Consider the following 135,131-nt stretch of genomic DNA (forward strand, 5'->3'; position numbering starts at 1 on the left):
TACAATATAGGTTTCCTCCTTCCAAATTCTTTTAATTAACGCATAAGATAAAATTATAAAACAAATTAAAGTAGCTGTTGTTTTACTTTTTATTTTTAGGCTGCTTCTGTTTGATTGAAATCATTATTCTGGGTTAATCTCAATAGGCCACCACACGCTTTGCTCCTTTCCCTATTTCTTAGTTTGCTATCTGATTTTCTACTAGCGGGCAGTGGGGGGCATGTCAAAATATGAGAGGAGTCATACAGTAAATTAGACAAAAATATTCATGCAATTTTTAGATTTCAAGGGGCATCTGGCCCACTCTCAAGTTCACATATGTCCGCCATTGACTGCTAGTGTTGTAACAAGTTATAAATATGTCAATAACATTAGCTAGTCAACTATTATTATTGTCATAAGTTAGTATTATATATATTACATCCAAGCTTATTATATCTAGCCATTTGTTAGCTGAAAAAAAAAAAAATCTTTGGGCATGTATTAATGGTCAACATCATCACATGTTAGTTTTAAAAAAAAAAATCTGAGAAAGAAAAGAAAATGGGTACCACTTGACCAACCACTTAGTCATCTATGAGAGGGAGAGAGAGAGGAGAAGAACAAAGGGGAAAAAACAAAGCTGCTAGCTGCGCCGATCGATGCTTAAGCAACAGATCAGCAAGGCATTCATTAATTTCATTAATTACGAAGGGAAAATCACACTGAGGGGCCAAGAGGAGAAAAATTGCATTTAAGAGCCAATACATTTTAAAATATTCTACAAATTCAAGGACTCTTTTAATTATAAATATGTTTTACGAATAAAAGGTACAAGTGTCCTTAGTGAGAAAAAAAATAACAAGTAAAAGTTTAGATTTTTATATAAGATGTTCACATATTCACAATTTCAAGGTTATATATTAATAAGTTAATTGTTCATTAGTAGTTAAAATTATTATTAAGAGTTGACAAGTTCATGTAGATCAAAATTTAAAAATTACAATTTAAAATTTTAATATTCATAAGTATAAGTCTATCGATTCACAAATTAAAGTTAGAATTTATGAATTAAATATATTCAGAAGTAATTTAAGTTTATCGTAACAGCAAGTTTTTTTTAACAAGAAATTCATAAATTCACAACTTTAAGTTTATATATTAACAATTAATTGTTTATTTATAATGAATCTAAAGTTCTTTTTTTTAAATAAGGAATTGTGTCTTTTTTTCTTAAAAACATATCTACCAAAAAAGCTCTCAAGGATCAACATAAGGAAGAATTCAGGATGCACTGGATCCTAATTGTAAATTTTCTCAGTTGGGAGCCGCAAGGTGGAAATTTTTCCTTATTAAATCAATCAATGTCATCACATTAAATCTAGAGACTTAGTCCAAGCTTTTCAATTAAGGTATTTGATTAACTAAATTGTTTAAACTTTTGTTAAAATTTACTTATATTTAAAAATGAAGGAGTACTATCAAGTCCTAAACTGTTAGATTAAGAGATGCGAAACAAGAGAATAATTCGCTTTCGCACACCCAACCCACACACAACCAAATTACGTACGTTAGGCTAGTGCAACATACTAAATTGATTGATAGTTGACTAATAAACCGTTACATGTACTTAAAAAACTCTTCCAAGTATTCTGAATAAAACTGAAAATTACAACCAAAATTGAATCCCATAGGTGTCACAAACAAAATCCCAATCCGTAATTAAATTGCCATGATCGTGTAGTTTAAAGGACCCATTAAGCAGCAAGTGGATAACATGGATTCTCTCTGAACAGCCTTCAAGAGGAGGCTATCAGGTTCGAGAAACCATCTGAAGAGGAACAAAGCCGATGCCATGAGCCATAGCAATCATCATCTTCTTCGTCTCTGCTTCGAACTCTCTCAGATCAACTCCTCCATTCAAAGTCATGATCGACATGACGAACACGAACAAAGAATCATAAACACGACCAGCCTCGTCTGCTTCAATCTTCACGTCGATCCCAAAGTGAGTCTCGAAAACCCTAAGCCTTTTCAGCTCCTTCAGCATCTCACCGTAAGACAGAAGACCGTCCTTGTCGGTATCAAGTTCAGCAAACAGATCGCTCACTGATACGTGAAAGGCCTCTTCGTCCTCCACGAAGTTGACTATTGTGGAACCGTCTAGAATTTCTACGCTCATATTTTTGCCTGTAACTGAGAAAAAGGAATATGAATGTGTTTGTGTTTGAGGATGAGAATTAGGTTGGAGATGTTGGAGCCATTATATAGAGATTGGAGATAAAAGTGTGGTTACAGTGATAAGTAGTTTTTGTTGGAAAACACGCAATGCTTTTCTTTCTGAGTACCAACCTTGAATGGTTTGTGACCGTTGGCCGAGGTTTTGTCAAAGTTTCTTAATTTCTAGGCAATTCAACACCGACTTACTTTTTTGATTCCTATGGATGCAATTTTATTGTAACTATTGGGATACCGCTCTGTTTTCAATATATATTTTTTATTTTATTGTGAAAAAAATTACAAATTTTAAGAAGTATTAATATATATTCTTTTAAATAAGGAAAATGGCAATAAAATTCATCCAATTAAATAAATGATAATTTAATTCTTCAAAATGTTATTATTTCAATGAAATTCTTATAAACCTCTTTGCCAATAATTTTTTTAGAAAAAAGACTATTTTATCTTTATGAAAATAATAAAACCCAATTATAATTTTTTTAAGAATCACAACTTTATCTGTAAATCATCATAAGAGTTAATAAAAAATCACAACTTGTCAAGTGTAATTTTTATTATTGAAAAAACAAGCTCCAATTACAACTTTTAGTTAAGGAATAACAATTTTATTCTATGATTGCAAGAATTGAATAAAAAATCACAATTTATCAAGTGTTTTTTATTTTGAAAAATAAGTTTCAAGATAAAAAAACTCTATTTGTAATTTTTATTAAAAAACCACAACTTTTCTCAAAAAAATTGCAAATTTGAATAGAAATCATAATTTTTTAATAAGGAAAATAATCTTTTCTCTAAAAAAGCTATTTGATAAAGTGGTCTTTGGAGACTTCATTAGTATTATGACATTTTGAGGGACTAAATTATCATTTATATAATTGGAAGAGATTTTGTTGTCATTTTCCCTTAAATTATCTATCACAATAGATGATATCATTAAATTATTAAAGGAAAAAATAAACATTAATTACAAGTACATTTAAGTATAATATTTTAATTTTGACATGATTATCATGATCAACTAATTTTCTTAAATTATTTGAGTTCGTTTTGAAACTGTCTCCTGTCTTCGAAATGGAGGGAGTAACTATGAAAAATATGTATAATTAAGTACTTTGATGTATAATATAAAAAAATATTAAATGGCAATTTGGATCGTACATTATAGGTTCCATAACATCTGTGACTTTATAAACTTGTTTTTGGCACCAATGTTCTCTTTCAACATTTTCCAACAGTGCAATATGACACATGTTATTCAAATATTAACTTTTACAATTAATTAGATAAAAATTAAGAAAAAACTTCAAAAATAAAAAAAAATACCAAGAAATTACTCCTTTCTGTAACATTTTAGATCATTATTTATAATTTTTGAGTCATTTTATAATTTTTAGTTTATTTTCTAACTATTTTTTATCAACTAATAATGGTATGGTTGATATTGTATTGCTTTCAGAGATTAATGACAACATCACACTAAAAGTAAATTTATAGTGCCCAAATACTTTTTGACATATAATTTAGGATTCAAATAACTGTACAAAAAATATGACATACTATTGGTTAATTATTTAAGTTTCAAAATGAGCATAAATTGCTAAAAATCACCTAATTATAGCAATAAAAAAAAAGGAGTATGACCAGTAAGGACTTCAAAAGAAAGTTAACGTCGAATTATGATTTTTTTTAGTACTAAAGTTTTCAAACTCAGTGCTTTGTCTTTCATGTTGCAGTACTGGAATTTTTAACTTGTCATTATCTTTTACACGTTGTTTACTTGTCATTCTGCCACCGGTAAAAAAGATAATTTTTTGGTTGAAAAACTTAGAAAAAACATAGCCGGTGGAGCAACCTCCGAGAAAAAGGTTTACCAACGAGCGCCTGAAAAATCAGTGGGTCTTAAAACTGTGGTCCGAATCACAAGCATCAGACTGACCGTCAATGGAGCCAAGTGCCAACTATAAAGAGACCTTTATATACTATACATACATACATACATACATATATATATATATATATATAAAGTCACCAATAAAAGTTGAGTTGAAGAGCTGGATTTAAAGACCCTATTAATAAAAATTTAAATTTTAAAAATAATTTTTTAAAAATAATCGGGTTTGAAAGCTTGACATTGATAAGTCTTGTTAAAAAAGCTTAGGTAGAGGCAGCCTTTCAAATTCTGTTATTTTTTTTTTTGGTGGAATACCTATTTGAAATTAATGACTTGCTCACTTGATCCTATACACATTATATTATTATTAATTTTAATTTATTTTAAAATTAATTTAATATAATTTAACAATATCAGTGTATAGTATAAAATTTTTGATATTTTTTATTTTTTATAATTATTATGTTTGTGTATTTATAAAAAACAAAATTTTTTTAATCAAGATTTAAATTTTTATTACTAGACTTCTAAATATGTGTTGTTTAATTTCTAAAAAATTATAAAAATTTTAATTTTTTAATTTTAAAATTTTTAATTAATTTATAATGTTTAATTTTATTTTAATTTTTTTTTATTTTTTTAAAAAAAGCTTGCAGGTCCATCCTTAAACCTTTCATATAAAAATCGGACTTAAAAAATTAAGTTCAAAACGAAAAATCAAATTTCAAAGTTTAGGCCCTTATAAGCTGAACCTACCTGTGGGTTCAGCTCTATACATATGTGTAATAGTCAATGCTACATGTGTTCCTCTTTTCTCGTGCCAAAGATTGAAAGCTTCGAATGGGAATATTCTAAGTTTATTCCGATTTGTTCTTTGACATTCCTATACATGTATGAATTAGCGTTCTTTTCTAATCTTATTATTATATTACTGCATAACACTTTCTAAAAAGATTTTTTTTATCCTTAATCTGAGATACTTGATTTAATATGAATCACAATTTTATAATATTTTTCTCTATATAAATTTATTAACAATAAAAAATAATATAATGTAAATTTAAAAATTTTCATTTCAATAAGATTCTATTTTTAAAATAAATATATTATTTTTTATGGTAATTGAAAATCACATCTGACAGCATGAATATCTCCCGAGAAAATACAAGTACACGCACGGATGCAATATAGTGTACTACCAAAGAAACAAGCTTTATTTAGTATTCTCTGTCGTGTACTCCCATGGACTAAAATATAAATTATTATTAATTAATTTATGCTTTTAAAAAAATATTAGTTAAAATTTTGATTTTTTAATTTTTATATCTTTTCGATCATACTATTAAGTATAATAAACATAACATTTTACTTATTTAAAGCATTCTCATTAATTACTCAATAAAGTAAGGTATAATTAGAATAAATGTATAATACTTATACAATGACCAATATTTTAAACCAAACAAAACTTTTAAAAAATGACTTACATTGTAATTTGGAGAAAGCATATTGTAAGGTATGTTTTAGAAGAGATTCATAATACAAAAACAAAGTAATATATATTAGGTTCTTATAACTTTCAAATGTAAAGAGATTAATTATCAAGGGTCAGTTTGCCACAATGTAAAAGGATTAAAATCCACTCTTACAAGATAACTTCTCAAGTATTTTCATGTTTTTATAGCTATGAGTTACTCACTAATGGAAACAAACATATTTAAAACCGGTTAAAAATAATCACCTAAACCAGTTCAACAATCAGTTTAGAAAAAAGGATATTATTTTTATTAACTAATTATTGTAAAGAAAAAAAAAGAATGAGAGAAATGAATAAGATTGTCTGATCTGGTATGTGTATAAATACATTTTTTTTCGAAAAAAGGTTACAATTTTGATAACATCAACACAATTAGACTAATTTGATTTCTTCAATAACATGCATGTGAATGAGTTCGTTTTAAAAGTGAGTTATGAATACAGCAATAGTGAATCTCCTCCCTCCTCTTCTTGTATAAGAGGAAGTTTACAACTTTCTCTATAAAGAGAAAAACTCCCGTACTTTCACTCATGTTCATATATATATATATATATATATATAATAAAACATTTAAGTGAGTTAGGTTCTTGGGACTTATTAAAGTTGAGACATGTCTTTGGGTACATTAGCACCAACAAAATTCTTACATTAGCAACATAATTTGATCTCACAATCTTTTGAGTTATGAGTCAATTTTTTATCAATTGAACTAATTTTTGTTAATCATTCATGCTTTATAAAGGTATGAAAGCACTTGCACCTCTTTTTAATTATAATAAAACTCTTTAGTAAACTAAATAAAATTAGTGTGAGTGGTGAGGATCTTATTATTTAAACATGAGATATGGTATAGTTTGAATATCAACTCTTGTATATATAATAATTTAATTGGAAGAGAGTCACTATATACTCTTAATATTATGAGAGAGATAATTTTTGCTGTCAGTGAAACCTACTCATTATGTTTACAAAAAAAAGTTAATTAGTATTATGGTGGTGCTTTGTCTACTTGTAATCATGCACCGTCTATCCTAATCCCCTACACTATGCTTATATAAGGAGATTTTAGTTTCCTTGTATGACAAAACCCATTGGAAAATAAAACTTGTACGTGTCAACATCCTTTTCCACTTAGAATCCCCGACAAAGGATAGCACATGTTGTAAATTGATGCTAGTAATGACTTTTGAAAAGCTTTATTTTCATCAATAATGTCGTCACATCAATAATAAAATTTAATTATTCTATAACGTTATATATTATGAATCAAATTTTATTAAGTGGGTCAATTTTTGTCAATAGCATTAGTGTGGTACTAAGTATTTGCCAACAAAGCAACCACCTTGTCAAACCGAAATTGGGGAACATGGTATAATTAGTGGAGAATGAGAAATAATCAGTGGATTTGCGTGATTGCATGTTACTCAATAGAAATGTCTCTTTGTTTTTATTTACAAACATTTATTATATTTTTTTAAATTATGAATATGTTTCCTTTTTTTTTTTCTTTTTCCTATACTTGAAGAAGAAGGGAGTATATTATAAAGTTAGTGTACTGTTCATTTGTTCAATGCCCATGGTGGGCAACGTTTTTCTTCGGTGATTGACTTCCACGCGTCGACACTCCGCCAACTGATTTTGAGCATAGAGCAGCCCACTGGCTTGCAAAAAGGGGTGCTCGCACTTGATCCCGCCCCCAGGTTTCTTCTAATAGCACAATAATACCTTAATTTCTGGTTTATGCTCTCAAAAGGGGTCACAATATCAATGAGTCCACAAGTTCAAGCGTAAATTATGCTGAGGTTCCCCCTCCTTAATTCTTTTTAATAGTCTTAATTTGTCACCCTTTTTATACTAAAATACCCTTATTTATTAATTATGATAATAGGAGAATAACAATTAAGTCCTGAGATAAATTAATTTTTATTTTCATTCTCTTTTAAAATAATTATTTAATTTAATATCTATTTTAAATAAGATTGTTTTTAATAAAAAATCTTTACAACCCACTCATTTTGGCAAAAATAAAAAAAGAATATTTATTCACAGTTATCACAGTTCTTCTGACAGTTACAATGCAACTGCATGCGGGAATGAATAAAGTAAGTCGGTGCATGTTTGTCTTGGAATTGAAAAAAGGGGGGGGGGATCATGGAGTGTTTCTGAAAGAATCAATTAATTTAAAGTAAATTTCAAATGTTAAACTTAAATAATTTATAAATTTATTTTTTAATTTTTTTAATTTTATTTTAATAAATTTATAATTTATTTTTAAATTTATATCATTAAAAAAATAAATATGTTAAAATTTAAAATATAAATTATAAATTTATTATAATGAAATTATAAAATTGAAAATCAAATTTATAAATTTAATTTTTCATTTAGAATTTGATTTGAATTAATTGTTCCACTGAGACCTCTCTCATTCTCTTTTGAAAAAACTTTGACAAAAGCTCAACCAACGATCCCAAGCCACACAACATTTCTGCTCCAATCTATATAAATGCCTCCGACATCGATCTCCAACCTTAATTCTCATCATCAAACACAAACACTCACATTCAGACTCCTTTTTCTCCACTAAAGGCAAAAATATGAGCGTAGAAATTCTAGACGGTTCCACAATAGTGAACTTCGTGGAGGACGAAGAAGCCTTTCACGTATCAGTCAGTGATCTGTTTTCTGAACTTGATACCGACAAGGACGGTCTTCTTTCTTATGGTGAGATGCTGAAAGAGTTGAAGAGGCTTAGGGTTTTTGAGACTCATTTTGGCATCGACGTGAAGATTGAAGCAGACGAGGCTGGTCGTGTTTATGAGTCAATGTTTGTGCAGTTCGATCATGACTTGAACGGAAGAGTTGATCTGAGAGAGTTCGAAGCAGAGACGAAGAAGATGATGATTGCTATGGCTCATGGCATTGGCTTTGTTCCTCTTCAGATGGTTCTCGAACCTGATAGCCTGCTCCTGAAAGCTGTTCAGAGAGAGTCCATGGTTCCACTTGCGGCTTAATTACTCTCATTCTCTTCACAAAATGAAGATCCAATTTATGTTCGTGGATCAGTTTTCAAAAAGTTTTAGATTTTAATTTTTTCTTGACTTATTTTAGCTCTCTATCGTCATCTGTCATTTTTATCATTTTCAATCCAGCGAAAAAGTACTGATGTATTGTGATTTTGTTTATGACAATTATCCGATTCCATTTTGGTTGTAATTTTCAGTTTTATTTTGAATACTTTATGAGAAAAAAAGTTTAATTGATTTGCTTGTTCAGTTTATTGCTCTTCTATAACGAGTTTTGGGGAAGGTCAACTTTATATTTATATTTATCCACAATTTATATGAATAATCTTGATGATACCTCAAATAATTGTGTACATATATCTGCTGGGGCCTATTGTTACTGTTGTTATATATTTGGGTTTTGGACTATGGAAAAGTCAAATTTATATTTATGTACGATTACAATGTGGTTGGCGGTCGATGTGCGAAAGCGAATTATTCTTTATTTTTAACATATCTTTTTTTTTTTGGGTTGTCAAGGTATTCTCATGTCAAGTTTGAGTCCTAAATATGTTACAACTATATTAAATACTTATTGAGAGAGCTTTGCTATTAATATAATTGGCTAGCAATTATAAGATTAATTTCTCAAAAAATTTGAATACTATATTTAAGAGTTTGTTCTCTTTCTAAGAGATGCACATCTTTAAGAATTGAACTCTGACATGATACTTAAATAGATCAGACTGCCACCATCTGTATTACATTCACTTAATTTTTTATTACATATCCTTTATAATAACACGTGTAGCTGATACTCTTAACTAGTTCCCTCCATTTTTAAATATAAGTAAAGTTTAACCAAAGTTCAGAGAAGTTTAATTAGTTAACCATAAATGTTCTGAAATGAATAGATTGGACTGAAGTCTTAGGGGTTACTATGACATCGTATTATTAACTAATGAATACCTTGCTGATCTGTTGTTTAATAGTCTCAGTGCAAGCTAACAAGGTTTGTTTTTTCCCACTTCAAACAAATAAATGACGAGTCAAGTGGCATCCATTCCATTTCGTTGTTGTTTTTTTTTTAAAAACTAAAGCATGCATGTGATAATGTTTACCATTATTAATACAGACCGAAAGCTTTTTTAAGCTAACAAATGGCTAGATAATAATAAGCTTGTATATATATATAGCTTATGACAATAATATTTGTTGTCTAGCTAGCTGAGGTTAACATATCTAAAACTTGTGACACAGTTGACTAGCCAACGTTAACATATTTTTTGAATGACGAATACCTAGTTAGAATGTCAAGTCATATGATACCATAAACATGATATCACATGTCTCAATAAAAAAAGAAGGGATGCAAATTGTCTCACATTATTAAACTTTAATCAACGTCCGAATTGCTCCTGTGCAAATACTCCCAAAACAAATTCTCTTTAATTAAGGATTAATGTGAAAACTTTTTCAGCAGGCAAGTCACATAAAATCTAAGGACCTCAATTTACTTGTTTAATGCCATCCAAGGGCCCATTTATTTAAGATTAAAAAATAAGTTATTTAGGTTCAAATCCTTGATCAAAGAGATATTCACATTCAATACTTAACTGTACCTCAAACAGAATTGTTTCCAATAAGATGAAGAATAAAAAAAGTGATTTTTAGATAGTTTAAATTTTTTTATAAAAAAATACTTATTTTGCAGAGATGTTATGAAAAATAGACATTATTTTATGTTTGATTATAATAATAAAAAAGTGATTATTAATTAATTATTTTTAGATTTTATATTATCTTTAGGAATTTTTGTTTTATGAAAATAATTTATTATTTAATTATTTTCAAACTTTAAGATATCTTAGTATATTTCCACATTTTTACCATATTTTCTCTCATCTACTTTTCATGCAGATATGGCAGAGTATATATCTTGATGTTTAGTAGGTGAACAAATATACTTTCGTGAACAAGGTGCGTATACTTCTTCTTGTTTTTTTTTTTTTAAATGAAGTCAATTTAAATAAAAAAAACAGTAAACTGATCAGTGCAACCATAAGGGCCTTTTTTTTTTTGGCCAAACCATAAGGGCCTTTAGAATAAACACTAAAAACCCATAGTAACAAACAGAGTAACGTTCTAAACAAACAGAGTAACGGAACCAACATCGAAAACCGAAGACAAACCCAAAGAGAAACAGCGAAGCAAAATACGGACATTTTTTTAAATAAAAAAATTTTAAAATTTATTTGAATATGTATTTGTTGTTTAATTATTTCTAAATAAAAAAATTAAAACAACTTCAAGTTATTTTTATTTTATGTTTTTTATTTTTAAAATACACTATATTTAATTATTAAAAATTATAATTATCTTGATAAATTTTTATTATTAATCATCATTATTAACTACTTATATCTATCACCATAAATTTATTTTTAATTTTAAAATTATTTTTAATTGATATTATAAAAATGATTTTATTTTATTTTGTTTTCAAAAATGATATTAAAAACTGTATTATAAAATAAGTTTTAAAAGCAGAAAATAAGAATATAAACCAAACAGGCTTGCAACATTGCAATATTTCCAAACACAGACAAATTTTGTTGATGCTCGCAAATAATAAATAAGTAACCAGTCAGAGACTGATCCATGACAAGTTTTGAAAAGCGCAGCGAGCAAGAGAGAAAATTGATTTCCTTGAAACCTGGAAATCAACTTGATAAGAAACATTCCTTTGGATTTGAAATTCCAAACTTGTACAAGCTTTGGCTTTAAAAGAACCTTATCTGTTAAAAAAAAAAAACATTGAACATCTTAACAAAAACAAGAAACCCAGACCAACGACTCAAAAACCAGACGACGATGCGCGAACACCCTCCAAAAAGCTGCAGCGCTGGTTGACGGACCTTCATGAGGCTGCGATTCATGAAGGCCCCTCATGTTATCATGCATGAAGAAGGAGTTTTTTTGGCTGAAACTCCGTCAAACCCAGAAGAAGAATCATGCTCTGTTTCTGGTTCGTAAAACAGGATAAATTTCCTTTTCCGGTGTGCTGAAGCAGATGTGGGTTTACTTCTTGTACTAAAAAAGAAAGTCATTAAGATGTAAAATACTGAAATATAATAAACGAGAGGTTTTGATAAAATATTACTGCATTTTTGCTGGAAGTTAAGTTATTTAATAGTTTTTTTTTCCCTCCACGAGTGTAACTCTAAATTGATTATTATTTGAAAATGAATGGAGTGATGTGATATTCCTTTCAATAATAATTAAAAAAAATACACAAGTCCCATTCCCCCCCACCCCAAAAAAAAAACTCATTCCATTTAATATTGTAAAATACTTTTCATTGAAGTACGTCTCTTTAATAGTTAATTTACGCACTTTTATTATTTTTATTTTTATTTAATAAAGTATCTCAATTAAAATTATTTATTAATTATATTCTTTAATTAAGAGTAATTTTTGGAAAAACCTCATTTATCTTGAAAGACCCAAAAAGCATGGTTTTAAAAGCTATCTGAAGTAGCTTCTCAAAATAATTAAAAATGTAATTTTTTTTTCTTCTAGATTTTGATAATTTTTTTTCCTGATTCTCAAACAAACATTATATAGTCTCACAAAATAAATTTTTTTTCCAAGAACAGGCCATAAAGAATTTGTTAAGATATTAATTAATTTTTTAAATATTACTCATTGTTAAACTCATTAATTATGAGAGAGAATATAATATATATTTAAAAAAATTTTCATTTAAACATAAATAAAATTGGAAGTTTCCACTGACAACAAAGCTTCGAGATCACGATCCTAATGCTTATTGGAATCCAAAGCTTACCGTTGTAGATTTGATTCGATTATCTTCATTCCATCTCTTTTCTCCTTTGAAATTTCTGTTTTCTGAACTTTTATCAATTGAGCATTTATAAAGCATGAATTCAGTTTCTGTTGATGATGTAAGGATTACATATATGCTTTGATCGGTTGACCCATCATCTTAAGGGTGATTTGCATGTGATTGATTGATTCAATGCTCTATTTTGTTGTGAATTTCACATTAAAATATAAGTGTTTTTTTTTTAAGCACATGTTTGGGGGATTAATATCTTAAAGCTAGCTAATTGCACTCAATAAATTGCTTGCTTGTCATATCACTGTAATTTTTAGTTAGCTAATTATATAATTGAGTTTCTTATGATTAATTCCTGTGTTTATTTTCATTCAAAACCCATTACTTTTGGATGCTTTAATTTCAGCCATATATAATGCAAATTTAACCAAATCATTCAATTCTACACCCTTCGGCAGTCGTGGTTCTACTATCCAAAACACCAAATTTACAAGAAACAAAGATAAAGTGAACTTCCTAGAATCTATAATAATGCTACGGTATACATTAAAATTTGAGGATATGAAAATGAAAAATATATGAAACACCACATTGAAAAAACAAGTACATATTTCCCCAACATCGGAACATAAAATGCTCACTTTATTTGCAAGATGTTGAGAACCTTCACATTTTGCCCATTTTCCATTTCAAGTATGTTTCCACAATGTCCGATCCACAAAATTCTTTTACCACAGGCATGGTTGCTGGCACATCCAATTGGAATGGTTTATCAATTTCATCTGAGTTTTTCCATGAAAGAAGCTGTTTTCTAGCTTCTTTGATTGCTGCTCTAATAGCACAGTGAACCACAGCTGCTAGAAGTAGCGGTGGCTCGCCGGAAGCTGCAAACACAAAATTTGAAGTATCTTTAAGTATTAGGGTTCTGTCACTAGAATTTAGGGTTTAAGAAAACCTAAAATTGGAATAACTTAGAAGAATGAAGTAAACCCATATTTCAGCCTTTATACCTTCCTTTATTTATGATATTGCTGAAGAGAGTTTTCTTACAAAGCAATAACAAGTAACTTAGTTCAATCTTCATGATAAAACTAGCTAGAGAATAATTGTAAGAGATAGGGAAAAAAAAGACTTTAAATATATGCATTCCACAACTTAAACAATTATACTCAGTTGTTTTTGGTCTAACTATTGGAGAGAGATACATTGATTTATCTAGCTTCAATTATTTGTTCCAAAATAACAAGGCACTGTTAAATGTTTGGTAACCAGATATTTCATTCTTCATTAGAATATCGTTATGGTGTCCATTTACCTTAATGTATACCTATTTTGATAACTATGGAATCATTTAACAAATATATAATATAAACTTAAACCTAAATCTTTTTAAGTTGATAATCAATGGAGTGAAGTTGAAGGTCTATACTCAATATTATAAGAATACAAACACTTTTATGTTTAACTTCACCAAATTCAACTCCAAGGGATCTGTTCTACACTATTTAGCATGCATATACGTAAGTACCAAATAATTTAATTTTGAATAGCAATAGTTCATGGATAAAATCCAACACCAGAATATGCTTGATTTATACAACAATCTTCAACAGACATCAAAGAAAATTCTAAGCAGAGAAACAAATTAAAGGGTGTTAATTAGCATAGAGATTCATTTTACCACATTTCCACTATCCTAATATCTACAGAACTCTTAACTATTTTATAAGTCTGCTCTCTTTAGGGGGGAAAATTAAAGGTTACTAATTTGCATACCTAATATGCATTTTTATGGTTAGAAACAAATAATTTGGAAAATTTGGAAGTAAGAATTTTGAGAATTTTTGCCATACCCTTTGAAGAGAGAATGCGATGCTGGTTATGTCCACTGTTGAGGACTTCAACATTGAACTGTTTAGGTATGGTGTCTAATGTAGGGATTTCATAATTCCAAGTTCCATCTGCTAAGACTAATCCTTCTTGATTTGTTTCGTATTCTTCAAGCATGAAAAACCCTACCCCTTGCACAAATGCTCCTTCAATCTGCAACAAGCATTAAAAATGACAATGTAAAATGAGGAAACTTCGAAATCTGATAACTTTGTTTCATTCTATATGAGCAAAAATACTCATTAAGTTTGGTCATTATGTGAAAGTTTTGTATTCATCAATTAATCATTATGGATGAACAAAAAAAAAAAATAGTCACAAAAAAATCCATTGTTGATCCCCTTATAAGTAAATTGATTTGTGGTGCCAGAAGCCCAGAACAAACCCTGTACAGGCATATAATTAGTTGCATATTCCCAGCTCATTCTCATGGTTCATGGAAGGATCATCTTACTTTTTAACATTTTTCTTTCTTTAGAGTTTTAGTTTTATTTCAAATTAATTGCTATTCTAAAATCGAATAAATTATTAATTATTCTTTTTTACAATATAACCCCTTATTGATTCCTAATTTTACAGCTAGAGAATTAATATTAATGTATTTTTCCTTGTCATTAAAAAATAATAAGTATTTTAGTCAACTGAGTTTTAAATTTTCTATATCTAAACTACTTAATATTAATTCTTGTTAACTAGACACATTTTTCATGGATGACACTGAGCTTGAACCAGAATTATTTCAAAATAAGAAAGTGATAGATACGAAATATTAGTTGCCTACCTGTCCCAAATCTACAGCAGGATTAAGACTTTTCCCACAATCATGGATAATGTCTGTTAGTAGAATAGTTGTTTCTCCTGTCAGAAGATCTATTTCCACCTGCAAAATATTCTCTGATTAACCTTTAGCAAAGAATTATTGATAATATGATTCAATAATAAAACTTTGACAATAATTTCAAATACATTATTTGAGATAGGTAAACCATTCGTGATCTTTAGAAAATACCACTCTTTCAGTAAGAAATTGGATAACGAATAAGCCTACCTCACTCACTGCAACACCATAACTGAGGTAATTATTGGTAGTATTGTCAGGAAAATAGAATGAAGTTGCTGATAAGTTCACAGCTTGCAAGTGTGCAGCTGCACACAAGAAACATTGTTTTTAATATAAGTTTTTAAAATATAAAGTAGATATAATTTTGGCAAAACTTGAGTAAAATTTGTCTGAGTTCAGTAAAATTCAAGAAAGGTGCATATGCATCCAGGTGCATGAATATACTTGCAATGTAAGGTATATAATAACAATTACCACATACATGTCTATAAAACTCACCCACATTATCACAATAAGGAAATAAATTTTTTTTTTTTTTTGAGACTTCCAGTATTTACCTGAGAAATAAGTGTTTCCCAATTGACAGAACCCACATCCTTCTGCAACTTGTCCTTGAGCGGCATCAGTCTCTCAACCAAGACACTGCAACTAAGCCTAATAGCTTCACAACTTGACTCTGATGTAGTACTACCTCCAGTTAGTCCACCTTGAATCATGCTCAATGAATCAGCTTGTATGACACGTATTTTATCCAAGAGATCTTGAGATCCGTCGCATTGGATTGAACTAAGAGCATATGCAGCCATTTGTTTCACCTTAGTCCACAAACCTTGACCCATTTCAATCCCTCCAACTTCAACAACAACTGACCCATCACTCAAAATACTTGTTCTTCCGGGTGATGGTCTCACACTCAGTCCATACACAGCAGGCACACGAGATATACCTCTTTTCTTCCAAATGTTATTCCTATTAAATTCTTTCACAGCTTCACTCTTTTGGTCATACCTTGCAGAAACAGCTAACTTGTTCCATATTGAAACCAAGGTATAGTCAAGAGGTTCACCTGCAGAATCATTGTAGAAAGTACACAGACTTTTGTAACTGTGGAAATTAATGTTTCTCACAGTATCTACATCCATTGAAAGTGTAGATGCCACATGTTCTATTATAGCTTCAGCAATATATGATCCTTGAACATCCCCAGGGGCTCTCATTGTAGATCTGCTAGGAAGATTAGTCTTGCATACTTTTATATCAAAAGATAGAACGCCCCAATCATATTTTTTAAGTGCACTCCCTAAAGTATGTGGGATTATTGGAGATAGATCAGGATATATCCCTGCATCTATCAATATCTTAAGTTCTAAAGCAGTAATCTTCCCATTACTTTTAAATCCAACATTGTATGTTATCTTCATAGGATGCCTTCCTCCAGCCATTTTCATGTCTGTTTTACGATTCATATACATCTTTACCGGGCGGCGTAATTTGTGTGCTGCAAGTGCACATGCAGTAGCAATCTGAAAATTTTGATTGTGAGTACGTAAACTAAACAATCCTCAACACTATATATGTGTGTGTGTATATAATATCCACTTACTTGTGTTGAACTATTGATAGAATTCTATTGTAACCTGATGCATTAGGATTATTTGTCTTACAGAAAGTCATAATAAGGACATATTTTAAATATAGATATAATAATGAAGAAAGAATATGAAAAGAATAATAGGGATACAAAACTAGATACTCACCGGAAAGGCTTTTGTGAATTTTCCACCAAAACCACCACCAATCCTTCTTGTAATTACACGAACATTATGCTCGGGAATATTTAAGCATCTTGCAATAATAGATTGTGCATGCTCTGGCCCTTGACATGAAGTGTAAACCACTAAGCAATTGTCTTCATCTGGTATAGCAAGTGCCGTTTGTGTCTCCATGTAGAAAAAGTATTGAGACCCAAGTTTAATCTGGATTTCAAATTATTCAAATAAATGGACAAAAATGTCAAAATACCAAAAATAAGGACACCAAACTAATATGCAAACTTATACCTGATATGTGACATGGAAAAATTTTGTTGTTAGATGACAAAGAATATGCTTAATATATCATTAATTCAACATTCATTTATTCATAATAAATCTTAAGGTTTATAATTAGATCTGAACCAAAGGTGATGAAACAAAAAGGGATGAGTACTTTATTAAAGAAAATACTCAGATTACTTTAACCAAAAGAGCAGTTATCTATACATGTATTTTTGTTTAAAGAATGTTAGTAGTTAGCTAGATAGTGAGTTAGAATTTGTTATGTGTCAAAGCTATACATAAATGATAGCACCTATCGTTCAATGAAATCATCTCACTCTTCTTTAGCTGCATGTATGTGTTAGATTAATGTACCTCAGCAGAAGTAATCTTGTGATCAGCTTTTGACATTCCTTCTGATACATCACCAACTGTTGTGGATAGAATATAGGAGGAATTTCAAAAAGACTAGATCTTTCAACAGCCTCTTCCATAGATAGAATTGGTGATTCGAGATTGCCGAATTCATATTCAATAATTGCAGTGTTTGCAGCCATATCTGCAGCTTTTTGAGTATCTGCAACCTAAACTCAATCATGTAGGAATGGTAAATAAGATAGGATCACCCTTATATGCTAGACCAAAATGAGGGAATCAAGTACTCACCACAAAAGCAATACGATCACCGATACATCTAACAATCTCATCTGCAAATAAAGGTTCAGCACCAAATATAGTCTTTGAGCCAACATTTTCCCCACCTTTAGGGATATCATTACTTGAAATGATTGCCCTAATTCCATCTAGCTGGGAGAGCTTTGTACTCTTTACTTTTGCCAAAGGTTTTGTACTATAAATAAATGCTCCATGTAGGCAATTTGTTGGTGAAGGAATGTCATCAACATACACTGCCTCACCTGTGATTTAGTTGTAAAACATGTACTTCTTAATTCAATGATATTTTAACATATAAATTTGAACACATGCAGTGATGAAACAACCAAAAAGAGAACTTCAACTTAGTTTTTTGGATGTATACTAGTTGAAGCATTGAAAGTGAATTATAGGCTTTTGTTTCTTATTCATGGTCAGCTCGATTGTCTTGATTTTTTTAAAGAATGTGTATATAAAGTTCCTTCAAATCAGGAGCTTAGGAAGCTGAATTCAATCATAGGAACTTATACTTCAAATAAATGGTAATTAATGAATGTAGAATGCAAATCATGAAATCATCAAGAGCAGTGGTTCAAACTAACAGAACATGATTGAGGTGTTTAAATCAGTAGTTTTACTGGTAGATGAGTCAAGAAGTTAGTGATAGAATGCTAAAATTGCATACAACAAGAATTTCTGGAATAACTATTACATCTTAACCATTACAGAATTGTTGGCATCAAAGATGGAATGGAATTTTTTGCATTTTACTACTTTCAAATGCCATAAATATGAAACGAAAAGAGGTTATCAAATGATTTTTTAACTGGAAAGTAGGAAAAAAACCTGAAGCTTGTAATGCAGCCCCTAGTTTTGTTATTGGCTCACCAATGGGACGATACTCATCACTTACTTGAAAGTCTTGTTTTCCTAATGATAGTAAATCAGGAGCTTTATCATGATGAACATGGCCATTACTCTCTTTTATGTCAATCAAAGGGCTTAAAAATGTATGAAGAAAGCCAACTGCCAAGCTTGACCTATAAGAGATTCTAGAAGTTCCATCTTCTGGTACAACACTAACTTTGAGCAAGTCGATAGCCTCATATAAAATACCAACACTCAACAACTTTCCGACCAGTAGCTCCTCAACTTTTCTTGCTCTTATTGCATGTTTGGTCCCAAAAGCACCAAAGGAAAGCCTGCAATTATCTATCACATTCCCTTCAAAATCTTTACTTGGAGAAACCTCAACCAAGAAAGCTGCATTCAAATAAGACAGTACATTTCCAAGTGGGCGAGGAGCAGCTCTAAAAGTTTCAAAGAGAATTTTACTTTTGTGTTCTTCAGGATCACTTTTACTAGATTCCCATCTTGGTATTTTAATACTTAAAAGCACGCTTTGCAATCCTAATGGTGGTCGTTCCAAAAACTCTTGCAATGTAAGCCATTCAAATTTTGTACCAGCCATTATATGAACCATCGTATCCACAGCAAGAAGTATTGTGGCTAAATCAGAAGGAAAATGATTCTTCTGAGCCATCACTAGATTGCCACCTACGCTGGCCGTGTTCCTTATAAACCCTGAGGCTATTTTGCTCATGTGATCAGCAATTCTTTGAAGTATCATATCAAAGTCAGAGAGAAACTCACACTTGCTCTTTGTCTTTAAAGCTTCAATAGCCTTAAATATAGCTACTGTTGCTCCAATCTCAATTCCTGCGGCATCCCTTTTTATTTTTGAGAGCTCAGGAATTCCCTTCAGATTAATATACTTGTCATATCTTTCTGTATCTTTGTAATAACCCATTCCTGTATTACTCACAACAAGCTTTATCTTGGTTCCATCACTATTGTGCGGTTCTAGCATGCCTTGAAGCTCCTTTAGACTAACAGGACTGAGCCAACTTTGTTTTTCTGAAGCCATGAACACATCAGGCTTGATCTCCCTCAAAAACTCAGGAAATTTTCTCTTTTTGTGGTGACGATCATATTTAGGCAACCTACTTATCTTTACATCAATGCTTTCTCCCTTCCCCCAGAAAGAGTTTAACCCCAAATCCTCCATATCAACATCAGCACCAAAACTTTTACAGGCATCAGAAAGTGGTCGATAGCCGGTACAGCGACAAAGATTCCCAGAAATGGCTCTTTCAACCTCAGAAGCTGTGGCTTTTGAGAAACCTGAAGGAGGCTCGGGACGATTGGTCTTTTCAGCATTCATAAGAGCTCCAAAAGAGAAACACACATTCCAGGAGTGCAAAATCCACACTGAGTAGCATGGAACCCTGCAATTCTTTCATGAATTGGATGGAAGCCATCTTTACTATTTCCAAGGCCTTCACTGTAGTTATGGAACATCCATGTATGCTGCAAAGTAGTGTGAGACAAGAACTTGCTGTGAAATCCTCAATTTGGTCATGCACAGGATCGTATTTGGATATTAAAACTAGACAAGCACCACAACCACCTACAAACCATAAAGATTAAATCATGAAGTGAGAAGTTGACTAAATTTGAAGACAAGAGAGAAAGAAAAAAAATTACATATAAGTCCCAAATAAGGAACTTAATTACAAATAAATCTCGAAATTTTATAACAATGCAACCATGTTCCTTGGGATCAATGTAATTTAGTAATTTACTATGGGTGTAAAAGATCACTTTGCCTCAACTTCAAACTTGTCCAGTCGTAAATCAAGAAATTTTAACTGTAAATTATGATTTTTCGATTATAAATTCACTATGACAAGTTGTAAACTTAAGCCCATAAAAATGTCATTTTCCTCTTATATGTACAACTGGTCCTCGTGATTTACCATTAAAATTTCGTAATTTACTATTGGACAGGCCAGAAGTTGGGGTAGTGTGGTCTTTCCACACCCATGACAAATTATAAGAAATAGGTCTCACAAGTCTTGACTGTAATTTTACAAATTCGTAGGACTTGTTTGCATGTAAATCCCTTATTTGAAACTCGTAGGTAATTTTCCAGAAAGAAACGCCTTAGACCTTGACCTTCATGTTCATATTAAAACTATCCATAAAAATAGATGAAGAATATGTGTATATACTTTCAATAAATTGTTTTAAACAACTTCTATTATAATATGAAGGAGAAAATAAACCACATAAGCCAACGAATAAATGAAAACAGGGAAGGGCAGTACAATCTATTCCCAGCTCCTAAGGCCCGAAATTATGATATACAAGGAAGTTTCAATATCTAAATTTTGTCATACCTCTGTTTCCTAAAATGCCCAATACGAAGAAGTACACCAACATTCAGATATTTCCCAACAAAAATAAATAAATAAAAATAAAAGCTCCATTAGGGAGTTCAACCATAGTAAGAACAGAGAGAAAGTCGTATAAACAGGGGAAGAGAGAATCGTCATTTTCTCAGTCTTAAGTGAGGCAAAAAAGAAATTAATGGGACAAAAAGTTTGACGTTGATTGATTAAAGAATGAATTAAAGGTATATAAACTTAAAATAAATCCGATCAAATTGACTTAAACTATTTTAATAAAAAGACATAATATATGCCTAAATCAGTAAAGTTAAACACCCGATTTCACAGCCATTCAACGTGGTATGCCCGAAAAAAAAAAAAAGAGAGAGAGAAAAAAGAAAAGAGAGGGGACAAAAAAATAGTGGACTTGAGACCTTTAAAATTAGAAAGAAGTAAAATCCTGTAAAAAGAAGAAGAAAATAATAAATGAAAGACAAAGACAAAACAAAGAAGTGAAAAAAAAAAAAGTAGTTAGAAGAATATTTAGAATATATGGAAAAAGTACCACGTTTATTCATCAAAGAATGGATTGAAGGTATATAAGTTTAAGCCTTTAAGGTAAATTCATTCTTTTAGTCTCAAGTGTGATGCTCTGTGTGATCAATATAGAATTAGTATATAACTCATGCCTTCATCTTCTCTTGGAGTAACCGTGCTCTGTTATTTTTCATTGCCAGCTCCTAAGGCCCCAAATTATGAATGAGCAGCTAGGTTCAGAGCCATAGAAACACTTTACACAAGCTAGTTTTCAACTGAAGAAAAGTCTCAGATTGATCTTTTCTTTTGGTCACTTCAAACGACCTATATCAAACATTTTGATGATGCTACATATCATCAGAAGATACACTGAGTAAGGTTCTTGATTATCTACTACGAAGGAGATGAACGCTAATAACTCATGAATTTAGGAGGATTCAAACAACATGAGTGACTGATGATTAAAGTATTATCAGTGTCCTTTCGCATCCAAGTTGACCCGACTAACCATTTTCAGAATCAAGAACTCACTACAAAATCAAGAACATGAAGATGATCATGAAACAGAGTGTGAGAGACAGACCTTCGCCGCAGCCGAGCTTGACGCTCTTAAATGGAGTGTGAGAACGCAAGAACTGAAGCACAGTGGTTGATGGGTCCACGCTTGAGAGCTCAAATCTCTCTCCATTTACAGCGAAAATCAAACTTTCTCTTCTTTCACCGTTCTCCTTCATATTATTTATGTTCAGATGAACCTAGAAGCCTGAGAACCAGAATGCTCAGCCTCCAGGGAAGTTCGTGCTAGTCCCACGCACTCTGTTTAAAGAAATGATAGAGCGATTAGCTTTGAGCCATTCATTTTCCATATTATCAGCTTTGAGCCAATCAAATATGCACAAGTCACATTTCTTACTTAAATTCACAGTTCATTCTCCCTAAATTACAAATGGAGAATCTTACCTACGGCTTACAGAACACAAAATTATACATTTAGGGCTTTATAAAATTTGAAAAATACACTGTAAGCATAAGATCCTTCTTACAAATTTTGTTGTAGATAAAAAAGCATATTTGTTCCTGTCTTAATAGAATATCCATACATGCAAAGCACCATATTCACAAATCTCAACTCAACATTTATAAATACATAATAATGAACATTAACTTAAATTATATTATTTCAATGAAAGTATATTATTCATTATGGACTTTATATTATATAAATGTTACAAGTTTATATGTGTTCATTATGTTGAGAATTGATAGATATCATGTTATGAATTCATAAGTATTGTGTTGTTCATCATTTGTTTACTTGTACATTTTACTTCAAGTTAAATTATATCTACCAAGTGTGTTGTGCATTCATGAATATTGTATTGAAAATTTGTAAATATTGTGTTGTACGTACATGAATATTATATTAAGATTAAGACAAATGCATCTTCTTGTCCACAAGAAAATTTGAAAGAAAGGCTATCCAACTTGCAATGCATTTCCAAATCTTATCAGGTCCTACAAGCAAATTTTTGTATTCTAAAGGCTCTAAGTGAAATTCTTCCAATTACAAATGTTACGTAAATTTATAAAACTATATCTATTTATTCACAATTAAATTTGTATAAATTCATTGATGACTTTATTAAAAATGACAAATAACTATCTTTAAATTATAAGTGAGATTCTTCCAATTACAAATGATACATAAATTTATAAAACTATATCTATTTACTCACAATTAAATTTGCATAAATTCATTGATGATTTTATTAAAATGACAAATAACTATCTTTAAATTTATAAATAACAATACATAAATTTATAAAATAATATATTCATTGAAAATTAATTTTTATTTTTTATAACTAACATTTCTTAAATTCAATTACTAATTACTAAGTTTACCTAAATTCCTAAATCACATCTTATTAATTATTTTAATAATTATTTATTTTTAAATTACAATTAAAAACCATAGTCATGTCATGACATTTTAATAATTTAAAATATTCAATTATCATTAATAACTGCTTAAAATAACTTTCAAAAAATAATAAATTAATTAATTTATCAACAAAGAATATATTATCTTTATTCAAAGTACATTCTCTTGAAAAATAATATTTGAATAAAATTGACGTTCTTTGAAATCTATTTTTTTACTACACTTAAAAATTATGAATTCTCAGTAAATTGCGCTGACAAGGTAGAATTAATAAATGTTCAATGGCTCACAAAGGTTACACTAGGTTGGTGTCCATTATGTCTTTCGGGAGGAACCTCTTCAATTTTTTATCTTATTTTTTCTCACTTCTTCCATCGCAATCATTCATATCGTTTTATTAAATAGTTTTTTAAAAAAATAGAGGATTAATGAATGGTTAAGATGGAAAGGTGGAGGAAAATGGAGATAAGGAAATGGGGAATGTGTGTTACTCCTTCGTTTGTCCTTAGTTTCTTAGGGTGGGTCCCACAATATGCCAGGTGTCAAGATTCCATTGGCCACTTCCCTTCCTCTCCTTCTTCTCTTTCCTTTTCATTCTCACTCCGAGATTGTCATGTATCCCTGTGTTATCATTCACAAATGTTATTTATATATTTCACATGGGTATGCTATCGCACCACTGGACACAGAGATAATATATTCATTTACATGCAAACCCAATACTGCATGTCGCCATCTTCTTCTCATAGTCTCATAGAGTGGTCCCGACTGTCTGCATCATCTTCGTACCCATTGTTGTGTCCTTCTTCTTCTCACAGAGCCCCGAAAGTCCCTCTTCTCCCTCCCTACTCACCGGAAGCTCAAGGCAGCTTGGTCCCTAACGGCGTCTCCGGCCTCCCTCGCATCTCCTTCTTTCCCAAGTTCATGTGGTCTGAAGGTTCGGCCATTGTCGAAGCTGTGGCGAGGGTCCGAACCCGCATGTATGACGTCATCATTACTCCTCGCCATGAATGACCAGCCACTTATCGATGCAGCAAGAGTGAAAGTTATGCTTGCAGTGCATCTCCCTAGCCTCGTCCCTAACCTCGTAATCTTTCCAAGGAAGTTCAATCTAGCCCGTTGAGTGACTGTTCATATGGCATAAGCAGGCACTATTGAGAAATCCAAGACTCTGTAGTTTTTCATCAGAGTATGGGTCCAGTAAAACCAGCCGCCGCCATGAATCCGAGGGCTTTGTCCGCCATGACAAAGGAGTTGAGGAGGTAGGAGAAGACAGTAGAGAAGTTGAAGAGTGAGTTGCAGGATTCAGTGGCAGGACGTACGAAATGTTGGTTCTATATTTCCAGGGAAGGGAAGGGAGGATGAGAGTGGTTTCTGAGACTTGTACCGTATTTGCTCGCTGATGAACGTTGAATTGAGCAGATATGCTTGAAGCTATGAAGTATGAATTGATGGATCGGAAAACAATAACCTTGATTTAAAAAAAAAAATAGAAAATTGTAGGACCCACTTTACAAAATATAGGGGACGTCTGACACTTTTAACGGCCCAAAGAATGTTGCATCCCTTAAAAGTTTATGGATAATCTTACACCATTTTTTATTCAAAGAAACCAGATGCCTTAAAACAATAAGTTGGTAAGGATTTTTGACCTATTCTCCAAAAAATTAAGTTAAAATGCTGAATAAATTGAATTTAATAAATTTGAATTATATTCTTTGGGATAATCATAAAATTAATTTATTACACACATATATATAATTGTTGAAATAATATATGTGTGTGGTGTGAAGGTAGGAATATTTAAAACAGTTCTATCTCATCTCAAAAGCCGTCCTATATTGTTTGGGATTAGGACAGGCCCAAGATGTGGAAGAGAGACCTTACAATGACATTTATCAATTATTAAATTATATGACTTATTAGGTCCAAAATTAAAATAAAATAAGTACATAAATTTAATTATTGAGTTACAACTATACAATCTAAAGTAAAAGAATATAATTATAACTTAAAGTAGGGGTATTCAATTTGGACCCGTCTTAATTGGTCCGATATCGTCCTGATCATATCGGGACGGGTCTTGTCCCGGCCCGAAAATAATCAGAACAGGACTTTACAGGACGGGACAAGAAAGGGGTTCGGGACAGGACGGGACACGAGATTACCATCGAGACATCCCGTCCTGTCCAGAATATTATATATATTATTTTTTATTTTAAATATATTAATTATATTAATATAATTTATACTTATATTAATTATATCAATTATAATTTTAGTACTTACAATTCTTATTTAAAACTAAAGTGTTTTTATATTGATAATTTTTAATGGCATGGAGTAAACATGGCGATATTTTTTATAATATATTAATTATATTAATATAACTTATTCTTATATCTATCTATTTAATAACTTTTATTTATAACATATTTCTTGCTTATTTTTAGAAGAGTAATTAGCTTAGTACATCTTCACTAAAGTAAAAAAAATAATTATTTGATATTGTATTTAACTTGCCTGTTGTTGCTAATCTCATAACATAAAGATCATTTGTATTTTTTATTATAATATATAGTGGTGATTAATATAATTCAATAATTAATTTTAAATTATTGTTATTTATGTACTTGTATTATTTTGATTTTAAACTTAATAAATTATATAATTTAAAATTTTAATGAACATTATTGTCCAGATCTTTTTCCGATATCATTTCATTTATCGGGACGGCGGGACGTTCCGATCTTGTCCCGGTCCCGTCTCGACTCTTAACAGGACGGGACGGGACACGGGACCAAAATTCAATCCCGATCTTTTTTTTGGACGGGACACGAGATGGGGGTGTTCTGGTCCCGTCCCGTCCCGTGAACACCCCTAACTTAAAGTCAAGTATACCACAATCACTGATAGCCTTGAGGATACAAGTACAACAATAGCAAAATCATTGTGTTATACAGTTTAAATTAATTAGCGAAACACAATATCAAATTATTGGTTATTCATTTTTATTGAGATAATTGAAGCTATTACACATTAATAAAAATATGTGTATATTATTAAAAAAATAAACATTGAATTTGCTCAGAAAAAATATACACTGAATAGATGAAGCCATTATATATTGACAAAACAAATAAAATAATAATAATAATAATAATATGTGTATTATATTTGAGACGAGACAGAAAATCTCGAAAGTAATCTTGCTCCCATCCTAAACTTTTTTTATTTTGTTATGCAAAGTCCCATCCCCTTTTTCAAATTGAGATAGACCTCTCTTGATATAATCAAAACCAAACCAGGTTGATCGAAACGAGAATAAATATGAAAACCACAATATAAAGCTATCTTAAAAAAATAAATTAATTTTTAAAAGGAAAAACCTTCAAATTATGTAAATAATAATTTGATTTCTTGATATATCATAATACTAATAAAGTCTTTAGAGATCTCTTTATCAATAATCTTTTTAAAAAAATTATTTTAACCTTATTGATAAATTATGATTTCTTGTTCAATTCTTGTGATTATTTAAAAAAAGTTATAATTCTTTAAACAATAGTTATAAATAAAGTTGTTATTTTAAAAACTTTTTTTATTAATAAAAATTATATTTGACAAATTGTGAATTTTTGTTCAACTCTTTTGCAATTCACAAAATAAAAGTTACTATTCCTTATACAAATATTATGATTGAGGCTTATTTTTTTTAATAATAGAATAATTTTTAAGATTTACAGAATAAAAATTGTGATTGGCTCTTATTATTTTTAGTAAAGTTAAAATAGTCTTTTTCCTAAAAAATTATTAACAAGTAGGTCTCTAAAGACTTTTCATTTATGTTATGACATTTTGAGAAACTAATTTATTATTTATATAATTTAAAAAAAAATTATCGTCTCTAAAAAATTTATCATAATTTAAATGATTAAGTCAATAACACATAATACACACGCTGCCCTTTCCACACCATAGCATGCCGAGCCAAATAAGCACAAGACATTGTGGACACGTGCGGCACTAGCAAGTACATCCAAACAATGTCCGGCCAAAAAAAAAAAAAAAGAGTATAGTCAAACGTGGTTTAAAAATTAATCATTTACTTCTATACTTTCCTACCTTTAATTTTATTATAATTTAATTTTTTTAATTTTAACTTTGTATAATTTAATTTTTATAATTTTAATTCAGTTAAAACTCAGTTTTTCAACCATAACTGCAATTTAGTATTTATTGTTTTGTAAAAATTGTGTTTTAAATTAATTAAAATTATAAGAACTAAATTAGATTTATTTCACTTTTAAAAATATAAGTTTTGATTGAGTTAAAATTATAAAAATAAAATTATTATTTTGCCAACAACTTCCCCTAAAAAAATTATTAGTCAAAGAATGGCCTTTTTATTTAACTTTTCACACATTTTGAATGACTAGACAACAATATGTATTTGTATTATACATAGAAAAATTAATCTGCAAGTCTTTATATTTTTTAAATTTTGAAGGAAGTCCCTATAATTTATTTTGTTACAATTAAATCCTGATAATTTGATTTATTAATTAGATTAATCCAAAAATTTAAAATTATTAATCAATGATTAAATTTCTCCAAACAAAAACAATTTTAAAATTTATAAAAAAATTATTGATTTAATAATTTTGGCCTAAAATAAAAAAGAAACTTTGATTTAATATAATCGTTACATTTTTATTGATTTTAATAAAAAAATATGTTTGTAGAAAAATTATTTAGAAGACTTAACTTAATTATATAAATTTTGAGTTATAATTAATTCTAAATTTATATAATATTTTAATAAAATTATAAAATTCCTTAATTTTATTTCTTAAAAGGAAAAATTCAACGATTTTGATTTTCAAGGATTAACCTATTTAATCAATCAAATTATAAGGACTTAATCAAAATAAAATTAATTTTAGAAACTTGATACTTCCTCCATTAAAAAATGTAAGATATTTTTTGAGAAGTTAGATATTAAAAAATATAAGATATTTTTAATCTTTCGAAGTGTAATCATTGTCTTTTTTTTAAAAAAATAACTCTCTTAATAGTGACTTTATATTTATTATAGAATGTTTAATAGGGGTGAATATAGAAAGATAGGATTAGTTTGAAAGTAGATAACCACTTTATTAAATGTGAGATTCGATAAAAAATATCCTATACTTTTAAACAGAGGAAATATAAAATTAAAACAAATTGATCTTCAAAGAGCATATGGAAGATTTTGAGGGAAAATTAAAATAAATTATAAAAACTTAGAAATTAATTTTTCATCATATGTATATATGATTTCTCCGACTATAATATAAATCATAATTAACTAATTTAGGATATATAAATAATATTAGTTAAAATCTTAAATTCTTAAAACCGTCCATATCTTTCTATTTATATTATCATTAACTACCTTATATAAGAGCTTTATTAAATGTGATTAAAATTCTAATGCATGATTTTTTTCAAAAAAAATAATAAATGAAGTAAGGGTATAGTTAAAAATAAATATAAAAATTATTTAATGTCCTATATTTTAAATTAAGTAAAGTTTTTAGAAAATGCTTTATATTATGGTTCAGATACCATATCTTATATTTTATAGAAAATTATATACAGGTCTCACATAAAAAAAATTAATTATTATAAGGTTCATTAATAATTAATATAACTCCATTTACAACACTGGCTTTATATAAGTTGTTTATGAACTTTATAATAATTAATTTTTTTGTATAAGATTTAAACATAATTTTCCCTATCCTTTAAAGTTAGACATTACCCTACGGCAGAATGACTAATGAAAGTGGGATTGTGAGTGGAGATAAATAATAAAATGTTATGTTTGATATACCCTAATAAAAAAATTTTAAATATATAAATTTTAAATGTTGGACTTGAAATATAATATTTTAAATTTTAAATTCATCAATTCATACACTATTTTATGTAATGATTCACTTTCCCTGAGAAGTTATCCTAGGTATGTTTGTTTATCCTAGGTGTTTTTTGAATTTGAAGATAAGCTTTTAAGCTTGAGAACCTAACTGATTTAAGCTTTTTTTTTTCAAAAAAGGAAGAGAGAAGAAGAACAAGAATATATGAACTTCACCCTTGACTAGTTCTTCTTGGGCTGGACCACCCTTGGACACTTTCGGACTGTAACTTCCAAGAAAATTCATAACGTGATTTTCCTTGTAGAACACTGAGATTTTTATAAAATATAAAAACATGTTCTTCGGTCCATAAAAAGTGAGTTCAAAATAAGAAGAAAAAATTAATTTTTTAATCCTTTAATTTTTAATTTACTTATAGTCCATTTCTTCAACTATAATTTACTGTGATTTAATCTCTCAATTATAACTTGCTACGATTCAGTCCCTCAACTTTTGATTCACTTATAATTCGGTCCTTATTTTTTATTTTTTTTAAAAATTTTCTTATCAAATAAGAGAGATAAAAGAAATACTCATATATTGTTTTAAAATACTCTCTTCTTGCTTTATAATGTGAGATCTAAGCTAACATGAAAAAAAATTAATAAAAGTTAAGATACTGAATTATAAGTGAGTCAAAAGTTGAGAGACTGAATTATAAGTAAATTAAAAGTTAGAGAACTAAAAGTTTAATTTTTTCAAAAAAGAATCCAGCCTCCCAAATTTATGTTATTGTTCTATTGAGCAGGTTTGTTACTTTGATCCTTCCCTGTAAAAAGAGTATTTTCTCGAATTACAGAAGATTACTTTTGCATGTAAATGATGCAGCAAGAAGCGACTCAGGTGAGATCCTCTGACCTTTAATTATGAACTAATTAGTTCCTAGAGACCCAAATGCAATAAATTATGCTAATCAGCTCCAATATATCATTGTCACTTATATGAGTAAGCTCATTTTTCCAAACCATGGCTCAAAATGAACATTGTACATTCAGAGGAGCGAAGACCCAAGGATGAAGCAGACCAAACTGCTTGCTATATTGCAATTAAGAAAGAGATGGTTCCTAGATTATTCTTCCAATCCACAAAATTTACATTTGCCATATGTCATCCATATTCATAATGATCATTTGTCGAGAAGTTTTACAAGTAAATGATGAATTATTCTATCTAATGTGTTAGTCTTGTGGGATAGATTTTTCCTTTAAATCCATAATCATAATATTAGCCCTTTAAATCATAATATTCATTCTTGAAGGAGGTGGTATTATCATGATCGAGTCTTATATTGTGAGGAGCTTCACGAGTGTACTTTATAAGTATATATAATAGGCTCTCATATCATACGAATTACCTTTCCATCTACATTAATGAATCTTTGACAGTCGTAATAAAGAGAATGATGTTTTTTGAATGGAAGAAAAAGTCTCTTCATCGTTATGTTGTCTTGATAGTTGTGTACTCATTTACCTCTGTTATGCATTATAAAATTACCCACAGTTGAAAGAGTTGTTGTATAACTATTCTGCATTCGCCACCCAAGGCAACTAAAGAGGTTAACGATGGTAGTACCATCACCCACTTTCCACCAAATAATTAAACAATACATATGCTTTACATGCAAGTATTCCCCCTAATGTGTGTGTGTGTGTGTGTGTGTGTGTGTAATAAAAAGGAGCTAAAATGTGTGGAGTACACGCAACAACAACGCACATGCTTCACAAAATAAAACTTCAAATAATTTCTTTGTTTTTGGAAAATATTTTAAAATAAAATTTGGCCTCAGCTAGCAAAATTTATTTTAGATATTAGACCTCAGGATCCGCGGCCACTGGACACCATTGAGTAAAAGATTCAACTCTTGAGCAAATGTCTCCATGCAATCAGGTGACAAGCACAGAAGTACCATTCTACCTTTCTCTCCTTTATTATTGGTGTGTCCAATGCAAGCTATTGTTCCTTGAAATTTCTCAAAAAAATTCATCTTTGTAATACCAGCATACACTGCCTTGCCCCACCCAAAATCCACATCTTTGAATCCAAGATGAGTCCAATCTGTTACCGCGCATGAACTTATTGATGAACAACATGTTGGTCCTCTAGTTTCTATCAGATCAGCCACTGAGTGAAAATACTCATCGTCCACTTCAGCTTTTGCTTTCCTCACTAGATCCACTGCATACCCTAATGGACTTTCACAAAGCTTACCAGCAGTTGAAACTGAAGTTGGAAACACAATAGCGTTGCCATAATAACCTTTTGGTAATGGAGGGTTTAGTTCATATAGTCCAGAACGTGCATTGACAACGACCATCATGCGAACATCTTCTTGTGGGTTAAGCTGTAATGCTTTTGTTCGGCAACGCCACAGACATGCCGTGACTATATCAAATGAGGAGGATTGACTTAGGTGGTCGGGGAGTAATCTACGAAGTGAAGAGACTTCAGTTGGTCCGAAGAAGAAGGATCTGTGAACTACATTTGTGGAGGGGATATCAATGGTGGTATCGATCACTTCATCGTACTCACGATGGGTGCACGTGACACGTGGCGGGTCTCTTGCATTTAGAAGTTCTCTATGCCAAACAGGTAGAATTGAAGGTTTAGTTGCACCATTTGCTATGTCAGCAAGAGCTTTCATGAATTGGACAATACCAGACCCATCGCACATGGGATGATTCATGCGAAGACCGAGGATGAAACCACCACACTTGAGTCTTGTTACCTATGGAAAAGTGTTTAAGATAAAGAGATAGTAAGCCTCTCATACATATATACATGTATTTAAAACCTAATTATAAAATACTCGCTCTAGTCCTCTAGTCCAAATCCAAATTATAAATATAACAGAATATCAAGTGATGTTTAATTTTTGGTCCTATAATTAGCTTTATTGTAATTAACTTGGAGCCAAGGCATTATGAGGTCACACAAAGTAAAAGACTATTTTTCTCTTTAATTAATAATGGTATAATTAGAATATCGAGATGTTTCTAATAAAAAAGAATATTCATATTTTTCAAACAAATAAAGTAATCTAATTTGACAGCCTTTCTTAATCTGTGTGAAAAATATTTGAAACACGGAAAAATATTGTATCCTGTCCAATCTCTTATGGGCTCCCTCATGGCAAGTAAAACAAGTGGCATGTGAGCAAATATATATGAGATACGCACAAACCCAAAAAATTGAAGTGTCATCGTGTGTTTTAGTGGAGCGAGATAGGACGGGAGAGAGGGGATAAGGAGAAGCACCAGGAGAGGTTCTAATTACAGCCAATAATTTGAGAGGGTTAGGTTTATTTGGGTTGGATTTAAAATACTTGAACAAAAAAAATCTGATATAGTCAAACTCGATTCTAACATTTTTGATTTTTGAACTTATTTGGACTAATCTGAATATCATAATTGTTAAATATTATTTTATTTTTTGTTTTTAAAAAATTTAAATTTTTATCTTAAAAAATTAAGATTTTTCAAGCAAGATAACATTACAATGTGTCTTTTTTTCCTATTCTGGTTGAAGTGAGACCAAGTATTGAAAAAGTAAAAATAAAAGCATATAAAATAACCTCACGTGTTTATTTTTCCATAATATTTTTAAAAAATATTTGACACACAATTATTAAAACATTAAAACTTCATTTAGGAGCATGAAATTAAATGTTCAAACTGAGAGCTAAAGTGAATGTTAATTTAATTTTATTAATAATAAAAAAATTTGGGTATTCAAACTTGGCTCGGATTTGTTCGGACTTAAGCTTGGAGTAAAAAAAAAAAATTAAACTCTCAAATCTAGTTCTTAGATTTTTTTTTTTAAAGCTTATTCAGTTGCCCATCAAACTTAACTTGAATTAGTGGTTCTAGTTTTGATCCCTGAAACACCTTATAAGAGATCAGAAGGAGACTGTATAAAACCTGAATAAGCAAGATGGGGCAGTGAAGGATTTTGTCAGATCCAGGGGGAGAGTAAAGAAGGTCTTCCACACATGGAAATGGAGGTTGAAGATTACCACCAAACTGTTGAAGAGTGACGTCAGCGTCAGCTTCAATGAACATCACTCCTTCTCCATTACATTCCACCATGAGTTTACGACCTTCACCTTACCTAACTATTCCTGCGAATGGATAGGAAAAAACAAGAGCTTCAGCCAATGCATCTCTAATCACTTTCACTGGGTCTTTTCTAGCCATGGATGGCTTGGGACGATAGAAATGTAAGACTGGAAATTGGATACGTAAGAATTGTTGGTCATCTATGTTAGATAGAATCTTGATTTCATGAGGAGTAGGCTTCGCCGGAGATATAAGCTCCGGCTTTTGTCTCCTCACATTGAAGACGAGATCCAAAGCAGATTGTTTTGCCATTGGATATGTACTAAAATGCAAATATGAAATCTATTTTATAAACTGAGAAAGAGGTGTAGTTGAGAAAGTCTTATAAAGAGTTGAAGTTGTATTCAAAACGAGGCATTTATGTGGGGACAGTTAAAAATAGAAAAGTCGTGGGCTTGATTCTCCAGAGAGCCGTCTGTAAATTATTAAAGAATATTAAAGAGTTCAAGAAAAAATATATAAAAAAGTAAGATAATATTAAAAAAATATTATTAATAAGGGTTTATTTTTATTAAAATATGAGATAATCAAACTTTTGCTGTCTCAAGTTTGTCCAAGCTATCCATTTAGTCATTCAAATTTAATTTTTAACAATTTGATCCTTTTATGTGTTTTCTTAAATTATTAGGTAAGTCCTTTAAGTTTTAAAATTTAAATTAACTTTTAAAATAATCTAATATATAAATATATTAATGACTTGGCATGTATATATAATTCAATGAGAAGAAATTAACCCTACAATTAATTAGTTTAATTTTGTCAATATAATCTCTTACACTGCCTGTGTTTTGCTCTTTTATTCTTTAAAATTTTAGAACATGTTTTTTTTTCTTATCTAAATAAGTGTACTTCTTTTTATTAATTTACATTGTTGTCATTCCTCCTTTCTAAATAATAAAAACTAAATTGATAACTGAAATAAATTTAAAAATTAAATTAAAATTAAAAAATTAAATTGATAGTGGAGAGAAACTTGTAGGACTAAATTATCTTTTAAAATATTTTTTATTTTGAAATGTCAAATTTTTTTAAAAGTATTTTATAATTTGAGATGATACGAAAAATATAATCACGCTCTGACTCTTCTATTTAATTGTCCCCACGTGAATGCTTAGTTTCGATTAGTCATCAACTCGTTATTAGACTTTTCTACACCAGCCCTCCTTCTCAGCTTATGAAGTAGTACTTTTACAAGTTATTAGCCGTCACCACTCTATCTTCACAGCCACAACTACACTATCAATGTTATTGGAAAGTGATCGATGAAGATTTAATATCAGCATTCACTTTTTTAAATATTAAGATACAGTTTTCTAGAAGAAGAACGGCAATTCATCTTTTAATATTCAACATTCAATTCCTTTGGTATCTCTGTCTTTGTCATTTCCTTAGCAACAACGATCAAGACAAGGAGTTACATTCCTAGACAGGAAAACGTGGGGAATTAGAGGGAGATATACAAACTACATCCCAGCCATCAGGTTGATTTTTCAAGAATAAATTCATCCATTGGTAAAAAAAAAAAATCTTAGTACCCAAAAAACATAAACCAAATTTTTTAAAAATTAGAAATATAACGGATTCATATTGATATATAATAGATTTATTATTAATATCTAAAAGATTTATTATTGATATACAAAAGGTTTCTTATTAAAAATTTAAAAATTTATTATTAATATAAAACAATATATCCTTGACAAATATAATAAATTTATTATAATATAAAATATAATAAATATTAGACTGGTTTCATATGTTGATCCTATAACAAGAAATATAATCTGTAAAAGTCCCTTTTTTTCAACAAGTATGAGTGGCATTTGACTCCATATAAGTTACTATACGTTTCCTTTCGGCTTTGAACGGACCTCATATTTATACTACTTTAAATTATTGGCGATTGTTGCAATGGAATCAAAACTTTCTTTATTAAATTAATATTATAGCATTAAAACATATGAAAGTTACAAAAGGGAACGAAGAATTGAATCAATACTTAAATATTATTTTTCCAAAAAATATATTATTCAAAAACTTATCTAGTAAATTTCATTTCTAAAAAATAAAATAATTAATTAAAATTTTTAACACCACTTTTTATTTTTTTTGAAAAAAATAAGAGTCATTAGAATTTTCTCCAACTAACAAATCTCTAGTGTCAAGATATATAGGACGACAAGGGATCACCCAATCTAATTATCCCTCTAGAAGGAGAGAATTCCAATGCTTTTGCACCATTCCAAAGAAGCTACATTTTGGGAGAGATACCACATGCCTCAACTGGGCATGGATTCTCCTAAATTCAATTGTTAATAGACCTAAAAGTAATTAATTATTTTGAGTGGAATTTGCATGTAATTCTCCCAAAAAAATCTGCTTTGTCTTTGTGATAGCAGGACAGGGACTAATCCAGTGGACCCATGCATGTCAACAATCAATCAGAAATTTCCATAAAACCATGGCGGCCTTTCAGTTTTCTCATAAAGTGAAGAATAACCTCCTGCACCAATATAATATATATTATCTGAACTTCATCTCCCTTGCACGAAGCTGCACTGGTTTGGAGCAACCACATGGGGGCATAATCTTTTCAAGTATGTTCGATCATGATAACTTTGACCACTACTTTATATATCACATTATACAGGGCAATTGGACAAAATTCCCTTATAGGCTCTGGTCGTTCAACCTTGGGAATTAAGACAATATGCGAAGCATTTAGAGGTTGAATGTGACTAGCTAGGCTAACCATATCTCCGTGAGTGACCAAAGCCCAACAGTGTCCCATCATTGGCTTTGAAAAAAATAAAGGATTCAAGCCATCTTATCGAAAAGAGCTTGTTTAATTTCCCCTTCCTCTACCATTCTCTCTAACATCTGTAAGTTTTCAAAGCTTCTATGCGGTTCTTTCGTCTCCAATATTCGCCAGAGTGAAAAAAAACCGATTATTCCGATTGATATACCAGCTGTTGCATCTGGAATTTTGCCACCACATTACTTCCTCTTGTTCTAAGACCGAGTCATGCTCCATCCATGGCTTCGTTATCCGTCATGAAATTAAGAGACGAATTTATAAATTTCTAGAGTTTGGTATTTGAAATCTAATTTAAATTAATTGATTTTCTTAGGACTTATCTGTCATTCTTCCCAAGTCCTTCTTCGGCCGATGTCACCGAAGGCTTCCTTGTTCCACCTTTTAGCTTCCAATGAGAACTTGGCCACGCTATCAGTCCAATTCCTACTCACATCCCATGCACATACTCTTCACAAAATCATCAAATCCTGCGTGCATCACTCGGGGATGTGTACGTGGTTCGTTTTAAGAAGTCTAGAAAGATGTGAGACTGAGGCATGTGGAAATATCTCACAAACCATAAGTTGTCATTGATTGAGACACGGTCTATTCGGCTCTTTCTATTTCCCATGCACCATGTAAACTCGGGTCCAGAGAATCCAATAGAAAAAATAACAATCAAGGACCTCTATATAAAATTTATGTCAGTTAAGGATTAATTATTGTTAAAATTTGAATTAAAAAAAACTTAAATGAACTGTTACTAATTTAGAATGAGTTATTCTTAAAATTTAAATTAATTTTTATTAATAAAAGATTAATCTAAATCGATAAGTATTCATTCAAATTTTAATAATAATTAATACTTAACTGATATAAATTTTATACAGAGATATTTAATTGTTATTTTTCCAATCATCTCAAGATCGTGGAACCAACGACTTAGCTGAGCATCCCCTTTGGTGCGTCTTATTGCAGTAGTCACCATTTCCTCTTCATTAATGACAGTGTTTTCCTCTTTGTGACTATTTATATTAAATTTAGATTATTCAAGGTGAATAAATTTATTAAAAGATTTTAAAATTTGTATACATTTTTTATTTTAATAAATATAAAATAAAGAAATTAAATTTGAATAGTCTAAATGAGGACGCTTCCCTCTGACTCCGCATCTTGTTGCATGTCCTCGTGTGGGGATTTAGAACAAAATCTTCCTTACGAATGGTCACACGCTCGTTCGTTATTCCTCCATCCCCTGTTCTCTTAAAATGTAAGACTTGTAAGGTTTTGACACATAAGAAACATAATTACTTCATCGGTTCAAATTTCTCCATCTATTAAATTATATTTTTGAAGAACTATGATAACATTTTTACTAAATTGAAGAGAAAAGAACCCCTTGCCTTCTTTCCTTCCAATCTCTATATGCTAATAAATAGTATTTAATAATAGAAAAGCAAAAAAATTATTTAAACTCATCCTGAAAATTTAATTTTGTAAAATATATCTCTAATGTTATATCTAACATATAAAATAAAAAAAATATTAAATTAATCATAATCAGTCCAATCATTTATCCGGAACCGTTTCCTTGCTCGAATCGATATGGTCAGTCCGACTTTAATTTAAATCCTTGATCCAAGGATATAAATTTACAAGTATTTATAAAAAGTTTATGATTGGGATCTGCTAAACAGTAGGATATCGCCTAGAGTTTGGGAAGATAGGGTTTGAGTTGTCTGATGGAATGGGTGGGGTTTTCTTTGCAGCACTTCTTTTAATTATTTTAAAATTCAGGACTAATCAAGTCTTTTTGCCTTGAATCTTATATTTGCAGTTAAGCTCCCATAAGTGTACAGTCACATTTTAGAATTTTATGGCCCTTCTTTGCTAATAACATGCTACAGGGGTCCTTAAGTGAGATTTCCCTTAATTTTTTTAATTATATAATGTACAATGTTTTATATAAATAAATCAAATTTTTAAATCAAGTGTGAGTAGACTTGTCATTTCATTAACATCATTGAAATGGCAAGTTTACTTAGGTTTCTTAGTAGATTTACATCGTGTCCAATTTGAGTTTTAACAGGTTCATCTATATAATGTTCAAATATGTTGAGAAGATTTTTACAAGTAGATATCACTAAAAAAATACGGTAAAGTTAAAATTTAACAAGTTCATTCTATATCACAACAGGGATATCGCCTAGATTGCGTTTGAAACCACAAACCCAGTCTCCCTTGGAGATCCTAATCAGGCCACCACAAGCTACATAATTCCAAAGGGTTAACTAAGGCATCCACATCTCTCCGGAAAGTGTTCTCAGGTAGTGGGAACCAAAGTACTTTTTGTAGACACGAAGTTGGGTAGAATGATATGATGGTATGATCCCAACAGTATGAGATTCATGAAGATGGTAAAGAGAGCTATGAATCAATTATGATGCATTCAGTCGGTGGCCTTCAAAGATGAATTTACACCTGTTCTTCCAAAGCAACCAGCATCCGAGTCCAAAAGCTTGTGGCCAAAGCCATTTGTTGAAGCGATTATTTGCCGGTTTATGATTGGAGTTCCACTTAAACCAATCTTGCTAGTCAGAAGAAAAGAAACTGGAAAAAATTGTGAGTAGTAATCAGTTTCTTCCAGAATTCTTTGGCAACCGCACAATCGCGTATAATGTGTATGATACTCTCCTCTCTATGACACTTGAAGGGACAATCACCAGTGGGGGAACGTCCCATTTTGGCTCTTAGTGAGTTAATTAGTAAACAATCTCTCAAGAAGAGGTTACTAGTGGGCTTGTTTGATTCTGTTTTCATGCTCTCAAATTTTGAATAATATATTTATATATTAATTAATTATTTCATACACTTAAAAAAGCAGTTTGGGCCAATATCAATTGAATTAAATAATACTCCCTCTAGCTCAAAATGTAAGTAGTTTTTAGGAAAATTCATAAATCAATAAAACTATCATTCTCATAAAAATATACATTGTTTTTTCCTCATATTCTTAGTCTCAATTATCAATGCACTCATGATGAGTGTAATTTTTTTTTTTGCATATATTACATTACTTATATTTTAAATGCGAGGGAGTATAATGAAGAACTTGATACTCTTGAGTTAAAATCTTTATTTTTGTAAATTAAAAATCGAACTTTCCTTAACTAATATATAGTGCAGAATAGAATATCAAATACTTATTTCATTCAAAAATACAAAATATTTTTAGTCTTTTAAATGTAATCATTACGTTATTTTAAAAATGTTCTTATTGAATATATCACTTTATATTTTTTTTAGAATGAAACACCCTATTAAATAGGGATAAATATATGAAGATAGAACTAGCTTAAAAACAAGGAACTACTTTATTGAGGAGTGAGATTTAATTAAAAATGCTTTAAATTTTTAAACAGAAGGAGTGTTTTTAGATTAAAGGATAATTTTGCTTTTAAATAATAGCTTCAAGAGTAGTGTTTAGAACTCTAGACTTTTTTTATGCACTATCAAGTTTTCGCGTCCCATTTTATAAACACTTTTTGTATACGCTAAGCAAGACTTTGTAACACAGTACCCTAAATTATTATAAAGTCCTAATTTGAAATCATCAAATTTAATCTGTGTGGAGTCCCCAAACTTTTAATTATAAATAAATTTTAGTTTGTGTTTACTGAAATGCTATAATTTTAAATGTACCCGAAAACTAAGGGCACAAGGCATTTCTCAAATATATATATATATATATATATATATATATAAAGAGCTAAGAATTTAAGAGGAATCAATCATTTTTCCGTGCTTTTCTGTGATATGCATATGCCTATTTAAGGGTCCTCACTTGCCATTCTCCAGTTATTGAAGCAACGAAAATAAATTTAGATATAACATTTAATTATCCTGCATTGTCACATCAAGTTTATCAATCTAGTAAACTCACTTGTGAGAGAAATATGAGAAATAAAATAAAATAAGTCATTATAGGTAAAAAGGTAAAAGTACAAATTTAGTCACATACAATTTTTTCTGGAACATCAGATAGCACTATCAGGTGGCATAAAATAAATCTTCAACTTTAAAAAATGAAGCATCTAATAATTCACCATTCACTTCACCTAATGAATGTTACGTGGGGCTCACAAATGACATGTGATGGTATAAATTTATTCCCAAACTATTTTTTAAGGAACATTAGATAGCATCTACTATAAAAAAACAAAGCATCCAATACTTTTTTATCAATTTTAATTAAATACCGTTTATTTTTAAACTTATGAGACCCAAGACACATCAATCCCTCTAATCTTTTTGCCTCTATTTTCAGTCTCAACTCAACAAAAAAAAAAATCAAAAAATTCTTATCTAAAGACATTAACAAAGACGCTTAACACCAACAAAGTAGAATAAATAATTCATGGCTAAATTAAGCTAGAATCAAGTTTCTTTCACGCCTAGTAAAACCAAACTTTTATTTTATTGGCATCGTCATCGTGAATATGTTCAACTAAAAACTCTTTGAATCTCTTCTTCTTGAGCTGAAACTGAAATGAGGACAAAAAGATTGAAGAGATTGATGCATTGTGGTTCATATAAGTTTGAAAATAAATGATATTTGGTTAAAATTGATGAGAAGGTATTGGATGATCTGTTTTTATAGTAGAAGCTATTCGATATATAATTTGTAGCTAAATTTATACCTTTACAGATGCTGGCGTGGAATACTACGTGTCATTTGTAGGCCCCATATAAGGTAGTGTTAACAAGAAGCTAGTGGATGCTTCGTTTTTTTAACATTTATAGATTGATTTCACACCGTCTGATAGCTTAGGCTATTAGATATTTTTAAAAAAATAATTCATGATTAAATTTATTACATTATCCTAGATAAAAAAAATATCTTTATATTTTTAAATAAAACTTATTTAAATGTTAATGTTATAATTATTATTACGTATTTTCTTCTTTAAGTGAGAGAGAAATTTAAACATGTTATCGGCAATGTTGTCAGAAATTGACTGACCAGTTCAATCGATCTAATGAGAAACCGGCCAATGGTTTGATTTGGTTAGGGTACAAAACTGAGGGGAAAGTGAAACGGTCAAGAATCGGTCAAAATCAGCACTAATGAAGAATCAGTTTCATTTTTTTAACCTTAATAATCCAAAATTATGTTATTTTGCGTTTATATTTATCTTAGTTAACAATAAAAGCTTCTGTTAGTTTGGTTAGATAATTAATAAAGGATATTGATTATTTTGATCATTGTAATATTTCAATAAATAGTTTTATTATAATGTTAATACAATTGACCATAAATTTGACGTGTAATAATTGGTAAGAATTTAATTAAACTTAAATATTGTCAGAAATATTTTTGTTTTTCATATATAATAATTAAATGTTATTGTTTTAATTAAAACCAATCGAATTACTCTTGAGTGAACCAATAACTAATTAGTTCAATGCATGGCCCAGCTCCAACAATGTTGGTTACAATGTTATTTTATGGTGGCATATTCATATAAGAGAATAGGGGAGACAGTAAATCTCGTGAATTGATACAAAATCTAAAATAGGTTATTCTATTTAATATGAATTATCACATTGTTCAAGATATGAGCAACATAACTCCACATTGTTTTATATTGATATTTATATTTATATTTAAGCCTTGAAGAGATTATGGTTGCTCGAAAAAGAAAAGACAAAAGGTGGAAGATTACAAAAGCCACCAAATATTGCATCACATCTATAACTGAACACAAGGCCTTTCTTCTGGTGGGGTGATAAATTTACAAAAGTAAGATTCAATCTAACCCCAGAAATCTAATTCAAATACTAAAAAGCAAATCTAAGATATCAAACAATGAGATTAACAAACTTGCCACTCAAAAAACATGATCTTTACATGTAGACCAAGCTGATGTAGCTTCCCTGTTATATTTCTTTTTTCTAAATTGGGTCACTCATTATCAGACTTCAAAGAATAAGTAGACCGAGTCCTTCCTTTCTTCCTCCAAAATCACCTGGGAAGCAATTGCATTCTGCATTTCTGCTCACCTTGCAAACCGTCCAAAGATCAGATCTTTGCATTAAGACATCCATCCACATGTTCCGTTGAACATGACCCAGACCTCCGACCTGGACCAGCAGCGGATTCAAATCCAATCCCCGGACAAGAGTCCAGACCCAAACAGCCTCAGCATTGGCAGACTCTAACACATGCTATGAAAAATTGGAAATATACAGAAGGTTCAAATGTTACAAGGATTAATTATCCACACAGATTTCCCAATGCTGAAGCTTGATTTAATTTCCCTGCTTTTTAAATCCTAAGAATTTTTAAGACTCTCCATCCAAACAGTTGAACCCACATAACTATATCAGATACCCATTACCCAATCAGCCTCTAATATTTGAAATCACCAAAGATGGCCTCCATTGTCTTTGCCAGATATGGCTTACCATCACTAAGAGCCTCTGCAAGTCAGAAAGCATAATGATAATACCCCATTTCATTGCTGACATCGGAATAATATTCATTATAGTTGAGATATTCCCAGAAACGAGAAATCCCAAAGCCCCCATGTTTAGGTGCCTTGATGTAGCAACGCTGCAATTCTTTAGATTTTTTTCAAACTTCTGCTTTATCGAAAGCACCTGCAATTCAATACAATTAGCATGTCAGTCCCCTATCTATGACACCTCAGTTATTGAGAATATACCAAACACTTCTGCAAAAAAAAAAAAAAAGAAAAGAATATACCAAACGTTGACAAAAGATTCACCTGAACCCTATAACAAACATGAATAAATTGACTTTCTCCGTTTTTTTTTTTCCGAGTCTAATTTATGGAATTATCATAGTTATGTCAATGTTATGAAAATGGACCAACCCAACCAGCTCAGTAAGAAAAATCAGTGAATCAGTTCCTAAACTGATTTGAAACCTCCACAAAACCTCTCATTACAAGGAACCAATAAAAAACTGGAGTTAAATGTTTTATCAATTCATAATGACATCATTTTTGGAGCTTCAGTTTTTTTTTTTATTCCTACATTCTGATGGTATAAGTATTAATCTTGTGCATAATTATTATCATTTTTCTACTTAATATATAATTAAATGGTGAATATATGAATAATACACAAACTCTAATTTTAGACTTCCTTTAATAATCTTAGAATTCAATTTGATGATTGTTGATGTTCTTTTGATATATATGCTTATGGTTTGGCATCCACTGGATCTAATCCAATAAATACTATCATGATTGGTTATTTTTAGTTCAATTTATGATTACAGATGGGTATTCACTTATTTGGATTTAAATCTATGTTACATTAGTATTTATATATATATATATATATATATATATAATGACTCAAGACAAATATGCAATAACAACAAGCCTCATCCCACTAGGTGAGGTTAACTACATGGATTACACAATATCATTGTGCTCTATTATCAACCAAGCTTTTAGAAATAATATTAATTAGAAAGTCTCATTCAACAATTTTCATAAGTGATTTTTTTTCCTTTACCCCTCTTAAATCAGGCAAAGCCAAGTCAATCTTGGGTGCCCCCAGACCCTGCAATAGATGAAAAGGCCCTGCAGAGCAAAGGTTATCATGTACCTTGTCATTGTCATGCCTTTCCTAATACCAGAAAACCTAAATGTATGTTTGGTACACTGAAAAATGTTTTCTAGAAACGAAATGAGAAATATATTTGAAAAGAAAATGGGAAAGGTGCATTTGCCATTTCTTTACTAGAAAAAACATTTTTTACCTGCCAAACATTACATAAAAGACACAGCAAAGCATTAACGTATTTTTATGTTCGGAAGAACACTAGGTAGGATCTGCTACTCTAAAAGCTGCCTCATTCCATGACTCTTTGCAGACATGACCAGTCATCGATGCCTGATATTTCCATGTCATAAAGATAATGCTTTGAAAGTCTTCCTCAAGCATGAACAAATCACCAAATTAACCAATAATTTGAATTGACACTATGAACTACTGGAATTTTAAGCCTTTTCAAAGTATTTTTACAGCAAGATAACTTAGCAACAACCAAATATACAATCTGATAATGCCAAAGATCTTTCCAAATAAAACATATACAGCTAGTATTTTTGTCATTTTTTATTTCCACAATAACTTCATCAGACATGTCATTTAAATGTTGCAGGGCTTACCTGAGACACATTGATTCTGAATCTGCCAAACAAATTTTCCTGATCAATTCCTGCATCCCAGGTTCCTGCTGCAAGACACAACCGGAAATCTAGTGCACATTGTAAAATGCTCTCAATAATGCTGCCTACTGTCCGGGTTTCATCAGAGAGGAAACATCTGCAATAAGCAATATCACATGCCTTCTGTCAGACCTTCCTGAACTTGAAAGTTACTGAAAGATTCATGCCTCAACCTTGGGCCCTATCACATGCAAGCCTGCCCCCAGCTAGGCCAACCAAACTGCAGCCACATCAAAATCTTTTCCTAAGCATTTATCCCACTAAATTGAGTCAGTTACATTAATTGCACAACTATCAATTACCAAAACTTTGGGTATATTGTTAACCAAAAAGTCCCATTCAATAACTTCATTGAATATTTTCTGACCTTTCTCTACTTGTCTTCACAGTACTCAAGAATATCTATAACCCCACTTTACAGACTTTTTTATGACCAATTGGCTATAAAAAACTATATAAAAAAAATCAGAATAACTCAAAAAAAAAAAAAGAGCACAGTGCTTAATCTATCTGACTCAATCAACCCCTTGCTACCAAATGGAGGATCAGTATCAAGAATCAAACTTAATAACTTATCAGCATTTGGTCATTGAGATTTCATTATCATGTTAAGGACCACTTAAATCCAAAAGCGTAAGGTCGAAACTGAAAACCCAAGATATGGTTATATGATATCTCTAACACTAAATGTTAACGATGTATAAAAAAGTCTCACTAATCAAAATCTAATTCTGCTAGCAATCAACTTTTATGGACTACCATAATAAAGAAGCGGGTTAGAATGCCCAATCATCAGAACAGAAATTGTGAATATTTAACATTAGACACAGCTTGTCAAGCCAGAAATGTATCACTGATCTTACCTAGCCATGTTACAAGGATAAAATTTATGAGGCATAGACAAAATTACGATGTACTAAATGATCATAAGGAATTACTGTTATATATCTGCCTAATATTTACTAATTGTCATGTAAATCAGCAAAAAACATATAAGTATAAACTTACATGCGCAATGCATTGGCAAGATAATCCATGTGAACTGACTCTAGATCCATCATATCATTCGCCTACATAAATGGCACATATATCCAAAAGATGAATCAAAATAAAGAGAAACAAAACAGGTCAAAGTTATCATATCAAGCAAACTCTGTCACATATATCAAAAGTGGTATGACTAGTGGGTCCACAAACAGAATTGGCAAAAAGAAAATTGATACGACTCCTCATTCACTGCCCACTCCCATCCGTATGTTAGAAGAAATAAGCGTCCAAGAGTGGCAGATGTTATTCATGGGTCTGGTATGGTTTTGCCATCTGATGTGGAAATGACTATTGCTGAATATTAGCAAGTTATTAAGATTGGGTTGTTGACTCATTACTATTTGTTTTATTTTATCCTATCTATTTGTCAGTTATTTTTATGACGTATTATTGTATAAGGCAGTGAGTTGTAAGAATCAAATGGCAAGGAAAAAAGTTTATCTTTCATGGATAATTAGGATACATGCTGATTAGAGTTTGAATCCTTCTTATGTAACCAATATATAGAGACAGCTCTAAAGTGGGTTCCTATTTCAGATAATCAGATACATTTGTTATCACAAAAGTGATCTGACTAAAGGTCCTCAACATGAAATTCAGCTGACTACAAGACAGAACACTGTTTCTTTGCCAACTATCATTAAAAAACAACTAAAAAAAAAGACATGAAAAAAAGGGACCCAAAAGTATAATGTCTAAAATAAATAATTAACTAGTACAAGAGGCAGCAAACCTTATGCTGAAGGGAATGAAGAAACCTGCACCATGATACATGAGATAACTGTGACTCCACATACTGCTGCAAAGTACAAACAAAATGGCTGACCTGGTGCCTGGATTAGAAAGTAGAGCCAAAAGTACTCACAGTTACATACATGTATGGAGAAGAAATTCATAATCAATAGTAAAAATTAATTCAAGGAACTCTCCTAAACGCTCATTAGATTCCGCTAAAATTACAGAGTTTATAGAATTACAAATTCTAATAACTTAAATCTAACACAGTGCTTGGCAAGGTAGAAAAGTCATGGGGGAAGCAAACAGGAAGGAAAAGTGCATTTTCCCCCTGCTTGGATAAGGAAAGAAAAGTGGGAGGGAGAGAAAAATAGAGGGAAAACATGTGGGACCACATATTTTACCTCCAACTTTTCTCTCCAAAAATAGGAAGATTTAGGAGAGTATTTGCCCATCATTTTTTTTTTTCATTTTCCTATCAATTTTAGAACCCACATGCATTGCTTCTTAATGCAACGTTCTATATTTTCAATTTTATAATTATTTTAAAATTTTTGAAATCACTGAATAGAAAAAAATTTAAAAAATTAAAAAACTAAAATTGGATAAAATAATTATAAATTAAGATTAATATATAATTATACTTTAGTTTCATTTAGTCATATTATGCAAATTATATAAACTATACAATAGATAACAAGCTCTGTTATATGTAAACATTTTTCCTAAAAATAGTAAGATTATTATTGCCCAAATGAAATTAACCAATTTTCTCTCCTCCCTATTTTCTCCTCTCCATTTTCCCATGTCAAATACCACACATGACAAAGAAAATATTTATTTTTTTCTTGGGGGGGGGGGACCCTTATATCAATAATTATAAAAATATGATTTTAAATGCTGACCAATGTAATAAAATAGTGATGATAATATTTATTACAATTAAAATAAAACCAGATAATAGTAAAAACAATAACATTAATACATTTAAATTAGATATAAATGCATATTAATATATAAAGAAAGTGTGTGGGTGTATCATATATGATAAACATGTAATAGTCAAAAAGTTCGTAATTATTATTTTAGTCAAATAGAATTTATTTATAGTTTCTTCTATCGTTCCAGAGCAATGTTTTTCATTGAGTGGAAAGTATGGTTAAATTTTTTTAAAAAATAATTTTTTAAAAAAATGATAATATGATAGTCAATAACATGTCATACATTATTTTTAAAGAATGGTAATAGGAAATTTCTTGAAAAAATTAATTTGTTCTATTTGTTTGGAAATAATTATACCTTTTTGAAGGGGGTGGAGTAAAAAATTCTAGGGGTAAAAATAAAAAATTTGAGGGGTGACAGGATTAAAAATTTTATAAAAATAATATTATTTACATCATTGATACATGCACAATACAAGATCAACAAAAATTAAGGTGGGAGTGGGTTTGTCCTTGTTGGTATAACTGTCCGAGTCCACAAAGAGGTAAAAAGATCCCATGAAGAGGTCAAAGACATAAGCCATTCTACAAAAGGTGATCCAAATTAAATGTCCACAAAAGACAAAGCAGTTTTAGTTCATACCTCAGCTTTATCAACATATTAAGATAGCCCACTTCATGTTGGTAAAGTTCAGAATTCAGGTTTTTACTGGTCATGTGCACCAAATCCTGTTCACCGAAATTCGAACAGAAGTTCAATACTATTACACAATAGAGGCCCCACATTTTCACTTACCATGAGCATTCAGAATTTAAGGCAACTACAATCTGAAGCATACTAAGATATCAAATCTCGTACATCACAAAAATTGCAGACTCTTTTGAGCATATCATTTTACCATCAGAATTAGAAATAATTTAACTTTCAAAAGACAAAAAGGGGGAGAGGATATATGTTTCAAATTAGTCCTTTTTCCAAAGGCAAAAATCCGTCCCAAACACGGGAAGAAGCAAATGTGACTGATAAATACATAAAGAAACAAGCAGAACGCTTGCTAGTCAAGAACAACACAATGAAAGAACAGATTACCTCAGCAGAGCACAATCAGTAAGAATATATATACAAGTAAAATTCAATGAAGAGGGCATGGCTAATCACACAGAAGAATAAAGTTTCTAATAGTTAATTTTACCAAAAGCTCATACAAAGAAATCAAGGCATATCATGTTTGTGTTGTGACACCCAATAAGATTCTATAGTGTAACAAATATAGAACGTGATTATTTTCTAACTATAAGCTATATGAACTTTCCAAGGCCGCTCCCTCTCATCTCATGAGATTCATAGGAAGCAATTGATGGAGAGTTATATGATACAACAATGAGCCTTATTCCACTAGGTGAAGTCAGCTACATAAATTACATGATGTTATTGTACTCTCTCATCAACATGAAGAGTTTTATGATATTTAGAAGATATGATATAAACAAATTTATGCTGATCAATGATACACAATGAAAAATTGGGGGGGGCAATTTTAAGAGAAGCCAAACCTTAAGAGAGCACCAAACATCAGTCAACGAGAAAATTCCAAGCTTCACTTGTATTAGAAAATTGAATATATCAGAATATATCTTCAATGCAGCAGGTGTTAAAATAATATTGACTGGCCAATCCACACGGTAACCCAGTCCTAAGAAATCAAAAGAACGGACTCCTGCCAATGTTTACAGGTTCCAGTCAGATAGCAATATTCATTTTTCTACCACTCCTAAGTGGATGGAGTTGCTGAAACATTAATCAAATCTGAAAGGAAATGATAAACATAAATAACAAATCTCAACAAAAACCAACAGTAATAATATTTGGCGCCGCTTTTGTTAATATGATAGAGGTTTGCTTCACATCAATGAATATAGTATAATGTATACCAGAAGTTGATATTGAGAATGGCATTTTCCCATCTCCTTTCACGTACACAAACAGCCTATCTTTATGACGGTCATTTTCACATGAAGACTTCTGAATTGACGACTCAAGGAGACCTTGAATTTCTGGAAGTCTCTCATTTGCTTCTGTAACAGACCACCTCTGTCAAATCAAGTCAGGCAAAGAAGGGTCATGCATATAGCATTGTTATTACAAGTGTGTTATGAGTTAAAGAGTCATTTTGAGTAGAGACATAGTAATACATGATGCCAAAGAGACAAAATAAACAAATCAGCCCAATCTGCTACTTCCATAAAATGATAACGTCGCAATGCCAAAAGATGCTCTTTCAACTCAAATGCTTCTTCAAGCAAGTAGATGGTTAGCTTGCTGACATACTTATATCTAACATCATTAAGGAAAAGTATCAAGCAGAAAATTAACCTATCCAACAGCAACTATTCAAGTGTTCCAACTCATAAATTCCCAAAAGCTGTCACCTGAACAATTATGAACAAAATTAAGATTTTTAACTCGTGGCACTCATGCAGTAATCAAACATCATCACATCTAAAGTCTAAACACAGCCCACTTTACCTTATCTCCCAGTTCTGTGTTTCGATGCATGCCAGTTAGAAAAACCTAATAAAATTGGCTTTCAAAATTCATACTGCAATTGATGGCTGGTATCACTAAGAAAACACACGAAAAAACAGAGCTGATGTCCAAGAACAGAGACTAACAGGTAGTATTTCACTAACAGACGGAGGGCCCACTAGTATTAAAGAAAGAAAACAGATTAGCAGAAGATTAAAAAAGAGAAAGTCAAAATAAAGCCAAGCCCCAGCTATTTCTCTAGCTCTTGCTCCAACAGCTAAACTTCCAGACATCAGAATCCACACATCCCTTTTGACTTTCAGCTCATAACCATTATCCAGACCTCACCTCTCTCTCTTTTCCCCCCTCTTTGTAAGATTCCTCCAGGTGAACACCTCAGTACTAGAGGTTTTTCAAAACTAGGAGAAGAGTTCAAGTGAGCTGTATTTGGAGCTGATGCAATCATGACAAAAGGATGTTGTTTTGATCTCAACACTACCCAGAGCTTTGTAAATACAATGAAGGAATAAAATAAAACCTCTATAAGCAAACTAATGAATAGTTGTCCAAAGTAAACAAAAAATTAAGGATACTGAAGAATGATTTCCTGCAACAAGCATTTGTCAACTATAATATCAAGAGGTGTTTCAAATGCTGAAAAACAGATCTTCTGGGTAGCATCACAATCAACAGATTTTCTAAAACTACCTAGCAATCTTTCCCAGCTACAGCCACCATGTACATCAGTTAAAATATGCCGATTATGGTCCTTCAAATCCAATAAGGAAGTACCACAGTTTTGGGTGGTACTAATCAAGCTTTCCTCTCCACCACTGCCTTCTTCACAATAGTGATCGGTCTTATTACCATTAGCAGATCCATGACAATCCAATGAAATTACAGATCCAATGCTAAATCCGGAACTTAATTGTAACTTGTCCTTGTAAACCTTACAAGGGTCCTCCACAGTTGAAAAATTGAAGTAAGGTAAAGGCTGTCGATGATCTGTGATGTACTTTTCTCCATTTCTACCCATCAAGCAAAGCAATGAATTCCTTGTCAACATAGGGTTCATGCTAAGGGGATTCATACTTGAATTATGCTTATGGACAATATTTTGTGGTTGAAATCTATATAACTTAAAGGAATGCATGTTATTATCAGATAGATTCTCACCCATGGCTTCCATACTCAAAGCATCATTAATGGCAACAGTATTAACATTGTATAATGTGGCATCCCTAAGCAACCCCAAATGTTTTCCCATCACCTTTCGCTCATCAATTTCATCTTCATCAAGTGATCTTTTCAAAATGTGATCGACTGACCAATAACTATCAATTAAACTGTCTCTATGTTGAGTACTGACTTTAAGTGAGCAGCTTGACTTTCCTGGACTCTGGGAATTTGACATGTGACTTGCCATTGGTTTTACATGGGAAGACTTCACAAAATGATCAACAGTATCGTTTTTATCACAGATTTTATGATGATTGCTATCTGACTTTTCAGATTGGCAAGAATTTTGCATTGAACTATTTATTGCAGTACTCTTGGAGAAGCTTAAAGCAGATACATAATCTTGTTGCTCAGCTACTTTATATGGCCATCTAATCAACTGATCAGTCTCAATTTGCTCCTCAGAGTTGTTTGAAGCTGAACCATCAGACAAATCATATGCTTCATCCACATATGAGAATTCATCAGCAGTGCTTGAGACATCAGAGTCCAAATTGTCAATGCCCCTGCAAATTGATATAAACTATCAATAAAGCAACAATGATGTTGAAAACAATATCAAAAAGATTGCTAGAACATAAAATGATAAAAATTAAAATTACAAATAGCAAACAAAAATGAATTCTGCCAACATATGCAAGTGTTTGCACACAAAAGGGGATGGAATGCAGAGGGAATATGATTAATTACATCATTGAACTTCTTTTTTCTGCTGTTTGCAGCGCAATGAACTCATCTTCTGACATAAATAGATTTAGGCTGTCCAAATTCCCTCCACCATTACCAAAGAAAGGTACTGAGGTATGTGTAGCAACCTGTAAAATCAGAGTTTTAATGAATAAAAGCAAATTAGAGCAGAGAGAAAAAAAGAAAAGAAGTCAGGTCACCAACATGGGATCTCAGTCCTTTTTTTCAATTCCATTCCATTTCCAATCAGACAAGAGTGACCAAAGGAAAAAGACATTATATACAAGACAGCACGACAAGAGGCATGAGAAAATATAAATACTATAGTTCGAGGACTATACTGCACAACAATAAGATAGCAGGCATCAAGCTTTCAAATGTCACAACTTGTAATAACAGAAGGTTTATGAAATACACAGAAAGTGGCAGAACAACAAAAAACTATACCAAGTTTTCAACCATGAGTACACTGTATACTATGGAGTGTGTGTAGAGGCTCATTAGGCATAGCATTTTTCTCAGTCTAGGCAGATTAGGCATGAGAGAGCAGTAATCTAAGTGCAAGACAGTTGGAATGTGTGTAGAGGCTCATGATCAAAGTGTTGCGCAACAATTTTCTACTTCCTATATCTCTTATCGTCTCTGTATTCTCTTGTATTTGGATCGGCGGGCTGTTTGATATTTGTGTTCTAATTTTAGTAATGTGTACTTTTCCATAGCAGAGCTTGTCTAGTTTTCCTCTCTTCTCTTATGCTATGGTATTCATGAGTATTTGCAAGTTAATATCTTTCATGCTTTCATCTCTAATCCGACCACCTGTAGTAAATATTTGGATGTTATAGTGAGACCAAGAAATAGGAGATCTAAGATTAGATCATGTAACTTTTAGGGAGGGATTATATAGAGCAATTTGTTAACTAGGATAGAAATATATCAGTTGCCCCTCATAATAATTAAAGGTTTGAGCATAATTGAACTTTAGGATAAGAAGCATAGAGAATATGGATTACCTTGCAATAGGCTTACTGTCGTAATTCAAAAGACACTTGTAGATAAAATCAATCCTTGTTAGCTCAAATGGTATCCCTTGCATAAAGGAAGGAGATAACAGATAGTACTAGGGAGTGGTTGAGAGAGAATTAATCCTAGTACTTTCTCATCGATCTGATTCTCATCTTACACTTTTTTGCTATTTTACTTCAGTATCATCATTCCAATTGCTTTTTGATAGGATCCAAGATAGGTAAAGGGAAAGAAGGAAGAAAAATCTTTGTTAAATTATGAAATCAAAATCCAACTTCATAAATTAGTAACAACAACAACAACAAACAACAACAACAACAAGCCTTTATCCCACTAGGTGGGGTCGGCTACATGGATTGCAAGACGCCATTGTGCTCTATCATTTATTAAGCTTTTAGAAATATTATTAATTAAGAGATCACGTTCAACAACTTCCAAGAGTGTTCTCTTAGGCCTTCCTCTACCTCTCTTAATCGGACTCAAAGTTATATGTTCCACTCTTCTCACTGGTGCCTCCCTTGGTCTTCTTTGTACATGCCCAAACCATCTCAACCGATTTTCTACCATTTTTTCCTCAATAGGTGCCACCCTCACTTTTTCACGTGTGTGCTCATTTCGAATTTTATCTTTACGTGTATGTCCGCACATCCATCGTAACATTCTCATCTCTGCTACTCCAACTTTATGCTCTTGCTGTCCCGTTAGAGCCCAGCATTCACTACTATATAACATTGCCGGTCTGATAGCAGTACGATAAAACTTTCCTTTAAGTTTATTAGGCACCTTACGGTCACAAATAACTCCTTTAGCTTTTCTCCAATTAAACCACCCAGCTTGAATTCTATGTGAAATATCTCCACTGATTTCGCCATCATTTTGAATAATGGCTCCCAAATATCTAAACTTTTCCACTTGAGGTATAATTTGATCTCCCAATTTCACTTCCAAATTATTTTCGAATAGTCCTTTACCAAATTTACAATATAAATATTCCGTCTTACTTCTACTCAGACGAAAACCTTTCGACTCCAATGTCCTCCTCCATAACTCAAGTTTGCAATTAACCTCTTCTCTTGTCTCTGCTATAAGAACTATATCATCCGCGAAGAGCATACATTTCGGGATTTCCTCTTGAATATGTTCCGTCAAAACATTTAAAATCAAGTTGAACAAATAAGGACTCAGAGATGATCCCTGATGTAGTCCAATCTTTATAGGAAAATCCTTTGTTTGACCACTAGGCGTTCTTATACTAGTTTTTACCCCCTCATACATATCTTGTATGGCTTTAATATAAGCAATCCGTACTCCCTTTTTTTCCAACGCTTTCCAAAGCACTTCTCTTGGTATACGGTCATAAGCTTTTTCCAAATCAATAAAAACCATGTGTAGATCTTTATCTTTACAACGATACTTTTCCATTAATCCCCTTAGTAGATAAATTGCCTCTGTAGTTGATCTACCTGGCATAAAACCAAATTGATTCTCAGAAATACTTGTCTCCAATCTCAACCTGTGCTCAATTACTTTCTCCCACAATTTCATTGTGTGGCTCATGAGTTTAATCCCTCTATAGTTAGTACAATTCTGAAGATCTCCTTTATTTTTATAAATAGGAATTAATGTACTTCTCCTCCACTCATCAGGCATTTTCTTGGACCGTAAAATCACATTAAATAACTTAGTTAACCATCTCACCCCTTCTTCACCTAAACTTCATAAATTAGTAAAGATGAATGAAAATCTTTAGTAGAAGATGAGTGAGGATTTTAAACTCATACAACTAATAAAGTTAAGGAGAATCTCTACTAATATAAATAAATAGATTTAATGCCAGATGATTTCTACATGCTATGAGCACAGTATTTATAGATAGAAAAATAATTAATAACTAAAAAGACTCCTATTAATCCGTAGCTCAGATAATGGAGAATAACTACCTAAAAAATAAATAAATAAATAAAATTACCTATTTAATCAAAAAGTACTATAACCCATTACTCCTAAACTTGAAGACCACTCAAGAAAACAGAAAAATAACCTAAATAACATTATTAAACAGAAAATATCTAAAATAACAAAAATAATATTTATTCCTAATATTTCTCTAACTTCCCACATCACCCATTATCCCATAATAATCAGTACCCTATCACTCTCATATTCCTTTTTTGTTTGGTCCAAGCTTAACCAGCCTATTTGTTTATCATTTGCTTTTGACAAACTCTGACAGAACAATATCTGACTTCTGTCCTACTGTGTGACCCCTGCACTTGCAGTGATCTCCCATTTTAGCGAACAATTTGGCCTAACACCTACTTATTTTGTCCAAACAGTAGTCATTTCAAGGAGGTTTCCCCGAGCAAGTATTCAACTAGATTGGCAGACTTGCCAATAATTTTTGTTCTTTCTTCTTTCTTCTTTCTTGGCTTTTGGTTCTTCATTGGCAAGGAGAATGTCTTGTATCTGCTAGCCATATAACATTATTTCTCCCCTCAATAAAATTCCTTCTCATATCACAGGAAAAATAATAAAAAAAGAAAGCTGAAGGAAAAAGTGCATTTTTTATACGGGGAACCAAATTAGAGGATTTGCTTACCTGTTGATATCTTATTTCTAAGTCACTGATAAGGCCCTTGAGCTTTTCATTCATCCTTTTATAATAATTGTCCCTTGCAAGCACCATAGCTTCAATATCATCTCGACTGAAAGTCAATGGAGACAAATATGATGGACCATCGTTTGCAAAACCACTCCAGCAGGGAAGAAAATCCTGAGAACTGTGGTCTCTTGTAGCAACATGAATGCACAACTCAAGCAATTTCAGCAGTACCTTGAGCTGCTGACCAGCTCTAACAAGTGGAATCAAGCTATCTCTAAGAAAACATGGAACAGCAACTCCAACTCGTTCCTAAGGTTAGCAAGCCGCAACCAACAAAATCAATATAGTAGCACAACCCAAAGTTATGATGCACGTCAAAATAGTCTCTGGATCATATTTTTAAGCATCAAAGAGGAAAACATTACCCTAAAACTTGCCATGGGAAAATCAACAGAAATGCCAGCTTTAATGTGTGGATTAGGAGGTAAATGGTCAATATCCTCAACAATAAACTCCTGATATGGGTCATTGATTTCTGCTTTGAATATCCATGATCTGATAAAACCACAGTATGGTTCAAATGATTGAAGAAAGAGAAACTTGAGCAGATTACAGTGAGCAGGATCAGCAACCTACATCTTAAGTAAACTTTGAGTTAGAAGAAATTCCAAAAGGAGAGAAACCTTGTAAACATTTAACATACGTTTGTTTAGAGAACACATCACCTAAAGAACTTGTTGCAACAATAATCTAACAAAACTAGGGGGAAACTATATATTTAGTAGAAAAGGAAGAGTTTAAGCACCTAAAAAGTAGGAGCAGCCATTCATTCAATTGCAGCCTCTCTTTAGAATCTATAATTCTTCCCATTGAAGATGTTATGAGATTTGCATGGAAAAACACCAAGAGCCAGCTAAGTTCTAACAATTACTCAACAGTCTTCTCGAAACATACAGGTGATTCAATGCTTGGAATGAAAATCATCTTTCTTTTTCACCATGTAAAGCATTGGAACCCTACCATATATCCAGTGTTTTAGTGGGTTAAAACCATGGTTGACCATAAAAACGTAGTCTTGATTCTACGTATACTAAGACCAACTAAATTCTTGTTTAATGTTTTAATCCTTCATTATAATTGCTTTGGATAAATAGAATTTATTGGAAGAGAAAAAGTAAGGCTGCAACCAGGATTATGAGAATAGTTCTTTTCAATCTTTCTTTAACTTTTGTCACAGTTTCAATATGAGTACCAGATACTTTGGGGAAAAAAAAAGGAAAGGAAAGGAAATGTGTATTATTTAGAACAGCAGTAATGAATGAAAAGATAGAGAAGAAAAGAGACAGGCTCACATTTAATTGTGTATACAAGAATGTTAGCAAATCTCCCCCTCTGTAGAAGTTACGAAATTCAGAAGTAGCATCAGCAATCAGATCATCAAAAGAAGTGCCAGACAAGCAAAGTGCCAACTTATGTAAATTACAAATATTTCCTAGGGCTTCAATCTGAGTCCTCAAGTCCTTTGTGTGCAAATAGAACTCAAGAAATGTAATTTCAGAATGCACCACACTCTTCAAACATCCTGATACAGAGGATAAGTGCAAAGACAATTCAACATCACTTGATGGACGCCTTAAAACTGCAGATGCATAAACTGTGTCCAACGCACAGATGTACCCTTCCAAAACCTTCCCCACAGCAACAGCAAAGGCTTGATTGACCAGTGTATTAGGAGGGCACTTTTCTTCCCCCATTTCATCTTTTTGATGATTTTTGCTTTTGCTAGTCAAACTGTCCTCCAACTTCATATTTGTAAAATATTCTACAAATTCACGAAGAAGAAAAACTAGCAACCCAGTGCAACCTATAGATTTAAGTACATTTCCCAGAGAATGAGTGCTTAAAGCTCGTTTCCACACACTTGAAATGCAATGGAAGGTCCTATCTGCTGGATTAGAACAGAAGATAGCAGAGAGCTTTTGAATACTAATAAGGGATGATTTTGCACCTTGCATAGCATTCATCACCAACCTCACCAAACTTGCTTCCTGAGGCCAAATTTTCATAACAATAAATATGGATACAGACATTGAACAAGGATGATTAGTATAGTCAAAGTATCTGGACAAAGTAAGATCATAGTCTCTTGAATCTTAATGCATCCACAATAGTAGCTTAAAAGAAGACTTGGATAAAGTAGATAAGTGAGAGGTTAGCTTATTTAAAAATGCTGTATGTGTTGGGAAATGTAAGAATTTGCTCAAATGTGTTGCATTATAATTCAAAAGCAATATACAGATCTGACATAAATGTTCCAAAAATTAATATCTATGCACGTTATCATGCCATTCTATAAGAGAATGTTGTTAAATGCAATGATGTTGAAGAACTGAAATCCAGAGCCATATTTTCTTCTTTAATTTTTTTTAAAGAAAAAGAATACCAGTAAGGTTGCTTAAAAGGGTTAGGTAGAGCTTCAGCATCATCTTTAATTAGCAACAGCCCTCAATAGAGAGCTAAGATCAAATTTTGCATCCGGAACAGAAAAATCTTCAATACATTTCCAAGGCAGGAATAATATGTGTAAAGAGTGATATCAAGAATTTATCGAACATTGAAAAATGTTTAAAACATATGAGAACCAATATTGGCCAGTCATGTTGGCTTGAAGTTACAAAATTTGAAAGAAACCCAAAGACTCCTAATGACGAGGTGGTTTAAACCTTTCACAAAGTGTATTTGCATTCATGCTCACAAGTCAATTTGCTAGCTCTTCACTAAAGAGCCACAATTCCCCAATGGTCAATGCCTAGTGGGCATTGATCTTTATAATAAATAAATAAATAAGATGTACACTGTACATAATTTTTCATGACATTTTAATTCAGAAATATCTGCAGCTGAAAATTAAATTTCTACGTCCATTTTAGCTTAAAAGGTTTCAGCTGAATCAAGATTAAGAAGATTTTACATCTCAAAATTCAAATAGCATGCCACGTGGAAGGAAATATATACAATCCCACGTGCAAGTGAATAAAGTAGAGTCACCCTAAACATCAATCTTCCTAAAATTCAGTAAGCCGAGTTATTTATGTGCTTATCCAACAACAGGGGATTTTACCAAAATTCAAGAAATGAATCCAGCTAAAAATTTTGAAAGTGCAATGTGAACCGAGCGACGCAAACCTAGTTCCCAACACTCTTGTCATCTGACTATCAAAAATTCAGGGAGTTAGGTAGCCAGCATGTCTCTTAACTGTGTCAAGATGCCCACAGATGTACATGACGCAGGTACTTACGCAAGCTGCTGGGATCGGGGAAAAATGTAGCATGCTAGACTACATTTCTCACACTTTCCAGACCCAATAACCCTCAAAATGATTACTTCCGAGAAAAGAAAACCCCAAAGCAGTCGCAAATTCAATCAAGCGAGACGATGGAGTATAAACTTACAGAGACAGTGGAGAGGTCATAGAAAGGTTGGTTTGAAGAGGAAGTTGAAGCATCGGAATGAGAGTGAAGGCCACTTTCAGAAGGGATAGATTCCCAGGTCTTCGGGGGAATCAATGGATCTTCAACCTTCAAATTGTCGAACAGCACCGCCAGATTTGTGTCAACAGCCATTGGATCGGCTGCCTCTCACAGTGTCAATGGCTCTTCTATGGTGTCCTCCTTCTGGCTCTGGCTGCTGATTCCCGCCCAAGTGAGCCGATGACGACGAACTGGTCTAGTTTGGAACGGTGCTTAAACCAGATTTTTTTTTTTTTTTTTTGAATATTTTGCCGCAAATAAAGAAGAAAATTTTCAAATATTTATTAGAAAAAACTAACCTAAAAATTATATTTCTTTATTTTTAGATTAAGTCTTTATAATTTATTTTATTTTATTTAAATTTTTATAAGTAAATCAATTAAATATATTAGTTCCTAGAGATTAGGGGAAGGGAGAAAGAAATCTCGTTTGGCTTAAATAGAGACGGATAAAAGAAGAAGAGGTTTTTGGATAATTTGAGGATTAAATATTATTATAAAAATAATTTTGTCTGAAAATATTTTTATTAAAAGCTCTACCTTGACAGGAGATGGGTAAGAGAGAAGCCACTGCAATTGGTGACGGGATTAAAGAAGGCTTCGATCAGCAAGAAAATCGATTAATGGTGTTGGGATCTTATTTATGACCTTCGTCCTCTTCACGTGCTCTTTTATTTTCAGATTCTAAGATTTATTTAGAATTGTAATTTTGTTGCTGTTTTTTTTTTTTTGGCCTGTTGTTGAACCTTGTAACACCCTTAAAAATACAAACCGATTTTTCGCAAATTATTAAAACCATTATCATGATAGAAAATTTTCTTATCATGATACATCCAAGACATAACATAAGTCTTAAAATATTCAAAAAGGCAATTAAAACCATGAGGGACAGACATAATCCTCATGGTCATATAAATACTTTTAATAAAAAGGATTAGAGTTTACATGCTCCACAAAGAAGATATGTCCTAAGTTGGCACAAGATACATTGTATAATCTAAAATAAGAGGCAACGTAAAAGATGGTGTCTCATACATCATAGTTACACCTCTGGTGCTTTCTCGGCCGGACTCGCTCCTATAAAAATATTAACCACGGGAAATGAGACTTAAAAGTCCCAGTAACCAAAAATTAATATGTAATGATGCATGTGGATGTAACTAATCATGCGATTGCTAAGTGGGCACACAAAACATTTAACCGAACAATATTTTCAAACAAACCGAACAAGTATTTAATTGCATGACTGCACCTTATATCCTCCTTTCGCCATGCTCGGACGCCAAATCACCCGGCCAAAGGTGAGTTGGACCAAGCGACACGCCACTCATTGGGTCCAATGAGGGCTTACCACGTGGTAATAATTAACCGAACAGAAATTTCCATTAACACCATACATTAAAATACCCTGACAAGTCATGCATCATTCAAATATCCAAACAGGAATATATCCGAACAATAATATCTCATCATGATAAACAAAAATAAATTTTTAACCCACTTGGCAATGATTTCACAGAAGTATATAACAGTATTTATTTTCAATAATTCATAATTTTTCCAAACAACAAAACAACACATAACCATTCACAAACACACCCATCACAACACATTAATAATGGTTACCTTGTGTCTTGAATAACAAGTTCCCCTTCACAACTCCTTTTTCACCACTATCTTTGTCAATATAATGTACATAATTATTTCACAATACTATATATTAATTTTACATTAAAATAAATAACTCTAATTTAAATAGTTAGAAAGTCTTAAATCTATAATCCATATTAACACTAATTTAAGATTTATGCCTCATTTAACTTCCCAAATTATTTTCTAAAATTCTCATACCCTAATAAACTATTTTTTTTATCCTCAAATCACTTCTAGTATCACAATTTCATCCTTCTATATTCTAAAAATTCATCCAAAAATAAATTAAAAATTTTAAAATTATCCTGAAGCCTCAAATCATCTTTCTATAACCTCAAAAATACCTGTTCATACTTAAATAAATATTTAATAATCATAGATTTATCCCTACATCACAAATTGCACATAAATTCAACCATATAGATCTAGATTTTAACTCAAAAATTCTTAAACATGAGTTTTAACCTCAAGAAAATATTCTATAATATTTATTATATCTCTAAGAGTTTTAACCTATATTTTTAATCCATCATATCATCAGATTAACTATCCTATAAAAAAATTTTAATCAAAATATTTACTCTATCCTACAAAATAATCATATTACTAGAAAGCTAATATTATTTAGAAAATAACTATAAAATTAATTTTGTAATTAAATAAATTTTTAAATGCTAATCTAAATAGGAAAGTTAGAACATACCTGAAGAAAAAGAAAATAATCCCCCCTTGCGAGAAAACGCCGAGCAACGTGAGAGGAAGAGAGAAAAATAATATAAAAATGGGATTGTGGGTCCCAAAATTATATTAAAAAAAAACTATAGGTCTGAATTTAATTATTCAAACCTTTGGGCCATAAGTTGCAATTTTCTCTAAATTGCATCTTAGCCTCTCATGCTTCCTAATGCACACATCCCCTTCTTTTTATACATGAAGGTACCTCTTCTCTTCCCTCATCTAACCAATGTGGGACTTAGAAACAACAACCTTCCACCCTTCCTTTTTTTGTTCCTTCTACCTTCTTTTTTTTAACACACACATAAAAAAAATTATTTATGTACTATATCTTAACTAAATATTGCTTATGTGGTTTTAAATTTAAATTTTTAAATTCATAATTAAATACCTAACCATAATATTATTTCTAAATAATCTCAAATAATATAAATTTCTATTATTATCATTTTTTTTCCTCAAAACCTAAATTCCACAATTTCTTTATTATATAAAAATCAGGATGTTACAAACCTCTTTTACAGTTTATATAGTTATTATATAGTTATAATATTTTCTCTTTTTTTTTTATGACCAGGGAATAGAAAACCAAACTAAATAACATTTTTTTTCCTTAATATGAACATAGGAATGTGAAACCAAATGACAAAAACAAAAATAAAAATAAACCATTCACTCATAATCAGTTAATAAGTGGGGTATCAAAAGTATTGAAATCACAGAATAATCTATGAATTAACTTAGAAAGATAGTCAGTCATCTTATTATCATTCTTATACAAAAAGTAAAAGTTCACAATCTAATTTCTATATAAAATAAAATTTATAGAATTGATGATATTCTAAAAAGAGTTATAACCATAGTTGTCCTTTGTGATTATTGAAATAATCAATGCATAATTATAAAAAAACCGCACATCTTTTTATCTTTTTGGCCAACATAACCCAAGTTCCTTGAAAACATTATACATGTCTTGTTGCAAATTGAAAATTGTCTAACTGGGGAGAGAAAATAGGTTAAAACCCATTAACACGCTAAAGGGCTTGTTTAGTGAGCAAACAAACAGCATTGTTGGTATCTCTTGAAATTCTTTGAGCATCAACTCTCCAGTTTTGAGTTAGGAGCACTCCAATTTCAATGACAACATCATTCATCAAGTGGTTTGGAGGAGTCTCATCCTTTAATATTTGGACAACTTCACACAAATCATATTTAAGGACAAGTTTTTTGTAGCTAAACCTCCATATCATTTTAAAACTTTACGAACACGCCCGACGTTCAACATATAGCAAGTCCCCATTAGTCATTTTGAACATAAAACTAGCTTTAAACTGGCTTTTAGAATCACTAATCAAACCTTTGTAACTCACAAGATCTTGGCTTGTAGAATAGGCATCATTCACATTAAGATCAAACCAATCCCCCTTTATCAGGCTCAAAGTGCTGCACAAGATAAGACCATTTGTTTCCTCCACACAATGCCTTCTAGCTTGCTCCTATATTCCTTAAAATGTGTTGTCAATAGTTAAGGCATGTGCGTTAATAGTTACATTTGAGGTAGACCTATCTTAAAATATTTTCTCAATCCTTCTTTTCCAAAGAGACTGGCAAGTTATGGAAAAGCATGATTTCTATGAAGTATCATGGTACTGCTTCTACAATCATATTTTCTATTTTATCCACTAATTGGGCTCTACATTATATAATGTCCTGCTACTCTCTTGATCAAGATGTTCCATCCATAGTCTTTTCATGTCAAGGCAATCATGAAGTGCATGAATGAAATCTTCAACATCTTTATATATTTCATAATGATCATTCACATGCATACTCCACCTCTTGCAACAACTTCCATATCTTCCTCCATGAATAAGAGGATGGGTAAGAGGAAGATCCCCTCCATAACCATAGGAAGCTTATAATAAAATTAAAACTATAGAGACCAATTTGAAAGTTGGCCTAAAATATAGGCATAATATAAAATTTCTCTAGTCATTACACTTCTCAAACCCATTTTTATTAAAAAAAATGATGAACCATCAAAGATTACAACTAAATTTAGCAATTTAAAACAGGGAAAATCACACAAAGGTTCATAGATGATTTTAATTATCAAAAAGTTTCAAGAAATGTAAATATAATTCTAAGGTTCCATGGGCTTTAATTACAAATAAGTTTTGGGGGTGCATTTACCAAAATACTCTCATTTAAAAAAAATCCTGGAAAAAAAAAATCGAGGATTGGGAAACCTAGAAAGACTGGAGCGAGAGCCTTAGTTGTCTTCCACAGAATCTCTTTGATTCACTCTTGTGCTTGCTCTCACAGGATTGCTTAGTCCAAGGTTTATGAGAGGTTGGTTTCCATGTCAGAGCCCGTTTGAGGTGCTTGATTAGCCCCATAGAATCAAACTCACCAAGGCCCAATTACATAAAGCAATGATTCAAGAATCAAGATCTAAGACCTTTGGTTTAATAAGAATCTTGTAAGAATGTTTGTATCAAATTATGATTTTTCAACACTAAAGTTTTTAAATTTCAGTATTCCTTCTATTATTAGTCAGTACTAAAGTTTTTAATTTAACATTAATATTTTAACAAAGTTTTTACTTGTTATTTTTTCTTGGATCAATTAAAAAAAGCCAAACTCTCAACACATGGGATCTTAATTAATACTTTACAAGAGCTAGAGGAACTGTACATAAAAGGTTACGAGAAAGTGCTGAAAAAGATTTGGTGTATAGGCCCAATTTCTTCGTCTAATAAACTAATCTCCAATAGATTTGGGATAAGTGATCATCAAAAGTGCATTGGTCAAGACTCTAACTAGTTGAAATTTCTTAATTCCCATCAGCCCTGTTCCATCATTGATGTTTGTGAAGTGACGAAGAATTCATATCTAGCACTGTCGCCACAATCAACAAGAAAGACTTGGTGGAGTTAGCAATGTTAGTGTCTATTGCTGACGGCAGAAAACTCAACCCACCACAGCAGAAAACCCAAGAAGGGAAGAGTTTTTCAAATTTTATAACCAAGAGCATTTTGGTAAATGCCTTCCAAAACTTACTTTTAATTAAAGCCCATGGAATCTCAAAGTTATTATCGTATTTCGTGAGATTTTTGGTGACTAGAATTCATTTATGGGATCTCTGTGTGACTTTCTCTTAAAAATATTTGTTTCTAAATTTCAAGAAATAATTTTAATATTTATAATTTATTTTTAAAATATAATGAGAATATTTTAAATGGTTAAACTAAAATTATAAGATTAAGTACACTGAGTTTATATTCAAGAACTTTAACCTAATTAAAATTATAAATACCAAATTGCATCAAATTCAAGTTTAAGATTTGGATTTCAAATTTTAATTGAGTTAAAAATATAAAAAGATGAAATGATTCATTATTAATTTTTTAAAAAAGATTTTTTTTTTGTAAATAAGACTTAAATATGTAGTTTTATATGTTTAATATACTTTTATATAATCAAACTAAAAGAAATAAATTTTAATACATTGATATTATTATTAATGACAGTAGTTTGTTATGGAATGATAAATAATCTATAAATAATTCATATATTTTGATTTTAATTTAAACCATGTATTTGTAAGTATTTTCCCAATTTTGTATTTAGATAAAATAAGACTACTCCCTCCGTTCAAAAATATAAAACATTTTTAATTGAATCTCACCTTTAATAAAGTAGTTACTTACTTTCCAACTAATCTTATCTTTTTACATTTATTCTTATTAAACAACTTACAATAAATATAAATTTATTATCAATAGGAATATTTTAAAAAAAAATGTAATGATTATATCTCAAAAGATTAAAAATTTTTTATATTTTTTAATATTTAATTTTTTAAAAAATAATATTTTTTAGCGGAGGAGGGACGTTTGTTCTTTTACATTATTACAAGTCATCTGCAAGGGAAAACGGAACAGCTGAACAGCAGATGCAAGTGAAACCCTCCTTCGTTCCCAGCTCTCTGCTTTCTTAATGGCTCGTCTTCTTCAAATCGCTCAAAGAAAGCTCGACGCTTCTTTGCCTTCGATTAGAAGTCGGACACACGAGGTCTCCGGTTGCGTCCACTCACTGAATGTCACTTCAACTTGTCTTCATCAAACTAGACGTTATGGAGCCCAGGCAACGCCCAAATCGCTCTTTGAATCTAACATTTTAAGAATTCTTCGAAATGAGATCGAGTTTCAGTCCGAGTACGCCCCTCCAGAACAGGTTTATACTCCTTTCTTTTCCAAAGTTTGATTTTGCTGGTATTTTTATGCAGATTTTTTCACTTGGTTGTTCATTCCCGCATTTTGGGGTTAAAATGACTTGGAGTTAGGGTCTTGGGAATTTACCAATTACCATTCCTATTACCTTGTTGTTAATAATTTCTGAATCTGCTTAGGTATGTAAATCCAAACTGTAAATATTATGAACAATACTATAATGATTGTGTGCACTCAAATCAAATGGTTTTCTATTTGAGTCTTGGCTAGATTTTCATTTGTTACGTTAGTTCCTGGAAAGAAACGACATAACTTGGTGAAAGAGGGATCTGGGTTAGATGTTGCTGGGAATAAATCCATGCCTTGAGAATTCATTGACTGGGTTAATTATACTAAAAAAATCATATTTATATTCAGAAGGGTTTTTTGTTTTTAAATTTGAATATAAAATTTTCGCTGTTTTTTATTCCTTTTAGTTATAATGGTCAGGGCATCCATAGATTGGGCTATTCCCTTAATTTTTACCAAGTGTATATTTATGTATGGTTTTTTATTATATATGTTTTTAAAGGAATTTTTATACATAGCATGTAAAATATTTTTCTTCACATGCCCCAAACCCTCTAAAATTCTTTTAAATAAAAACTCACTTTTGACATCCTTCCTTGGTCTGATTTATTCTATGTTCTCCAAAGTAAAGAAATAAGTATAAAAGACTTAAGAAAGTTGTTATGGAGTTACAATTACCATACTTGTATCATCATGAAAATTGGGAGAGACTATGTAATGTTGGAAAAGAAAATGAAAACGGATTTTCAGATCAATAAGTATGATATATGATATTTCATTATATTCAATACTGTTCTCATCTTTCTCCTTGTATTTTATAGCTTTCCATTATTGTTAAACAACTTGGAAAGTATCCACATTGTAATAAAGCTTGTTTCATTAAAAAAATGCCTTTTTTCCTAAACAATGCAGCCTATGACAAAATTCAACTCATTCACTGTTCAAGATCGACCAGGTGAGCAGTGGATTACAATGAAGGGAAGTTTTGGGGACAAAGAAGAAATAAAAATTGAAGCTACCATGTTTGATGGGTATGCACAGGTTCCCAAGCTTGGAGATGACAGTTCCGGGGTGAATGTCCATCTTCACTTTAGTCTACTTGTGGATATTTCAAAGGAGGAGTTTGGCAGTGAATTGGAATTTGTCTGCTCAGCATGGCCAGAATCTTTAGAAATCCAAAGAGTTTACATCCTAAGGCGTGATCGGATGCATGCTATGCCTTACATGGGACCTGACTTCAGGTTTGGCATGTTACAAGCTACTTTGAACCTGAAATTTTTTATAGCTGGTTTGAAGTTTCTTAATGGGAATTGTTAGTGATTCTGTTCTGGTTCAATTGCTGATTCAGGACTCTCGATACTGAAATTCAGGAGAAATTTCGGGAGTACTTGAAGACAAGGGGGATAAACAATGAATTATGCATTTTCTTGCATCAATATATGACTAACAAACATAGAATCGAGCTTCTAAGGTATTTGAGAAATGTCAAGTCTTTTGTAGAAAATAGAAGGATAAGCTTTTGGCTGGTAAGATTATTGGTATGAACACTTCACTTTTTCGACTGATTTAGTTTCATCAGATGAAAATTCATCCATCAACCCTTTCTTCAATATTTGACTATGGTTTTCCTTTTAGCAAAGAGATTCAGCAGGGAGAAGAAAATCTGCAATAATAATTATAATTCTTTTGTAAGTAGTGTGACTCTGTTTTTGACGTCGAGGAACTTGTACTAGTGGTTTTGCAAAGTGCTACAATGTCTGCTGAATCATGCTATAATACTCTGGAATCAACTTGATTTGGACCTCCGGAAATTATTTGCATTGAAATTTGACATAAATGCTAAGAAATACTACCAAACATATATGAAAGGCAGAATGCTTCGAGTATAACCAGAAATGGCAGAATTATATACAACCAAAAAGACAACCCTTAAATATTTCCATGCTATATGTAATCATTCATGTTCCACATCTTATTGCCCCTTTCTTTTGGGTAAACTACGAGGAACTGATAATTTTGGTCTACTGGATATTTCAAACTGTCTAGTTAGTGAGAATGATAAATGATTTGTTGTGTATGTTTGGTATACAGAAAAGTATTTTCTAAAAAAATATAACAAGTGTTCCTATTTTCTTTTTAAAAAACACTTTTTAATTCCTTACCAAACGGTGCATTAGTGCTTTGACATTGCTGACACTTTTCACATGTACAAGGCACTCAAGGGAAATTTTATAGATGCAATGCAATTGCTGCTCTTATTGATAAATCTCCTATCTAAAAAGATCAGAATCTAACTTTGTAAGGCATGGATATGCTGCACCTTAATTTATATTTATTTTTTTGAAATTTAGGAACAAAGTCCATCCATCTCTCTCATTTCTGCTTCTATTTTGGATCCTTCTTTTTCTGTTTTGTACAAACTTTGCATGCATTTCCTTGTAGTGGTTCTGTGCAATGGATTTCAATAGACAAAGGCACAGGGATCATCACTTTGATTGGCTTGAAAAGCAGCTTTGCTCTTCTGGTTTTTCACTTGGTGAATGAGGCAACGTGAATAAATTGTCGTTGCTTTGGCTTTTTCATTCGACATTATAAATTATAAGTTGTTCAGGACATCTTTAAATAACAATAAATGCTATGTTACATAAATTTTATTTAGAAACTCCTTATATGGGAGAATGACAAATAAGAATCTTGTAAGAACATTAATGGCAAATTAAGAACTTAGTATTAAACATGATAGAAGGAGTATTGAAATTTGAGAACATCAGTGTTGAAAAATTTTAATTTAACATTAATATTCTTACAAGGTTCTTATTTGTCATTTTCCTTAATGTTATTTTTCATATATATATATATATATATAATTGTTTTGGAATTAGTGTTATTAGTTTTAGAATCTATCTATCTTGTCACATTTTTATGTAGGATTAATGTTTTGTACGCACGTGTTTACTAAGAAAATGCGATAAAAAATATAAGAGCTTTCCATGATAATGATCTCTTGTAAAAAGAAAATTACACTTGATACAGAAAATATTAAAGCCTTCTCTTATTAACGAAGACAATGCTCAAAATAATGAGCAAGCTTGGTTGGCTCACCTTTAGAGAGAAAAGAAAAAAAACCAAAAACACTATTTTTTCTCTAAATTCAATCATCAAAATGTATAATATATTGTGTGGATATTATTAAATTGATGAGAGAAGATGAAAGATCTTGGTCCCTTATCAGCTGTACATCACCCATAAAATTAAACTTCATAGGCGTGAATCGTGATTGTCCTTTTTTTTTTTAATAAAAAGATACGATCAAAATTGTGTAAGGGTTATAAAAGTCAGGTCATATCAAAATTTAAAATAGTCTTACATCCTATAGGTGATTTATTATAAATAATGAGATCGTAGTTGTCATGAAAAGTTTTGCATGTGAGCAAATTAACGCATTCATTTGTTTATTTAAAGACGTAATCAAAGGTGATTGTTCAATCTTTCATAGCAAGCTCCTTGATTTTCTTGATGTTTGTCGTTAAAGGATGACTATCAAAAAAATTATGTTAAATAAGTGAGAGAACTTCTATGGAATCAATGTATAAATTGATCTTTTTAAGTTTAACATTTCAACCAAGCTGGAAAGCTTCTAAAATGCTTGATAATTCAGCTGTAGTATTAGGTTGATAGTTAAGATATCTTGAGAATTTCATAATCTAATTTCCTTTCTCATCGTGAATGACTCTATCACAAGTCAAAGCACTAAAGGAGTTAAATCGTGATTATTCTTTTGGTAACAAAACATATGAGTTCATAACACAACATGAAAATTTGAATTAACATATTCAACCAATGAATCATTAGATTAATATTTTGATTGATTTTATAAAATATTTTGTTCATGATCAATTTAATTATAACTTGATTATATTTTTAATTATTAATTTTTAAACTAGTGTCTTAATTAGTTCAAGAGAGTAGCTTAGTCGTTACAACGAATGATGATTATTTGAACAGTGCATAATGGACGCATACTTGACATTGTAAAAAGGACAAGACCATAGGTGGGCGCAGTGGGCAAGCGTGGTGAGATTTGAGAATCCAACTGTCAAAAGGTTGAATGTTGGATGTGGCCGACAACAAATATTCAGTACTATGTCATGTTTGATGAGTGAGTGCATAAAGAAGTTGCTCGGTAATTATAAACACAATGACACTGCTCGGTAATTATAAATAAATGGGCGGCGACGGGCCATTGAATCCCTAATTTTTTAATTTTTTTAATAAAATGTAAGGATTATTTTAACTTTTTTTTAGTCAACGCATTATTGAGATTTAAAGATTTTAAATAAAATTTTCATTTCAACTTTATATATAATTTTTTAGGCATGTATTGTCTAACTATTTTAATATTTACTTATTTTTAATAGGATAATATTATACTTGTTTTTAAAGCATTGATGATGTCATTTGATTTCAATTTTATTTTATATTTGATGAAAGAAATTATGAGTATTATTACTAATAAATTTTGTCAAGCAGTGCAACAAAAATTTCAAGATATATTATATATTATATGATTGATATCTACTATAAAATCACTTATATAAAAGTTAAAAGATTATTGTTAACATATATTCTTTTGGAAAAAAATTCAAACTACTAAAATTTATCATATGAATAGTTTTTACTATAGTATACTTAGATCTTATTGATATAAAGAATTTGTGACAATTGAACATGACTGCCGTGTTAATATATAATATATAATTATAAAAATTAAATAGTAAATTTAACAAGCAAGTAGTAGAGTTGTTTAGATTGAACAAAACTTTAAATCTCAATGATGCATTAGTATTTTATATTGAGAAAAAAATTGCTAAAAACTTTATCATCAACACAATAATTAATTATTCTTATGTAATTAAAAATCAACGAGCAAAACTTAAAAAATAAATAATATATTTATTTTTATTATATATATGTAAAATTAAATATAAATAACTACATTGAAATATTTATATTATATTAATGAGATATATATATATATATATATATAATTTTTCTTTAATTATTATATATGTTTTATTATTTTAGCCCTCTAATAAAATTTTCTAGCTCCACCTATATATATATATATATATATATGAGAGAATTTTAGTAAAGAATATGAACGTAACATATTTTCATATCACAACCAAAATACTTTGATATTTTATTATGAGACCAAATGATTAAATGGAAATTATATTTTGACAGACAATTATTGAAGTAGTTTTTATTTATTTTTGAAAACATTTTAGCCATCATTGTTAGGGCTTTGGTCACTAGACCTCTGCCATCTTCACTAGAGCTCCAGTGACTAGTGGGCAGCAGTCAATTGTTGAAGGGAAATTTAATCTCACAATCTCTTGACTTGGTAAAAAGAGACTTATCATCGAGCCTCTTAAGTAATATAATGCAAGCAATAATATATATATATATATATATATATAAAGAGCCCATCCCCTAACTATTACTTTCTTATGATATGAATATAACATATTAAATCCTAACTTTACTTGTTAAAACACTAACTCAAATTATTTTAAAGTAAATCAAGTTTTTAAATAAAAAATTGAATGAACAATTATAGTTAAATAATTAACAAATTCTATTGATGAATGAACAAGTAATACAATGCTATTGAGAGAGTTAAGAATTTAATAAGTAAAGTTATATGATTAATAAGTAATATAATTTTGTTGAGAAATTCATAAATTTAATAAATAAAACTAAACAAATAATATGAAAAAATTGACACGTAAATTTACCCTAATAAAAGCACCGTACATTTTATCCCAAGAAAGAAAGACAGTAAAGATTGTATGGTCTATATCACCTTCCCTCAAGGAGGCAAAAAGAAGCATCCTAATTAAAGTAGAAAAATAAGAGTTGGGTTTGAAGGGTTGGACTTAAATGTCCTTTTAAACAAAGATTTGGATTTAAAAAATTGGAATTTTAGATCTGGCCCTGATAGGCCCTTTAAAAAAAAAAATTTGGACTTGAGCTTGAGCTTGGACTGTCCCTTAAATCCTATTTCCCAAAAGATTGATACTGATCTTAGTATCTCATTGTTAAAATGATTGATATTGATTCTTTTGCCATTTATGTTAACACAATTTTAACAAATTTTTATTAATTTCTTAACACAATTACTTTGTAGGGTCTGTTTCTTAATTTTGATTAATATTATATTCTATGATACTCAAATTTTTGTATTTATTGAATTTGATAAGATTGATTTAAATTGAAAGTTTTTGTTGTCATTTTAAAACTTAATCAAGATTCTATATCTAGATTTGTATTTATTTATTTTATTAAATTTATATTTTTTAATTTTAAAAAATAAGTTTACAAGCTTAGCCTTAATTCTTTTAAATAAGGGTTGAGTTTAAAAATAAATTATTTTTAAAAAAATCAAGTTCAAGAACCTTAGCCCTTAAGATTAGCCTGCCCAATTCCCATCACAAGTTAATTCAAGGACATACTTCTAATAAGAATTTTGATACTATAATTTTTAATAAATCATTTTTTGGGTACAAAAATTATATAATTTCTGACATATTTTAATTCCACTTTTTTGTATAGTTTTCCAGGGCCTTTTATTCCAGGGGTAAAAACAAAAGACGCGTGATGTGAACCTAAATCCAGAGACGACTTTGCTATTAGTGACTTATTGTTGCCTCCTCTTCTTCTTCCTTCTTCTCAGGCACCATACTTCACATCATCGCTATCTGCTCGCTCCTATCATCTTCCAAACCTCAAGTAAAACTCGAGTAAGCAAACCAACTCTCTCTCTCTCTCTCTCTCTCTCTCTACTTGCTTGTTCGTTTCAGACTCTGTCTCTGACATGGGTTTCTTTATCGCTTCACTTTGCTTTGTTTGGAGAGATTGAATGCGAGAGTCATGGAAAAAGCAGGAGCTGGTGGAAGGCCAAAGGCAGTTGACATGTGGGAACACGTCACGGTGTTGGAAGGGAGAAGAGTAAGGTGTAAACATTGTGGCTTTGAATTTGCAGCAAGTGCTAATCGCATCAAAGCCCATATTAATCAGATCAAGGGTCAGGGAATTCGACTGTGTCCTGGTTCTCCTCAGCCTAACAATACCAATTCCAACAAAGTCACCAGTGATCTCAACGAGAAAGAGGACTTCCTTCTTGTCATTGATGACTTTTTTCCGCAAGAAGACCTCCTTCATCCACAAGGTACGAAATAATGTTATTTATTTTTTACTTTAAATGGGAGAGTGATGTTTCAGTATCTTGTTAGGGTATTATTAAACCATTTATTTGACAGCTATTATAACAATAGTATACTTTTATAACAATTTTTTTGGGCTTTGAAGAAGGGAACGAAGTGTAATAATTTCTTGCAAGATTATCATTCTCTATGAATATACTCCTTCCCTTCAAAAATATTTCGCATTTTTTGAAGGGTTTGACCTTAAAAAATATAAGAAACTTATGTAATCATTATTTTTTTTCCTAAAAATATCTCTATTAAATAAATTAATTTATATTTATTTTAAAGTAAAATACTTTATTAAATAAGAATAAATATATAAATATAAAATTAATTTTAAAATAAATAATTAATTTATTTAAAGGAAAAATTCAGTTAAAATTTCTTAAATTTTTAAACAAAAGGGGTATTAATTGCTTGAGCACGTATTATTATTTTAACCCGCAAAAGGGCTTTTTGTCTCGGACCTCATATGCAGAGCTGCAAGGGTTGGGATGCATTTTTCTAATTTTAAAATTTAAAATTTTAATTATACTAACAATTTAATAAATTGTCTCATTTTTTATATGTTAATTCAAGAATTAAAATCAATCAAATAATTTTAATCATATTATTTTGCAACATCCATAATTTCAACTAAACAATTCTTAACAATTTCAACTACCTTTTAATTGGATAAAAAAGCTGGGCCTAACGAGTTAGCCCAACCTTATTTTTTAACATATTTATTAAGGTCAAGCTTAAAATTCCTTTTAGGCAAAAAAAAAAGCCTCATTTTTTATAGTCTGTCTCTAAAAGAAAATGTGAGATTGAAACTGGCGTTATTAGTTTGAAGGCCTGGCTTGTGTTCACGGGTCTACTCACATGCAAACTGTAAAATCAAATCTAACACCTGCAACTCATCAACAAAAATTATCGCCACAACATGATTCTCAGTTATGTGTGTGTATATTATATTATTGTTTTTAAGAAAAAAAAAGGATTACACCTACAAATTTTATTGTTAAGTTTTCATTTACAGAGGATGAAACTCAAATGCCAATTTTGTTTTTAGGGAAAAAAAAGGAAAACCACAAACTAAGGGCTTGTTATTGTTTTCTGTTTTTTAAAACTTTTTGTTTTTTTGTTTTTGAAACCATAGAAATTTAAAAACTTGTTCGATGAAGTGTTTCCAATTTAATTATTTTCAAAGCTATTTTTATTTTTTGTTTTTAAAAATAAAAAAAATAAAAACAACTTCAAGTTATTGGTAAATAGAAAAAAAAAGAAATAACTTCAAGTTGTTTTTGTTTTATTTTTCTTGTTTTAAAAAATATTTTACATTTAATTATTAAAAATTTTAATTATTTTAATCAATTTTTATCATGAATCACCACCATATTAATCGCCTATAAGTATCATTATTAGTTTATTTTTTAATTTTAAAATAGTTTTAAAATTAACACGAGCAAACATATTTTCATTTTATTTTGTTTTCAAGAATAATTTTAAAAATTGCATTACAAAATAGTTTTAAAAATAAAAAAATGAAAATAGAAACCAAATAGGTCCTAAGATCCTATTTGTTTTTTTTTTTAAAAGCTATTTTTTTAAAATAAAAAAAATTAAAAACTTGTTTGGTTAAGTGTTTTCGATTTAATTGCTTCTAAAACTGTTTTCATTTAAAAAAAAACAAAAATAGAAAAAACTTCAAGTTGTTTTCATTTTAATTTTCTTATTTTTTTAAATATATTACATTTGATTATTAAAAATTATAATGTTGATCAATTTTTATCATAAATTACTATCATTAACTGCTTGTAACTATTACTATTAATTTTTTTTTAATTCTAAAGCTATTTTTACATTAACACAATCAAACAAATTTTTATTTTATTTTGTTTTGAAAAAAAATTTAAAAATTATATTATACAACAATTTTTTTTAAAAAAATGAAAACAATAACTAAACAGGTCCTAAGACCAATATCCCTGGTACTAACTTGACACCAGCACCAGAGACCTAAGCCTACGAACCCAGGCATATGAGACGCGTACGGACAAATTAATATTAGTGATAAACATCACCCATGTTTTTGTATATATTGCGGATTGTGATGATTAGTATATTAATTCTAAATAAGATATCAGCTTTTCTTATTATTTATAGGAGCGAGGAATGAAACATTATTGCTTGATTGTTATATGTCCTCCAAACACACTGAAGCTATACAGCAAGAGGGGATTCATGTGGGCCCTTCCTCTGTTTCTCATATGATGAATGAAGCCGACTTGCGGTTGATTCAATATGTTTTTGAACAATCACGCAGGTTAGATTTATATACATTCTTCGAATTATGTTACTAAATAGTATTTATGTGTATTTGTTTTTTTTAGCTTAAATATTAATCACTTATCTTATATTTTATTCAGTGATGAGACAATTTTCTCTTCACCACGTTTACATTTGAAACAATCTGAATTTACCACTCTTAGACCGGAGACCTTTTGGATTCATGGGTGAGTATTTAGTTATACTTTTATTCTAATTTGTTATTATTGAGGATTGTCTTGGTTATGTTAAAGAGCCCAATTTTTCTGTTTTCCTAGGTAATAGATATTTTGTCTATATCTTGACGGAGATTGAAAGGAACAGAAGTAAACCTTTGAATTGCTATGTTCCAGTGATATTTTCGGTGATATCTGATTCCCTTTTTAATTTGATGATATATGTTAGTCCTTGAATCTAAAAAGTTTATTGACAAGTATTTTTAATGGTTCTTTTGTTATAGAATAAAGCGCTCCAAAGTGATGTAAGTTCCTTCCTTAAGTTTGTTGAACGGCATAACATGAGAGAAAACTACATGTTTGACTTGAAATATTGTGAGAAGGTATTATCTATTTGTCTTGTTGTCGTTGATGTTTCATTAATTGTCCTAACAATTGCTCTTTTGGACTATATATATCAATTTGATTTGTTTGATCACATATTGCAGATATTTATTCCTGTTCATGTTGAAAAAAATCGATGTGGACATTTTTATTTATACATTATTCATGTGGAGGATCAAGTTGTTGAAATATGGGATTCTCTTCGCGATCAATTTATGGATAAAACTGAACGTGAACAAATAACAAAAAAAATAGTAAGTATTAAATAATTGTAACATTCATATAATTAGTAGATTGATATTGATATTTTAATTCTATATATAAAATTAATCTCGTACATGTAGCTGCTTGTCATGGAGACACTCTTCGAAGATGTTATGTCCACAAAATTTCACTGGAGAATGGCAAGCAATATCCAATCACAGTCTAATGGGTGAGTTTATGAATTTTTTTATTCTAAATTATAAGCTTTATTAAAACAAGCATGCATCCTGACCATGTCATATTTCTTCAACATGTAGATACGATTGTGGTGTATTTGTTATCAAATATATGCAACAATTAGATAATTATGTGAGGCAAAATCCTTCATTTCAGGTATGGTCACTTGCAAACTATTATTGTTAACCGCTCTATACATATTCATTCACACATACACACGCATATGTACATTGTGCAAACACTTTCAGTCATATAAATGATATGGACAAAATGTGTAGTTTGACAGTAATAAAGAAAGATTGGATTTGGCTTTAGAGTTGCTCAACAGTGACTTCAACCAAGAAAGAGAAATACTATCTCATAAAGCAACAGGAAGCTATGCGCAAGTCCACAGTGAAGAAGATATAGATTCATGTGGAATTAAAAGAAAGCAGGTTGATACATGCAAAACAATATTTGGTGGTGGAAAAGGGGCATATGTGGAATTGGATGATTTCAATGACAGAGTCAAGAGAAAAAATGTTAGCTCGAAGACAGGTATATACTTCAACTTCAATTATTATTTTTTAAACAGAAACTTCAACTTAAATTATATAGAACCCTTTTTTGTAGTCATTTATACAACAGTTTAATTTGTATATATTTTTTCTAACTTCTCTTAAAGTAAGTAATAATTATCCTCATATCGTACTATATTTTTATATTTTATCCTTAGCACTTCCTGTATTTAAAAGAAATAATTCCTATCGTCACTTCGTGCTAATCGATTATTCCTATTTTTGCTGCTAGGATGTGTTTATGTATTGCCGACAACCGAGTTAGTGGGAAGATGTTTTAAATGGTATAGTCAACGAATATGGAAATGGATAATGGGAGATGAGGTGTCAACAATTGGGATATGGGGAATGGGAGGGGCAGGGAAAACATTTCTAGCAACTCATGTGCATAACAAGCTTTTAGAAGAAGCCGGTGATGACTTTGACCAGGTTATTTGGGTTACTGCATCACAATATGGTAGCATTTATGAGTTACAAAAGGCCATTGCAAGATCAATTAATTTGGACATATCTGATGAGTGTGATGTGAAAAGAATATCTGGAAAATTGTTGCAAGCATCCAACCATATAAATAGGTGTGTCCTAATTTTAGACAATATTCGGGATCCTATCCTTTTAGGAGAAGAAGTTGGATTTCCTGTTTCAAATGATAGGATTAAATTGATTTTGACAACTCGTTCATGGGAGGTGTGCCAGAGTATGAATTGTATGGAGAACATAATAGAAGTAAAACCTCTAGATGATGAATTTGGAGAAGATTGGGAATTGTTTGAAAAGACTCTTGGAATCCATCAAATGCAATCTAGTGGAGTGGAGTCTATAGCAAGGACCTTGGTAGAACAATGTGGGGGTTTGCCCCTTGCTATTGTTACGATAGCGAGAAGCATGAAGGGAAAAAAAACAATATAGAGAATGGAATCATATGTTGGAATGCCTTCAAAACTTGCGCAATGGGCAACTTGATATGGAGAAGTGGATATTCCCGGTGTTGAAATCTAGTTATGCTTGCTTAAATAATAAATTGTTGCAAAGTTTTTTTCTGTATGCTGCATTAAGTGCTGAATATTATAATGAAGAAGATATTTGGTGTTTGATCAAAAGATTTTTCATTGAGGGATCCACAGATGAGACAAAGAGCTTGGAGATGCAATATAATGAAGGTTACACCCTATTGGATAAATTAAAGAATGACAGTTTGGTTATTAAAGGGGGGGGTCAATGGAGAATCCATCCTTTGCTAAGGGGCATGGCTATTAATATTGCAAAGGCGACTGAGGAAATTATAGCAAAATCTGATATGAATTGCATAGAAATACCGGAGAATAGCGAATGGCATGAAAATCTACAAAAAGTTTTTTGAGAGGAACTGGAATACAAAAAATTGTAGATGGCACATCTCCTAAATGCTCTAAACTTTCCACATTGCTTTTAGATAATAATGATTATCTCGAATGGATCCCAGATAATTTTTTTAACAACATGCCTGCTCTTAAAGTACTCGATTTGTCTAGGACTAGCATTAAGCGTTTGCCTGAATCTGTCTCTAACTTGAAATGCCTCATCACATTACTTTTGAGATGTAAGAAATTGAGTTACATGCCTTCATTAGAAAAATTGCAACGGCTAATGTGGTTGGACCTTTCAAATACTGCCATTATTGAATCACCTTATGGCTTGGAATTGTTGATCAATCTTAGATATCTTAATCTAGCAGGTACAGTACAGTTGAAAATGTCATCATCAGTGATAACCAATATGACCGATCTGCAGTCTCTTAGGTTGAACTGTATCCCAAAATCAATGGATGGGAGTGCACATGTTCTACAATGTTTGGGAAAGTTAGAATATATGACAGCCAACTTTTATGACATTGAAGAGTTTAATTCCGATGTTCAGAGTTTACAGGTCAAAGATCGCGCCCTCAAAGGTTATTATTTAAGTTTAGCTACATCATATGATGGTTATCTTTTATTTTATCCTGAACATGAGGTCCATTCCTTAAAATGGGTTGTCTTTGGTGGTATTGATTTGGAAAACCGAGCAGAGTTATATCTTCCAGAAGACATAAAGGAGTTGATGATTACACATGCACATCACCATTGGACAGGAACAACATGTCTATGTCAGACTTTGTCATTCCCTAAGCTAGTCAAAATTGAATATTTGAGGATGCATGAATGTGATAAGCTTGAGAACTTGTGTTGTGGCTCTCCCACTTGCCCATTTTGGTGCAGTGTCCAATTTATGCAAACATTGAGGCTCACATGTTTGAAAGACTTGAAACAAATAGCGGCATCATTTGCTCCATTTTCTCACCTCCGAAAGCTCAAAATGCATCATTGTGGCAGCATGAGGATTCTGATGATGTGGGGATTATTTGCACAGCTCCAAAACCTAGAGGCCATTCATGTAAGCGGTTGTGATTCAATGGAAGAAATAGTTGGAGACGATTGTAGCGGTGAAACTATTCCCCCTACCACCATCACCCTCCCCAAACTGAGACTTGTGGTCTTGGAGCAGCTTCCAAAATTAAAGTCCGTATTCAGAGGAACCCTACTCTGTCCTTCTCTCAAATCTTTTAGAGCCATCTATTGTGAGAAACTAATTAGCCAACCTCTGATAGAGATTGCAAAAGGAAATGCGCTTCAGATGGAGAAGAAGGAACTCTTGAATGGATACGGTTGGCAAAAAGAGGTGCATGTCTCCTCCAAAACTCAACTTTCTTTTATTTTATGGGTGCCACTTTGTCACTGTTCGTTTGCTCGTCCACCCTCTTTTTTTGTTCTCTCTGTTTTCTATTTTTTTTTTTGGGTTGAATCATTCCTTTAACCTTCTTTTTATTTTTTATTCTGGTTAGCAGCCTCGACCAAATTACCATTGATTTGATAAAGCAGGTCCACATTTCCTCCTAAAAGTTGACTTTCTTTTATTAGAAAGTTAAAATAACATTTTTTGCTTTCCAAGTATTCTCTTTGGACTACCATAGTTGTAAGCTACATCTCAAGATCACGTGGATATCATATTATGTCAATGAAAACATATATATCCTGGTGTTGGAGTTCATGCATCAACTTTATTTTGCGTCAGAATTTCTTACCCAGTGCTCAATTGTCTAATGAAAGTACTAAGTAATATCATGATGACTCCCTTGTTCATTGAAAAAAAAAAGAGAGAGGCAAAAATGACAAATTCAATATATTTTCTTAATAATAAAATTTTACTTGATATAGTACTTTAGTGCTTAACATGGTACGACAATGCTAATGGCCATATATATTAATGATTTTGTAAATTGCGTTGAAGAATTGATATTTTATGTCGCACAACTCACGCACCTGATAGAACATGTACATATTTTAGAACAAGTGCTAGAAAGATCTTTACAAAGTGTTATTTCTAGACTGAAGACCAAATGCATTTTCAAGATATATAGGGCTGTTTGTTTTCAATTTTTAAAAATTGTTTTTTGTTTTTTAAAACAAAAAAATTAAAAAACATATTTAGATAAGTATTTTCGATTTAATCGTTGTCAAAATTGTTTTTGTCTTTTGTTTTTTAAACAAAAGAATAGAAATTATTTTCATTTTATTTTTTCTATTTATAAAATATGTTACATTTTATTATTAAAAATTATAGTTATTTTGACTAATTTCTATTATAAATTACCACCATTAATAGTCTATAATCATCATTATCATTCTATTTTTAATTATAAAACTTTTTAAATTAATATAACCAAATAGATTTTCATTCTGTTTTGTTTTCAAAAATAATTTTAAAAAACTATATTATAAAACAGTTTTTTTGAAAAAAAAAAAATAAAACATACTCCTACTCTCCCCAAACTAAGATATGTGTACTTGCATGATCCACCAGAATTAAATTCCGTATTCAGAGGATCCATGCTCTGTCCTCTCAACAAATTTTATGCCTCAAATTGTGAGAAACTAAGGAAATGCAATTATATGGGGATATCATTTATTTACAAGGTACATAGATGAACATCATTGGTGTTTGTGTTATTTTTCTTTATGTGAATTTTAAATCTTTGTCATTAATTTATGTGAAACATTAAATTTTTGTTTACAATTGCTCTGTTTTTGCCTTCACTCTGTCATTTGGATTTTAGTCTAGCACTTCATTTTAGAGATGACCAAACTTGAATGTTGATCAATTTTGGGGTCGTTGCCAATAAAAAAGGTCGTGCCCTTTTCAACTTCAATTTAATCAGTCTTTTGAAAGTTTGAGAGTGCATATATGTTATTTTGATTATATCAAGTAGAACTTCAGATAAACGTTAACTATACCTAGCCAATTTGTGGCATATACATCTTGATGTTAATTTGTTCTTTAGAGTTCAATCCGTGCCTTGCAATTTTGGGTCTTTTAAAACCCAAAATGCAGGTTACAAAATCAAATGGATATGTGTTTGAAGCTTGGCGAAATATTTAACTTGTTCTTTGACGTTTCTGGAAAGAGGGCTACTAGACAATTCCTTGATTAAATTTATACCCTGAGAATGCATTGATGCATTAGAAAATGAGATTGATATGCTATATTTTTCTTTAGTCCTATTCCTAAGGTAGAGAAAGAAAAATAATTTTTGTCTTATTTATAGAACATTTCACTACACTCATTTTTACCTTTTTGTCTTTACTAAATGTTAGAAAAAATTATTAAAAATTATTATTTTGTTTCTTATTAAGGTAGAGATGAAAACTTATTAAATTTTAAAATAAAGTTAATGAGATTTAATGTTTTATATGATTCCGATAAAATATGTTAAAAGTGAATTATGAATATAATCAGAGAAAGCATATATATGCTTCTATGCTTTCCAGACTCCTCTTCCAAGGAATAATGTTGGGTCTTTGTTGAATTTGAATATAAAATTTTCATTATTGGATTGCATTGAATTTATAATTAGCTGAGAAGATATTTTAATAGGAAATTCCTCTTAATATGAAATTGTATACGTAGTAGCATGAAAAATTTAGTATATAATTGAGTTGTTAATCCCAAAAGACCCATTAATGTTTTTGTTTTAGTATACATAGACCAGAAAATGTATGATATATATTTGAAAATTGTTAAAGGTTGATTATGAATATTTTGGAAGTAACAAGTTCAGAATCTGTTAGTGATTTCACTCTAGTTCAACTGCCTCTTGCTAATTTTAATAGGAAATTTGTTGCATTAAGCAAGTTTGAACCAATATTTCCTTTTAAAATATAATCATCTGAAGGTTCTTAATGTGAATTTGTACTCTAGTTCAATTGCTAGTTCAGGACTGGCCTCTGACTCTGACTTTTTTTTTTTTTGTCAGAACTGAGTCTGAATCTGAATGACGAAATTCTGGGGAAAAAAAAAAAAATCATGAGTACTTGATGACAAGGATAGGATTGAGGATTGATCAGCTTCTGTGGAATTTGGAAATGTCTTTTGGAGGGGAAAAGAAAAAAACAGAAAGATAAGGTTAGCAGCCTTAAACTGGATTACCATTGTTGTAATTATTAGAGAGTTAAAATAACATTTTTGCTTGCCAAGTATTCCTTTTGGAGTGCCATAGTTGTAAGCTGCATTTAAAGATTATATGCATATCGTATTATCACAATGAAAACATTTATATCCTGGTGTTGGAGTTCATGCATGCACTTTATTTTGCTTCAGAATTTCATACCTAGTGCTCGTTTGTTTAGTAAAAGTACTAAGTATATAATATCAACATTAAAGAAGTTGAAGCTAGCTCTCATCTTGATTCTCGAAAAAGAGATAGGAAAAATAACAAATTTAATATTTTTTTTTTTTTCCAACAATTTAATATATATACCTTAGCGAAAATGACAGTTATATCCCATTTTTTTTTAAATTAACGAAAATTGAGTCTTTGATCTTTTTTTTTAAATAAGTTAAAAATATCAATCAAGATAATTACTTTTAACAGCCACAAGTATTTTATATAAAAATAATTAAAAATTAAAAATAATTTAATTAATTAATTTTAGTAGTGGCAGTTTGTTGTTGCCAAAAGTATTTTTATAAATAATTAATAATTAAAAAATTAAAATATTTTTACAAAAATTAATTTAGATAATTATTTGTAGCGGCAAAATTTGTTGCCACTAAAAGTATTTTCATAAAAAAATTAAATAAATTTAAATTATGTGAAATAATTTATAAAATTATTATTAGAAAAAATTTCTTATGAATTATTTTAAAATTAAATAAAATCATTCAAATGATATTTATGGAATTAAATTTTTTTATATATAGAATGAGAAATAAATTATATATAAGATCAATAATAATTACTTTCAAAAATAATGATCTTGTTAAGTTGGTATTTTAATAATTATCTTATTTTAATAATTACATTAAAAAAATTCTTATGGAATGCTTATGCTTCTATGGTTTAAATCATGACTAATAATTTCCAATCAATGTTGGGTCTATTCCAATGGATTTTGGTATATGTTAGCTTTCAAAACCAACCTTGATCTGGTCCCAAATTAGTAGGGAAACCTTTTTTTACTCCTTGCCAAATTTGAATATAAAATGTTCATTTAATGATTATATTGAATTTATGATTAACTAAGATGATATTTTACGTTGTTTTAGATGTATAATGAAACCATGGAATATATTTCTAATTTGACTTCTTTTAGTTATCACCATGTGGGCATCTGAACACTCGATTATATATTCCTCTTAATTTTTACTCTTTGCGTGTGTCTAATTTGAAATTTTATGGATTTAAATTTAGTAAATGACTTAATATTCACTTTAAATGGTCTCGCAAATGTAGAAGATCAAAGAAATAAAAATTTCAAAGTATTTCAGAAGTTGAAGATAAAGAAAACAATAATCTTTATTAGAGATTAAATTGAAACAAAACAAACACCTAAAGTCAAAATTTGGATCTGAATAACGAAATTCTAGAAAACAAATTCATGTGTACTTGATGACAAGGATAGGATTGATCAGCTTCTGCAGAATTTGGAAAATGTCAAGTCTATTTGGAGCAAAAAAACAGAAAGATAAGGTTGGCCAGCAAGATTTGGTTTGAACATTTGAATTTGCCACTAATTTAATTTTCTCAGAAGAAAATTCATCCACGTACCGTCTCTTCGATATGTGATTATGTAATGTTATACGTACATCAAGCAAGTTGAATAAAATTATAAGATGTTTTTAATTAAATTTTATTAGTTAATTGTAATAACTCAAGAATTTTGAGTAAAAAATATATATATATATATATATAATATAAATACATATATTATTGTGGTTGAATTGTAGTTATATTAATTTTGAAATAATTATGACAAGAGGAGGTGTTGGTATAGTGGGAGTTTGCATATATCTCTTACATCTAATCTTGAGTTCGGACCTGGTTGAAGCCAGAAATACTTTTGTACCGTGAAATTACAAAACTACCCTTGCCTCCACAGATTTTTTTTCCCTTTCTTTTCCTCTCTATTTCTGGCACGATTCAGCATTTGGGGCTCTGTAGAAAATTCTAGATTCTCTCATCTCTCACTCTCTGCCTTCTCCGTCTCCTCCTACTTCCGTCCGCAGCATTGTTAGCGTGTGAGTGTGCGAGAGTTCTGTCCGACACTCCTTTGCCAAGTTTGTGCTCTTTCCTTCCTTTCTCTATTGCAGATTAGTGAGGTCATTTTTTCCTCTGTCGGGCGATGATCTGAGCATTTAAGTTTCTTTCCCTTCTTGTTCACAGCCTTTGCCGATATGGGCGTTTCTTATTCATGTAGTCGCCGTCGTTGCTTTGTTTGCCATGGCTGTATGTAACCTGTAGCCTCCCTCATCTTCCTCTGTCTTTCATCATTGAAGCCTCTTCCTTCTGATCTGTCTGAGTAACTACAAGGGTGAGTCAAAAATCTCCTCCTCTCTTGCAACACGACACTACTGTTCACTGCCATAGAGAGCTTTGAACCTCCTTTCTCTTCTCTCATTTATTTCGTTTTTGGGTGCCGAAGAACAGGGGAGACGTGACTGTTGTTCTGGAAATTTGATTTTGAAACTTCCTCCTTCTTTTATGCTGTAAATTTCGTTCCCTTTCTACTACTGTAAATTGAGGTGAGAAATTTTGATCTTCCTCTTCATGGTTGCTCTGTATGTGTGTGGGTGAATATAGAGATAAAATGGTTGGAAATTTTTCCTTTTATTACCATATTTGTTAAGCAAAAAGGAGAAATTATGAAGTTGAAATTGTAGTGTATAAAGAACAAGAGAATGTTAGGCTAGGCTTGAGTTTTGTTTATTTGATCTGATTATTAATGTTGAAAAATTTTGGATAATTGATAGGAGGTTAAGAAGTATCATTGATTGAGCTAGGAATTGATACTGATGAGATAATTGTTAGAAATGTTTGTTAGAAGTTGTTAGTTGATTGAGTATTTTCCTAAAATCTTATTAAACTCTTGGGAAAAACATAAATGGTTTGGATGCTATTATCTAATAATTTGAGTTGGACATTGTATAGAAATTTAATTAAAAAATATATTTATTTGTAATAGTTATATCATCACATATTAAGCAGTCATGGAAGATAATTATCTCCATAAGGAAGTGGAGTTAGAGATAGGGATGTTTGGAAAGAGTAATTTTGATTATTAATGCAAGAGCCAATTGATTATCAAAATATTAGTCTTTGAAATACCTATGAAATGTTGGGGAAAAAGAAAATTTAAATTAAAGATGAAAATTGTCTTTGTTATTTTTTTCTAAATTGATTTAGAGTTAAAAAGGTATAAAAAATAAAATAAAATAAATAAATCTTTAAAATAAAATAATGATGTTATTATTTGGGCATTAGGATTTAAAGAGCAAACATTGTTGCAAGAGGACCGGTTAGGGGTAGAGAATGTCTTAGGTAAGTGAATAACGTCCCAAATAATTTATTAGCAAAGTTTTTTTTCATCAAAGATATTGATTTCAACAATTCACAATTTTATCTATTTATATATGTGTGTATATGTATATATATTTCATAAGCATTGATTATTTCTGTTGATTGAATAACTCTATTTTCCTAAGCCATGTTATGTGCTTACAACATTGATCAACTCGTTTTTTTTTCAAGTTTTAGTAATCCTTATTCGACAAGGACAATGAGGAAAATTTGTGAAAGAGTTTGTAAGTTTTTACAGTGAAAAGAACAGGTGTTTACATAATTCATGTGAGTCTGATATGGACAAGAGAAAATTTTAATTCAAAAATGATTTTTTTTTTGCATGTTTGAAAATTAATTGTTTAAGGGATTTTAGACAGAACACTAGTAGCTAATGGCAATTCCGTTAACCCTTGGCGTGCCATGATCAATTACTAGCTAGTTAAATTTCATGAGCTTGTTCTCACGTCTGTTATTTGTGGGTCTCGTACCTGCATCTGTTTTCGTGGCTTCAACCACGTCTGGTTAGTTGCCCTCGTGGACTGTGTATCTACATATGTTTCGTGACTTCGGCTACGTTTGGTTACTTATCCTCGTGGATTGTGTGTCCACGTTTGTCTTCGTGGCATAAGTCGCGTTTGGTTATTTGCCCTCATGGACTGTGTGTCCATATTTGTTAATTGTTCTGATAAGTCCCTATAAATATGAAATTGATTATTTAATGATTTCATATTCCATTTGTTTTAGTTAGCAACATATTTTAATTACTTATTTTGTTTAATTGTTTCCTTGAAATTAAGTTATGACAACATTTGATATGATAATTTAATAGTTCAAGATTTCATTTAAAGTTATATAGAATCCTGTTGTTCCACGCTTATTTGAATCTTTATGGAGATCATTGTCTTTTTTTTTTTTACTTACATAATTGTTCCTAATTTTTTTATTCAATTAATTATTTATTATTGGGACGTTATTCACTGAAAAATATTTTTGGTCTCAGATAGTGTAGCTGACACTGAACCATCCGCCAAATATTGAGGAGTCTATTATTGACTAAAGGTGGATGAGTTAAGGATTAAGTATTCTTTTGATGTAATGTTTTAAATTAGGAAATTTTATTTTGTAAGCTTAATTTATGTGCTCCACATAGTCTATAGCTAAAACCTTTATTTTGTCATATATTTTTGCTTGGTGGTCGGAAGGAATTGAATTCCTGATTAATATGATATTTAGTGTAAAATATTGAGTATAGAGTTTTTGGGAGATCTTGTTTAAAGAAGAGGTTCTGCTGAAATTTCTACAAAAATATTAAAACTTTTATAAATGTTAAAAATGTTTATGCATGTTCTAATTTGAACTAAAAACATAATTAGGTTTTAGTCATAGAAAGATTAATTGATTCAAGGCTTAAGGGATATACAGTGGTTCACATCCTGTGCCGGTCATTCTCTATTTTTAAAGCATGACACTAATTGTCTTCAAACTAACATCTTTCTATGTGTGTATTTGATTAAAAAATCTACAATTGAGGACTCAACTGAGGTTAGAAAAAATATCTGTAATTTTAACATAATTTTTGTTTGGATACTTTTTTTTTAAAAGTCAATTAAATAAATTAAAATTTATTTGAATAATTTAATTCAAATGTCAATTTAAAAGTATAATGATAATAAAGGACATAAATTTCATTATATATTTTTGTGATTAATTTGGTTTTTTTTTAAAAAATATTAAACTTTTTGATTAACCAACATTCTATTTTAAAAAATGAAACTTTAAATTATAATTTTATCTAAAAAATAGAGTTAAGAAACATAAAATAAATTAATATATATTAAACATGTTAATTAATTAGAGATTCTTCTTCAACCTTTCTCCTGCTTTTGTTAGTAAAAAAATAAGAAAAAGCTCTCCCTCTCATGCTGAATGCCAATGCAAAAATAAATAATAATAAAAAATTGAAAGTGGATTAAATGCTTCCACCACTCAAGGCTAATGCAAAAGTCATGAAAATGAGATTTGAAAAAAAAAAAAAACTCATTTGAACCTTAACTTCAATTGAAATTTTTTATCAATCCAAACATGATTTTTATTTTGTAACGAGCTTTTAATGCTTTTAACTAAGGTTTGAGCCATCCCAACCTCAGTTTAAAGTTAATCCAAACATAGCTCTAAGTTCAATTTGATTCTTATTTAATATTTAATTTTAAAATAAATATAAAGTGATTTATATAATTAATCTTATTTATATGTTATTTATAGAATATTATTTAGGTTGCTCCCATAATGTTTGGAAAAGATACTTCGCTATTTAAAAAATATAAAACATATTTTTAAGGTGAGATATTAAAAAATATAAGTGATTTCAAGTCTTTTAAAATGTAATTAATGAGTTTTTTTAAATATCTTTAATAAGACAGTATAATTAACAAAGTTTTCTAATAAAAACAAACTACTAAAAAAGTATAAATATGAAAAGAGTATATAATTTTAAACATAATTAACTAACTTATTAAAATTATACTTAAATTAAAAATGTTTTATAATATTAAATGGAAGAGCAACAAAGATTGTACTCCTTTCGTTAAAAAATATAAGATATTTTCAATCGAATCTCACTTCTAATAGAATAGTTACTTATTTTTAAATCTAACTTTATCTTTTTATATTTACTTCTATTTAATAGGGTGTTTTATTCTAAAATAAATATAAAGTGATTTATTCAATAGAGCACTTAAAAAAAACAATGATTACATCTTAAAACATGTTATATTTTTTAATATTTAAATTCTCAAAAAATACCTTACATTTTTAAATGAAGAGAATAATCTTTTTGTCTCAAATTATAAAATAATTTTAAATAAAATTTTACATATTTATAAATTTTATTGAATAAACTTAACAAATTTATTTTTTAAAAAAATTATAAAATTTTAAAAATATTTTTTATTTGATAACCTTAAATTTATATTTAATTATTAAATAAATAGAATAAGTCTGTTTAGTAAAACTATAATTTTATCAAAATATTTCACACTGTAAAATGTCAAAGTTTTTTTTAAATGTTTTATAATTTAAGAAAAAGAAAGTATTATCTTTGTCACCTCCCATCCTTGTCACCTTCCCCGAGAAGGCGGAAAGAATGCCCCAATGACTTCAAAGCTTCAGAATTTTGCCGTGTCCAAGAGACCCGTGATCTGAACCTAAATCCGGAGACGACTTTGCTATTATTGACTTACTGCTGCCTCTTCTTCTTCTTCCTCCTCCCCATTCTCAGGCATCATATTTCACATCATAGCGATCTGATCGCTCCTCTCATCTTCCGAACCTCAAGTAAAACCTGAGTAAGCAAACCAACTCTCTGTCTCTCTACTTGCTTGTTCGTTTCAGACTTTCATACTGATTCCCTGTCTCTGATATGGGTTTCTTTATTGCTTCTCTTTGTTTTTTGTTTGGAGAAATTGAATGCGAGAGTGATGGAGAAACCAGGAGCAGGTGGAAGGCCAAGGCAGTTGACATGTGGGAACACGTCAGGGTGTTGGAAGGGAAAAGAGTAGAGTGTAAACATTGTGGATTGAAATTTGCAGCAAGTGCTAATCGCATCAAAGCCCATATAAATCAGATCAAGGGTCAGGGAATTCGACTGTGTCCTGGTTCTCCTCAGCTAAACAATACCAATTCCGACAAAGTGACCAGTGATCTCAAAGAGAAAGAGGACCTCCTTGCCATTGATGATTCTTTCTCGCTAGAAGACCTCCCTCATCCCCAAGGTACGAAATAATATTATTTGTATTTTACTTTAAATGGGAGAGTGATATTTCAGTATCTCGTTAGGGTATTATTAAACCATTTATTTGACAGCTATTATAATAATAGTATACTATTATAACAATCTTTTGGAGCACATTTTATTATTTTAACCCACAAAAGGGCTTTTTGCCTTGGACCTCGTACGCAGAGCTGCAAGGCCTGGGCTGAATTTTTGTAATTTAAAATTTAAAATTTTAATTATACTAATAATTTAATAAATTGTGTCATTTTTATATGTTAATTCAAAAATTAAAATCAATCAAATAATTTTAACCATATTATTTTGTAACATCAATAATTTCAATTAAACAAATTTTAACAATTTCAACCACATGTTAATTAGATAAAAAAACTGGGCCTAACGAGTTAGCCCAAACTTATTTTTTAACAGGTTGATTAAGGTGAAGCTTAAAATTCCTTTTAGGTTAAAAAAAAAAAACACCCATTTTTTATAGTCTGACTCTAAAAAATGCAAGATTGAAACTGGCTTTATAAGTTTGAAGGCCTGGCTTGTGTTCACGGGTCTACTCACATGCAAACTGTGAAATCAAATCTAACCCCTGCAACTCATCAACAAAAATTATCGCCATAACATGATTCTCAATTATGTGTGTGTATATTATATTATTGTTTTTAAGAAAAAAGGATTACACCTGTAAATTTTATTGATAAGTTTTCATTTACAGAGGATGAAAATACTCAACTCTCAAATGCCAATTTTGTTGTTAGGAGAAAAAAAAAAGGAAAATCAGAAACTAAGGGCTTGTTTGTTTTTTGTTTTTTAAAACTTTTTTTTTTGTTTTTGAAACCATAAAAATTTAAAAACTTGTTTGATGATGTGTTTTCAATTTAATTATTTTTAAAACTATTTTTAGTTTTTGTTTTAAAAATAAAAAATAGAAATAACTTCAAGTTACTGGTAAATAAAAAAAAGAAAGAAAGAAACAACTTCAAGTTATTTTTTTTATTTTTCTTGTTTTAAAAATATTTTACATTTAATTATTAAAAATTATAATTATTTTAACTAATTTTTATCATGAATTACCACCATATTAATCACCTATAATTATCATTATCAGTCTATTTTTAAATTTTAAAATAATTTTAAAATTAACATGACCAAACATATTTTCATTTTATTTTGTTTTGAAAAATAATTTTAAAAATGGCATTACAAAATAGTTTTAAAAATAAAAAATGAGAATAGAAACCGAATAGGTCCTAAGGTCCTATTTTTTTTGTTTTTAAAAACTATTTTTTGTTTTTAAAAACAAAAAAAATTTAAAAACTTGTTTGATTAAGTGTTTTCGATTTAATTGTTTCTAAAACTATTTTCATTTTTTTAAAAAACAAAAAAATAGAAACAATTTCAAGTTGTTTTCATTTCATTTTTTTTAAAATATATTCCATTTGATTATTGAAAATTATAGTGTTGATTAATTTTTATCATAAATTACTACCATTAACTGCCTATAACCATTACTATTAGTCTATTTTTTTAATTGTAAAGCTATTTTTAAATTAACATAACCCAGCAAATTTTTATTTTATTTTGTTTTGAAAAACAATTTTAAAAATTATATTATACAACAATTTTTTTAAAAAAATGAAAACAGAAACTAAACAGGTCCAATATCCCTGGTACTAACTTGACACCAGCACCAGAGACCTAAGTCTACGAACCTAGGCACATGGGACGCATAGGGACAAATTAACATTAGTGATAAACATCGTTTTTGTATATGTTGTGGATTGTGATGATTAGTATATTAATTCTAAATAAGGTATCAGCTTTTCTTCTTATTTATTGGAGCGAGGAATGAAACATTAATGCTTGATTGTTACATGTCCTTCAAACACACTGAAGCTATGCATCAAGAGATGATTCATGTTTGCCCTTTCTCTGTTTCTCATATGGTGAATGAAGCTGACTTGCGGTTGATTCAATATGTTTTTGAACAATCATGCAGGTTAGATTTATATACATACTTCGAATTATATTACTAAATAGTATTTCTGTTTATTTGTTTTTCTAAGCTTAAATATTAATCTCTAATCTTATATTTTATTCAGTGATGAGAAAATTTTCTCTTCACCACGTTTACATTTGACACAATCTGACTTTATTACTCTTAGACCGGAGGCCGATTTGAATTCGTGGGTGAGTATTTACTTATACTTTTATTCTAATTTGTTATTATTGAGGAATGTCTTGGTTATGTTAAAGAGTTTTTAATTTTTCTGTTTTCTTAGGTAATAGATATTTTTGTCTATATCTTGACGGAGACTGAAAGGAAGAAAAGTAAACCTTTGAATTTGTACCTTCCAGTGATGTTTTCGGTGATATTTTATTCCCTTTTAATAGGATGATATATGTTAGTTCTGGAATTTAAAAAAATTTATTGAAAAATATGTTTAATGTTTCTTTTGTTATAGAATGAAGCGCTCAAAAGTGACGTAAGTTCCTTCCTTAACTTTGTTGAGCGGCATAATATGAGAGAAAACTACATGTTTCACTTAAACTATTGTGAGAAGGTATTATGTTATTCTCTTCTTGTAGTTGATGTTTCGCTTACCATTATGAATGCTCTTTCGACTATATGTCAATCTGATTTTTTTGATCACATATTACAGATTTTTATTCCTGTCCATGCTAAAAAAAATTCTTGTGGACATTTTTATTTATACATTATTCATGTGAAGAATGAAGTTGTTGAAATATGGGATTCTCTTTATGATCAATTTATGGATAAAACTGAACGTGAACGAACAACACAAAAACTGGTAAGTATTAAATAACTGTAATATTCGTTAATTAATATATTGATGTTTATATTTTAATTCTATATATATAATTAATTTCGTATATGTAGTTGCTTGCCATGGACAAATTCCTCGGGGTTGCCATGTTCACAAAATTTCTCTGGACGATGGCAATCAATATCCCATTACAGCCTAATGGGTGAGTTTATGATTTTTTATTCTAAATTATTAGCTTTATTAAAGCAAGTGTGCATCCTGACCATATCATATTTCTTCAATACGTAGATATGATTGTGGTATATTTGTTATTAAATATATGCAACAATCAGATAATTTTGTGAGGCAAAATCCCTCATTTCAGGTATGGTCACTTGCCAACTTGTTAGTTTTTGTTAATGCTCTATACATATTCATTCACGCATACATATAAATGATATGGATAAAATGTGTAGTTTGACAGTAATAAAGAAAGATTGGATTTGGCTTTAGAGTTCCTCAACAGTGACTTAAACCAAGAAAAGAAAACACTATATGATAAAGTAGCAAGAAGATGCAAGCAAGGCAAAACTGCAATTGAAAGAAAGTGGGTTGATACATGCAAAACATTATCTGAAGATGTTGGAAGAGGGGCATGTATGGAATTGGTTGCCTCTGATAATAGAGTCAAGAGAAAAAATGCTAGCTTGGAAAAAGGTATATGCTTTAACTTAAATTATATATTCTTTCTAAGTTCCCTTAAAGTAAGTAATAGCTATTATCATATCATACTTCCCTTAAAGTAAGTAATAGCTATTATCATATCATACTAAATGATTATCACTTTGTTTTTAAGACATGGTGAAGGATATATAAATGGAATATATTCAATTATTTTTGTATTTTATTCTTCTCACTTCTTGTGTTTGAAAGAAATAATTCCTATTGTGACCTCATGTTAATTGATTATTCTTATTCTTATTCTTATTGCTAGGATGTGTTAAAGGTTATGAATTGCCAACAATTGAGTTAGTGGGCAAGAAGTTTCAAAGTTATGCTAAACAAATATGGAAATGGCTAATGGAAAATAAGGTGTCAACAATTGGGATATGGGGAATGGGAGGAGCAGGGAAAACAACTTTAGCAACTCATGTACATAACAAGCTTTTAAAAGAAGCTGGCGATGACTTTGACTATGTTATTTGGGTTACAGCATCACGATATGATACCATTTATGAGTTGCAAAAGGTCATTGCAAGATCAATTAATTTAGACATATCTGATGAGCATGATGTGAAAAGAATATCCGGGAAATTGGTGCAAGCATCTAAGCATTTAAATAGATGTGTCCTTCTTTTAGATGATGTTTGGGATCCTATCTTTTTAGAAGAAGAGGTTGGATTTCCTGTTTCGAATAATGGGATTAAATTGATTTTGACAACTCGTTCATGGGAAGTGTGCCAAACTATGAACTGCTTGAAGAGCGTAATAGAAGTAGAACCATTAAATGAAGAAGATGGTTGGGAATTGTTTAAAACAACTCTTGGATCCCATATGATGCAATCTAGTGAAGTGGAGCCTATAGCAAGTACTGTGGCTAAACAATGTGAGGGTTTGCCCCTTGCAATTGTTACGATAGCAAGAAGCATGAAGGGAAAAGAAGGGAAAAGAGAATGGAGTCATCTGTTGGAATGCCTTCAAAACTTGGATAAGGGGCAAAGTGATATGGAGGAGAGGGTATTTCCTGTGTTGAAATCTAGCTATGCTTGCTTAAATAATAAATTGCAAAGATTTTTTTTGTACCTTGCATTAACTGGCAAGGAATGTTTTGTTGACAGTAATTTTAGATGTTTGATTAGAAGATTTTTCCATGAGGAATGGATAGATGAGAAAAAGAGCTTGGAGATGCAGTATAATGAAGGTTACACCATGATGAAGAAATTAAAGAATGGCAGTTTGCTTATGGAAATATATGATGGGGAATTTTGGATTATGCCCAAATTGCTGAGGGTCATGGCTATTAATATTGTAAAGAAGACTGATGAAATTATGGACAAATCTGATATGAATTTGACAGAAATACCGGAAAATGGTGAATGGCATGAAAATTTGCAAAAAGTTTTTTTGAGCAGAAATGAAATACAGAAAATTGTAGATGGCACATCTCTTAGGTGTTCTAAACTTTCCACATTGCGTTTAGATTGTAATTATGATCTCAAATGGATCCCAGATGATTTTTTCAACAACATGCCTCTCTTAAAGTACTGGATTTGTCTAGGACTGGCATCGAGTGTTTGCCCGAATCCATCTCTAACTTGGTATGTCTCATCACATTATTACTTTCAAATTGTACAAAATTGAGTTATGTGCCTTCATTAGTAAAATTGCAGCGGTTAATATCATTGGACCTTTCACATACTGCCATAACTGAAGCACCTTGTGGCTTGGAATTGTTGGTCAATCTTAGATATCTGAATCTAGATGATATAGAACAGTTGAAAATATCACCATCAATGATAGCCAAAATGACCAATCTGCAGTCTCTTATATTGAACCGTTACCCAAAATCAATGGATATGAGGGCACACGATTTACAGGGTTTGAGAAATGTAGAAGATATTTCAGTTAACTTTTGTAACATTAAAGAGTTTAATGACTATGTTGAGAGTTTCCCGTACAAAGATCGCGTGCTCAAAAAATACCATCTAAGTTCAGCTACGTCACTGAATTTTTATCTCAAGTTGTATGTTGATGGTTGGGAAGCCTATTGTTCAAAAAGGGTTGTTTTTTGTGGTATTAATTTGGGAAACAGAGTGGTGCTTCCACGAGACGTCAAGGAGTTGATTATATGTGAGTGTGACCTTTTGGAAGACTTAAAGCCCATAGCTGCACCGTTTGCTCCATTCGTTCATAAATGCACCCCATTTTCTCACCTTATGTACCTTTTTATTCATGAATGCAGCAGGATGAGGATTCTGCTGACGTGGGCATTATTATCACACCTCCTCGAGGGCATTTCTGTAATATCTTGCAAGTCGATGGAAGAGATAGTTGGAGAGGATTGTAGCAATGACAATATTCTCCCTACCATCACCCTCCCCAAACTGAGATTTGTGTACTTGTATAAGCTACCAGAATTAAATTCCGTGTTCAGAGGAACCATGCTCTGCCCTTCTCTGAAATCTTTTCATGCCGTCTTTTGTGAGAAACTAAGCCACCCTTCGATAGAAATTGAAGAAGGACATGAGCTTCTGATGAAGAATACCAAGACTGGATACTGTTGGAGCAGTGATGATCAGGTGCATATCTCCCCCAAAAGTTGACTTCCTTTTATTATATGGATATCATTTTATCATTTCTTTGCTGAGCACGTATATGAACATTACTGCTATCTGTGTTTGTTTTATTTATCTTTATTTTAATTTTAAATACTTGTCATGAATTTTTATCATACTTTAAATTTCTCTTTACCATTGCTCTGTTTTTTCCCCTTTCTTTCACTCTGTTATTTGGATTTAGGTCTAACACTTTGTTTTAGAGATGATCAAACTTGAATGCTGAAATTCATGGTCAATTTTGGAGTCGTTACTAATAAAATAAGTCGTGCATTTTTCAACTTAAATTTAGTTGATCTTTTTTTTTATTTTGGTCAAAATTTAATTGATCTTTTGAAAGTTTGGATGTGTAAACATATTATTTCAGTTATAATATGCAGAACATCAGATAAATATTAACTATGTATATCGAACCAGTTTGTGGCACATGCATCTGGATTTTAATTTTTTTTATTCAGTGTTCAAATCGTGTAGTGCAATCTAGGATCCTTTGAAACCCAAAATGAATGTTTTACAAGATCAAATGGGTTTGTGTTTGAAGCTTGACAAGATTTTGGTTCCCTTTGTAGCCCCTGAAAAAAAGGCTAGATGATTCCTCGATCGAATTTATGCCCTCTGAATTGATTGACGGATTCAATAAATTTAATGAGAGAAATTGATATAGAGGAGAAAATTCATCTGTTCACATATTTTTATTTAAGAAAGTCAAAATTCAGAAGAAAGAAAAGAACTCAATTCAACTAAGCGAAAGAAGGATTTTGTTTGGAGCTCCATTTTAAAACATAAAGTTATTGATAGAAGTAAAACTGTTCTGTTGATTATGATATTTATGCCTCTATGGTTTTCAGACCAGTAATTTCCAATGAATGTGGGATCTATATCTTTGGGTTTTGGAAAAAAATCTCAAGGCTTCTTTCTCTCCTTCTAAACCCTTGTTCCTTTTCAATGGCTGTTCTCTTTTGTAAGGTTTGAATATAATTCTTTTCATTTTTTTGGCTGCATTGAATTTATGATTAACTGAGATAATATTTTACGCCCCTGGAAATTAAATTAGGAGATTTGAAACGGGAAAAAAGTAGAAAATTAATATGGCATCACAAATTTGTTTGTCGTATTGAAATTGTGTTAATGACAAAAGGCCTGACTAGTTAGTATCAGTCTTGGATGTTGTTATTGTGCTCATGGCCATACTTCTAAATAGTTACAGTGTGGGTCTTTTTGTCGCTAGAATGCTTCTCTTTCATGCTTAATATAATTGTGAGTTTGGCTTTAATAGAACCAATCTGATCAGGAGCTCAAAAATATGGTTGAGAAGGACAGAGAAAAAGAGAACGAGGATGATGAAGAAGAAAAGAAGGAGGAAGAGGAGGAGGAAGAAGAAGAGGATGAGGATGGGGATGAGGAAGAAGAAGAGGATGAGGATGGGGATGGGGAAGAAGAAGAGGATGAGGATGAAGATGGTGAAGAGGACATAAAATTGTGGTTAAAGGCTACTGGCAGTAATTAATAGGAGTTACATTTTTGGCATTGAATGCGAGGCTCGTTCATTTCATAACTCTTGTTTTATAAGAGCATCCCTTGCCTTTCATTACATTACAGGACTCCGTCAAGAATTTTGAAATGGGTGTGTATGTACATTATTTTGATTATATCAAGCGGAACTTCATATAAATATTAACCATACCAAACCAATTTGTGGCATACATAGCTTGATGTTAATTTCCTATCCAGTGTTCAAATCATGCTCTGCAATGTTGGGTCCTTCAAAACCCAAAATGTGTGTTACAATATCAAATGGATGTGTTTGAAGCTTCGTAAGATGTCCATTAATTCTCTTTATAACTCCTGGAAAGGGGCTAGAAGATTTCTTTTTAATTAAATTTATGCTCTTAGAATTTATTGATGCATTCACCTAAAGATCAAAAATTTACTCATGGTTATGTTTCTACAGTTTAGAATTTTTTTTCTTTGGATTTTGGTTCATGTTTGCTTTTAATCAAAACACGAACCAAATAAAACCAATCTATTTGCCTAAAAAATGACATTTGATTGATTTTTTATCGAGATCAATTTGGTTCAATTTTTAGATAGTTTGATTTTGTTTGTTTATATATGGATTAAGTTTCAATATTTCTTTAACATAAATTATATATTGAGACTGACTATAATTTTTGGCTCTTTTTTCCTTTCACATTTCAACTTCAAATCACATCCTTCATTCTATCATTCATGAATGAAAATGATCACATTCAAAATAAAAATATTCAAATTTTATTATCAGTAAACATCAGAGTATATGCATTTGTAAGTAACACAAGCTAAATTTCATTATAACTTGTTTTGATTTCAATAATGAAAAGTAACTTGTTTTAAATAAACATGGTGAAATTATACATCTAAAATTATTTAAAAGATCATTCTTAAATAACATGAGTATATCCATTTGACTGAATAATAACATTAGGAAATGAAGGATTGAAAATTCTATTAAAGTATTTTGGATACGAGTTAGACTTTAGTTGAAGTTAAAATTAAAAAAAAAACAATAATGTCCAATATTAATAATAAAAATTACATTTAAAAATATAAAAGATATGGTGTAGGTTTGGTTAAAGTTTCAGATAATAAAAACTGAGACCTAAACTAAACCATTCAATTTTCAAATTTGTAAAACCAAATTAAAGCTTTTTAATAATCGGTTTCATTTAATTTTTATTGGACTAGTTTGGATGAGTTTGGTGTGATTAATTTTGTTTAGTTTTGCTCACCAGTTTATATATCACTGGAAGCATGTTTCACTTTAATGAAAGAAAATTTTAAATCTCATTATCTATATTAAAATTTAATAATTTTTCACCTTTACCTTCTAATAAAAATAAAAATAATTATTTTTAATAATTTTTATAGCATTTAAAGATAGAAAAGTGAATATGAATATTAAAAATAGTGAATTGCCCTGTAAATAAGATCAAAATTAATCTTCTTTCTCTGTCCTATCTGATGAGTGTTATATATTTTAAATATATTATACTACAATTAAGATCATGATATTAATTACTCATTTCATTTCAAATTATAAGATAACTTGATATAGGATTATGCATACCAATAAATGATAATAATGACATTTTACCAATTTACTTTTTCAAAACAACATTATAAATTTTTAAAAAATGCCCTTACACAATTTTTTTTAGCAAAACCCCCCACCCAATTAATCATTAAGTTATAACATCATTCAATTCTCTCTTTACTTAAAGAGTAATATTAAAAAAGTATTATTAATTAAATATTAATTTTTTTAAATTGTCTTATAGTTTAGGATAAAAGATCTTCCCAATGTTGTCTTATAATTAGGACAAAAGGAGTAATTTTTAAAAAGAAAGATCAATAAGTATATAAATATTTTTCTTTTTGAAGAAGCCAATTGTCTAGTGGTTTCCTAGTTATTCATCGCTTCTACAAAGGAAACAAGATAATGTCGCTAAATTCATTGCTTACGTATTTCATGCCATAGGCATCGATACTTAATTATTCGTTACGAATATAATTTTTTATAATAAATACATATGAGACCATAATTATAAAGAACAGGCCAAACCCAATTAGTTGAACTAATGTTTTAATTGATTCAATAAAATATTTTATTTATAACTGAGGTGATCACGATTCACTCACAATTTTGCTCATTAACTTTAGTGGTTCAATGATTGGTACCTTATATCAAACTTCATAATTAATCATCATTAAATATATTTTTCATTTCCCCCCAAACTTTCAATATAATTTTTCGTATTGTTTCGCCGCCAAAATCAAAGCAAGTTCTTGCTACTATAACTTTCAGTCTTTTGACCACGTTAGATGATCAAAATTTATTAGAATGCTTTGTTACCACTGTGGTGGGTCCACAACTATTTTACATCTATATTTTACAATCTCTTATATTGAACCATACCCCAAAATTCATGGATGTGAGGGAACACGATCTACAAGGTTTGAGAAAGCTAGAAGTTATTTTAGCAAAGTTTAGTGATATTGAAGAGTTTAATGCCTATGTTATGAGATTCCAGAAACAAAGATCGCAACAGGAACGGACCTACATGCATTATAGAAGGGGCACTTGCCCCTACTAGATAAGGGAAAAATTAAAAAATTATATTTTGAAAAATTTTCAATTACCTCCCCCAAAAATTTTCAGTTGCCACCACCTTAGAAAAATCATGTCTCCTTAAAGTTTTCCATTCCTCTGCCTAAAATTTATTCTATACATAATAAACTTAAATAAAAGGGAAAATGCCAGTGACAGTTCCTAGAAGAGGGGGAAAAATAATGATGGTCTTGAATAATTGAAGGTTTATTTATATATAATTAAAGGTTTATTATTGACTTATACATATATAAATGAACTTTCAATTATTTATGGCTCTCACTACCATACTCTCTAAATAAAAATAGTTTTATAATAGAGGAAATAATAATTTAAAAAATAAATTTCTCTAATTGCATAAATGAAAAAAATTATCTCAAAAACTTCTATACTATACAAAACAAGAAAGTAGATAAATTTTATTTAATAAATAATAAAATTAAAAACATTATTATTTTCTAATATTTATAAATTTCTGGGATTTTTAAACACATTATTTTTTCTATTGTTATAAATTTTACCTTTAATTTAATTTAATAAACATTAAAAATATTATATGTTAAAAATATTAATATTTATTTTAAATGTAAATTTTGCCCTGACTAATTAATTTTTCCGGTTCAGTCACTGGATCGCGTACTCAAAAATTATTGTCCGCGTTCAGCTACATCATGGAATAATGTTCTTGAAAATGTTGGACGCGATGCCTATTCTTTAAAAACAGTTGTTTTTTTTTTTTAATGACATTGATTTGGGAAACAGAGTGGTGCTTTAGGAGACATCAATGAGTTGATTATAAGTGAGTGTTGCCTTTTGGAAGACTTAAAACCAATAGTGGCATGTCCATTTGTTGCATCCTTGCATAAGTGCGCCCCATTTCCTCACCTCAGAGATCTCAATATTTCTAAATGCAGCAGGATAAGGATTCTGATGAAGTGGGAATTATTATCACAGCTGCAAAACCTAGAGACCATTTCTATTAAGTATTGTGACTTGATGGAAGAAATAGTTGGACAGGATTATAGTGGTGAGATTATTTCCCCTACCACCATCACCCTCCCCAAACTAAAATTTGTGAACTTTGATAAGCCACCAGAATTAAATTTTGTATTCAGGGAACCATGCTCTGTCCTTTTTCTCAAATGTTTTTATGCCTTTCGTTGTGAGAAACTATGCCACTCTTCGATAGTGATGGAAGGAAATGTCCTTTGGATGGAGAAGAGAAACACGGGATTCGTTTGGATAAGTGGCAAATGAGGTCCATATCTCTCCTCTAAGACTTAACTTTCTTTCATTTTATGGATGCCATTTTATCATGCTTTGTTTGCTCACCCGCCTTCTTTCTTTTTCTTTTTCTTTTTTTTTTTGTTCTCTTTGTTTTATTTTTTGTTGAAATTGTTTGGGATTTGATTCATAGGAGCTAATCATTCCTTTTATTGTTTTTTTTTTTTAAATTCTGGTTAGCAGGCCCAACCAAACTGCCATTGATATCATAAAATCATGTCAACATCTCTCCCAAAAGTTAACTTTTATTTATTGTGGAGTTAAAATAACATTTTTGCACTAACGAGTATCAGGTCTAGCAAAAGAAGTTAATTCTTTGTAATATGAAAAATTACAGTTTAATTTCTTACTGAAAGATATGCCCACATTTTATGTCGACTGTGAGTTGAATAAGATTATCTTCAATAGAAAGATATCATTGAGCAATTAAAAAAAATAACATTTTTGCTTTCCATGTATTCTCTTTGAAATTAAGTACCATAGTGGTACGCTGCATTTCAAGATTATATATATATATATATATATATCATATTATCACAGTGAAAACATATATATTCTGGTGTTGGAGTTCATGCATACACTTTATTTTGCTTCAGAATTTCATAGCCAGGGCTCATTTGTTTAATGAAAGTACTAAGTAATATCATGATGAGTCCCTTACTCGTTGAAAAAAAAAGGGGTAAAAAATGACAAATTTGATCTATTTTCTTAATAATAAAATATTACGTCATTTATATAGTGCTTCAAATACATGATATTAGTAATCTCATTTGGGGTTATATTATTCTATAAAAAAAGCATATAAATTTTACAGTTTTGTGACAGAAAATGCTGTTATATATATTCTTATGTTAATAATATCATTACATATGCAAATTCTTGAAGGGTTTATTTAATTTATGGGAAAATTTAATCCTTGCTTTCATATTTCATGTGTGTTGTAATCATACTCTATTACTCATGTAGAATTGTGTTCTCTACAAAATTTAAAACGTAAGTCATGTCATTCATAACTTATTACAAATAGGGAAGTTAAAAGTTTTTTTTTTATATTATATGAACATTCTACTGGTCTAGCTTATTTGTAGATTTCTTCTTAATTATTAGAATCTAGAATACGTCAATATTGTTAAGTGCAAAGAAGGGGGCTTCTTCTTTTTTGGCTAGGAATGGAATAATCCATTAACCAGGAAATCCTGTACTGGAAGGAGACTGTAAAGTCGCTTCGACTTGATATGTCACTCACGTTATTTTTAAAACCAAATCAAACCGAGGAGTCATGCTGCTTGGACCATTGATCAAAATCATTAACAATTCAATTTAAATTAAAAAAATTATTTTTATGATTGAATTAGATTGAATCAGAGTTGAGTCGTTATTAAATTAAAAATTGAAATAGTTTTTAAAAAATCGGATGGTTTTAAACATAAAATTAAAAAAATATTAAAAATAAAAAAAATAAAAAATTAGATTTCTACTTAAAACCAATTTTATTTTTGGACAATTGGATGACATGTACAAAATATGATTTGAGACTTTTTTTTTATAAAGATGTTGACAATTATAAATATAAATGTATATACTTTTGAACTCATTTATATCTAATTTAAATAAGATTCACATATATTTAACAAATTATAAAATTTTAATTTATAATATTATTAATTTAAGGTCATATTATGTCATTTGATTAGCAACTAGGCATATTGTAAATTTGTTTCTTATATTTATTTTATATATACAGTTAATATTATTTTTATTTAATTATTATATCATCAATTTAATCATGGCCTAACCGATTAGACTATACCAATTGAGAACACTAATTTGTTTTTGACCCAATGTTCGATCCAACTTTTAAAACATTGGTTACTTGGTTACTCATTTTTATTTTGTTTTAAGTAGTTAATTAATATAAGCACGGCCAAGATCCAAACAAGGAAAAACTGCCTAATTGTTTTTATTTTTTTTAATTGTGTAAGGATTAAATTTCACTGACAACATATATTATCTCTCCCAAGATATGAAAGAAAAAAGGTAAATATTTTCTAATTAACTTATTATAATACAAACATTGAAATTTGAACCCCCTCAATAACAACAACAACAACAACAACAACAAGCCTTTATCCCACTAGGTGGGGTCGGCTACATGGATTGCAAGACGCCATTGTACTCTATCATTTATTAAGCTTTTACAAATATTATTAATTAAGAGATCACGTTCAACAACTTCCAAGAGTGTTCTCTTAGGCCTTCCTCTACCTCTCTTAATCGGACTCAAAGTTATATGTTCCACTCTTCTCACTGGTGCCTCCCTTGATCTTCTTTGTACATGCCCAAAACCATCTCAACCGATTTTCTACCATTTTTTCCTCAATAGGTGCCACCCTCACTTTTTCACGTATGTGCTCATTTCGAATTTTATCTTTACGTGTATGTCCGCACATCCATCGTAACATTCTCATCTCTGCCACTCCAACTTTATGCTCTTGCTGTCCCGTTAGAGCCCAGCATTCACTACTATATAACATTGCCGGTCTGATAGCAGTACGATAAAACTTTCCTTTAAGTTTATTAGGCACCTTACGGTCACAAATAACTCCTTTAGCTTTTCTCCAATTAAACCACCCAGCTTGAATTCTATGTGAAATATCTCCACTGATTTCGCCATATTTTGAATAATGGCTCCCAAATATCTAAACTTTTCCACTTGAGGTATAATTTGATCTCCCAATTTCACTTCCAAATTATTTTCGAATAGTCCTTTACCAAATTTACAATATAAATATTCCGTCTTACTTCTACTCAGACGAAAACCTTTCGACTCCAATGTCCTCCTCCATAACTCAAGTTTGCAATTAACCTCTTCTCTTGTCTCTGCTATAAGAACTATATCATCCGCGAAGAGCATACATTTCGGGATTTCCTCTTGAATATGTTCCGTCAAAACATTTAAAATCAAGTTGAACAAATAAGGACTCAGAGATGATCCCTGATGTAGTCCAATCTTTATAGGAAAATCCTTTGTTTGACCATTAGGCGTTCTTATACTAGTTTTTACCCCCTCATACATATCTTGTATGGCTTTAATATAAGCAATCCGTACTCCCTTTTTTTCCAACGCTTTCCAAAGCACTTCTCTTGGTATACGGTCATAAGCTTTTTCCAAATCAATAAAAACCATGTGTAAATCTTTATCTTTACAACGATACTTTTCCATTAATCCCCTTAGTAGATAAATTGCCTCTGTAGTTGATCTACCTGGCATAAAACCAAATTGATTCTCAGAAATACTTGTCTCCAATCTCAACCTGTGCTCAATTACTTTCTCCCACAATTTCATTGTGTGGCTCATGAGTTTAATCCCTCTATAGTTAGTACAATTCTGAATATCTCCTTTATTTTTATAAATAGGAATTAATGTACTTCTCCTCCACTCATCAGGCATTTTCTTGGACCGTAAAATCACATTAAATAACTTAGTTAACCATCTCACCCCTTCTTCACCTAAACATTTCCACGCTTCGATAGATATACAATCAGGTCCGTTAGCTCTACCATTTGCCATTTTCTTAAGAGCTTCCTTTACCTCCTTATCACGTATTTTTCGATAGAATGACAAATTTTGTTCTCCTTCACCAGTTACTAAATCCTCCAAGTTACTAGATGAATCCTCTCCATCATTGAAAAGTTTAGAAAAATAAGTCTCCCATCTATTTTTAATTTCATCATCTGTAACTAAAATTCTTCCCTCTTCATCCTTAATACACCTTACCTGTTCTAGATCTCTTGATTTTCTTTCCCTACTCTTGGCAATCTTATAAATATTTTGCTCTCCTTCCTTCGTCTCAAGGTTCTTATAAAATTCTTCAAAAGCTTTGGAACGAGCTTCACCCACAGCTCTCTTAGTTTCCTTCTTAGCCATACGGTACCTCTTCCAATTTTCTTCATTGTTACACAAATGTATGGCTTTAAAACAGTTCTTCTTATACTTGATTTTGTCCTGTACACTATTATTCCACCACCAAGACTCCTTATCTCTCGGACCAGAACCTTTCGATTCTCCCAAAACTACTTTTGCAACCTCCCGTATCTTTTTAGCCATATCCTCCCATATGATGTTAGCACTTCCCTGAGAATCCCAAATTCCTTTATCCAAAAGATTTCGCTTGAAAATATCTTGCTTCTCACCTTTTAATTGCCACCACCTAATCTTTGGTGTTACTACTTGTCGACGTTTTTGGATTTTACTCATAATACACACATCAAGGACTAGGACCCTATGTTGTGTCGTTACAGCATCTCCAGGGATCACCTTACAATTTTTACAAAGTTTTCTATCTGTGTTCCTAACCAAAAGAAAATCAATCTGCGACCTTGAGGCTCCACTTTTGTAAGTGATGAGATGCTCATCTCTCTTCTTGAAACAAGTGTTGGCAATCTTAAAATCATACGCCAATGAGAAATCAAGAAGAGTTTGCCCTTCATTGTTTTGCTCTCCAAAACCAAAACCACCATGCACCCTCGCATACTGACCAGCTTCCCTCCCGACATGCCCATTAAAGTCTCCTCCAATAAAAATCTTTTCACTCTGTGGTATGTGTCGAATCAACCCCTCCAGATCCTCCCAAAATAATTCCTTAAGACTGGCTTCTGTCCCGACTTGCGGCGCATAAGCGCTAACAATATTAACAGTCTCACGTCCAATTATCATTTTTAAAGAAATAATTCTGTCTCCAATTCTGCTAACTTCTACAACGTTCTTCTTCCACTCATTATCTATAATGATGCCTACTCCATTGCGTGCACTTACTTTTCCTGTATACCAAAGTTTGAAACCTTGAATATCCTTAGCTCCTTCTCCACGCCATTTTGTTTCTTGCAAGCAAAGGATATTGATTTTCCTTTGAATCATAACCCCTACAACCTCTACAGATTTACAATTTAATGTCCCAACATTCCAAGTACCAAATCTAATTTTGCTCTTATGGACTAACTTCTTTAGTCGCGTGCGTCCAGAATGACGCGGTAGCCCTTGCTCATTTAACACTACATCCGGGCGCCGATGCAGCGGCTCTAACTCACTTATCACTGTACTCGAGCCATGCAGCGCGTTACTTACGGGCAACGACCTAGCATTAACATTATAACGTCTATTGTCCATGTTCATGATAGATTCAACAAATTTTTACATTGGCTGTTGATGGCCTAACACAACCCTCCTCCTTTACCCGGGCTTGGGACCGGCTATAAACATAGGCGGAGTTTTGAACCCCCTCAATCATTTATTTAAATAATAAAAGCCCTTCCCACTCACCCAAACTTTCATTGGTCGAGTATCTTACTTACCCCTTCATTCAATTATAAGTTACTTTAGCAGCAACATCTCCCAAACAATAATAAACAAAAGGAAATTAAATTTGTGTTTTGTTTATATGTAATCGGTGTACTTTCCTTCTCGTTTTCTCATCACCTGGAATCTGGAAATCCGTGTCATTCGGATATATAGCTAGAACCTATCCGATTGGAAGCTGTATTTGTTACCCTCTCTAATTCTATTGATAGGATCGAAAGAAAATTTTTTTTTATCTTATTTATAAATTATGTCATTAAATTTTTATAATAAATTTTTTTTAAAATTTTTTTATCTTATTTATAAATTACATCATTAAATTTTTATAATAATTTTTTTATCTTTCATTAAATGTTAGATAGAAAAAATATATTATTAAAATGTGTATATTTAATAGGAGTAAAGTTAAAAATTTATTAAATTTTAAGATAGAGTTAATTAGTTTTAAAATTTTTATTGGTACTGGTGAAACATATTAAAGGTGACTCATAAATAAAATTAGAGGAGTACGTTTTTTTTTTTTTAATTTTTGTTATCCAAGGATGAATGACTCAGAATAATAAGAACTAATGAATGCAAAGGGAATAATTCCATGCATATGCCCAACAGCAAATCAAGAATAAAATTTGTTAAAATGCTCAATGTCAATATCAATTGAATATAAGATATAAAATTTATTGGGGATATATGTTCACAAGTCACATGTGATTTAATGTTATTTTTAATCAAATTCCCTGCATTTATTTTTTTTTATTATTTTTACATATTTTATTGACTTCTCTGTATTTCTATTGTTTTAATTTTCCACACACTTCATTAAAATTAAACTTAATAAATGAGTTTTAGATTATATATACATAAACTTTTGAAATAATTATTTTTTTACCTGTATACATAGGATAAACATATAGCAGGTGGATTTCATTGCAAATTAAAATGATGGCATTAGTTACTAATTGGGTCATGTATAATAAAAAGGGCTGTTCCCTCGAAACATGATGAGTTAAACTATGAATCTCCGTTAGAAGTACTCACATATAATATCCAACTATGCTTTCAATATGATTATTTGAAAGGAGAATACTCATGAACAATTTAAAACAAAAGAGGCCATTAACTACGCTGTGGTAGATATCATGTCAGTTAATTAGATTATTTTATTAATTTTAGGGATTATGAAACTTTCTATTTTTAAATTTGTCTTAATTATCATTTTGATCCTTCAAATTTAATTTTTATTACTTTAATCCTTTATATTTTCTTCAATTATTGTGAATTTTTTAAGTTTGAAAACTCAAATTAATTTTTAAATTAATCTAGTGTGTAAAATATATTGATGTATATATAGTTAAATGAGAATAAATTAAAGAAAAATTATATATAAGTACCACAGAGTAAATTTATTTACAAACAAGTTTCACAAAATTCATAAACCACAATTAAATTCCTTAAAAGCTGAGTGTAATTTGAAATTGATGTCAAAAGATAATAATGCCTTTGTTAAAATACATTATATCAATTGCAAATATTTACAACTACTTTATCTATAACTTACAACTATCACTTTAACTGTTTAAAATAATAATTTTATATATCTAATAGTTAAACCAATCATGTATTATTAACAAATTTAATACTAATTATTTGCAACTACTTTATCCGTAATTTATAATTATTACTTTCACTTTTTACAACTATAACTTTACATATTTAATAGTTAAATCGATCATGTATTACTAATAAAGTTTAATACTAATTGTTTATAACTATATCACTAAGATGTAAAAAGTTAAAGTTATAGTTGTAAAAAGTTGAAATGATAGCTATAAATTATTGATGAAATAGTTAAAAATTATTTAACTGATGTATTGTATTTTTAATAGAGACACTATTCTCTGCACCCTAATTTCAAATTACAATCAAGGTTTAAGAGACCTGGCTGTGATTTTTAAATTTTGCATGACTTATTTATAAATAAGTATATTCCATGGAACCTATAGATAATTTTCTCATAAATTATCATCAAATAAATTTAATTTTTATCAATGAATAAAGTAACAAATTTAGCCATATACTATTCTTCAAGGAGCATTTGGTAGCATAATTTATCAGATATTGTAAAATAAATCACGAACTTTAAAAAAATGGAGCATCCAGTAACTCGCTATTAATTTCAACTGACAACATTATGTGGGGCTCACAATGACACGTGGTACGACACGGGTATGACATATGAGCATGATAAAGGTATAAATTTACTATTTTTCAAGGAGCACTGAGTAACCTTTATTATAAAAAAAAATGGACCATCTAATATCTTTCCCTCAATTTTGACTAAATATCATTTAAGGCCCACAAAGCATTAATCTCTCTAATCTTCTTGCTTTTTTTTTTCAGTATCAGCCTAAGAAAAAGAGGTTCAAAGAGTTTTTATCTGAAGATATTCACAAGGATGATGCCAATAAAATAGAAGCTTGATTTTACTATACATGGAAGAAGTTTGATTCTAGCTTAATTTAGTCACAAATTATTTCTTTTACTTTGTTAGCGTCATTTTTGTGAATATTTTCATATAAAAACTCTTTAAACATCTTCTTTTTAAACTGATACTAATAAAAAAGGCAAGAATATTGGAGAGATTAATGCTTTGTGGGCCTTACAAAAACATTGTTTTTGTTTTGTTGTTTTTAAAAATCCAAAGTCTATTTTTAACCTAACTAAATGACTACATATATTTTTCTTAATTTATATGACTGGCATTAATATTCTGTTATTCATATTAATAAATTTTGACAGTGTTATCTTCTTTTTAAACAATAAGAACTAAAATAAAAAATGGAAAAAGAAAAGTCAATGCTACTATTCATCATTGCTACCAAAAAAATAAGATATTATTGCTAAGTTCATTGCGTATTTCATGCCGGAATCGATACTTAATTATTTGTTACGAATACAAATTTTGTTTACAATAAAGATATATGGAACTTCTCAATGACAATAATTCATTATTACATGAGATTTTTTTTATATTTTTCAAAATATTTTAATCAGATTTAATGTGAACATATCTATTTCTCATGATTTTATCTGAATTTAAAATGATCAGAATCTAATGTCATAATCATTCCATATCAAAGACCCCATTTCTAATGTTATCGAAAAAAAAAAAAGACCCCATTTCTAAATCAATAAATTAAAATCAACACCCAACAGTGTGGCCCTTGGTCTTTTCACGAAATGAATATTTTTGGGTTTTAAAATACTTTCGCAAGAGAACCTAGTATCTTAATCTTAAAATAATAAAAAAGTATAATTTTATCCTTAAATTGCAATGTCACTTCTATGGTTAAAAGAATACAAAGGTTCATTAACGTCATCTGCATTCGGCAGCAAAGGTGCTTGTCACCCTCATTGGGTAATCTCTGTCATTGATATTAAATTGTTTTTAAAATATTTTTAATATTACATTTATCAAAATAAAATATGTAAAAATTATAAATAAATCATAATATTAAATATAGACTACTTAGAGTACATCTAAATAATTGATTTGTAAAAATTATAAAATTTTCAATATTAAATTAAACCTTTTATATTATATTTGCATTATCCAAAATACATCTAGATAGTCAATTTATAAAAAATATTAAAAATAATATTAAATTAAGTTATCCAAATTAAATCCATATTAATCAGAATTGTGATAAACAGATTTAGTAAATATTTTTATATTATTTTTACATATTTTTATTTTAATAAATATAAAAATAAAAAAACTTAAATATGGACTGTCCGTGATGAATACCATGGTGTTCATCCTCTAATAAGTATAAAAATAATTCCTGAGTTAATATTAAATTTTTTATAATATATATATATATAATATTAAAAATAATTTAAAATTAACGGTAGATATTATTAAAAAAAATAAAGGGCCGAGATTACCCCATAGGAGTGATGAGCACGGACCAAACACAGATCCTTCATTAACTATGTGCACGTGGTACATGGCCCACATACAAGTGGTGGCATCGTAACCGACTATCCAATGTTTGCTTTCTTTTGAGGACAAGGGAACAGTGCAACACTTTTTTTTTAAATTATTCACAAATATCTTTTTATTAAAAATAATTTTCTCTGAGATATGATTGGGTATATTTATGGTGAAAATTTAAATTTTAATTTGTTACATTATGAGAGACTATCCTTCCCATTATATTTAATTATGTTAGTTGAAAGTTAGAATTCAGTATTATTTACCCAGTATGAATCATGGTCAAAGAGAAAGCTAGAATTCAGAAAGATAGGACGCACACATCTTTGTGTATGATTGTGTGGTGTATTTAAATATTCTTTCCTATTCAAAATATAAACAATTTTTTATAATAATTTATATATTAATGAAAATGTTATTTTTATAAAAATATATGTTGTTGTTCTTTTTATCTTTGTTTTTAATTTATAATAAGTGAAAAATGTTATAAATTCATGAATACAAAAATTTAGATTAATAAGTATAAAAGGTAAACTGAGTAATTTTTTTTATAAATAATACTAAATTATTAATATTTTGGATCTAAATTAATTAAAAAGTGCTTATATTTTCCAAAGAAAAATATACCCCTTCCATCTAAAAATATAAGACAATTTTTGAAGAGTTGAACGTTAAAAAGTATAAAGCATTTTTGGTATTTCAATGTGTAATCATAACTTTTTAAAAAAAAGTATCCTTAATAAATAAATTACTCTACATTTATTTTAGAGTGAAACAACTTATTGAATAGAAACATATATGAAAAGATAGTATTAATTTTAAGATAGTAACTACTTTGTTAAGGATAAAATTTGTTCAAAATGCTTTATACTCCCTTCAATCCTTATTATAGGACACTTTAACCATTTCATTCCTTTTAAAGAAAGTTAAATTTTTTTCTTGATATTATAAAAAAGTGAGATGTATTTTTATGTGGGTAAAATTAAAAAACTAATTTAATTGTTATAAGGTGTCCAATATTTTAAATTAAAAATTAATTTTAAAAGATGTCTTATAAATAATATTGAAGGGGATATTGTTTAAAGATCGGAGAATAATACACACATACAGAGAGACGGTGAGAGTGAGCGAAAGAGATGTAAAGACACACAGGAATTGAAAATTGAAAGTGGTTGGACCAAAGCCGACAACATTATCATTTTCTGCGAGCAAAGTGCGTGATAAATAAGATCTTTCTTGTTATAAAAATAAATAAATAAGATCTTACTAACAGAAATAAATAAATAAATATATATATATACTGATGTAAAAAACACAAGTTCATACTATAACCAAGACTAAAATGTGTGCAAAATAATGAATTATAGAAAAATTTGGTTTTGATATTGTAATACAATTTGTGAAAATAATAACTTATCTTATTAATTTTAATATGAAATATATTTATACAAAAGAAAAATATGTATCAAAATCTATCTACGAATAAAATAAAATAAAAAAAACAAAACAATCAGTTTATTAAATTTATCAATAATATACAATTGTATATTAATGATAAATCCATTATAAATTTTAAAACCCCTTTTTATATATATATATATATATATCAATGATAAACCTCTTATTTATTAATATGAACTAATCATATACCCAAATTTTTAAAAATTTAATCCATATTTTCTAAGTAGAAAATTATTTTTTTTTGCAAGTGTTCCAATTTATCCAATAAAAAAATTTAATATTATCCTGTATTATCATGACTTACAAACATGACAAAAAATATTCTTTCTCTATTTTATAAATAAGATCAAAGGAGTAGTATGCATTTTTGTTTAATGAGGAAAAGGACAACTACCAAATGCTTTTTTTCATTACAGCTGGAAGAAAAATAATCGCAATTGATCGATACGTTATTAATTATCCTTTGCCGTCATAAGGCTAAAATTTTCAATCGTTGGCTCATGTTTGACGAGAGAATGCATGAAGAAGTTGCGCTCTCCTTCTCAGCCGCGCATTCTCTGCGCGGCCACCCATAGATAGGCTCTTTGTTTTTTTTCCCCTCCTCTTCTTCCTACTATTTCCAATTTGGATTGATCTGAACTCCTGCTATGTAGAACCATTATAACCAACCTTATTAATACCTTGAACATTTCTTTGTCATATTTATTTAACATGACTGCGTATCCTACAATTTAAACTCAGGATCACAAAATAAATTGATTAAACTCCCTCTACTTAAAGTGGAAAAATTTAACCTGCATAATTTATATTGCCACCGTCTCCTATTTCTAGACTGCATGTGCTAGAACTGATGTAAATATGAGGGTTTCAAAAGGCTATTTTGTACTATTGATGGGAGGAAGAGGACAATGCAATATAGAATGGTGGTTAAAGGATTTTGACGAAGTTAATTAACAGTCTCATTGTTGGCTTTGGGTGGAAGGCTTCTTCATTTCACGGCTCTTGTTCTATATAGAGCATCCCCTACCTTGCATTATATTATAGGACTCCCTCTAGAATTTGGAAATACATTATTTTGGTTATATCAAATAGAACTTCATATAAATATTAACTATACCAACGCAGTTTGTGGCATATATACAGCTTGCTCTTAATTTCTTATTCAGTGTTCAAATCGTGATTTAGGGTCATCTGAAACCCAAAATGAATTTGTTACAACATCAAATGCGTATGTTTGAAGCTTGGTAAGATTTTCGTTCTCTTTGTAATTCCAGGACAGGGGGCTAGACGATTTCTTGATTAAATTTATGCGCCAAGAATTCATTGACGCATTGAAAAAACGATCAAATATTTATTTATGTTTATACTTCGATGGTTTAAATTAGGACTAACGAATGTTGGGTATTTTTCTTTGAATTTTGGTGTTGGCTTTCAAAATCGACGAAAGAAATTATGGGGGGAAACCTCTCGAGTTCTTTCCTACCTTCACCCCACCTTCTTCTTCATTTTTAATGATTTATTTGTCAAATTTGAATACAATTTTTTGAGATGAGAAAAAGCTCCCAACGCCAAAAAAGAATTTGGTGGCTTGATGAGGATTCGACCAGATCCCGACTAGCCTTTTTTTTTTTTTTTTAAGGGTAAGGATTATGTCAATGGTCACCTCTATTTCTATCATTTTTCTTCTCAGAGAATGGATGTAGGTTATATTTGGTGGCGGCGAATCCGAGACGTTGAAGAGGGGAATATGTACCATCAAGTGGTGTGGTTTGGTGTGTGGTTGGCGATGAGTTCTACTCCTTCTTCTCTGTCTACCTGAGATGTTAAAGGACTTGTGCTTAAGATGCGGGAGACCGAGTCTGGATACACTTTGTCACAGGATGAAAAGGAGAATCCCTCCTCCAAAAGTTGACTTCTTTTTATTATGTGAATATCATTTTATTATTTATTTGCAGATTACATATATATGAACATTAACAATGTTTGTATTTGTCTTATTTTTCTTTATTTTAATTTTAAATATTTGTCATTAATTTATTTCAAATCTTAAATTTGTCTTTACAATTGCTATGTTTTGCCTTTATTTCACTCTGTTTAATGGATTTAAGTCTAGCACTTCATTTTAGACATGACCAAACTTGATTACTGACCAATTTTGGAGTCCCGGCCAATAAAACAAGTCGTGTCCTTTTTCAACTTAAATGTAATTGGTTTTTGGAAAGTCTGGGTGTGCATACATATTATTTTAGTTATATATCATGCAGCACATCAGATAAATATTAACTATATATATTAAACCAGTTAATAGCATATACAGCTTGATGCTATTTTTTTTATTCAGTGTTTAAATCGTACAGTGCAATTTAGGATACTTTGAAACCCAAAATGAATGTGTTGATCAAATGGGTTTGTATTTGAAGGTTGACAAGATTTCCATTCTCTTTGTAATTCATGGAAAAAGGGCTGGAAGATTTCTTGATTAAATTTATGCCCTAAGAATTAATTGATGCATTCAGAAAATGATCAAACACTATGAAAAAAACGAATCATGAGCCTCGAAGAAAATTTAGAATTCTACAAAATCAAATATAGACATGTATGTGTAATATATTGTGGGGCATAACAAACTAATGAGTGAAGATGAAACGTTAAAGTCACGTTTGCTTACTAACATAAAATAAAATGGAATGGATTAAAAAATTAAGATAAAAATAAATTAAATCATCCTTTCCCTCATGTAAGCATAATAAAATTCATTAATATATATTATAAATATGGGAATTATCACATTCTTCAAAAATCTCATAAATCATGATTCTCAACCCCATAAACTAAATTATCCATCCTTCTTATGAATGCACTCACATATTTTTATCTTTATTTGTTTTAATCCATTCCATTCTATTTTATTATAGTAAGCAAAGGTGACCTAAAAAAATGTTGATATATAGATTACAATTAGAAACGGGTTGATTGTCATCTGTAAACAACATTTTTTTAGTTGAAGATATTGTGGCTTTTGTAACAGTAAATTGCGCAGAGATCAAACTTCTTAGTAGAGTAGTGATTATTTGAATAATAATATACATCAGATCACGTACCTTGACATTGTGGAAAGGACAAGACCACGGCTGGATGCAATGTCCAATGTTATGTGACAATTGTTGTGAAATGTATTTAAGAGGATTACGATAAACAATGAAAAATCAAAGCATACACTAAAATGACCAATATGGGTTAGAGGCTTCTAATGTTCTTTTCGATGCCCTAGCTTCTCAATTTTTTTTTCTTTAGATCATTGACTTTTACATAAAATAAGAGATACTTTCACATTTTGAAATTTTAAAATGATGAAGTTTTGTATTTTTTGTTACGATTTTTCAAAAATCAAAGGTGTAACTGTTATTTTTAAAAAAATTGTAAAAAATACAAAAATTCACCATTTCGAGACTTCAAAACATGAAAATATCTCTTATTTTATGTAGAAATCAATGTTCTAAAAAAAACAAAGCAAAATTTAAAGTTGAGGCATTACAAAAGACAATAGAGAAAAGCACATTGAAAGCCTTTAACCTGACCAGTATTTTCATTTTCAATCTATTGGGAAAAGTGGGCATATGAGCACTGGAAGAAAATTCAAATAAATAATAAACAACAACAACAAGCCTTTATCCCACTAGGTGGAGTCGGCTACATGGATTGCAAGACGTCATTGTGCTCTATCATTTATCAAGCTTTTAGGAATATTATTAATTAAGAGATCACGTTCAATAACTTCCAAAAGTGTTCTCTTAGGCCTTCCTCTACCTCTCTTAATCGGACTCAAAGTTATATGTTCCACTCTTCTTACTGGTGCCTCCTTTGGTCTTCTTTGTACATGCCCAAACCATCTCAATTGATTTTCTACCATTTTTTCCTCAATAGGTGCCACCCTCATTTTTTCGCGTACGTGCTCAGTTCGAATTTTATCTTTACGTGTATGTCCGCACATCCATCGTAACATTCTCATCTCTGCTACTCCAATTTTATGCTCTTGTTGTCCCGTTAGAGCCCAGCATTCACTACTATATAACATTGTCGGTCTGATAGCAGTGCGATAAAACTTTCCTTTAAGTTTATTAGGCACCTTACGGTCGCAAATAACTCCTTTAGCTTTTCTTCAATTAAACCATCCAGCTTGAATTCTATGTGAAATATCTCCACTAATTTCGCCATCATTTTGAATAATGGCTCCCAAATATCTAAACTTTTCCACTTGAGGTATAATTTGATCTCTCAATTTCACTTCCAAATTATTGTCAAATAGTCCTTTACCAAATTTACAATATAAATATTCCGTCTTACTTCTACTCAGACGAAAACCTTTCGACTCCAATGTCCTCCTCCATAACTTAAGTTTGCAATTAACCTCTTCTCTTGTCTCTGCTATAAGAACTATATCATCCGCGAAGAGCATACATTTCAGAATTTCCCCTTGAATATGTTCCGTCAAAACATTTAAGATCAAGTTGAACAAATAAGGACTCAGAGATTATCCCTGATGTAGTCCAACCTTTATAGGAAAATCTTTTGTTTGACCACTAGGCGTTCTTATACTAGTTTTTACCCCCTCATACATATCTTGTATGGCTTTAATATAAGCAATCCGTACTCTCTTTTTTTCTAACGCTTTTCAAAGCACTTCTCTTGGTATACGGTCATAAGCTTTTTCCAAATCAATAAAAACCATGTGTAGATCTTTATCTTTACAACGATACTTTTCCATTAATCCCCTTAGTAGATAAATCGCCTCTGTAGTTGATCTATCTAGCATAAAACCAAACTGATTCTCAGAAATACTTATCTCCAATCTCAACCTGTGCTCAATTACTTTCTCCCACAATTTCATTGTGTGGCTCATGAGTTTAATCCCTCTATAGTTAGTACAATTCTGAATATCTCCTTTATTTTATAAATAGGAATTAATGTACTTCTCCTCCACTCATCAGGCATTTTCTTGGACTGTAAAATCACATTAAATAACTTAGTTAACCATCTCACCCCTTGTTCACCTAAACATTTTCATGCTTTGATAGATATACAATCAGGTTCGTTGGCTCTACCATTTGTCATTTTCTTAAGAGCTTCCTTTACCTCCTTATCACGTATTATTGATATAATGACAAATTTTGTTCTCCTTCACCAGTTACTAAATCCTCCAAGTTACTAGATGAACTCTCTCCATCATTGAAAAGTTTAGAAAAGTAAGTCTTCCATCTATTTTTAATTTCATCATCTGAAACTAAAGTTCTTCCCTCTTCATCCTTAATACACCTTACCTGTTCTAGATCTCTTGATTTTCTTTCCCTACTCTTAGCAATCTTATAAATATTTCGCTCTCCTTCTTTCGTCTCAAGGCTCTTATAAAATTTTTCAAAAGTTTTAGAACGAGTTTCACCCACAGCTCTCTTAGTTTCCTTCTTAGCCATACGGTACATCTCCTAATTTTTCTCTTTGTTACACAAATGTATGGCTTGAAAATAGTTCTTCTTATACTTGATTTTGTCCTGTACACTATTATTCCACCACCAAGACTCCTTATCTCTCAGACCAGAACCTTTTGATTCTCCCAAAACTACTTTTGCAACCTCCCGTATCTTTTTAACCATATCCTCCCACATGATGTTAACATTTTCCTGAGATTCCCAAATTCCTTTATCCAAAAGATTTCGCTTGAAAATATCTTACTTCTCACCTTTTAACTGCCACCACCTAATTCTTGGTGCTACTACTTGTCGACATCTTTGGATTTTACTCATAATACACACATCAAGGACTAGGACCCTATGTTGTGTCGTTACAGCATCTCCGGGGATCACCTTGCAATTTTTACAAAGTCTTCTATCTGTGTTCCTAACCAAAAGAAAATCAATCTGTGACCTTGAGGCTCCACTTTTGTAAGTGATGAGATGCTCATCTCTCTTCTTGAAACAAGTTTTGGCAATCTTAAAATCATATGCCAATGAAAAATCAAGAAAAGTTTGTCCTTCATTGTTTAGCTCTCCAAAACCAAAACCACCATGCACCCTCGCATACTGACCAACTTCCCTCCCGACATGCCCATTAAAGTCTCCTCCAATAAAAATCTTTTCACTCTGTGGTATGTGTCGAATCAACCCCTTCAGATCCTCCTAAAATAATTCCTTAAGACTAGCTTCTGTCCTGACTTGCGGCGCATAAGCGCTAACAATATTAACAGTCTCACGTCCAATTATCATTTTTAAGGAAATAATTCTGTCTCCAATTCTGCTAACTTCTACAACGTTCTTCTTCCACTCCTTATCTATAATGATGCCTACTCCATTGCGTGCACTTACTTTTCCTGTATACCAAAGTTTGAAACCTTGAATATCCTTAGCTTCTTCTCCACGCCATTTTGCTTCTTGTAGGCAAAGGATATTGATTTTCCTTTGAATCATAACCCCTACAACCTCTACAGATTTACAATTCAATGTCCCAACATTCCAAGTACTAAATCTAATTTTGCTTTCATGGACTAACTTCTTTAGCCGCGTGCGTCCAGAATGACGCGGTAGCCCTTGCTCATTTAACACTACATCCGGGCGCCGATGCAGCGGCTCTAACTCACTTATCACTGTATTCGAGCCATGCAGCGCGTTACTTACGGGCAACGACCTAGCATTAACATTATAACGTCTATTGTCCATGTTCATGATAGATTCAACAAAGTTTTACATTGACTGTTGATGGCCTAACACAACCCTCCTCCTTTACCCGGGCTTGGAACCGGCTATAAATATAGGCGGAGTTCAAATAAATAATAAACAAATGTGAATATTTGATTATACAAAAATTTAATAATAATTTGTCATATGCAAGCTTTATCCCTTTAATATATTATATTTGGTGTGTGTACCTCAAAATATTTTTTTGTAAAAAAAAAAAAAAAGACAAACAGCTTGGGCTTTTTCAAGGAATAAAAATAATGTTCCATGTGGCCGATACCAAATATGTTGTCCTGGATTATCACGGTTGACGAGAATGCGTAAAGAAGTTGCCACTATTGACTGAGTCGCTTTACATATATGTATAATATTGCCGACAGACGAATAAACACCAAGAGCAGTTTCAAAGGCGTTTTGAAAATTTAATATTATTCTACCCATAAAATGACTTCATAGTTTCACAGTTTTGCCTTGTGAAAAACGCAAAGCAACTTCATTCTGCTATTATTGTTACTCCTTCTTCCTCCTTCTTCTCAACATCAGATCATCATCGCTATATACCTACTCGCTCCAGTCATCTTCCAAACCTGATGAGGTGAAACTTGAGTAAGCAACTTTCTCATTTTATTGACTTGTTCGTTTCAGACTTTCATTGTCATTATTCTCTGTCCCTGATATGGGTTTCTTCATTGCTTCTCTTTGCTTTGTTTGGAGAAATTGAATGCGAGAGTGATGGAGAAACCAGGAGCTGGTGGAAGGCCAAAGGCAGTTGACATATGGGAACACGTCATGGTGTTGGAAGGGAAAAAAGTGAGGTGTAAACATTGTGGATTTGAATTTGCAGCAAGTGCTAATCGCATCAAATCTCATATTCATCAAATCAAGGGTCAGGGAATTCGTCTGTGTACTGCTTTTCCTCAGCTTTGCGATACTGCTTCCAGAAAAGTCACCAACAATTTGAAAGGGAAAGAAGACCTCATTGATTCACAAGGTATGGAATAATATTATTTTAGTTTAAACAATGTATGATGGGAGATTGGTACTTAGTTATCTTGTTAGGGTATTATTAGTTTAAACAATGTATTTTAGATTGTGTCTATAAGCTTGTATATTCTAAATTGGCTGTATTTTTTAAGTCTGGCTGTCATTAAGAGGGATTAGGGCTAGGCTGGAAAGGCTTCACATTTCTTATTATTATACTTGAGCACATTTTGTTATTACTTTTTTTTTTGGGCCAAGAACATTTTATCTAACAGTCAAAAGGAATGTTGTCTTGAACCTCGTGCAGAGTTGTAAAGGCCAAGCTAGCTCTTAAGGACTTACAGTTTATAATATCTTAAATTGACAATATTTTCTCAAGTTCAATTCTCATTAACAAAGCTTAGAGTCAGACTGGAAAACCTGTATTTTTTTAATTTGAAATTTTAATTATTCTAACACAAAATTTAATAAATTGTTTTATTTTTATATGTCAATTTAAAAATTAAGATAAACCAAATAATTTCAGCCATGCTATTTTGAAATATCAACAATTTCACCCACATGTTCACTGAAAAAACAAAGAAAAATGCAGGGCCTAAACAGGGTTACTCAAAAGTCCTGGCTCATTTTTAATGGACTTACACTACAATAGTTTGGCGTAAAAGTCATTTTATGCTAAGATTACCCATTTTTAAAGGTTGGTTCTAAAAAATACGGGGCCCAATGGGTTGATGACTTGACTCATTCAAATTGTTTAGCCCATGTTAAATCTAATACTTCTGACTGTTAACAAATATTCTCACCACAAAACTATTATCAATTATGAGTGTCTATATATGTATATTTTTTTTTAAAAGGACGTCAGGTATAAATTTTATCGATAAATTCTCGTTTATAAATTTAGTTTTTAGAAGGAAAAAAAACAGAGAAAACCAGAAACTAGGACCAATACCTTATAGTACTAATTAGACTGTCTAAGAACCTATAGGCATATGAGACGCATAATATTAGTCTTGACAATAAAAAATAAATTGCAAAGATATAAAAAAAAAAAACAGAGAGACAACTTTTCCTTTTGTCCCCTTTCACCCTCTTTTGCCAATTTGTTTGTTGGTGTCATTTTGCACTCTCTTCACCTTGGCGAAGTTCTAACCTTCTCAATGAAAAACTTTACGTTGAGGAAGATATCACTAATTAAATCCAGTAATGTTTGAATCTAACCATATTATTAGATATTAGATGTTTATCAGAGAAAAAGAAATACTCAAGAAGGCCTTCAATTCTACAAAATTCTAAATATTGTTTGATTTTTAATACCAAACCGTCAAACATTTAAGAAATTAATTTATGTTTAATATATAGCATTTAGCCTCTTCACACTACCTTCAGGGAATTATTTTAAATTTAGTGAAGGGTTCGTTTATTGAAGTTTAAACTGATTTTAATTAAATTAAACATAATAGAATAAGATAAAATGTTACTCAGATTAACTTTTCAAAATAATCACTTTCACGAAAAAATGTTTTAAGCATATTTTTATAATTAAGTTACCTAGGTTTTGGACAAAAAAAAAAGTTACTTAGATTACCTTTTTAAAATAATTACTTTCTTAACAAATGCTAAATATTCATCAATCTTATAAAGATTTTAATTTGAGTTGAGTTAAACAACCATCGCTTATTGAACATGATCATTTCTTATAGCTTAAATAAACAGGCCTTAAATCTCCCCCCCCCCCCCAAAATAGTGATGGCTATATACAAGGATATTTCAACATCAAGCTTTCATTGATTGACATAATATGGGATCAGAAAGGTAGTATTTAAGCAATACTTTTTATTATTTGTAATATTTCTCTGCCTAAAGATCACAATATGTTTTTGTATAGTGGATTGTGATGATCAGTATATTAACTCTAAACAAGACATTAGTTTTTCATTTACTAGAGTGAGAAATGATTCATATGAACGAAGTGAGAGTTAATTTAATAGCCTAGTCACTATCAATTCAAAGCTTACAAATTTGAATTTCTGTTGTGATTTTTGAAACAAATTGACGTACAACGCATACAGATTTATCAACACTGGATAGGGCAAGAGATTATAACAAACCCAGTGAAACAATGATTGAGTGTCACATGTCCCCCAAAACAATGTGGGAAGGGATAAAGGCTCTCCAACAAACACAAATCCATCAAGAGAGGTTTCAAGTTGGCCCTTTCTCTGTTTCTCATATGGTGAATGAACGTGACTTGCAGTTGATACAATATGTTTTTGAACAATCATGGTTAGATTTATATGCATCCTTCGAGCTATATTTCTAAATAGTATTTATGTGTATTTGTTTTTTAAGCTTAAATCACTTGTCTTATATTTTATTCAGTGATGAGACAATTTTCTCCTCACCACCACGTTTATATTTGAATCAATATGAATTTACCACACTTAGACCGCAGACTTGTTTGGATTCTTTGGTGAGTATTTACTTATATTTTTATTCTATTTTTGTTTTAATTAAGCAAGGTCTTGGTGGTTATGTTAAAATGTAAATTTTTCTGTTTTCCTAGGTAATAGATGTTTTTGTTGATATCTTGACTGACACTGAAAGGAAGAAAAGTAAACTTCTGAATTGGTATCTTCCGGTGATGTTTTCGGTGATATCTTATTCCCTTTTTAATTGGATGATATATGTTTATTCTCAAGTTTAAAAAAAAATATTGACAAGTAAGTTTTTAATGGTTCTTTTGTTGTAGCATGTAGCATTCAATAGTGGTGATTTAAGTTTGTTCCTTGACTTTGTTGCACGACATAAAATGGAAGAGAACTACATGCCTGACTCCATATATTTTGAGAAGGTATTAAGTTATTGTCTTCTTTTAGTTGATCTTTTATTTACCATTATATATGATTTCTGTTTTTGACTATATGTGTGTGTGTATATATAATATATATCAATATGATTTGTTTGATCGCATATTACAGATGTTTATACCTGTCCATGTTGAAAAAAATTCACATGGACATTTTTATTTATACATTATTCATGTGAAGAATCAAGTTGTTGAAATATGGGATTCTCTTCGCGATCATTTTGTGGATGAAAGTGAACGTCAACAAAGAACAAATAAACTGGTAAGTGATAAATAACTGTAATATTCATTTAATTAATACATTGATATTGATATTTTAATTCTCTATATAGAATTAATCTCGTACATGTAGTTGCTTGCTATGGAGAAACTCTTCGGGGACGTTGCGTTCGCAAAATTTCACCAGAGAATGGCAAGCAATATCTCATTACAGCCTAATGATAATGGGTGAGTTTATAATTTTTTTATTCTAAATTATAAGCTTTATTAAAACAGGTGTGCATCCTGACCATATCATATTTCTTCATTATGTAGATATGATTGTGGTATATTTGTTATTAAATATATGCAACAATCAGATAATTATGTGAGCCAAAATCCTTCATTTCAGGTATGCATGCTTGCTTGCAAACTAGTTATTGTTAAATTCTCTATAAATATTCATTCACATATACCCATGCATATGACCATAGATGTGCAAACACTCTTAATCATATAAATGATATGGACAAAATGTGTAGTTTGACAGTAATAAAGAAAGATTGGATTTGGCTTTAGAGTTGCTCAAGAGTGACTTAAACCAAGAAAGAGAAATACTATATCATAAAGCAGCAGGAAGCCATTCACAAGTTCTAGGTGAAGAAGATATAGACTCATGTGGAATTAATAGAAAGCAGGTTGACAAATGCAAAACAATATTTGATGTTGGCAAAGGGGCATATATGGAATTGGATGATTCTAATGCTAGAGTCAAGAGAAAAAATGTCAGCTCGAAGACAGGTATATACTTCAACTTTTTTTTTTTTTAAACAGAAACTTCAACTTAAAGTGTATACAGCCTTTTTTGTAGTCATTTATGCAACAATTTAATTTATATATTTTTTCTAACTTCTCTTAAAGTAAGGAATAGCTATCCTTATATGGTTCTGGAGTATTATCATTTTATTTTTAAGAGATGGTGAAGAATATATAATGCAATATATTCAATTTGTTTTTATATTTTATCCTTGTCACTTCCTATATTTTAAAGAAATAATTTATATCGCCACTTCATGTTAATCGATTGTTCTATTTTTATTATAAGGATGTGTTAAAGGTTATGTATTGCCAACAACGGAGTTAGTGGGAGAGAAGTTTCAAAGTTATATCAAGCAACTATGGAAATGGATATCAGAAAAAGAGGTATCAACAATTGGGATATGGGGAATGAGAGGAGCAGGGAAAACAACTTTAGCAACTCATGTGAATAATATGCTTTTAGAAGAAGCCAGTGATACCTTTGACCATGTTATTTGGGTTACTGTATCACAAGATGATAGCATTTATGAGTTGCAAAAGGCCATTGCAAGATCAATTAATTTAGACATATCTGATGAGCATGATGTGAAAAGAATATCTGGGAAATTATTGCAAGCATCCAAACATATAAATAGATATGTGCTTATTTTAGACAATGTTTGGGATCCTATCTTCTTAGAAGAGGAGGTTGGATTTCCTATTTCGAATAATGGGATTAAATTGATCTTGACAACTCGTTCGCGGGAAGTGTGCCAAATAATGAACTGCATGAAGAGCATAATGCAAGTGGAACCATTAAATGAAGAAGATGGTTGGGAATTGTTTAAAGCAACTCTTGGAACCTATATAATACAATTTAGTAAAGTGGAGCCAATAGCAAGGACTGTGGCAAAACAATGTAAGGGTTTGCCCCTTGCAATCGTTAAGATAGCGAGAAGCATGAGGGGAAAAGAACACGAGAGAGAGTGGAGTCGTATGTTGGAATGCCTTCAAAACTTGGACGATGGGCAAAGTGATATGGACAAGTGGGTATTTTCGGTATTGAAATTGAGCTATGCTTGCCCAGATAATAAATTACAAAGATTTTTTTGGCACCCTGCAATAAGTAACAAAGAACATACTTGCGCTTCATGCAAATTGCTCAGACGCCGATGCGCCATAGACTGCATTTTCGCTCCCTATTTCCCTTCCGACGATCCCCAAAGGTTCGCCATCGTTCACATGGTTTTTGGAGCTAGCAACGTCAGGAAAATGTTACAGGTTCCTCACCACTTCCCCTGTTCTGTTTTGCTTGCTCGCAGAAACACCACACCACCTTTAGCTGTTCTTTCAAGGTTTCACCGTACTTATCTTGTACAAACACGGGACAAGACATGATGAAATTTATAATAATTACAGCATTGAAAAAGTAGAAAACCTTACTTTTCAAGTACATATTTGGTCTCATTTTGCATCTTTTATAATGAATGATTCAGGAACTTCCGGTGCACCAGAGAACCGAAGCAGTGAGCAGTCTAGTGTATGAAGCTAGTGCGAGAGTGAGAGACCCTGTTTATGGTTGTGTTGGGGCCATATCGTACCTGCAAAACCAGGTCTCGGCGCTTCAAATGCAGCTTGCGGTGGCTCAAGCAGAGATACTCTGCATCCAGATGCAGAATGATCCGATGATGCTGACAAACCCAGAAATTGATGGCCCCCCATCACCCCAAGTCCTTCTTTCTCCAAAATGACCTCCCTCAGTATCTCAATTTAACTTCTTCTTGCAATGTACTTCATCGTGATCACTCTCTCAAGAGAGATAGCATCTTTGGACACGACATGTTTCTTGAATAAGAGTTTCTCACATGCTTTAGGTTTCATGGCCTTTTTTGTTCCATCGTATCCACGATTTTTTTCTGCATATATAACATGAAGGACGAGAAGTTGTCTGCACTACGATTATTTTAGTGCTACGGAGAGAAGCTGGGAGTAATATAGGGTATAGCATGTGATTATAAGTGCTAATGAGGTAATTTAGAGGGTTCTGAATCAGTAAACCTTTAAGCTAATGATCAAAGGTGCTTGTAAATCAATGCATTGAGACGAGGGTCGGTTGGAGTTTGGAAAAAAAAATATATATATATATATATATATTATTTTGTACTTATTAGTTGCATGGTACAAAAAAATTAAAACAGGAAAAATTCTTCGCTGAGATTAGTTGACAGCACTCACAAACTCTCGAGGGTGGAAATCTTTCCTAGCTCTGGCGGTATTGTACCTGTTAGCCGGTTTATGAATGTGAATTGGAGTTTCAAAAATACATACAGTTCTTGAAGGCAAGGCAACCTCGCCAGTTTTGGCGGGAGCGTCCTGTGGAGATTTTATTCTTTCAGTGAACTACACGTTCATTCAATCATGCAAACGAAGATTGTCAACTAATGATGAACTCTATTTCCTTCCAATACACTGCTATTTCAGTCTACATGAACGAGAAAGATAATTTTCGAACAATAACAATTTTTTAATATCCGCATGCGCTGGCAAATACTAACAATTTCGAATAATGGTGATAGACTAATAGTGATGACGCAAAAGAGAGATAATTTTCTATATATTCTACAAAACTGGTACAATGACAGGAAACCAATAAATACATGCTGCTCATCGCAGGGTTTCAAAAAATTGTGGCATCTCGCACCGTGTAGAGTTGGTTACTTCGCAATACACCTTATTAATTAGGGATTTAATTACGTAGGTTTTCTAAATAAGACATCTTATTTAAATCAGAAGATTTTTCAGTGCGGGATGGACAGATATGACAGAGCATGGAAATGCAGTGTACTGAAGGTTGCACGATGTTGGATAAATTAAAGAATAACATTTTGTTGGTGTGGGGAGGAGTGATGCGCCTTTTGTTTAGGGTCATGGCAAAATCTAATATGAATTTGACAGAAATACCGGAAAATGGCGTGTGGCATGAAAGTTTGCAGAAAGTTTTCTTGGGTGGAAACCAAATACAGAAAATTGTGGATAGCACATCTTCAAATTGCTCTAAACTTTCCGCATTGCTTTTAGATTGTAATTATGATCTCAAATGGATCTTAGATGATTTTCTCAACAGCATCCTTGCTCTTACCGTACTAGATTTGTCTCATACTGCCATTGAGCTAGCGTTTGCCCAAATCGGTCTCTAACTTGGAATGCCTCATCAAATTATTGCTTTCAAATTGCTTGGTATTGAATTACGCATCCGTCATTAAAAAAATTGTGGCGGTTAATATCATTGGACCTCTCGTATACCATCATGACTGAAGCACCTTGTGGTTTGAAAAAGGTGGAAGCTATTTCAACCAACTTTTGTGACATTGAAGAGTTTAATGACTATAAGTTATGAGTTTCCAAGACAAAGACCATGTACTTAAAAGTTATATATTGTCTAACGAGTTTAGCTACGTTATCGGGTGTGATTGAACTTGCTATTGATGATGAGATTGCATTGCATGAGTATTTATTAAAAAAGGTTGTTTTTGGTGGAATTGTTGTATTGATTTGGGAAACAGAGTGGTGCTTCCAGGAACCTCACTGAGTCGGTTGATTGTAAGTGAGTGTCATCAATTTGAAGACTCTAAACCAATATGGATACCATTTACTCTATCCTTGCATAGATGCACCCCATTTTCTCACCTTATGTCCCTTGATATTAAGAAATGCAGCAGCATGAGGATTCCGATGATGTGGGAATTATTTGTACAGCTCCAATACCTAGAGACCATTTCTGTAGGATCTTGTCAATTGGTGAAAGATATAGTTAGACAAGATTCTAGCGATGACATTATTCCCCTTGCCACCGTCACCTTTCCCAAACTGAGATCTGTGCCATCGCGTTGGCTACCGGAATTAAATTCCGTATTCTGGGGAACCACGCTCTATCCTTCTCTCAAAGATTTTAGTGCGTTCTATTGTGAGAAACTAAGCCATCCATTTTAGTGCCTTCTCTCAAAGATTTCTTTTTTCGTCCTCTATTATTTTCAGGTTGAATCATTCCTTTTAACTTCCATTTAATTTTTATATATTCTCATTAGCAGGCCTCAACTGGATGAGCATTGATGTGATAAAGCAGGTCCACTTCTCCTCCCAAAAGTCAACTTTAATTTCTTTTATTACAGAGTTCAAATACCATTTTTGCTTACCATCCATTCTCGTTGGAGTCCCATAGTTCCAAGCTGCATTTCAAGTTTATATGGATATCATTTTATCACAATGAAAATATACATCTCCTGGTGTTGGAGTTCATGAATCAACTTTATTTTGCTTCAGAATTTCATACCTAGTGCTCATTTGTTTACTAAATGTACTAACTAATATCATGATGAGTCCCTTGTTAATTGAAAAAAGAGAGGCAAAAAATGACAAATTTAATATATTTTCTTAATATAATTTTACGTGATATAGTGCTTCCGTGCTTAATATGGTGGGACAATTTTAGTGGCCACATATATATCAATGATTTTGATAATTGCGTTGAAAAATTGATATTTGAATTTTGATGTCTCACAGCAATTCACGCATGTGATAGAACATGTACATATTTAGAACAAGTGCCAGAAAGACTTTTACAAGTTGTTGTAGCTAAACTCGAGACTAAATGCATTTTCAAGATATATATTCCCGCTCTCCCCAAACTGACATCTGTGTGTGTCTCCTCCAAAACTTGACTTCCTTTAATTATATGGATATCATTTATTTGCAGAGTACACATATGAACTTTACTAATGTTTCTGTTTGTCTTATTTTTCTTTATTTGAATTTTAAATATTTGTCATTAATTTATTTCAAACATTAAATTTGTGTTTACAATTGCTCTGTTTTTGCCTTTACTTCACTCTATCGTTTGGATTTTTAGTCTAGCACTTCATTTTACAGATGTCCAAACTTGAATGCTGTTCAATTTTGCAGTAACTGCCAATAAAAAAAAAAAGTCATGCCTTTTTCAACTTCAATTTAATCGATCTTTTGAAAGTTTGAGAGTGCATACATATTATTTTGGTTATATCAAGCACAACTTCTGATAACTGTTAACTGTACCAAGCCAATTTGAAGCATATATAGCTTGATGTTAATTTATTCTTTAGAGTTCAAGTGTGTATTTAGTTTTTAGTTTGTCAAAAGTTCATTTGTTATAAGTTTATTTTGCAAAAGTTAATTCAGTAAAAGTTAGTTGTTATAATGAAATTTATAATTAGATATATTTTTTCAAAAGTTATTTTAATAAACTGAAAATTGTTTGGATTATATATATAGTGAAATATGTTTTTAAATGTATAATTATAAAAAAATATTAATTTATGATGATTTATAATTTTTGTTATACAAATGTAATATATTAGAAATATTTAAAAAAATGTGATAAAAATTTTAAATAACATAAAATTTGTTATATTAAATAATAATAACATATATAAAGTTTGATATGTTGCAAAAATTATATAATAAATAGTTCAACATATATTAATATTGAAAGTTAACATGATTAGTTGTTCAATTTAAAATGTATAATTTAGTCTCTAATTAAATCGTAAAATCTATTTATCTTTCTATCAGAAACCACACTTGAAATATTAATAGCAAAATGAAAATAATTGTACAAAAATAATCCCAAGAGTAAAAAGTATAAAGAATTTTTTTGCGACAAAAGTATAAAGAAAGATTAAAAGTAAAAGAGTCATTAAAAATTTTGGAGTAACATGATCATATCACAAATCAAAGGGATAACATTTCAAAAGCACAATGCAAAACCTTCTCCCCATAACTTTCACCAAATTAACATTTAACAACATTCAAAAGTACTTTTAAAAAATTAGTTTAGAGTAAAATTTGATATCCAAACAATATATCACTTTCAAAAAGTGATAAAGCATTTTGTGAAAGTGGAATACGGGATACCCAAACAGTCATGCCATGCAATTTTGGGCTTTTTAAAACCCAAAATGCATGTTACAAAATCAAATGAGTATGTGTTTGAAAGCTTGGCAATATTTTCAATTTGTTCTCTTTGAAGTTTCTGGAAAGAGGGCTACTGAACATTTCCTTGATTAAATTTATACCGAGAATGCATTGATGCATTAGAAAATGAGGTGGATATGTTATATACTCCTATGGTCATATTTATAGAATAGAAAAAGAAGATTATTTTTTGTCCTATTTATATAATACTTCATTATGTTCATATTTACTTTTTTGTCCTTATTAAATGCTACAAAAAATTATTAAAATATAATTTTCTTTGTCCTTATTAAGGGTAGATATGAAAATTTATTAAATTTTAAGACAGAGCTAATAAGATTTAAAGTTTTCTTTTATTCCGTGTATCAAAAGAAAAATTATTGATTCTAATGAAACATTTGAAAGTAAATTATAAATAGAACTGAAACTATTATATATATATATATATATGCTTCTATGCTTTCCAAACTCATCTTCCAAAGGATAATGTTGGGTTGAATTTGAATATAAATTTTTCATTCTTGGATTGCATTGAATTTATAATTGGCTGAGAAGATATTTTAATAGGAAATTCCTCTTAATATTAAATTTTGTACATAGTAGCATGAAAAATTTAGTATATAATTGAGTTGTGAATCCCAGAAGACCCATTATAAATGTTTTTGTTCTAGTATACACAAACCAAAAAATGTATGATATATAGTTGAAAAATTTTGAAGGTTGATTGTGAATATTTTGCAAGTAATAAGTTCAGAATCTGTTAGTGATTCCACTCTTGGTCAACTGCCTCTTGCTAATTTTAATAGGAAATTTGTTGCATTAAGCAAGTTTGAACCAATATTTTGTTTTGAAATATAATCAGTTGAAGGTTCTTAATCCGAATTTGCCAGTGATCATATATACTCTGGTTCAATTACCAGCTAGTTCAAGGCTGGCTCTGACTCTAACTTTGAATCTTTTTTTTGTTTTTTGGCCAGAACTATGACTCTGAAACTGAATGGCGAAATTCTGGAAAATAATTCATGTGTACTGGATGACAAGGATAGGATTGATCAGCTTCTGTGGAATTTGGAAAATATCAAATCTTTTAGAGGAAAAAAACGGAAAGATGAGGTTGGCAAGTAAGATTTGGTATGAACATTTGAATTTGCCGCTAATTTAGTTTTCTAAGAAGATAATTCATCCATATTCCTTCTCTAAGATAAGTGACGATTTAATGTTATTGGTACATCGAGCAAGTTGAACAATAGGAGATAATTAGAATTCTTTGTAAGAAGGAACTGTGCCAGTTTGTGAGATTGAGGAACTTCTTATACATGTTGAGGTTATTTTGCAAAATGGTACCCCTGCTTGCTGAATTTTGCATTAAAATTAAAAATTGACATACATTTTACTCCTTCCTTGCAAAATTATAAACCATTTTTAATCAAATTTTATCTTTTAATAAATTAGTTAATTGTCTTCAAACTAATATCTTTCTATATTGATTCTTATTTAATAGAGTGTTTCACTTTAAAATAGATATAAAGTGATTTATATATTATGGGTACTTTTAAAAAAAAACACATTAATAACACCTTAAAACAATAAAAATGGATTACATTTTTTAACATTTAATCCTTAAGGAATACTTTATATTTTTTAACAGAGGAAGTAATCAATTAAAAGTGGAAGAAATGTTCTTGACCAAAGAACCAATTAGAAAATAACATTGCAGTTGAAATCGCAGCAATACAGTTGTTTTTTTTTTGGGTAAAAAAGTGAAAAATTAATATACAATCCTTATAGTTTTTTTTTAAATTTTGAAGTAGATCCTTATAGTTTATCTTGTTTTTATCAAGCTTTTATAGTTTGATCTATCCTTGAATGTTAAAATTAGTAATCAATGACTAAATTTTCCAAAACAAAAATACTTTTAGAGTTTATAGATAATTTAATTTAATATTTTTAGCCAAAATAAAAAAAAGATAATTTGATATTATACATTGTTTACTTTTTTTTATTAAAATTAGAAGGGAGATCTCTCTAATTTAAGCAAATAGAAATAAGGTCAACCTGTTTTACTCAATTTTTTAGTTTTAAAGAAAATTCTCCCATTTTGATCGCATTTAATAAAGATTTTCAGTTCTATCCTTCGATGAGGATGCACATGCACGTAATTGTGCATTTTAATTATAAATTAATAACAGTGATATTTTAGGGAAAAATTAATCACAAACATAACTAAGATAGATAACCAACTTCATTAAACCTTGTAAAACGGTAATATTTGTTTATATTTCAGACCGAATAGAATAGAAGGGGAAAACTCTCTCGTCACTCAAGGTCAATATTTTATTTCATATTTATATTGAGTTGCCCCCTGCTCAATCAAATTGTTATGAACGAAGTTAATTGATGAGATGATACTTCAACAGCAACAGTTTAAAATAATAAACAGCAAAAAATTAGCTTGTTTTTCAAATCAATCTCATGCCAAACATAATTTATTGTTCAAGATCAACCATGTCAGCAATGCCAAAAGCTTACAAACATACCTAGATTATGCTCGATAGACTTGAGACTACTTATGTAACATGCCATGTCAAGCATACATTATATATTTTTTTGAATTCAACTCTCAACCTCTCGATTCTCAAAAATATAAAAGGAGGGTATTTGGCATTAAAAGTCACTAATGTGCTTTAAAATGAATCAAATCATGCATATTCGACTTACTCTAGTATTTGGACCCTATATTAACATTTCAATTATCATACTTAAAACCTACGGCCTAAAATATGCTAGTTTAACACTATCAATACTTAGTGCAAGTATAACAAAATGAATGCAATTTTAGTTGGCAAATATCATAATAAGTTACATAGTAACATAATTAAAATGAGGCTATATGGTAGGAATGTCAATCCCTAAGCCTCAGAAGCTTTACCTTAGTTCACATCTGAGTTAGAGCCTATAAAATATGAAGAGAGATAGGTGAGTACAACAACTCAATAATCAGGGTATATCTATCATATACAATTGCTTATTAATAGGTACGATATATCATTATTTTATAGCTTTCCATTATTGTTAAACAACTTGCAAAGTATCCACATTGCAATAAAGCTTGTTTCATTAAAAAAATGCCTTTGTTATCCTAAACAATGCAGCCTATGACAAAATTCAATTCATTTACTCTTCAAGTTCGACAAATGAGCAGTGGATTACAATGAAGGGGAGTTTGGGGACAAAGAAGAAATAAAAATTGAAGCTACCATGTTTGATGGGTATGCACATGTTCCCAAGCTTGGGTGAATGAACGTCTTCACATTAGTCTACTCGTGGAAATTTCAAAGGAGGAGTTGGGAAGTGAATTATAATTTGTCTGCTCAGAATGGCTAGAATCTTTAGAAATTCGAAAGAGTTTACATCCTAAGGCATGATCGGATGCACTCTATACCTTACATGGGACCTGACTTCAGGTTTGGCATGTTACAAGCTACTTTGAATCTGAAATTTTTTATAGCTGATTTGAAGTTTTTTAATTGAAATTGTTTGTGATTCTGTTCTAGTTCAATTGCTGATTCAGGACTCTCAATACTGAAATTCAGAAGAAATTTTGGGAGTACTTGAAGACAAGGGAGATAAATAATGAATTATGCATTTTCTTGCATCAGTATATGACTAATAAGGATAGAATCGTGCTTCCACGGTATTTGGGAAATGTCAAATCTTTTGTAGAAAAATAGAAGGATAAGCTTGGCTGGCAAGACTTGGTATGAACGCTTGATTTTTCCACTGATTTATTTTCATTAGATGAAAATTCATCCATCCACCCTTTTGCTTCAATATTTGACTACGTAAATATACGCCTTGTAGTTGCCTTCTAGCATGGGGATTCAGAAAGGAGAAGAAAATCTGGGCAATAATAATTAGAATTGTTTGCAAGAAGTGTGACTCTGATTTTGACATTGAGGAACTTATACTAGTGGTTCTGCAAAACGTTACCCTGTTATAAAATATAAAGTATTTTTCATATTTTAAAATGTAATTAAAAAAATTCTTTGGAGAATATTCTTAATTGAGAGTGTAATTGACAAAACTTTTTTAACTGAGACGCCACATAAAATAAGAATAAACACGAGTAATTCTGAATGTGATTAATTAACTTATTTTATTCAAATGGAGGATTATACTTTGCATAATTGTCCCAACCTCATGCCAAAATGGAGATGACTTCTCTCCATGGCAGTCAATATTTGACTACGTAAATATACGCCTTGTAGTTGCCTTCTAGCATGGGGATTCAGAAAGGAGAAGAAAATCTGGGCAATAATAATTAGAATTGTTTGCAAGAAGTGTGACTCTGATTTTGACATTGAGGAACTTATACTAGTGGTTCTGCAAAACGTTACCCTGTTATAAAATATAAAGTATTTTTCATATTTTAAAATGTAATTAAAAAAATTCTTTGGAGAATATTCTTAATTGAGAGTGTAATTGACAAAACTTTTTTAACTGAGACGCCACATAAAATAAGAATAAACACGAGTAATTCTGAATGTGATTAATTAACTTATTTTATTCAAATGGAGGATTATACTTTGCATAATTGTCCCAACCTCATGCCAAAATGGAGATGACTTCTCTCCATGGCAGTCAAGATACCTGTGCCGTTAGATTAGATAATTTGTAAAAATACCTATTAATTTATAGGATTTGAATTTCATGACCTAAATCCACTCATTTTATGAATGTCTCAATTATAATTATTAAATTTTATTAATATTTAAAAATTATTGGATACATTCTCCTTCAAAAATTCAAAACAATCATCACTAATCAAAATACTTTTCATATTGTTATCTTTTCCAAAAATTTGAGATATGAGATTTTATAAGTATTATATGAGAAATTTTGCAAATTTTTTTTCAATCGCTTGATTAAATCAAAGTGTTATTATCCTGCCACATAAAACACATATTAAATGAATGCAGTTAGACAACTCACCGTATACAAATTCTTAATCTATATTGAGGCACATATCTACATTATGGCTTATGGGGGCAATTTCCCCCCCAAGATAAAAAAAATTACACATAATAACCAAAAATATTTCAATTGTCCCCTTCAAAAAATTCAGTTGGCCCCATCCTAAAAGAAAATTTTCACTTTGCCCCTTAAAAGGCCTCTCTTATCCCCTAAAAAAATTATTTAAATCAAATTTTATCTATACTTATAATCTTAAATAAATGGAGTGAGAAATAATTTAAAAAAATACTTCTTGAATTTTAAATATTTTAAAAAATAATAAATATTTATCTTGTGTAACAAATTTGCCCCCACTATCTAATTTTTCTAGATCCGTTACTGTCTATATTGTTAAAATTTGATTTGAATGCTTATTCACAGTGAAAAAAATAATAGAAAGAAATCTGTGTGAAGAGAAAAAGTTTCTGCCAGCACCAATATAATGAAAATCAAATCGATTATTAAATTAAATAGAATATTAATTTGAGAATTAATGATTAAAATCAGAATCAAATCAAACGATGCCACCGAATTTCTATATTATGGGAG

General features: G+C 30.6%; 9 protein-coding genes, 1 long non-coding RNA gene and 2 pseudogenes across 12 annotated transcripts; 8 read left to right on the top strand and 4 right to left on the bottom strand.

Annotated features, from left to right (window-relative positions):
• Positions 1 to 1,740: 1,740 nt before the first annotated feature.
• Positions 1,741 to 2,264, bottom strand: LOC129317665 (uncharacterized). The gene has a single exon (XM_054962017.1). The coding sequence runs from the start codon at positions 2,159 to 2,161 to the stop codon at positions 1,793 to 1,795; it is 369 nt and encodes a 122-aa protein (XP_054817992.1). The 5' UTR covers positions 2,162 to 2,264; the 3' UTR covers positions 1,741 to 1,792.
• Positions 2,265 to 8,183: 5,919 nt separating this feature from the next.
• On the top strand, positions 8,184 to 8,907 carry LOC129317188 (uncharacterized). Its single transcript, XM_054961555.1, has one exon. The coding sequence runs from the start codon at positions 8,246 to 8,248 to the stop codon at positions 8,660 to 8,662; it is 417 nt and encodes a 138-aa protein (XP_054817530.1). The 5' UTR covers positions 8,184 to 8,245; the 3' UTR covers positions 8,663 to 8,907.
• Positions 8,908 to 12,928: 4,021 nt separating this feature from the next.
• LOC129318192 (indole-3-acetaldehyde oxidase-like) lies at positions 12,929 to 22,522 on the bottom strand (annotated as a pseudogene).
• Positions 22,523 to 31,412: 8,890 nt separating this feature from the next.
• On the bottom strand, positions 31,413 to 33,978 carry LOC129317344 (benzyl alcohol O-benzoyltransferase-like; annotated as a pseudogene).
• Positions 33,979 to 42,245: 8,267 nt separating this feature from the next.
• Positions 42,246 to 59,842, bottom strand: LOC129318074 (uncharacterized). Its single transcript, XM_054962599.1, is given in 15 exon segments — positions 42,246 to 43,153; positions 43,156 to 43,186; positions 44,734 to 44,890; positions 45,802 to 45,863; positions 46,574 to 46,673; positions 48,160 to 48,245; positions 49,071 to 49,234; positions 49,449 to 49,608; positions 49,710 to 49,851; positions 50,637 to 51,788; positions 51,973 to 52,097; positions 55,592 to 55,903; positions 56,020 to 56,226; positions 56,947 to 57,642; positions 59,048 to 59,842. Coding segments are annotated over 15 exon segments (3,705 nt in total). The 5' UTR covers positions 59,219 to 59,842; the 3' UTR covers positions 42,246 to 43,013.
• Positions 59,843 to 65,455: 5,613 nt separating this feature from the next.
• LOC129318886 (uncharacterized protein At2g39795, mitochondrial-like) lies at positions 65,456 to 68,470 on the top strand. Its single transcript, XM_054963875.1, has 4 exons — positions 65,456 to 65,751; positions 66,729 to 67,057; positions 67,165 to 67,287; positions 68,259 to 68,470. The coding sequence occupies exons 1-4, from the start codon at positions 65,515 to 65,517 to the stop codon at positions 68,368 to 68,370; spliced, it is 801 nt and encodes a 266-aa protein (XP_054819850.1). The 5' UTR covers positions 65,456 to 65,514; the 3' UTR covers positions 68,371 to 68,470.
• Positions 68,471 to 72,752: 4,282 nt separating this feature from the next.
• Positions 72,753 to 82,605, top strand: LOC129317345 (putative disease resistance protein At5g05400). Its single transcript, XM_054961685.1, has 9 exons — positions 72,753 to 72,812; positions 72,865 to 73,050; positions 75,858 to 75,956; positions 76,062 to 76,211; positions 76,302 to 76,390; positions 76,479 to 76,554; positions 76,677 to 76,935; positions 77,188 to 79,649; positions 82,282 to 82,605. The coding sequence occupies exons 1-8, from the start codon at positions 72,753 to 72,755 to the stop codon at positions 77,862 to 77,864; spliced, it is 1,596 nt and encodes a 531-aa protein (XP_054817660.1). The 3' UTR covers positions 77,865 to 79,649; positions 82,282 to 82,605.
• LOC129317346 (probable disease resistance protein At4g27220) lies at positions 78,435 to 81,407 on the top strand. Its single transcript, XM_054961688.1, has 2 exons — positions 78,435 to 79,635; positions 81,310 to 81,407. Exons 1-2 carry the CDS (start codon positions 78,435 to 78,437, stop codon positions 81,405 to 81,407), a joined length of 1,299 nt encoding a protein of 432 aa, XP_054817663.1.
• A 1,854-nt stretch (positions 82,606 to 84,459) lies between the features above and the next one.
• LOC129317061 (uncharacterized) lies at positions 84,460 to 87,106 on the top strand. Its single transcript, XR_008594907.1, has 4 exons — positions 84,460 to 84,584; positions 84,691 to 84,838; positions 84,955 to 85,049; positions 86,867 to 87,106. It is a non-coding gene; the product is annotated as an uncharacterized LOC129317061 (long non-coding RNA).
• Positions 87,107 to 89,231: 2,125 nt separating this feature from the next.
• Positions 89,232 to 92,333, top strand: LOC129317347 (uncharacterized). The gene is made up of 6 exons (XM_054961689.1): positions 89,232 to 89,636; positions 91,544 to 91,646; positions 91,750 to 91,837; positions 91,930 to 92,016; positions 92,113 to 92,278; positions 92,311 to 92,333. The coding sequence occupies exons 1-6, from the start codon at positions 89,285 to 89,287 to the stop codon at positions 92,331 to 92,333; spliced, it is 819 nt and encodes a 272-aa protein (XP_054817664.1). The 5' UTR covers positions 89,232 to 89,284.
• A 7-nt stretch (positions 92,334 to 92,340) lies between these two features.
• LOC129318814 (disease resistance protein RPS5-like) lies at positions 92,341 to 97,442 on the top strand. 3 transcript variants are annotated; one of them, XM_054963777.1, is made up of 7 exons: positions 92,341 to 92,460; positions 92,550 to 92,638; positions 92,725 to 92,800; positions 92,892 to 93,132; positions 93,410 to 94,733; positions 95,378 to 95,714; positions 97,027 to 97,442. In XM_054963777.1, the coding sequence occupies exons 1-7, from the start codon at positions 92,422 to 92,424 to the stop codon at positions 97,255 to 97,257; spliced, it is 2,337 nt and encodes a 778-aa protein (XP_054819752.1). In that variant the 5' UTR covers positions 92,341 to 92,421; the 3' UTR covers positions 97,258 to 97,442. The 3 variants fall into 3 exon arrangements, with proteins under 3 accessions (XP_054819752.1, XP_054819754.1, XP_054819755.1); XM_054963779.1 differs by having other exon boundaries at positions 97,042 to 97,442; XM_054963780.1 differs by lacking the exons at positions 92,341 to 92,460; positions 92,725 to 92,800.
• A 21,750-nt stretch (positions 97,443 to 119,192) lies between these two features.
• LOC129318063 (uncharacterized) lies at positions 119,193 to 125,443 on the top strand. Its single transcript, XM_054962577.1, is given in 13 exon segments — positions 119,193 to 119,323; positions 119,432 to 119,708; positions 121,771 to 121,984; positions 122,081 to 122,171; positions 122,265 to 122,351; positions 122,451 to 122,552; positions 122,749 to 122,829; positions 122,920 to 123,014; positions 123,102 to 123,177; positions 123,308 to 123,566; positions 123,871 to 124,844; positions 125,060 to 125,274; positions 125,276 to 125,443. Coding segments are annotated over 12 exon segments (2,595 nt in total). The 5' UTR covers positions 119,193 to 119,323; positions 119,432 to 119,449; the 3' UTR covers positions 125,418 to 125,443.
• Positions 125,444 to 135,131: the final 9,688 nt, after the last annotated feature.

Source organism: Prosopis cineraria, unplaced genomic scaffold (assembly GCF_029017545.1).
Source record: "Prosopis cineraria cultivar Desert tree isolate PC_DT_omini unplaced genomic scaffold, ASM2901754v1 PC8, whole genome shotgun sequence".
NCBI lineage: Eukaryota > Viridiplantae > Streptophyta > Magnoliopsida > Fabales > Fabaceae > Prosopis > Prosopis cineraria.

What these genes read in the sequence shown, in the direction of transcription:
- LOC129317188 (XM_054961555.1), top strand. Translation starts at nt 8,246, where the DNA reads ATGAGCGTAGAAATTCTAGACGGTTCCACAATAGTGAACTTCGTGGAG.
- LOC129318886 (XM_054963875.1), top strand. Translation starts at nt 65,515, where the DNA reads ATGGCTCGTCTTCTTCAAATCGCTCAAAGAAAGCTCGACGCTTCTTTG. An exon ending in AGTACGCCCCTCCAGAACAG is followed by an intron (nt 65,752 to 66,728) that starts GTTTATACTCCT and finishes TAAACAATGCAG; the next exon opens with CCTATGACAAAATTCAACTC. An exon ending in TACATGGGACCTGACTTCAG is followed by an intron (nt 67,058 to 67,164) that starts GTTTGGCATGTT and finishes TTGCTGATTCAG; the next exon opens with GACTCTCGATACTGAAATTC.
- LOC129317346 (XM_054961688.1), top strand. Translation starts at nt 78,435, where the DNA reads ATGCCTGCTCTTAAAGTACTCGATTTGTCTAGGACTAGCATTAAGCGT. An exon ending in GGAACTCTTGAATGGATACG is followed by an intron (nt 79,636 to 81,309) that starts GTTGGCAAAAAG and finishes TTTGTTCTTTAG; the next exon opens with AGTTCAATCCGTGCCTTGCA.
- LOC129317345 (XM_054961685.1), top strand. Translation starts at nt 72,753, where the DNA reads ATGGAAAAAGCAGGAGCTGGTGGAAGGCCAAAGGCAGTTGACATGTGG. An exon ending in AGACCTCCTTCATCCACAAG is followed by an intron (nt 73,051 to 75,857) that starts GTACGAAATAAT and finishes CTTTTGTTATAG; the next exon opens with AATAAAGCGCTCCAAAGTGA. An exon ending in ATCCAATCACAGTCTAATGG is followed by an intron (nt 76,391 to 76,478) that starts GTGAGTTTATGA and finishes TTCAACATGTAG; the next exon opens with ATACGATTGTGGTGTATTTG.
- LOC129318814 (XM_054963777.1), top strand. Translation starts at nt 92,422, where the DNA reads ATGGATAAAACTGAACGTGAACGAACAACACAAAAACTG. An exon ending in AACGAACAACACAAAAACTG is followed by an intron (nt 92,461 to 92,549) that starts GTAAGTATTAAA and finishes TCGTATATGTAG; the next exon opens with TTGCTTGCCATGGACAAATT. An exon ending in AAATGCTAGCTTGGAAAAAG is followed by an intron (nt 93,133 to 93,409) that starts GTATATGCTTTA and finishes TCTTATTGCTAG; the next exon opens with GATGTGTTAAAGGTTATGAA.
- LOC129317665 (XM_054962017.1), bottom strand. Translation starts at nt 2,161, where the DNA reads ATGAGCGTAGAAATTCTAGACGGTTCCACAATAGTCAACTTCGTGGAG.
- LOC129317347 (XM_054961689.1), top strand. Translation starts at nt 89,285, where the DNA reads ATGGGTTTCTTTATTGCTTCTCTTTGTTTTTTGTTTGGAGAAATTGAA. An exon ending in AGGCCGATTTGAATTCGTGG is followed by an intron (nt 91,838 to 91,929) that starts GTGAGTATTTAC and finishes CTGTTTTCTTAG; the next exon opens with GTAATAGATATTTTTGTCTA. An exon ending in ACCTTCCAGTGATGTTTTCG is followed by an intron (nt 92,017 to 92,112) that starts GTGATATTTTAT and finishes CTTTTGTTATAG; the next exon opens with AATGAAGCGCTCAAAAGTGA.